Source organism: Malaclemys terrapin, chromosome 11 (genome assembly GCF_027887155.1).
Source record: "Malaclemys terrapin pileata isolate rMalTer1 chromosome 11, rMalTer1.hap1, whole genome shotgun sequence".
In the NCBI taxonomy this organism is placed as follows: Eukaryota; Metazoa; Chordata; order Testudines; family Emydidae; genus Malaclemys; species Malaclemys terrapin.
The window spans coordinates 41,164,485-41,303,767 of record NC_071515.1 but is presented as its reverse complement, the minus strand read 5'-3'; the positions used below and the strand labels follow the sequence as shown (position 1 = coordinate 41,303,767).

Below are 139,283 nucleotides of genomic sequence, written 5' to 3'. Positions count from 1 at the left end.
GGCTTGGGAAAATGATTAAGTCATGGTCCAGTGCTATATACACTGCAAAAGTTGGACCATGTGCTAGGCTGGAGGACCGCTAGGTTGTAACTGAGGGCCCTCCACCCCCAACACAGTAGTTTTTTAGTATAAAAGGGAGCCAAGATGTGCACATCAGATTGCCTATGAACAGGGAACAGAACCACCTCACAAACAAGTTCTTGGTTGTTCAGGAGATTCAGGCTTGTTCCTGATCTCAGATAGGCCCTGACCCTGCAAACACAAACACACACACACACGTCAACTCTCATGACTCCCTCACAATATTTGACATTGTTTCTTAAAGCCCCAGTTCTTGGAGGCAAGTGACTACCGGAGAATCTCAGTTTTTATTTTTGTAAAAGTACGTTTCTTGCCATAATGATTGCAGAGAAAAGTCTGAAAACATGACCTGAGAGAAGCTACAGGCTCAGAAACCACACAGCAAACAAAAAGAACCACACATTTTTTTTACTTCATAATTTTGTAGCCAGTCTCATGATTTTTGAAAGCCCATAGTTGATAATACTCCATTCTTAACTTTAACAGTAGAAGTATTTCCATTCATTCCCTACATTTCACTTCAATGGGATATAAGCCTGTGTAAATCCCCAAAGCTGTGAAGAGAACGAGAACTGTTCACTTTGTCAGTAAGCTCACGTTGATAATGTAAAATTAAGGGTTAATATTGCATAACAACAATAGCAGAATGTGCCATTTGCAGCCGTCAGATCTATGCCCCACCAATATTTCCTCCAGTGCCAACATTATACATGATAAGCAGAGTCCATGGATTCCATATGTTACTTTTTTCTCAGCTAATTTAATAACCATCTATCTATAAAAACCACATCAAGTTCCTGTTATTATTAAGAACATAGATGAGCCTGAACAGGAATCTTGATCCAAACACCCCTGGACTCTGAAATGGGTATTCAGGAATAAATATCTGAAGGTCAAACAATTAGGCCCTATCCAGAACCCCAATTCTGGATTCTGTCAAACACAGGGAGCTTTGAAATCTGGACCCAAACATAGATCAGATTTTTGCAATTAGGCCCTCTCAATATAATGGGATGAACCAGAATCCAAACGCCTCCAAAATTTGCAGAGGGGAGAACTGAAAACCAGACTCAATTTTAGCAGAATTGGCTCACCTCTAGTTTAGAATAAAAATCACCCTTATCCTGGCACTTGATTGACAGGTTATCCTTCCTTTTGGGAATACCTAGCACTTTCTTTCCACCTTCCCACCCACATTACTTTCTTATTTGTGTCAACCATACTGATCATCAGAGGAAACGGAACTGGCTGATTCTCCAGAATGACATCTAAATATTATGCTCAATATGTCAGACATTAAAGCAAACAGAGACACTAACATCCTAAAAACTTTTCCATGTGAAGAACTAAAGGCCAAAAATAAGACTAATGGAATGATGGGTTCAGATGAGCGTCACAGAGTTTAAGGCCAGAAGGGACCATTATATCTCGTTTGACATCCTGTATATCACAGGCAACCAACGCCCCCTAGGACCCACACACTAAACCCAACAACTGAAATTAGACCAAAGTATTACAGCGCACAGAAGACTAGACTATTGTGTGCCACTGGCAGAGAACAGGAGGGTCTGAGCTGCACTGACGCCCAAGAACCATGCAATGGCATGGAAATTATTAAGTGATGTACACCCAGATAATCCTGGCAAGTGACCTGCACCCATGCTGCAGAAGGCAGCAAAAACCACCCCAAAGTCACTGCCAATTTGACTGGAGGGAAAATTGCTTCCCAATCCCACATATGATAAATAAAGATAATGGATTTCAAGAATGCAGATTTTAGCAAACTCAGGGAGTTGGTAGATAGGATCTGATGGGAAGCAGGTCTAAAGGGAAAAACAGTTCAAGGGAGTTGGCATTTTTCCAAAGATACATTATTAAGGGCACAAGAGCAAACTATCCCACTCCATAGGAAAGATAGGAAGTATGCCAAGAGACCACCCTGGGAAAATCTTCAATGATCTGAAACTCAAAAAAGAGTCCTACAAAAAGTGGAAATTAGGTCAAATTATGAAGGATGAACATAAACAAATAACACAAGTATGTAGTGACAAAATTAGAAAGGCCAAGGCACAAAACGAGACTAAACTAGCTAGAGACATAAAGGGTAACAAAAAACATACTATAACTACATTAGAAGCAAGAGGAAGACCAAGGACAGTGTAGGCCCGTTACTCAATGAGGGAGGGAACAATAACAGAAGTGCTCAATTATTTTTTTGTTTTGGTTTTCATCAAAAAGTTCGTAGCGACTGGCCATTTAACACAGTGAATGTCAATGAAAATGAGGTAGGATCAGAAGCTAAAACAGGGAAAGAACAAGTTAAAAATTACTTAGATGAGTTAGATGTCTTCAAGCCACCAGGGCCTGATGAAATACATCCTAGAATACACAGGGAGCTGACTGAGGAGATATCTGAGCCATTAGCGATGATCTTCAAAAAGTTATGGAAGACGGGAGAGATTCCAGAGGCCTGGAAAAGGGCAAATATAATGCCCATCTATAAAAAGGAAAATAAGGACAACCTGGGAAATTACAGACCAGCCATCTTAGCTTCAGTACTGGGAAAGATAATGGAGCAAATAATTAAACAATCAATTTGAAACACCTAGACAATAATAAGGTAATAAGTAACAGTCAGCATGGATTTGTCAAAAACAAATCAAGCCAAACCAACCTAATAGCTTTCTTTGACAGGGTAACAGACCTTGTGGATGGGGGGAAGTGGTAGATGTGGCATATCTTGACTTTAGTAAGGCTTTTGATACTGTCTCACATGACAAACTAGGGAAATACAACCTAGATGGAGTTACTATAAGGTGGGTGCATAACTAATTGGAAAATCATTCCCAGAGAGTAGTTATCAGTGGTTCGCAGTCAAGCTGGAAGGGAATAACGAGTGGGGTCCCGCAGGAATCAGTTCTGGGTCCGGTTCTATTCAATATCTTAATCAATGATTTAGATAAAGGCATGAAGAGTACACTTATAAAGTTTGCAGACAACACCAAACTGGGAGGGGTAGCAAGTGCTTTGGAGAATAGGATTAAAATTCAAAATCATCTGGACAAACTGGAGAAATGGTCAGAAGTAAATAGGATGAAATTCAATAAGGACAAATGCAAAGTACTCCACTTAGGAAGGAACAATCAGTTGCACACATACAAAATGGGAAATGACTGCCTAAGAAGGAGAACTGCAGAAAAGGATTGGGGGGAGGAAGGGGAGATCATAGTGCATCACAAATTAAATATGAGTGAACAGTATATCACTGTTGCAAAAAAAGCAGACATAATACTTGGGATGTATTAGCAGGAATGTTGTAAGCAGGATATGAGAAGTAATTCTTCTGCTCTACTCTGTGCTGATTAGGCCTCAACTGGAGTATTGTGTCCAGTTCTGGGCTCCACATTTCAGGAAAGAAGTGGACAAATTGGAGAAACTCTAGAGAAGAGCAACAAAAATGATTAAAGGTCTAGAAAACATGACCTATGAGGGAAGATTGAAAAAATTGGGGCTGTTGTGTCTGGAGAAGAGGAGACATGATAACAGTTTTCAAGTACATAAAAGGTTGCCACAAGGAGGAGGGGAAAAAATGTTCTCCTTAACCTCCTAGGATAAGACAAGAAACAATGGGCTTAAATTACAGCAAGGGTGGTTTAGGTTGGACATTAGGAGAAACTTCCTGTCAGGGTGGTTAAGCACTAGAATAAATTGCCTAGGGAGGTTGTGGAATCTGCCTCATTGTCTGACCTGCTCTCAAAAAATCTCCAAACACCTGTCGGGGTGGTCTAGAAAATACTTAGTCCTTACCATGAGTGCAGGGGACTGTACTAGATGACCTCTCAAGGTCCCTTCCAGTTTCTATGATTATCAGTTAAGCATGTGACCAAGAACCAAAGTACATTTGCTAGATCTCACACAACATAACAGTACTGAGAGTCCAAAGTTGCAGCTCACCTATTTAAACAGCTCGTGCTATTTGGAAGGAAACAGAAACCAGAGAAAGTCTGACAGTAGAGAAAAAGAAAACGAATGTTTGCCTGCACATCTGAATCATCCAACACAGGCAGCTTCAACTAGGCATAATTAATCAATTGCACATACATTTATCAAATCAACTTTCCTTTTTATTCCCTTCCCTTTCACTATTTATGGTGACACTGTGATGAGCCATAGGAGAATGAAGCCAACAGTTATGTACCTCTTTTCTGCACTGTACTGAATTTGTCAACTTACATAGACTACTAGCTGCTATATCAGGGACGGACAAACTTTTTGGCCTGAGGGTCGCATCAGGTTTCATAAATTGTATGGAGGGCCGGTTAGGGGAGGGGGTTGTGGCCTGGCCCCCACCTCCTATCTGCCCCCCCGGAACCCCTGCCCCATTCACAGACCCCCCACTCCCTGTCCCCTGACCACCCCTGGACCCCCGCTGTCCCATCCAACCCCTCCTCTTATTCCTAATGGCGCCCCTGGGGACCCCTGTCCCATCCAACCACCCCTTCTCCCTGTCCCCTGACTGCTCCCGGAACCCCTGCCCCCATTCAACCCTCTGGTTCCCCCCCTGACAGCCCCATCCCCTATCCACATCCCTGCCCCCTGACCACCACCTCCAAACTCCCCTGCCCTCTATCCAACCCCCCCACTCCTTGCCCCCTTACCATGCTGCCTGGAGCACCAGTGGCTAGCAGCGCTGGAGCCAGGCCATGCCGCCGCCACTACGCAGCACAGAGCTCCGGGTCAAGCTGGGCTCTACAGCTGCGCTGCCCCAGGAGCTCACAGCCCCACCGCCCAGAGCATTGCGCCGGCGGCACAGTGAGCTGAGGCTGCGGGGAAGCGGGGACAGCAGTGGAGGGGCCAGGGGCTAGCTTCCCGGGCTAGGCAGGAGGGTGCCGCGGGCCAGATGTGGCCCACGGGCCGTAATTTGTACACCTCTGTGCTGTACAGACTACCTGTTGGAATATAGATGAGTTCACTTCCATTTTTTTAAATGGTGCTTTCCCCTCTACCTTGATTCAATAATGTTTGCTTAGGAATTATCCTATAGCATCAGGCCAATGGTATATCCTGGATCTGATGCTGGCCAATACCAGATACTTCAGAGAAAAGTGCAAGAAATCTTGTCCAGTATTAGAAAATGATGGAATAATCCTGATCATAGGAGAAGTTTCTTCCTAAACCCAAGAGTTAGTGATAGGTTTATGCGCTAAAGAATGAGGGTTTATGTTCCTAATTTTTTTAGCCTAAATAATGTAAATTCTCATTTTTCCATTCTCCATGTACCTGTAGTCTCTTCATTTTTTTAAATCCATCTAAGCTCCTAATCCCAATGATATCTTGTGACAGTGAGTTTCTCAGGTTAATTGTGTACTACTTAAAAAAAATTCCTTTTATTAGTTTAAGTTTGTTGCCTTTCAATTTGATTGAATAACCCCTTGTTCTTGTATTATATGAAAGGGTAACTAAAACCACCCAACCTACCTTCTCTGTACTAAGCACAACTTTATACACCCCTATTGTGTTCCTGCTTATTCATCTCCTTTCTAAATTAAAAAGTTCTAATCTTTTCACTCTGTCCTCATATAATGTCTTTTCATGCCTCTAATAACTTTCGCCATCTATTACTGCTATATCTTTTTTGAGATCGGGAGACCTGAACAGAACACAGTATTCCAAATGAGCCATACCCTGAATTTACATAATGGCATCACAATAGTTTCAGTACTATTTTTATCCCATTCTTTATACATCTTAACATTTTGTTTGCTTTTATAACTGCTAATACACACTGAGCAGTGGTTTTCATTGAGCCGTGCATAAAAATATCCAGGTCTTTTCCCTGTGTGGTTACAGTTAATTTAGAATGCATGAATAGCTCAGATTATTCTTTGCAATATTCATTACCTTATATTTGTCAACAGTGAATTTCATTTGCCCCTGGACTGCCCGTTTCACCTAGCTTTTATAGCTCTCTCTCAATCCCTCACAGACATCGCTAACCTACATAATTGTGGGAAATCTGCAAATTTTGCCACTTCACTGCTCCCCCCATCTTTTCAATGGCATTACATCAGGGATGTCTTTGGCCCACAGTGAGCTAAATGATGTGAAGGATACAAGGCTTTATTACATAGGCATTAGATTTAACACTCCTGAGGGATCTTGAGAAGTAAGGCCCTTTGGCTGTGTCTCTCATTAACAATGTTTCTGTTTGGGTTGGCTGTTGTTTTCTAAAAATAAAAATGTTGAAGATATGTTCCTGCCAGAGAGAACTGTGTTAGAATCCCACATAAGGCTCAAGGACTGTCCAGCTGTGATTTCTTTTGAAACAATTTTTTCAGTTTATATATATTCACTGAAGTTCTGTCGAACAGATGCACATGTAACTGAAGCCAGGACTGGGCGGAACTTCAAGGTGCTAATCTGGACATACAGCATTGATCTGAATGGAACACATGGAATAAATTTAGTTGTTCTACCTTAACTCAATAAACATAATCGGTGTGTACAGACTTCTGTTATATTTTGCATTAGTGTCACAGGAGGTTAGGATTTTAGCTTCTGCAACTTTACAGTTCTACTGGAAAAACATTTTTTCCCAAAGAAAAAAAATAAGCAGGTACATCATAAATCTTCCTGCAGTTTTAAGAACACATAATATGGCACATATAAACTAAAACAAATAAAATATTCCATATATTAAAATATGTTGTGATACATATGGACTAAAGGCAAGGCATGTAATATTTCACCATAGTCAAAAGATAGTAGTGCCCAAGGGGGAATATGCTTTGGAGGTGGGTGAAAATTTTTTATTAGTTTTAAATAGCTCTCTGCTTTAGTTAATATTAAAATTCATTCTCTTCCCCCTTCCCCATGTAAACACAAAAAAACCTATGTCAAAAAATTATTATGGTTGTAGAGTCAAGCACTCAAAAGTTAGGAAATGCTAGGATTAGGGTTGTCCATACAACCTTAATTTGGCTCCTTTGTGCATATGCATTATGGTACACTCTTAAATTACATGTTCATATACTACTTTTTCCACAGAACAGTTTTCACACACAGCAGGAAATGGTTTCCTCATGTTATTGGACTTCCTGTCACCTCAGTGGGCATGATGGGTTTTGTTTGCCCTCATGAGATGAGGTGGGCTTTGTTTTTATAAAAGAGAGACATGTTGCTGCTGTTCATTGGAACTGAAATTTTAGCTATATCTGTTAAGAAACAGGGCACTTAAGAATTAAAGTTAACTATTAGAAGGTGTTGGTTATTTTCTCTACCTTTACCTGCCTTTTGTACTAGTTTTCTTGGTAACTTTGATGGTGTTGGTCCTGTGTGATATTGAGTCTTTAGATCTTTTTTTTCCTCTTACCATGTGATGCATGTGGAAGCTGGGCAAAAAGTATATCCCACTGACAAAAACAAGTGAAAAACCAAAGCCCGATTCCAGCCTGTTTGTGAACACAACAAATTTGGTATTTTTACTACAATTTTTTTGCTATGGCAAAACTGCTTTATCTTCCAACAAAGCCCCTTATCTGTTCCCATTGGCAACTTTATGAGGCCAAGGACCAAAAACGAGCTGAAACACAAAGGCTTTTGGCTCTTAAAAAAGGAAATAGGCATGTACCTTATGAAAGAACGAGCTCAGATCTCAAGAGATCAATACTATTGTTCCAATTAACATCCCTTTTCTATAGTAGGGACATTCTGTACATTACACCCAAATTTTCCTTCTCCCTGTAAATTAATTATAAACCATTCTTAGGTTTGGTTGCACTTTCCCCTATAATTCTCTCCGTGATTTCTTTCTGCCTCCTGTTGCAACCACTACATTGGACCCCCTCCCCCACTTTGGCAATACTGGTGGCATCTGTTCTCCATACCAGCACTAGTGTATTTGCAAATACTTTGAGACTACATCCTTGATTACTACTTTAAAAAAGTTAAATTTCATAAACCAAACCACAGAGTGTTATACAGGTTAAAGAGTTTCCAGTTTGCATCTGGACAGAACATCTGCCTTCTTCCTTGGGCTGTCAAGCAATTAAAAAAAATAATCATGCGATTAAAAAGATTAATCGTGCCGCTAAACAATAAAATACCATTTATTTTAAATATTTTTGGATGTTTACTACATTTTCAAATATGTTAATTGCAATTACAACACAGAATAAAAAGTGTACAGTGCTCACTTTATATTTATTTTTGATTAAAAAAATTTGCACTGTAAAAAAAATTATTTTTCAATATTCATACATTTCAATTTTCAATATTTTTCATACAAGTACTATAGTGCAATCTCTTTATCATGAAAGTTGAACTTACAAATGTAGAATTAAGTACAAAAAAACCTGCATTCAGACATAAAACAATGTAAAACTTTAGAGCCTACAAGTCCACTCAGTCCTACTTCTTGGTCACCCAATCACTCAGACAAACAAAGTTGGTTACAATTTGCAGGAGATAATGCTGCCTGCTTCTTGTTTACGTCACCTGAAAGTGAGAACAGGTGTTCGCATGCACTGTTGTAGCTGGCATTGCAAGATATTTACGTGCCAGATGCGCTAAAGATTCTTATGTCCCTTCATGTTTCAACCACAATTCCAGAGGACATGCTTCCATGCTGATGATGGGTTCTGCTTGATAACGATCCAAAGCAGTGCGGACTGATGCGTTCATTTTAATCATCTGAGTCAGATGCCACCAACAGAAGGTTCATTTTCTTTTTTGGTGGTTTGGGTTCTGTAGTTTCCGCATCAGAGTGTTGCTCTTTTAAGAAGTCTGAAAGCATGCTCCACACCTTGTCCCTCTCAGATTTTGGATGGTACTTTAGATTCTTAAACCTTGGGTCAAGCGCTGTAGCTATTTTTAGAAATCTCACATCAGTACTTTCTTTGCGTTTTGTCAAATCTGCTGTGAAAGTGTTCTTAAAATGAACATGTGCTGGGTCATCATCCGAGACTGCTATAACATGACATATACGCAGAATGCGGCTAAAACAGAGCAGAAGACCTCCAATTCTCCCCCCAAGGAGTACAGTCACAAATTTAATTGACGCATTTTTTTTTTAAATGAGCATAGTCAGCATGGAAGCATCTCCTCTGGAATGGTGGCTGAAGCATGAAGGGAATGTTTAGCATATCTGGCATGTAAATACCTTGCAATGCTGGCTACAAAAGTGCCATGCAAATGCCTGTTCTCACTTTCAGGTGACATTGTAAATAAGAAGCAGGCAGCAGTATCTCCTGTCAATGTAAACAAACTTGTTTGTCTTAGAGATTGGCAGAATACGAAGTAGGACTGAGTGGACTTGTAGGCTCTAAAGTTTTACACAGTTTTGTTTTTGAGTTCAGTTAGGTAATAAAAAAAATCTGCATTTGTAAGTTACACTTTCATGATAAAGAGATTGCACTTCAGTACTTGTATGAGGTGAATTGAAAAATACTATTTCTTTTATCATTTTTACAGTGCAAGTATTTGTAATAAAAAATAATATAAAGTGAGCACTGTGCACTTTGTATTCTGTGTTGTAATTGAAATCAACATTGAAAATGTAGAAAAACATCCAAAAATATTTAATAAATTTCAATTGGTATTCTATTGTTATAAGTGCAATTAATCGCGATTAATTTTTTTTAGTTAACTGCAATTAATTGACAGCCATACTTCTTTCATTCCTCCCCTTATACATTTTTATAACATTTCAGACTGCTCTGATAATTTGTTTTTCCATTGGAGTAACCACAGTCCTATATTTATTAGCCTATCCTATGGCTTCTGAAACAGCCACCATTCAGCCCTCTAACTGCAATGCATGGAGCAGAAACAGCCAATAAATGAAGCCTGTATTGTTCCAAGCCTTAAGAGAATTCAACTGGTTAATCATGCCAAAAAGGAGTTTTTGTTTTATCTGGTGCCATATATTTGTTAAAACTAGAAACATATACACATACACACAGAGATCCTATATCCATTATCAGCATATTATTCTAAGTCAGAGTGAATGGGTTTTTGTTAGTATGAGCCTATGAAAAATCCATGTTACCCACATACAAACAAGACTAACATCTCCTGGAGTTTAACAATGATCACCACCACCATCACTTAGGAACTTCCACAACCGAAAATGCTTTTTGTTTCAGCCATGCATAGAACCAGCTATAGGTGCCGACTCCGTGGATGCTCCGGGGCTGGAGCACCCATGGGGAAAAATTAGTGGGTGTTCTACACCCACCAGCAGCCAAGCTCCCCTCACCCCCCACCCCACCTCCTCCTACTCCTCCTCCCCTGAGTGCGCCACGTCCCCGCTCCTCCACCTACCTCCCAGCACTTCCTGCCTGGCTGCCGCCAAACAACTGTTTGGCAGCGTTAGCACGCTCTGGGAGATGGGGAAGGAGCGGGAACGTGGCGTGCTCAGGGGAGGAGGCAGGGCTGGGGGTTTGGGGAAGGAGTTGGAATGGGGGCAGGGAAGGGGCGGGAAGAGGTGGGGCCTCATGGAAGGGGTTGAGGCAGGGCTGGGGTTGGGGGTGGTGCTGTCGAGCACTCACCTGAAAGAGGGGAAGTCAGCACCTATGGAACTAGCAACATAGTGTAGAAAGTTAATATAATATATTAGCAGATGTGTATTGATGTTTACTCTTTCCTAAACTATGCAGATTGTACAATAACCTAAAACCCGTAGCCAAATTTAGGGACTGGAGGAACATAGTGAAGCTTTAATCTCTGACTTGATTTATATGGCAGTTTAGTTACAGGCCTGAATTATGCCTTATATTAGATATCGCTGACTTGAAAGAAAAACAAATAGCTGCTTTACTTTAGAACATAACATCTGACATCAATGGGAGCTTTGAATATACAAGGTATGCAGGATCAGGACCTAACATGGGATCCCTTACTGCTTTTGATCTGTGAGGCTTATCTGATTTTCTTAAAAATAAGCTGGTCCTTAATACTGCCAAGAGTAATAAAGATTCTTACACTTCAAAACTTCACCTCTTCCGCCAAGCAGGTGAATAGTGATTTTGCCATTTTAGAAGACAATCATTTTTCTTAGTTTTGTAGTTAATATCTGATAGAAAAACTATGATGCTAAGACTGCACTATGCTTACCAGTCAGACAAAAATCAAAAGGGAGAAAGAAGAGACCTTGCGGACTCCACTGGCTGGATGGCATTCAAACTTGCACGTGTTCAAAACCCTTTAAAAATATCACTGATGTTTGCTTATTCATTCACCTGCTTCTTGCCCTCTGTCACTGAATGTTAAGTGACTAAGACTGGAAGGATTCATGTCTATTGCTTTAAATACTAGTTCAAGTGGTCGTATCTCATGGTCTGGCTTTGAAAAGCAACACCTGCCTCTCAGGGTGTTTTTTCTTTTTAAAACCACTTGAAATGTTTGTGTGCTCTGTGGATCTTATTTGCATCTGTCTACAGTGCAGATCATATTGCTTTGTGTCTGGATTCTAAGACATTGGGTGAGGACTCAAAAACCCATCTCTCTTCTGTGAATAATGATACAATATCCTGGATGTATCTATTATACTGACTTTAACTATTGTTTATATTACGCTATTGTGATAATACTTCACACAATGGGTTTCTCTATTTTGCATCCTTCAGCTGTTTCAGAGCTGTGTCTGATTCAGACCAGGAGAAATAAGCAATTTTGGCTGCAATATGCTCCCCTCCACCCACATAAATGGAGGACTGCTTGTTTCTGACATTCCTTTCTTGTGTGATTTTCAGGTCACCACCTAAGGAGCTTTAAATATATTATATACGTTACAGTTATTATTCTATCTTTCTGGGACTTATGATCCTGTTGATTATGACCTGCTGTTACCTTTAGGCTTTTTGGTGTTATTCTGTATTTTAAAAGCAATCAATAAAAAAAAGTTTAATATTTCTTGTTTTGAAACTAAACAAAATGTGTCATTAATACATCAAAGATATAATTTGTTGACTTATGAATAGCAGATATTTTGGAGTTGAATTAATATATTGGTAAGGATTACATTAGAGCTGGATACATCTGAAGACATATGGAAAAGACTTTTCTGCAATACAGTCTAGTAAACTGACATTACTTTAACAGGACGTGTGATGCAGAGTCAATCCATCTCTCGTTCAAGGATGTTAATGGAACACTCAGAAGGAGTCTGTTGTGTATTTGTCCTTACAAGACTGAACCCAAAATATCAGAGGGAGGCAAGCTGGAAAACCTCTGAAACTGGACTCATAGTGTTTTGTCACCATGAGAGTCCTGTTGGGTTTGAAAGATGAATGAATAAGGATTAGATACTAAATCACTGTTTATAGTTTAAATGTAGAGCACATGATCAGTCATCCTTTAAAGTGGAAAAATATTGTTTTAAAGTACGTTATCTAATAATCTTTAAAATTTAGATTTATAATAAAATTTTGTTTATTTCACTGTTAATCAGTCAACCAACAGGCACTTTCCTATGCTCTAAATGCCCTTGCAACAATTGAAAATTACATTAATTTTTTTTTAAAAAACAATAAATATCATATATTAATATAGTGGACTGCTCATCCCTCCACGCATAAGATCAATAAACTTGCCTGGCCAAAATAACATATTATACAGTTAGATGGATAATGCCAATATTACATTGTGTTGATTTGTTGCATTTTTTAACTAATTTGTCTTTTGCACGAGGTGTCCTGACCAGCTGTGGTCAGGAAAGATCTCAACACTTTTTGCAGCGGTAGGGATGTTAACCTTCCCTGTGTCCTGATTAAATTTCAACTGGGGGTAATTACATTCTGTCTCCTGAAGATCCCCATTGTAGTTCACAATAAAAGCGATATTCTTCACTTCTTGTCCTAAACAGTGGTGTAGCATATCTCTGCAATTACAGAGCTACCATATTTCACCCTACATGTGGCTAAGTCTCAAGGGTGGATAAATGATTTAGTGCCAAACATTGCAGGCATAGTGCACACAAAAGTCCCACTGACTTCCACAGGAGCTACATGTTTATCAGAAATACAGGATCAGGTCCATAAAATTCTTCTGTGTGAAATGTAGAAAACAAGGACTTACGTTTCTGTAATCTACCCCAGAGCCTAACAAGGGTCTAGAAATTTAACAAAAGTACATTTTAGATGAATGGGAAGGAAAATGGTTTGGACAATCTAGTAAGGTCTTTTTTATAGATTCATAGATTCTAGGACTGGAAGGGACCTCGAGAGGTCATCGAGTCCAGTCCCCTGCCCTCATGGGAGGACCAAATACTGTCTAGACCATCCCAGATAGACATTTATCTAACCTACTCTTAAATATCTCCAGAGATGGAAATTCCACAACCTCCCTAGGCAGTTTATTCCAGTGTTTAACAAGCGATTTAAAATGCTATTGGTCTAAAATGATCACGGTAGATAAAAAGTTATGAAGACTTCATTTTGGCACTGAGAAGAATGGAAGAGATTAAGATGCAATGGGTATTATTTCCTACCTTCTACCGTGCTATATGCTCTGAGAGGGAGGGGGAAGCTCAGACCTTTGCCACATATTTAAAATAACTTACCTGTACAGACTACATTAAAAGTGTAACAAAAATATTTTGTCAAATTAGGGACATTTCACATCTACCATAATGGAAGGAATCATAGAAATGTAGGGCTGGAAAGGACTTCAAGAGGCTCATGTAGTCCATCACCCTACACTGAGGCAGAATTAAGTATACCTAGACCATCCCTGGCAGACATGTGTCTAACCTGTTCTTAAAAGCTTCCAAGGACAGGGATTCCATAGCCCCCCTAAGTTGCCTGTTCCAGTGCTTAACTATCCTTATAGTTAGAAATGTTTTCCTACTATCTAACCTAAATCTCCCTTGCTGCAAACTAAACTAATTACTTCTTGTCCTACCTTTGGTGGACAAGGAGAATAATTGGTCACAATCCTCTTTATAACAGTCCTTTACACATTTGAAGACTGTTATCGTATCTCCCCCTTAGCCTTCTCTTCTCTAGACTAAATATGCAAATTCCTCAACCTTCCCTCATAAATTATGTTTTCAAAACCTCTTATTATGTTGTTCTCCTATGGAGTTTCTCCAATTTGTCCACATCTTTCTTAAAGTGTGGTCACAGTACTCCTAGTACCTTTTCTATAATTTTATCTTGCTTTATTTTTCAGCGTCCAGAAATCAGCTGTGCGCTACCAGCAAACTAGGTGGCTGTTGCTTGCATAAATAAATACAAATAAAAATACAATGGTTAGTTAGGCCAGACTCAAACAACAAAAGGAAAGAAAGCTAAAAGCTTGATGGGAAATGTGCATGTGTAATGCCCGTAATGTCTGGCCCGAAATACTTTATCCTCCACGGAGACTTAATCGCCCGTGGGGTGCAATGTGGTAGTTGTATAATATTTTGATACAAACACCACCACCCTTTCAAACAAAAGGTGCTTCTGGTAATACTTACTTCATCTTTTAATAAGGTTCTCTGTAAACCAATACTTCTGATTAAGGAGAGAGATGATATTTATCAGAATAAGTATGTCTGTGAACTGGTAAAATAAATTGATTTGGCGCTGATGGTCTAAATCTATCTAAAAAGATTCCAGGAATGTCATTCTGAAGCCTAAAATGGCTGCTGAGTACTGTGAAGCAATGGAGGCAGCTACAAGCTCTTTTTGGTCGGAATATCACCAGGTTGAATCATCACTGGGTTTTGTGGTCTGTTACCATCCAGTTTTTAAGAACACAGCTATTCTGACTTTACAAATTATACCTGCACAGCCATAGTAAGGCATGTGTCTATGCCATGCCAAGAGTCCTAAACCAGCATGATATCAGAGGTAATTCAGCCAGTCACCATTCTTACTCTACAGCTAATTTGCATGCAACAACTTAACTGGTTGTATGAGGGAGACCACACAGATGGTGGATTTCTTGGCCCAAATGCCACACCTGTGGGCCCAACTGTCACCTGCAAAAATCAACACAAATCTCCAGTACGCCTCCAACAAACACAAATCAACACAACCACTCACAACCAGCATACATAAGAATCCCAAACAGACACTGCCCTTCACTGAAGCATACACCTATGCACCACCTACATAAATTAACACAAATCTCCCAGCACAATGCTCAACACAAATCAAATCAACACACCCAGCATATACTCCAAATACACCTAGTCCTTCACTGTAGAACAACCCCTCCTCTTCTGCTACCCTTACAAATCAACACAACTCACCCAGCAAACACAACCCACACACATCACCACAGCCTTCCACACAACTACCCCATACATCACTCTCATGCCTCGAATGTCTATGGAGTTAGTGTGAAGAGATGGAAACCGCTACTGGCATGGTTGAAAGCCATTTTTGTTTAGCATATCACCAGGTTCAAACAGCACTGAGATTCGTGGTCTGTTACTGTCCAATTTTTAAGTTCTCTGTCATTTTCCACACAACTTTATGAATTACGCCTGCATGACAACATGGGCTTTCAGCTACTAGCCTAGAATATATTGCTGACATTAATTCTTCAATGTGTGCAGACTATTTAGATTAACCTGAGAATGCTCCCTGTTTATCATTGTATCATAAGCTAGATGAACCTGACAGATAATGTCCTTATAGAAAAATAACTCTGAGGCCAAAAGCCAAGGACTTTGTTAGCACAGGACAGTTATTATTGAGTTAACAGGACACTTGTCTATTTCTTAAGCATAAATCCCTATGCTCTGTCTACTGCCCTTGGAATCCCTGGATTTATCTCTGCAATGATCCTTTGTGGCCTGTCAGGGCACGACTCATACAGCCAGGGGTCTCTGCTGATAGGTTTGCTGTCTCTTGCAAGGTCCAATGTAGCAGTGCTTTAGCCCTCTATCCAAGTTACACTTCAATCCTACCCCTTCCAGGGTACCAAGGTTCATAAGAAATCAGAAAAAAAACTCCTCAAAACCATGGTATGATGAACCTGATGAACCTGCAGTGCTTGTCTTCAATAAGAATTTCAACCAGTCTTCCAGTGTCTGGTCATCCCTTCCGCCAGGAGGTGAGGTGAGGCAAGGTGACCTCAATCTCAGTTTCTGTCTGCAACCAGGCTTCTCTCACAGCAAGAGAAGCCGAGCTCTGATCGCCTTCCTGGTCAGCCTTGAATTGGGATAAGTTTCCTCCTTTTAACTCTCCTCCTCCAGGCCTGACATATCCTGCAGGTACAGCGGGGCAAGGCCAACTGGGTCCAAAGGCTCTCATTAGCCCTCTCCTTCCCAGTGTTAGGTGTTTCTGCCCATCACAGTCCCCAACAAACATGACTGCCTCAACTTCTGCCTCCTTCCCCTACCTCATCCCAGTCTTCTCAATAAACCTATATCCCCGACTGCTACTTAGCCATTGGGGAAGGCTTAGCTCCCTCATCTAATTAAATACAATCCTTTTTAGCTTCATTATACTGTATTTAACATTTCAGTTTAGGTGGGGTAACTACATAGGGAGGAGATAAGAAGTTGGAGTTGGCATGTTACCGGTAGTTGTGAGCACGTAGCTGGGGAGTGGAGTTCTGAGACACGCAGCCAACCAGAATGGAGGAACTGAATGATGAAAGATATTGAAGAATTTGGCTAATGTCCCTCAGAGGATGGACTGCCTACTGTTAGTAAGAAATAACAAGTCTTTATGCAAATCAGAAAGGAAAGAAGGAACAAACTCTGCCAGAGGAGCCCATCTTCAGATAGAGGAACAGAAGGCATATGCACAAAGACAGTTCCTCCAAGAGATGAGGATCCACTTGTGAAATTCAGAAAGACTGTGGTGTAGGACAGTGGCTCTCAACCAAGGGTACATGTACCCCTGAGAGTACACAGAGGTCTTCCAAGGGGTACATTAACTCATATAGATATTTGCCTAGTTTTACAACAAGCTACATAAAAGCACTAGTGAAGTCAGTACAAACTAAAATTTCATACACTGTCTTGTTTATACTGCTTTATATACTATACACTGACATGCAAGTACAATATATGTATTTCAATTGATTTATAATTATATGGTAAAAATGAGAAAGTAAACCATTTTTCAGTAATACTGTACTGTCACACTTTTGTATTTTTATGTCTGATTTTGTAAGCAGTTTTTAAGTGAGGTTAAATTTGGGGGTATGAAAGACAAATGAGACTCCTGAAAGGGGTACAGTGTTCTGGAAAGGTTGAGAGCCCCTGGTATAGGGGATTTCTCAACATATGTCTACATGGTAATAAAGCACTTGCGATTGGGCCAAGTCGGCTGAATCAAGCTCCTGGGGCTTGGGCAGCTGGACTATAAAATTGCAGTTTTTTTAGATGTTTGGGTTTGAACTTGGCTGGAGCCCAGGCTCTGGGACCATGTGAGGAGAGAGGGTAGGAGCAGCGATAACTATAATAATAATAATAATAACAACAACAACAATATATGGAGATATTCCTATCTCCTAGAACTGGAAGGGACCTTGAAAGGTCATCGAGTCCAGCCCCCTGCCTTCACTAGCAGGACCAAGTACTGATTTTTGCCCCAGATCCCTAAGTGGCCCCCTCAAGGATTGAATTCACAACCTTGGGTTTAGCAGGCCAATGCTCAAACTACTGAGCTATCCCTCCCCCTATGAGAGCTGGCATTCCTGTGCTCAAACCATCTAAGACAATTCCATTTCAGTCTAAAATTCTCTTCACAAATTATGAGAATTGCAGGAGCAAGTTGACTTGTTATATTTTAATATTATTGTTTGACTATTCAAACCAAATAATAAGAGGTCATTGAGATATGAATAGGTTAGTGCACAGCCATTTTATTATGTATACAAAGAGACAAAAGACATTTTTCCACATCACTTCTTAACAACAAAAAAGTACACTTTTTTAAGAAAATGCTTTCAGTTCAACATTTTTCCTGCCTTTTCAGCAGTTAACACCGGATCCACAGGAAATATATATGCACTCACTTGTTTTGGTCTCTGGGGAATCCTATATATTTTGCTATGAGGGTGCCTATTGGCGGCTATTCTGAGGTGGCTGAAATGGTTTTTGGAACTTGCCTTGTATCCAAACTCGCTGCATTTTCACTTTTTTCTTCCTGTTGACTTGTAATCGTCGATCAACTAGATTCTGCACTTCAACTAACCCAGCCAGGGTAAACATGTTGTGGACCTCATCTGTTCCCCAAATGAGAAGTAGAATTATTATAATTAAAAAAAATAAAAAACAGATACAGCCAGTTAAAGAATTTACCAATTTAACACATATACTGTAGTTCATCAGAGCTGGAATCAGCTCTGCTTTGTCAGCTGATAACCCAGAGCTAGAACAGTCCATGAGAAATCCTTCTGTAAAAAAGACAACCTTTGTGGCATCACTGAGTTATAATACAGTATAAAATCTCACACCTTGGGTCCAGAACATATTGCTCATAGTATATAACAACCTTTCTTCAGGGCTCTAAGTTGCCTTCCTCAAATCCAACGTAAATATACGACATTTTGATCATTCTGGATATGTCTACAGTGCAACAAAAAACTTGCAGCACCAAGTCTCAGAGCCTGGGTCAATTAACTAGGGCTTAGGGGCTTGGGAAGTGGGGCTAAAAATTGCACTGTAGACATTTGGGCTCAGGCTGGAGCACGAGCTCTGACAACCTCCTCAAGGGGAGCCCCACAGCCCGAGCTCCACAAGCCTGAGTCAGATGACGGGCCAGCCACAGCCATGCTGCAGGTCTTATTGCAGTGTAGACGTACCCCTTGATTTCCACAGTAAAGTATAAAACTACCTTTAACATCTTCTGTGGTGAGTCCCAACTGCTAATGCCAATATCATTCTCTATCACTGCACAACCTCAGCTAAGTGCGGACTTCTATTGATAAGCAGGTGCTACTAATCTGGCTGGGCACCCCTTTCAGTCACCCCCTGGACTGCTGGGTAGGGAATGTAAGCCTTTGTGTCCCTGATCTCAGAATGTTTTAAGCCCGTGGAGCCTGAATGGAGTCCAGCCACTGCCCCAAGACACACTCTCTGTCTGTGTCTACACCGCACACTCCTTTCATCATACATACCTGCATAGCCCCCCCCCAGCACAAGTAACAGCAGCAGCGTAGCCAGTGAGGCCCAGTATAGGCAAGCGGAGAAAAGACACTTCTGAAGGTGTGGATATGTATGCTTTCTACTCACCGAAGTCCTGCCTCTCCAGCTACACTGCCATTTTGAGCAATGTGATGTCCCACTGCTGGAGCCTTTCCACTCTGCAGGAAGAGACTCCACCAGCGGAGAAAGGCTCTGGCAGGGGAAGGAGGCAGGGGAAAAGCTCCACCAGCTCCCCGCTGCTGGAACCTTTGCCCTCTGCCAGAGTCTCTTCCATGAGGTGAGGAAAGGTTCTGGCAGGGGGGAGGCAGCAGGGAAAGGCTCCAGCAGCAAGGAAAGGCTTTGCCAGTTCCCCGCTGCTGGAGCCTTCCCCACAGTAGAGAAAGACTTCAGAAGGGAGGAAAAGCTCTGACAGAACCTTTTCTTAATGCCTCCCCCCTGCCAGAGCCTTTCCTTGCTGCAGTGAAGGGCTCCGACAGCAGGGAGTTTTCCTTGCTGCCTCCTCTCTGCCACAGCCTTTCATTGAGACTCGTAGCTACACACCGCAGCGTGGACGCAGCTTGCTTTTTGCTGAGGCAGGTTGCTACATGCCACAGCCAGTGGTGTGTAGTGTAGGTGAAGCCTCAGAGCACAGACCTGCTGCCTAGCACCCCATCCTGTGAACTACATCTTAAAGGTCTGAAGCTTCTGATTAAAGTTTAACTCCCTCAAGGGCATACAGCAGTTGTGAAGCAGTTAACACAAACACACACTTTGCACAAAGTCTAACACATTAATACTCTTTTATAGTTAATCACATAGGAAAAAAAAAGGGAGTACAGCACATACAAAACAAAGAACACCACACACCCTGCTGTAATTTCCTTCCCGCTACAGGGCATTCTTTGCACTGGGGAGTCGCTTTGGTTGTCCAGAGACCTTGGGGCCATCTGGGCTCAGATAAGTGGGCAGAGCTCCACTGCCCCCATGAGGCTGCTACATGATGGATGACTTTGCTCCCTCCTATTTAAATCCCCTCCCCCTCTTTTGTTCTATGCTTTATGTAACTTTTCACTGCTTCTACCTCCAAGGGGTGAAGCTAAAACTGGTTTTCTAAGGATGCAGCTGCTTTTTAGAATAGCCTCTGTAGTCAAAGTGCCATCATTAACATTAAATATTCCCCAGTGTTACTCTCACATGTGTACCTGCTACAGGACCTGTCAGCAATGGTGGATCCACATACATACAGGCACTCATGACCCAGCAGTTTTTAATAACACAACTTCACCATAGCAACCGGATTTCATAAGCTGTATAAATGGAGCCAGAATTTATCACAGTAGGCACTCCCCATTTTCTGCTAAGGATTAAGAGATCCTTTGGCATGTTAGGGTTCCCCCTACCCTACCCTTCCCCCCCCCCCCCCCGCCCCCATAGCTAATATCTTAATCCCTCCTACTCACTTCCCCAGTCTCATATTACACAGATGTCAGGCCAGACCTTTGGCTCCAGCTGTACTGCACACAGCGCAGGCCAGGGAGGTATAGGCAGCATAAAACTCCCCTTTGCGTTCCCCAAATCCTTGGCTGCTGGGTGTAGGGCCAGTCCTCCTGTGCCAGGTTTTGCTCGTTGCTAGCAGCCCTAAGAGGCCAACAGTCATTCACAGAGCCATGGGTGATTCTACTCAAGCCAGAGATACCTGCCAGAGACAGTCAGGATCTGCCAGAAGTAAAGCACCAGCACATGCTCTCTAGTCCATTATCTGGCCCAGCATATTTACTTCAAGTATAAATGATATTTCAAACATATCTTTCACAGTAGGAAGGATCTTTAAGAAAGCATTAGAGGTGAGGCTCTTCAGAGGTCTCAAAATGTAGTAAAATTCCAATAAAACTTGAATGTCCGCAGACCTGTGGGAGGGGGAAGAGCCACATACTGAGACTGCTCTATATATGGGTCATGGGAACACAATCAGCTCCTAAGAACCACCGTTTAGCTGCTTAATGGTATTTCTTTAAGAGATCTGATTTTAGATCTCATGCCCTTGTTAATCAGGAGCTAGCACCATGCAAGTCAGAGCTAAATCCTGTGTAAAATTGCAGATGCTATCAAAAGTAGGGTCGAAGGTTGTGACCCATAAACCCCTCAGTGCCAACTGGCAAGGGAGTTACAGGAATATCCTGATAATGGTATGTACATTCTGGTTCACCAAAGAATATCATGTGAGGTCTTAAATGAAAGCCAGGGTTACGCTAGTCATTAATATTGTTGTACAAGGTATGTACAAATACTATGTAAGGAGTTTTGTATCTATACTAAAAATATGTTCCTCAAGTCTGTATTAAGGCAGAGTTGACAAACAGGTTTCTGTCAGAGAAAGGATGTTTATTCACCTGTTTCTGTAGGTCGGTGTGCAAATTAAGCACTATAAGTTAACACAAAGGGAAGTCATTTACAAAGTCAGAGGGGAAATATGAAGTCAGCAGGAAGACATTGCACCTGAGAATAACCTACGGTGGGGATTGGCCAGACTCTGGAGGTAGAAGCATTGAACTTTAGGGAATATAAAATGAAAGCAAGGAAGACACCCTTTATCCTACACCTCGGAAGTCATCGAGCAGTGCTATTGCATTCATGAAAATGGATCACAACTAGGCTTGGCTGAAGCACTGCATAGGACATCTGGATGAGACAAACTTATTTAGATTGGAGATTAGCCTATAAAATTTAGTCTCTGTGGATTGTATTATGATTTTGTTTTATATAACCCATCTGTTTCCATTATACTTACTCACTACCTCTTAAATCTTGATTGCTGATAATAAACTTATTATTGTTTTCACTATAAATAAATCTCAGTGCTGTGGTGTTGTACAAGGAGATGATCCTGAGTTGAATCATTCACGCTGGTGTGCACACTGTTCCTTGGGGACAGCAGGCCTGGTGTTACTATGGGTGTTCAGTGGATAAGGGGTTGAACACTACAGGGGAATGCTTCAAAAGGGATCAAGGACTCGTGTGCACCTATGGTTAACCTGCAAGGCAAAGTCAGGGCTGGCAGAGCCCAGAGGAGATTGTTTGGGTGGTTAACAGACTGGAGGTGTCAGGGAACTGAGAGTTAAGCACAAGCAATTCTCCCTCTCACTGGAGGCAGGGAGGTAGCTAGGTGACTCATAGTCCTGGATACCCCAAGAATTATCATAAAGGTACCTAATTAGTTAAAACTGCTAATCTCCAGTAGGAAATTCCTCCCAGTATAGACCTACTTCTTGCTAAAATTGATCAACCCAGTCCTAGGAATTTAAAAAGAAGAAAATGGAAAAAATGGACTATACACTTTTTACTGGTCCCATAAAAACAACTGTGTGCTCCCTCTGCCAACTCTGTAGCTGTCATTCATTAATCTGATATAGCGACAGATATAAAGCAATGATGCTAGTGCAGAGGTAACTTATTTATAAAGGGTAAAGAGGCACTCAAACTACTGTTAAATTAAAATAGTTGAAGTATGATAACTTCAGCTTCAATGACAAGTTTCAGAGTAACAGCCGTGTTAGTCTGTATCCGCAAAAAGAAGAACAGGAGTACTTGTGGCACCTTAGAGACTAACAAATTTATTAGAGCATAAGCTTTCGTGGACTACAGCCCACGAAATCCGAAGAAGTGGGCTGTAGTCCACGAAAGCTTATGCTCTAATAAATTTGTTAGTCTCTAAGGTGCCACAAGTATTCCTGTTCTTCTTTTTTCAGCTTCAATGACACAGCTGAGGAAGGGAATCAAAGTCTGATGCTGGAAAAGAAAAGCTCTTCCACAAAAATTAGCTTCATGTTTTTGAAAAATGGAGAGTTAAAGGGGTATGAAAATTACTTGCATGACTTTTTAAGAGGCTTTGTACCCCATGTCATCTAAAGAGACACTCAGAACTTTTCTATAAAACGGAAATTTGTTTTACCTTCTGTAAAGAAATAAACTCTGGTACCGTCTCCTCGTACATAAAAATTCTCTGACAAGCAGCGGCCTAAAAGATAAAAATTGTGAATAGAATGACTGTGCTGTCCCTTTAAAAGATATGCAAAGTGAAAAATAAATACTAAACAAACAAATGTCTCTTAGGAAATACCTTTTTTAAAACGAAGCTGAGATGTATCGTATCTTCCGTAGTCTCGAAACAACAACATCCCTCCAGGTTTCAATAATTTGGCCAATCTACTTACAACTCCTTGCATCCTTAGAAAATAAAATGTGACACTGGTGTAACTCCAAACATTGTTTTTCTCTTGCCACTAGGTTCAACATGTTGTTTTTGAGGTCTCAGTGAGAAGGGACTGTCTTCAATCATGTAAAAATGCCAGACACGAACAAACAGCTTCAGTAGGAAGAACAATTTTTTTTGTTGTTGTTTTTTTTTTACCAAGATGCAAAGGCACAAAAATGCAAAAGGAACTTTTATTAAATAATATAAAAAGGGGGAGAAGAGGGAATGAGTCCTTTCCTCCTCTTTAGCAAAATATCAAGAATGGATTAAAGTAAGATTCTTGAGATCCAATCCCTCATGATCAAAGGAAGCCTGAACCTGCAGTGAGTTACAGGTAAAGCAGCAGGCGGTTGCGTGGCATACAGCTGAATGAACAGCCAGCTACCAAGGTAGGATGGGTTGGGCTACCTGTCAGGATAGGGTGGATCGGGCGGTCTCTTTTGGCAGGAAGATCAAAGACTGTGTAGCAGGAGGCAGACAAGAAGCTCTCTCTCTAATCCAGCTATCTTTCTAGGTATTTATACGATACACACAACAGCAGACTACGAGTGTCTATCCTAGGGAAATAAAAGGAAGAGTTTGAGATCTGTCGATGGAAGGGAATTTGGTAGGAGAAACTTGTCTGAAGATACTGGCAGGAAGCAGAGAGGGGAAAAGTCTAGCATCCTCTGAAGCCCTGAAATTTTGGTGGATCTGGGCCTTGTCTAGCATTAATCTACCCTTACCAAAGATCACTGAACCATTTGCATTTACTGTAGGAGTAAATGTTACGCTCATGAAAAGGCTCTTTGTTCTATCTCCCCTTTCTTTGGCCAGTTTACCTTGATTCCCGCTTGTTATCCTGTTAGTACCACTTTAAAAGACTCAGGCATGAGGCATCCTTGTGGCACCTTAGAGACTAACAAATTTATTTGGGCACAAGCTTTTGTGGGCTAAAACCCACTTCATCAGATGCATGGAGTGAAAGATACAGTAAGCATATTCTGCTTACTGTATCTTTCACTCCAAGTTTATGCCCAAATAGATTTGTTAGTCTCTAAGGTGCCACAAGGATGCCTCCATTTTTTCTTAGAAGGACTGTGTGTTCTGCAAGGCATGTGTAATCTGATAGGAGTTTAAAACTGAGCAAGCCTTAGATTAAAATGTAAAACACTCATCATTTAGGGCTCAATTGTGCCCTGGTCTTCCACAACTGCACTTCCAAGGGGTGTCTCTGAGGTACAATGCCTCCTGGGCTCCTCCCCCAGGTCACACACTGGCTCATGCTTAAGGCTAACCCTAGAAGCACAATCTAGCACAGAGAGCAGAAGCCCAGTCTTGCTCCTACTGATTTTGAAGGTGCAGGATCAGGCCTTAACTAAGCAGAAAAGGAGAATTATGAGCTAAGAAAAAACATTCAAAAAGGAAAACATGCACTTTTAAAGGAAATCCTGTGCTTAAATTCAGAAATAGAGGAAGACAAACATTTAAAGGGCCTCTGTTTCGTTCATACACAAAATTTGCACGTTTTTGCCCAAGCAAAAAAAGGGGCAGCTGCATGTACAAACAGCCATAAGAGTTCTCAGAGCAAATAGGTGGGCACAGAATTAGAAACTCCACACATGAAAACGTGTGTTCTGTGCACTCACATGGGGATATTGACAAATTCTACACGCACATGAAGTAGGAACCCTTTGAAAATTTGGCCCAGTATAAATACCACATGACATGGAGAAAGGTTAATGGCTTCCAAATTATCTTGTTTTTGAGAACAACATAATTTTAAAAGGGGTCTGCTAGCAGAAAAGAAGAGTGTTGCTTTATAAAGTAAAAGAACAGCAACTGTCAAAACGAGAACATAATAGCTAACAACAAAGGTGCTGAATGAGAATGTATACATCCCAGAAACTTACATTTCCCAGGCACCCAAGTGTTTTATTTAAGGCTCTGCATTATCATTCTCTTGGTTTTCCTTGTCATTTCTAACATTTCAAGCTATAAGACAATTGTTATAAAAATCAACAAGGATCTAGATTACAATTTTTTTATGCAACCACTTTATTTCTTGGGGATATTGTAATGAAGAAAGTATCTTTTAGTACTTAAACTTTTGGAGACTGGATTATACTGAATAGGAATCTACACACAAAAATCTGTATGCATATACACATATAAATGCCCATGTCAGCATTCATTTGGCTAATCTTGGTGGCGGGGGAGGGGAATTGTATTCTTAAGGGTCACTGGGAAAAACATTCTCAGAAATTTTGTCTGTGAGCATTTTATCATTTCTCCCATTGACAAAAGGTGTGATAAAAATATATTTTGCCTGGTATCCTCCCCACTGCATTGCTGCACTTACACAAATTTCAATCTACTGTCTGATTTGTGTTTGGAATCTGCACCCAGGCTTAGCAAAACGCTCTTCTGCACATGACTCATATGCTCATCTTTGCACAAACAGGAAGGAGAGATATGCTTTCTGGGAAAGATCGTCTTTCTGCAAAAGCTAATGATTAATAACTCAGCCATTCAGGCAAGAAAACAGTCCTCAAATGTAAAACTGACTCAGGTGAGTACTGTTCTAATGTTTGCTGAGCATGGATGGCCATATTTAATGCAGTTCTTAAAACAACACACTTACCATTACATGTGCAATATGCATTTTCTTTTGTACAATCTGGTTAAAGGAGCAGTTGAGTAGTAAGCGTGAATAATATATACCCTTTTGTATTTTTCCCCACGAGAAAGAATATTCTTTCAAAGTTTGTCAGTGTTAGCTGGTTCTTTAGATATTGAGAGTTGCTTCAGTAATAAAGCTAATAGCTCCCAACCCAATATAGTGCAAATTAGATTAATTTGCCTAATCCAAACAAGCCAGGTACTCTTAAGTGATCTTCTTCATAAGAGACCAATATGTATGCAGTTGTGTGCAACTAATGAATCGTAGTCTGGGTCTTTATCAACATGTTGTAAGTTGCTAAATCACGGATATTTGTTTTTGATCACCAAGAATAATTTCCCTCTGGGAGACTAGTAGCCTGTTTCTGAATTTGTAATTTTCTTGAAGCACTGTCACTTTTAATAGGTATATGTCTTGCAAGAAGAGGTTCATTTCATTTTGATGGTGACAGGAGACTCACTAATGAAGTAGTTTGACCAGCTTCTCTCTTAGATTCCGAAAAGGGGAAAGCGGCATTTAAAATGTCCTGCATTATACATAATGTAGCTTACTAAATAATAAATTCAAGATTCATCATCTCACTTTGATATTCTTGAAAACCACTAGTGATAAAAGAGCTTTAACACATTTGCTTTGCCCTTTAGTCTTCATTTACCTGTCAGGATGAATGGCAGAGAGCACAAAGACAAGGAGAATGACATCCTGGATCTCATCTGGAAAAGGGTAGGGTAAGGAATCATCACACACATCATGAACAAAGGCAGAACACCAGGCTGAATTGTAGGACAAGTGTGACTGTAATGATACAGATTAAGAGAAACAGAGAGAGAACAGTAGTAGTTAGTCAATTTACCATGACCCAAGAAACGTTTTTTCGATTATTCAGTTTTGTAAAACATTTCTCATAAAGCTGATTCTGTTCTGGGATCTTGCTCAGGGCGAGAGACAGGCTCACTGGCAGCATTCATTCCTCTCTCTGCAGAGAAGGACTTTGTTCTTTGGAGTATTAAAAACTCCAGTTCAAAGTTGTCAAAGCCATTGTGCTCCATTTCACAAGAATGGCCTCCTTGCAGCTTTCTGAATGACAGGCTCATGGGGTACACCACACTTTCTAAAGTGAACACTTGAAATACCTTTACTAGCTCCACGGCTCCCGACGCAAAATCACAGCAGTACAGAAAGGCTCCAGGGGTATTGCTATGAACACAAAACAAACATGAATTAAAGAACTGCTATTGTACTAAACACATGCAGCTCTTTGGGGTACTCCACAGGTTTGATCAAAATCCCTTTCACTGGTCTCAGCAACATGCTTTATATTGTCCAGCACTAAGCAAACAGGCCAGAGCTGTAGGAATATCTGCCAACAGTTCGTGGGGTGGGAATTGGGACGGGGGACACCAAGCTAGGAAGAAAGTAAGTGGAAAGCAAGAGAAGGAAGACACGACTGGATGGAGTCACAGAGAGCCATCAAATACTTGTGACGATGCCCAGGTGCTGCATTGCATCAATATGCAATAATGGGTCACAATTTCACTCTGCAATCATTTTGTGGGTTTCTGCAACTCCACTCAGAGATTTTCTGGCACTGGTCTATGCATGTAATTTAATTAGCAACATGAAAAATATTTATTTCAGCTTCAACGGAGGAAATTACTTAACAGTTATTAACTGTTCTGAAGACGTTTGGGTTCCCAGGTGTCATTTGTGCTGGCTGTGATCAGATTATGTGGTTTTGATTGTTTGCTTCCATTACCATGGGCCTATTTTCATCAAAATACATGTCGGTTTCCTGTAGTGCTAGCTTCCCTTCCCCTCACATTCACTGCAAAGCCAGTTGCAAATTTTCCTCACGTCAAAACATCAGACGTCAGAAACCCAGGGCAGGATTTTTTCAACTCTTCAACAATCAGTGTAAATGAGGGCGAGTGAAGCAGCAGTCCCACTAATTAAGGAACAGGATTAGCCCTCAGAAAAACCATCTCTCCTAAAGTGCTGGAGAGTTTGGAAAGGAAGTCTCATCAAAGAGAAAATGTGTCCCTTTGCCCAGCAGATTCTGCTGTATACCCAGCTCTAAGGGGGCTCAGCAGGAGAACCCTCTTGGACCAAGAGCAGCCGATCTTGATCTCACTACTGAGCAAAACCCTTATCAGCCCTATGAATACTTAAGAGATGTATTCAGGCAACTAGTGGAATTACAGGTCCCAGACTGGATGTGAGATCTTGTGGAACCTGGAACCCCTAGCATGACTGAGGGTAAGCAGCTGGGTTTTTGACTGACCTAGTCCTACTTATCCAATTGACCCACCAAGGCGTATAAACAGCTGTTCTCTTCTCACAAAGTGGGAAGTGAACTGCATGAAAAGCCTCTGTCAAACAACAGGGATAGTTCTGGTTTGGACAGTTATTTCACGGCCAGCATGTCTGGCCCCTAGGCTGAGGCGTGGCCAGGCAGCTCTGCGCGGTGTGCGCTACCCACACGCACCACCACCGCAGCTCCCATTGGCTGTGAACTGCGGCCAATGGGAGCTGAGGAGCCGGCACCGGGGGTAGGGGCAGTAAGCGGAGCTTCCCTGATCGCCCCTGCACCTACGGGACGGAGGGAAACGCCAGCCGCTTCCGGGAGCTGCACAGAGCTGGGGCAGGCAGGAAGTTGCCTTAGCCCCACTGCACCACCACCCGGACTTTTAACAACCTGGTCAGCGGTGCTGACTGGAGCCACCTGGGTCCCTTTTCGACCAGGCGTCCCGGTCAAAAACCAGATGCCTTGCAACTCTAAGCACTAACTGTGTCAAATACCATCCCTTTTTATTTTTAATTTTGGATCATTAAAAAAAATTTAAAAATATTCCACAGAAAAGGGAAGGTTTTCTTTCAAGCACAGTGTGAATCTACATTGTATTAAGATTACTATTCTTTTGTGCAAACAAAAGGCAATTTTACATTGCCAAATATAGTATGAATTGTACTTAGATACAAGATGTGCCTTCCAATAGATAAGAGATGTTTCCATCAATTCAAATATGAAATCAATGCATATTCTTAACTGCAATGTATTCTTAACTGCATTCAGACTTCAGTTACACCTCTGTGTTTTAAATGCTAAATATTATGTAGTTAACGCACCTATCAGGTCACATGCAGGATTTGCATACAAACTGAGATGACTGAGTAAAATACTGATTAATAGGAGGACTCTTAATTATAAGAAGTTTTGCAGTACAAATAATGCTTCCTGTATAATGCACACCAGTTTGAGTTTTTCCCCATATACGTACCTAATAATGTCTTTTCTCCCACACAGCACTACTTTCTGTTATTTTCATTGATAATGCGGGTTTCTCCTTTCACAATATAATCTGACGTTTAGGGGAGAAGGATTGTTTCAGGGTTAAGGCCTGTTAGTTTGGAGACTGGATTCTTTTGCTAACACTGCAACACACTTCCTGTGTGACTTTGGCACACCACTTTGGGTGTGTCTACATAGCAGCTGGGAAGGTGCTTCCCAGTGTGGGCGGGCAGACAGACACACACCAGCTCTGCTCGAGCCACAATCAGTGTGGTGACAGCTCAGGCTACCCTCGTATGTACCCAGGGGTCTGCCGGTTTGTATTCGCGCAGCTAGCCTGAGCCACTACCTGTGCCACAGTGGCCACACTGCTATTTTTACCATGCTATCTAGAGCAGAGCTAGTGTGTGTGTGTCTCCCTGGACTGGGAAGCATGCTCCCAGCTGCCCTGAATCTCTCTGTATCTGAATTCCCACATCTGTGAAATGGACACAATAGTGCTTATACCACAGGAATGCTGTGGCTAACAAACGTCTGTGAAGTGGACTGAAGTCACTACGAAAGTGCAAATTATTAGTATTGGGCTGCAGAATAACAATTAGTGTGTTGCACACAAGTTTCAGAGATAAGAGCAAATAGTCTGTCCCTTCCCCTGATATGTGGACATCGTTTCCAGTGAAAGCTAAGAACATGCAAGGAAAGGAGAACATTCTCTCACAACACTTCCTTCTAAAGACAAAAGCTATGTGGATGGGATGGGATGGAGGATTCAAGGGATTAAGTAATGCAACATGGAACTTTGGGTCTCTGTGTCAGTAAAACTTGAGCTGCTTTAATAGAGAATATGGACCAAATTCAGAAGTGACATAAGGGGCCAAAGATAGCACTCATAACCTCTTGCCAATGTGGTAATATACACCATCATTTCTGTCACCTCTGAATTTGGAACCAGAAGTTGATACTATCTGATGGCTGTTCAGTGACCTGTATGACAAGTATTGGTGGTCTCAGGCCGGTGCCACTGGACTGGTGTAAGCACCCAAACTACCACAAGCGACAGACACTTTTGTTAGCAGTTGGCATGAATGAGCCTGAAGACTGACCTACCGCCTCAACACCAGATGTTTTCCCTTCTAAATCAAAGCCGAATAACTGACTCAGCACGATGGGGAACAACTTGCATGGCTACTGCCACATTGTCCCTGTTCTGTGGGTAACTAGAAGACACTGGTATCTGGGACTGTCAATCCAGCATTTCTCACAGCATAAGACTAGCTTAAAAATTTTTTTTCATTCATGTTGGGCATGTATTTGGGGTGACTGACACTGCTTACCATATAACTTTCAAAATAGGAAAAGCACTGTTTCCAGCACCACAACCAACCTGGAATTAAAGCAGAAACAAAAATTTAACTAAACCATCAAATAAAGCCTGTATCTCAGGGTTTTAGTCCCAAATTAACTGAAACCATTACAATGGTTAAAGAAGCAAAAAAGGGGTAAATGGCTTTATTGCTCCTTACACCACAACTCTCAGAAGCACGGACTCTTCTGCTATCCTTATGGACCAGGATCAGGTCCTACACTCTCTCCCATGCCCAGAAAAGATTCTTCTCCCCAGGGGAAACTTCACAGAAAACTGTAGTTTTCTTGTACAATTTTGCTATTTTGTCTCACAGCATTGGTTTAGACAGAACAAAATATTTTAAACTGGGATTTTCAGATAGGCCTAAGGGAATTAGAAGTACAACTCCCAGTGACTTTCAATGGGAACTGGACATCTAATTTTCTTAGGTCCCTCTGAAAATTTCAGGCACAAGGCAAAAGTAGTGTTGTGAACTCTGAATAGTTGTTGCCTTGATAAATATTAAGCAACCATTATATTTGAAGCCATCATTTGGAGTTGTAAATTATGTGTTGAATGTCTGCAGTAAAATACCTCTAGTATTCTGTAGGTAGCACCACTGCCAGGGAAGGATTCCTGCTTCACAGGTTCTTGTTCACAGTTCTTAACATGTTTGTTGTCAGTAACAGGTCCTGCTTGGTTTTTGTTGTATGAGTGTCCTTCCACAGAAGTTAAGCCATCCACCAAATTGTTCTGGCAATAATCTTTGCCTTCTTCAAACATTCCAGGAAAGCCCACATTTGTGCAACTATTTGTAGCATTCAGTTTTACAGGATAAGAAGATTTTTCCTCTTTATTTATCTGATTTTTCCTTCCTTTTGGAAGAATTTCTGGAAACTCCAGAAACAGCCAATTACGATCCTTGAAAAAGTTATTCTTATGAGTGTTGTAAAATTCATTCCAGTATTTACTAGCTTCTCTTTCATATTTGTCTGGAATTAAAAAAAACAGGCACTTAATTGTCATCATAAAACAATATGACATTTAAAAATGAAACTAGATAATAGCAGAGATAAAGGTTAAGAAATTTGATGCTCTCCATATGGTGTTGTTTAAATCAAATATCAAGTCTTATGGCCCAGTCCTTTCACCTGTGTTCAAGAAAAATTACTACTGCATTTAAAAAGGATTTTACCTGCATAAAGACTATAAGAACAGGCTTTCTACATTTTTCATTCTGTTTTTGTTCAGTCATGCACAAGGAGAATGTCACCAAAATGCACAATAACCTGCTTACCTAAGTTTGATTTCATATAAACCAACTCTTAATACTTCCATTTTTATAAATAAGAGATATTTTTAATTTATATTAACTAACTCTATGGAAAGATTTATGAGCCTCTAGAAATGGGTTTGCAAAATCCATGTGTACAGCTATATTGCAGACAAAGTTATTACATGCAAAATTACCAAGCAAATATTAGAACATTAGGATAAAATATTAGTTAGGAGGCCAAAAATAAATATCCCTGGTGTAAGCTGATGCATCTGCACTAAATTTGGTCCCATGGCTCTAATATTGTCCCATCCAAAAATCCATAAGCAATATTATAAAAGAATCTAAATACCTATGGATGTGTAATACGCAAATTTGCAAACCTGCTTTCATCTACTGTAACAGCTCACGTACACCTATACACACATACAAACACATGCACCTGTACATTGTTCAGGAAATAATAAAGCTATAAGCCAAATTATAAAAGCAATGTATCATTTTAGTTAAGCTTTCTCTGCTCTTTCCCCTAAATTAAGAAACATGAAATTGAAATTAATACTCTATCATGACTTATGAATTTATATGAACAACTGCAAATGTTTTGCTAACCGCAGTTCTCTCTCCAAATATATGCTATTAGAAATCCACTCCTTCAGAGCCATATTCACTGATCGCTGTTATTGCATGTGGCCAATAGCAGCCCATACTCTTTTAACCATACTACTGATGTGCTATAGAAAACTATAACATGTGCAGGAGTAACAGGAATGCTTGTTTACTTTGCAAACCCTTTAAAGAGCTCTGCTAAAAACTGGCCCTTTGTGTTCATGAATTCTGATTTCTCAGTCAATTTGTTTAATATCTAGTACATGATTTAACAACTATTCCATACAATATATACATACAGGGCCACTAGTTCTATCTCACATTTCTGCTGTCATTTTCCTTTGTATCTTAAAACAAAATTGCCTACAATCACTCCAATTTTTCAAAGTTAAATAAAGCTGAGAACAGCCATTAGAGATGTTTGGATTAGGAGAGGTAGTGAGACGTGCCAATGGGGTGACAGAATACCGTGTAGTAGAGATCTGCTTAATTCTTTATTAAAGGACAAGACCCAGTCATGCTCAGTAATGGTGCAGAGTTGTTTTACACTGCAAGTACAAAGTTAACTGAGGTAATACATACTGGATTTCAAAAGACTATGTCGCACTTGTATAGATACTTGATGTTAAAAATGCAAAATCAAGCCTCCTTCTCAAAAGAGTCTTAAATTACTTTCATCTCTTTGTTAGATTCACAATTTTTCCTAAATGTCTGATCAAAACACAATTAAAAAACCTTGCATTTAACTTCCCTCTACGATTTCTAGATTTGATAGCTTGTTTAACACAGGAGCACAATGCTTAAAATTAAAGCCTTTAATATTCAGGTTCAGTAGTAACACTAGTTTGTTGGGCAGTCTTTTATTTTTATTTTTATTTTTAAAACATCCATCTTTCACTGCATTGTGTTATTGCTAATTAGTTTTCCTATCAATATGACAGAACCCATCATTATTAAATTAACTCATTTAACAATTTCTTTATAAACTGATCGGAAAAGCATGCATTACTCATCAAATTCAACCTACAATGCTCCTGCGCGACTGTCTCTCTTTGTGGTTCAGGTGCAGAGACAGGTAATGCAGTTTCCAATGTAATTGAATTATTAACTTTCCTTTCTTAATCTCTGAAAATTTCATAAGTAAGAAATGTCAGTCAGCCTAGCTCCTGGGTCATGGTTTTTATTTGCTTCTGTTTATTTTATTAAGCTGCCCAATTGTAGCACTTTCCAAAACCTGGGAAGGCACACAGAGCTTCTGAAACTAGGATCCTGCAGAAATTGGTTACTTTTTGCCTCATTTTTTAATGGACTCTTTTGTGCAGTTGCTCTGCCACAGCCCGTAGCCCTTCTTGAGAAGAAGCTGAACATGCTAATAAGCAAACCAAATGCTCCAAAGTGGTATAATTAGTCCATTCAGTTTTGCATTTCCTGGTTGTACTGAGGCTTGTCACAGCTATTTTATTTTAGTGATATTACAGTTGTGTGAAACTTTTTTTTTCTCCTTACTGCAGTGTCCAAGGCACCAAAAGACCTGCTCATTAGCTTCAGTCTAGTTCATTGTTAATATAAATAGGCCAAAATGTGATGCCACTTGCAGAACCAAGCTTGAGTTTTTGGAAAAATATTACTGGCAATGCTCGTCTAATTCAAGTTTTAAACAGAGCGACATTCATAGAAAATGTCCTTGGATTCTTACATTTCTTGGCAATAAACAAATGCATGCTCATTTTATTTCTAGCAAGTGCAAACTAAATTATAATTGACTTTAGATGATGAGTAAGAGTGTCACATCAACCACATGTGTACACAGTTAAGTTTTCAACCGGGGGCTCATTTTCAACAGTTTTCAATAAATAGATGAAAATATTAAATGTGAAGTTTAAAAGATAAACATTATCTTTGTGGATTTAGATAAAGAATGAGAGAATGTAAAAGAGCAGGATGACAGGAAGGCCCTAGAATAGAGACTTTTTCAGTCTGGTGTGCAGAGAATCACTCCCATTAACCATGACGGGAAAGCATGCCCTATTCTCAAGGTATTATGCGACAAAGAAATAAGTGTCAGAAAAAAAGCCTCAATCACAAGGTATTAAAAGCAATGAAGAGCACATTACAGAAGAATTATTCACGGGTAATTCAAACACACTCCAATATAATGACACAGTCTAGTTTGACAAAGGTCAAGACCTGCAACCCCCATTGTTACCTTAATGCACACAAAAATAACTGTTTTCAGAATATCCTTCTAATAATAGAAAGATTATTGGCCTCCAAGATTAATGCAGCGATAGATTTAATGCCCCAGTTCTGGGAATGTACAAAAAACAAACAGAACACACACAGGATTCTGGATTTCTTGTACATGGAGACCTCCCTCCAATTGCCCCAATCAACACTATCCATTTCACCAGGTACTGCAATAATCTATATTGCTGATTTTTTCATCCAAATATGCAGTGTAATCTGCCTTACTCTCCTCCTGCATGCCAATGGTTCAGAAACTCTGTGGTATGTGCATGTGTGTAGAGGAGTGCTAGTTTTCAATATGGGTAACAGGATCATTCGGGATATGAATTCAGTGAGATCCAACTGTGAGTAGAAATTCCACTATGATGATACAGTGTGTATGTATCACACTCTTTGCTTACTTCCTTAAGAAGGTATTCTACAGACAAGACAAAGTCCTGAACATTTTAATTCCTTTACTCCCCTAATTCACCATCCTTCTGAAAGAGGGAGTATATAGCCAGCCAAGGAAACCCCATAGCTCACAGGAGTCACCTTTGAATGATATGAGAAAACACCTTCTGCCCAGCACAATGAGCACAATGTCTCTAAAGCATTTCTAGTTCAAGCTGCCTACGGCATAAAGCTGGGACCAGAAATCCATCTCAGATCTCCTGAGAGACAGCACTATGCACATCCACTAGCCCAGTAAGCTGATCTGCAACCAAATTAAAAAGCAAATGTGAACATTTGACATGAGAACTTTAGATTTCATCACCCCCAATGATTGCAAATTCACTCCCTTTCCCTATGGTGACAGCATAAGCAACAATGGGGCTTTAATTTGAAGCATTGTAAAGGTCAGGATTCACATCTCTGGAAATCGCAATTTGCAGATTTCATCATATTAGGCTGAGACCTGTTGCCCTGGAGAAAGGGAAAATACTTTAAAAGGATAATTGAATAGCTAGGTAAAGGTGAATGCTTTTGGACAGGTTTGTCCTGGTTAATAAGACAAAGGTAAATGAGCAAAAAGTGGATTTAATCAAGGAAAAATATAAATAAAAAAAGAGCATTCTTGGAGCATTAGAACTTCTTAGGAATTATGGGTCCATTACCTTGATCTTCTGGTTGAACCCGCACAAGCGAGTTCTCTGTTGCTTTTTCTCTGGCCCTTTCTTCTTCCTCTTGTGACCACTGCATGTGGTCCCTGCAAAAAGACAGTTGCAGAACATGTTTTTAATATGATTTCTCCATAACCTTTTGGGGGGACTGCTCGCAAATTAACTACATTGTATGTTCCAGTGTCATATAAATACATTTTGGTGCAAGATAATTCTTTCAGCTGGTCCTGATGCAATCTGGAGCTCCTACAGTTCTTATGTTTAGTTCTTTTGCTTTGTTCTGAGTTCCAGCAGCCTCTGTGCTGACAGCTAATATAATGTCCTCTCCTAACTGTACACCCTACCAGCTGATTATTTGAATGACTCTGTGGCATGTTGTCTTTTTGTTGCTCTCTCTGTGAGACTTTCTGTAGCTATCCCTTTGCTCGATGATTTATTTTCACATTGGCAATGGTAGAAATTGTAGTGCTGCTTTCTTTATATTTTTGTAATTTAAAAAAAGGTTCTCTTGCTAGCTTGCATTTATCTATGTTGTCTTGTTCTTGTATAAAGTTGATTCATTATGTTGGAGCGACATATTGTATATTACATTCCAACAAAAACAATGTGTCACCTTAACTTTTCCTCCCTGAGTTTATAGTTATACAGTTTGGTATCCTGATGAGCTGAAGTATGTTATATTCATTGGGTTGGTGAAAGACGTTTGCAATTTCAGTGTATACTTATTGATTACAAAAACATAGATACAGCATCCAAAAGGATCCAAAATTAATAGCCAAGCACGAATAACCAGCCAGGAATAAAGATTCAGATCTCCTGGCCAATTAATAACTTGCAAATGTCAACCAGACTAGAGTTAATGAATACTGGAGCCAATGCCCTACCATCGCCCTATGTCTCCAAAACACACTTTGATTTTTTGCAATGCAAGCAAATTCCCAGGAATGATGCAGGTTCAAACCTGGGAGTTTGTAGGCGTTAAAAAAAATCTAAGCTTTTGTGTGTTATGGATAATGATGAATCACTAGTGTCATAAATCTCAACCAGAAGAATGATTAAACACAGACTTCCAACTAAAATGAGGCAAAATAATTAGCATTTTGTTTTCATCCCTGGGTTTAGCATGCACCTTGCAAGTTAATTCTGTTTATATGCATTTATTTCGCATGTCACGTTAGATGCATACTTGACTGAGTCTAGGGAGATCTATTAGCACAGATTCTGATCCAAAGAATCCACTTGTTACTAATGTTTATCATGTGGAGGACCAAAGATCATCTAGGCAGGAAACTAGTCGCTGCTGAGACAGGGAACACATTTCTATCCAGAAATTCTTACAGCCTATATGGAAGAAGGAAGAGCAATCAGTTTCTGAAAAAAGGCGAGCTATGCTGCAATACTTTGTGGATCCAGAACTCGTGGTGTAAAATGGTCCACCCTGATCATTTAACAGATTCATGTTATACCTTAAATGGAACAAAATAAGGACCTGACCCTGACAAGTGCTGGACTCTGGCAATTCCTATTCACTCTAATGTAGCTGTCAGATCAGGCCCTAAGGACCTGCTAAACTCCCATTTACTTCAGCATAAGCAGGATTGGGATCTAACTTGTTTACTTTAACTCCTTTCTAAGATTGTTTTCAAACTGTAAGCTTTTCGGGGGGAAAATCTTCATCTTCCTCTCTGTTTGGAAAGTACCTCATTTTGGGTACTGCCACAATATAAATAATCATCTCAAATACAGTAACTCTTCACTTAACGTAGTTATGTTCCTGAAAAATGCAACTTTATGCAAAACTATGTTAAGTGAATCCAATTTCCCCATAAGAATTAATGTAAATGGGGGAGGGGGGTTAGGTTCCATGGAAATTTTTTTCACCAGACAAAAGACATTATATACATATACAGTATAAGTTTTAAACAATTTTAAACAAACAGTTTAAATTGTACACAGCAATGAATGATTGTCCAGCTTGGTTGAGGTGGTGGAGTAAGAGGGTAGAATATTTCCCAGGGAATGCCTTGCTGCTAAATGATCAACTAGCACTCAGCTGAGCCCTCAAGGGTTAATACACTGTTGTTAATGTAGCCTCACACTCTACAAGGCAGCATGGACTGAGGCAGGAGGGAGGAAACAAAAACAAAGCTGCAAAAACTGAACATGATGATGAGCTCATGCTATCCAGCTGGAATGCACCACTTCCTCCTGACAGCACATGTACAGTTGCACAGGTGCTGACTTTCCAAAGTGCTGAGGAGTGCATGCATGAGTGAGAGAGAGAAACGTGCATTACCCCTTTAAGTACGCTGACTCCACGTATGTTGCCCTTTTAAGCAGATCAGCCAGTTCAGACAGGAAGCAACAGCTTCCAGCAAGCTCCCTCCGTTCTGTTCCTGAGCCCCCTTTGTGGAGAGGGAGTATGGAGCAGGGGGACATCCTGATATCAGCACTCCTCTCCCCCCATTTCCCAGCAAGCAAGAAACTCCAGGGAGCAGCTCCAAGGCAGAGGGCAGGTCAGGAGAAGCATAGCAGTGGTGGGAGGGCCACCTGAATTGCTGCTGGGCAGCTGCCAAGCCACATACCTTACAGGGAATTTAGGGGAGCTGATGGGGGGCAGGGGCTGCTGGCCCCCCCTGGTTCTAATCCCCACAAGGAGGGGCTGCTCTTCCAGAGAATCCTGCAAGCAGTGGACAAAGCAGGAAGCTGCCAATCAACGTTATAAGGGAGCATTGTGCAACTTTAAAGGAGCTTGTTCCCTAATAGATCAGCAACGTAACAATGAAACAACGTAACCAGGACAATGTTAAGTGAGGAGTTACTGTACACACTAGCAATAAAGGTTAATTTTATTTTAGCTTGCACATTAAACTTGAACAGGGCCAAGTTCTTCTGCTTTAAAATGCACTGGACACAATCTTTGAGCATATTACTAACCAGGCTACATTTATTTTCAAACAAGGCCAAGTATCATTCAAGACTCCCCCCAACTAAGTTATTCCAGAAATCAGCAGTTTTGGACATGTTTTTCACAATAGAAAAGAAAATTCTTACATTATGAAGAAGGGGACATGTGAGCTGAAATGAGGAGTGGGGGAAAGGAATATGTCAGGCCAATTCCTGAATGTGAAACGTAGAAACTAAAAAAAATATAAAAAGCCTTCTGACAGTTAAACAGCATGTTCACATGGGATATGGCAAACAGACACCGATGCAGGCAGCATTACATAGGGAGGTCTACACATAAAGATGATCAGAGGCTAAGATGTGGACAAGCCTGCTGTCATTAACAGTTATACATTTTTTTCTCTCTCTCAGCTGCATGCTTGCTTTAACAAATATTTGTCATGGGCAAAGCAAGGAAAATCCCACCCATGTCTGATTTTGCTGTGTTTCTCTTAAAGTCAATGATGTAATAGAGCACGTTCCACACCCACTTGCAAAATGTGATGTCCTCATGCCACAGTTTGGACACTGAGGTTAAGGACTGATGGTAGGTAAAGATATAGAGTGTGACCCTTACTCTATGGCATCAATGTGAACTATGGAGGACAGGAAAAGCAAATATCAGAACAATGGAATAGGTGACATCCTGGAACATCAGTACAGTTTTACTGTTCTGAGGTAATTCTCCCATGCTCTCATAAAGCCAGATATTTCCCATGCACTAAGGACTAAATTCTGCTCTCAGTGACATGGGTCTAACTTATAGTGACTGCAGCAGGAGTTATACATATGTAACTGAGAACAAAATTTGGTATTAAGTGTAAACAGAAACTTTGTCTTACAAGCAACAAATGATGTTTGCAGTCCCCTAATAAAATGGAAGACAAGAATCCCTCTGCTGACATTAACTGAAATCAGTGCTCAAACATGCACTGGCTGCTCAATTCCCAACCATACACTGGCATCTCGTTCTGTGTTTTGAGGTTTTTTTTTTTTTTTTTTTTAATAAATTTAATTCAGCCAGTTTGCCCAATCTGCTGTTCACAAAGTGCAGAGGAAGATAAGAGATGCACATGTGATATGTAATAACTAAAAAATCAAATCTGGAGTCTTGAAGAAACCCAGCCCGTCAGCCATGTGTAGCACAGAAGGGAAAGGAGACTCCAGAACTTTGGTGGCTCTTAAAAGACGAGAAAGTCTTGACAACCAGTCTTGTTCATTCTCTAATAGTTAACATAAGAAACAGCACTCCCTGCCTATCCCATGGGAAATCAGTTTACACAGGGATGTGCCTCATGCTATGCTAATGTGCTTTAGGTATCATGGTGGCCTGAAGTTTTCATTCTTAATTAATGACTTGCTGCTTTTGCTCCAATGATATTTTCATTAAGCTGAATGAAAGACTCTTGGCTTTTCCCTAAAAGTCTGTATAAGATGGGTGACATGTCTCACACACAGTAACAGGACTAGAGCTTGGATGCTTTAAAGGAGACTACTTGTCCTTTCATACAGGCCAACTAGAACTATGATAAAGCTTACATAAATACTTTAAACACTTCTTTCAATAGTGCTCTCTAAAGGGACCTTAAGAGCTCTCCATCTCAGCTCCATCAGGATAGTATTCACTTGAGTATGTCTGATGTAAGATCAGGCAATTCTATCTTCAGTTTATTACCCACTTTCCACTAACTTTCCTATTAACTGGGGGAAAAAACTGCCCCCACATCTCCACACATGAAAACCCAGCAGATTACTGGCCTGAACAGAGGTTATAAATGGAAGCAGACATTTTCTGCATTGTTTTGCATAATTAGTCACTTCTTTAAATGATGAAAGATCATGCAACAAGTATCTAGAGAAATATACCAATATATTGAAGGCAACACGAAAGGATACAGGACCACTTTAAGCAAAGCCCCACCTAAATATCTGCCAGCACTGCCAATAAATCCTACATGGGTTTAATTGGGAAATCAGGGTTACCTGTTAAATAATAGGACTACATAATTAATAGTACACCACCACCACATTAACCAGGAGAGAGAAAATTCTGCAAACCAGCACATTATTTAATGAGCTTCTTAGTATACATCTTAGAGGAAGAAGCTGCATAGCTCTCTTATGAATATGCATGTAACTAAAAATAAAGCGTGGACTGGCCCTTTTTGTGTTTAGCTCTCTTGGTCTTGCTTTAAAACATTCGCCCCCATCCACTCCAACAGTTATAGGCTTGAAAAATGCTCAAAACAGTAATATACAAAGAAAGGCCCAGTTTAAACCTTTCCCGCTACATTATATAATCATGATTGTGGTGATATTTCTATCCTGAGTTACAATAGTGTGACCCTGCTGTCTTTTATGTTGTTGACCTATTTTATCTGCTTTTTTATTTTCAAAATTCTACTAAAAGATGGTTTGAAAAGATTTTGATCATACCTACGTTGGACAAATAAAAGAGACTACTAAAAGATCCACTAACTTGCAAACCTTATTCAGGACCATGGGAATTATCATGGTGGATCAGACCTGAGGTCCATCTACACAGTATCCTGTTTGTGACAGTGACTGGTATCAGTTGATTCAGAGGAAGGTGTGAGAACCCTACAGTAGGTAGAGACCGGACAATCTGTCCCCACATTAGCTCTCATCCTGATCTCTAAGACAATGTCTACACAGTCCGTGGAAGCACGCCTCCAAGCCTGGGTTGACAGATTTGGCTAGTGAGGCTCATGCCAGCACTCTGAAAATAACTGAGTAGACAGCACTTCGAAGTTGCAGCTCGGGCTGGAGCTCAGGCTCTGAGGCTTAGGAAGGGGACTGGGCTTCAGACCGCCATCTCAAGCCCAAGCTGCAACTCCAAAGCATGTCTACACAGCTATTTTCAGAGTGCTAGTAGGGGCCCCGCTAACCCCAGTCTGTAGACCTGGGCTGGGAGGCTCACTTCTGAGGGATGTGTAGATCTACCCTAATACTTAAGAGACTGGTTTAAATTCTAAAGCATGAGGTGTAATACCCCTTCCATGTTCCCTGTCCAATCCTTTTTTGTTTCTTATTAAGGCTCAACAACTTCCTGACACACTGACTTCCAGTTTACTTACACATAGTTTTTCACACAATTTCCACCCTTTTTATTTCAATGAATGTCCCCATGTTCTTGTGTTATGAAATGGGGGAATAGAAGGTCCAGATCTCCCTTCTCTAGATCAATCATTATTTTCTATATTTTTATATCACCTCTTATTTATCTGTATCTTAAGGTAAACAACCCCAACCTCTTCAATCTCTCCTCATAGAGATAATTTGCATTAATTGACAGTGAATTTCATTGGCCAGTGTGTCGTCTATTCATCTAGCTTGTTTAGGGCTCTCTAAAGTTCCTCACAGTACTCTCTGGTCCTGACTACCTACATAACTTTGTGACAACTGCAAATGTTGCCACCTCATTTCTCACCCAATTTCCAGTTCATTAATACATAAATTAAATACGGAACCTAACATGGAACCTAGAGGCACCTCTCTGATAACCTTTTGCGATGATGAAAATTGCCATTTAACCTTACTCTTTGCTTTCTGTCACCAGGCCAGTTTTTGATCCATGACAATATCTCACCCCATGACTACTCTTTAGTAGCCTAATAGACACTGAGCACTTCAAAACTAACACCACCACATGAAGGTTAAATTATATCAAATTTCAAGTTTGCTTGTTCCTGGCCTCTATTCTATAGCTGTTATCCCTTTACACACACCAGCACCCATCCCAGAAAAAACAGTTACCTACCTTTCTGTAACTGTTATTCTTCAAGACGAGTTGCACATGTCCATTTCGTTGTAGGTGAGCGAGCACCTCATGCACAATTGTTGGAGAATTTTTTCCCTTATCACTACCCATCAGGGTGGTCCATGCACCCTCTGTCGCCACACACCGCTGAATGTTGATATAAGAGGGCAGAGACATTCCCAGGCCCCCTCAGTTCCTTTGTACTGGATAGACTCCGATAGCGAGGAGGGCGGGTGGGTCGTGGCACAGACACGTGCAACACATCTTCAAGAATAATCGTTACAGAAAAGTCGGTAACTGTTTTTTTCTTCTTTGAGTACTTGCACATGTCCATGCCACTGTAGGTGATTCACAAGCAGACAAATGTAGAGATGGCCTCCGAGTCTACCTGACCTGTGACTGTAAGACAAAACCCATCCAAAATTGGCATTGTCCCTGGAATGACAGGAAATGGCATAATACAAAACAAAGTGTGGACTGATGATCAAGTTGCCACTTCACAAATGTCTATGACAGGTACTTGTGCCAAGAAAGATGCAGATGTTGCCTGCACTCTAGCAGAATGTGTCAATACCCTAGCTGGTGGGGTCATATTAGCCAACTGGTAGCATAAATAAATGCACGAAGAGACCAAGGATGACATCTGCTGAGTAGACATTGGTCTGCCCTTAGCTCTGTCCACAACTGCAATGAACAACTGAGGATTAAAGGTCTTAGTATGCTCCAGATTGAAAGCTAGAGTCCTTCTCACATCCCGCGAATGCAGCCTCTCCGAATCTCTAGGAGCATGATGTTTTGGAAAGAAAGTCGGTAAATAGACTGCCTGGTTAACGTGACAATTAGAGATACCTAAGTGAGAAATTTTGGGTGAGGGAGAAGATAAATCTTATCCCTACGGAAAACTGTAAGGAGGGCCTGTTACTAAGGCTTTCAACTCTTTCACTTGTCTGGCCAAGATAATGGCCACTAGAAATGCTACCTTCTTAGACAGGTGCAGCAGAGAGCAGGCTGCAAAGGGTTCAATGGTTGGGCCCATCAATTTTGCTAGGACCAAGTTCAGATCCCAAGGAGGGATGGGATGTTGCATGTGTGGGTACAATCTAACCCAACGCTTTAGGAGTCTGTTGATGATGGTTTTGGAGAAAAGGGATCTACTATCCACCGAGACATGGAAGGCCAAAATAGCTCTATAAGACTGCATCTGGTAGGCTAATAGCCAAACTGTTTTAGATAAAGAATACAGTCCAGCATGAGGTTCAGGGGAGCCCACCCTTGCGATGTGGCTTTCTGATGGGACCAAAACACAGAAATGCTTCCACTTAGCCAGGTAAGTGCTCCGAGTTGAGGGATTTCTGCTATTCCAAAACACTTTCTGAATATCCTTTGAGCAGGATCTCTCAAATGGTGTTAACCATGAAGTATCCATGCTATCAGACGAAGGGACAGAAGCTGGGACAGAGAAGATGACTGTGGTCCTGGGAAATGATGTCTGGAGAGACAGCGGAGGCTCGATTGACCTGGCTAGTAGGGTTGAAAACCAGTGTTGATGAGACCATGCTAGTGCTATAAGGAAGAGACATGCATGATCTTATTTGACTTTGAATGAGAATCTGGGTAGCAAAGGAATTGGAGGGAAGGCATACAGGAAGGAATTCTTCCAGGATAGGAGAAAAGCATCTGTCAGTGAGCCTGGGCTGAGACTTCCCAGGGCACAAAGCTGATGGCATTTTCTGTTGGTTTTTGTTGCAAACAGGTCCACTTGGGGAGTTCCCCAGAACTGGATGGATTTGGCCATGTCTGGGCACAACAGCTAGTTGTGGTGGTTGGAAAAGGACTTGCCCAGATGATGCGTTAATGTGTTGTTTCCCTGAAAGATAAGCAGCTCTGAGATGAATTGAGTTGTTTATGCAAAAGTCCCAGAGGCAAATCATCTCTTGGCACAGTTGGGTTGATCGTGCCCCTCCCTGCCCATTTATGCAAAACACAGCTGCAGAGAGTTTTCTGTTAGAATTAATAAATTCTTCCCTACTACATGGGGGAGGAAGGCCAAGGAGGCTAGAGGGATTGCTCTTAACTCCCTGACATTTATGAGTCTTTAGAACGTAAGACAACCAGAGACCCCAGGTCTGCAGTGACTCCATATGAGCTCTCCAATGCAGGGATGATGCGTTTGTGACTAAAGTGAGGGTTGGTAGCGAGGGGAACAAAGGGGATGCGATGTTACACCCCATATTCTTCATAGAAATATGGTTATGATATGAATATGGCATTACTAAGATATACATGAGCCATCAAGCACAGACGCCACTCCATTTGAAAGATCTTGATGAGCTCTGCGGTCCTCTGGTGGTGGTGAATCACCTGCCAGCTCGATAGCCTCATCTGGTGATGAGGAAGAGGCTTTTAAGGAGGTGGTTGGTCTATGTCTTGCCTGAGTGATTTCTGGCTAGTCAGTACTGACCTCAGTGCCAGGAACTGGAGAATTTGGTGCCAATGCCTCCAGAATGCTCTTGAAAACAGTGAATGAGACGGTTGAGGGGAGGTCCTAGCCGGAGGGGGGACACCCCACGGTGTCCAAAATGGCGAGCAGTATGGGACCCATCCTTGTCCAGACCATTGTCCCTTAGAAGAAGGTCAGTTCTGAGGTTACTGCATGACCTATGGTCCCCACCCTTGACAGGATAGAGATAACCTCAGCTCTCAGTCCAAAATGTCTGACAATGGAGGGGAAGAACCAGCTGGGATGGGAGAGCGATAGCCTGATCCCAGGGATGGCATTACTAGGGATATCATCAGAAGCTTGCCTCTCAACTGCACTGGCTTTTGCAGAAGCTTGGGAGGTAACGGTACCGCAGGCTCTTGACGCAGTGAGGTAGGAGCTGCAGCATCAATACCAGCTATAAAACCTTCTTGAACTGAAGGTAATACAGGTACTGAGATGCTAAGCCGGTCCCTTGTGGCTGCGTATGCCTCTGGGGTGGCTCGGAGTGGCACTCCGCAAAGAACTCTGTAAGGAACTTTCCGGGTAAAGCCTTAATAGACCTGGTACACGTTTTGGAGGTGGCAATCTCCTGTTTCTAGGTGATGAGAGCTCCAAAGAGAGCTTCTTCCCTGAATGTTACGCAGAATCTCCGCCTTTCCTTGACTTCAGTACCCACACACTTGATCGAGGTACCAAACTTGAGGAAGGCCTAAGTCTTTTCTTTGGCATCAGCAAACGGGGCAGAGAAGCTATAGATATCTCCACTGGTGCGCTCCACACTGAAGCTGATGTACCTGGGCCGCTTTCCCCATGTGATGACACCGAAGGAGGGCAAAGCACTACCTCCGTAAGTAAGCACTCAAGCCTCGCCACTCTGTCTTTCTGTGAGCAGGACTTGAATCCTTTACAAATGTGACATTTGTAATTAATGTGGGATTCCCTCAAACATTTGAAGCAGGCCAGGGGAGGGTTGCTGACTGACATAGGCTTAGTGCAAGTCCAGCAGGACTTAAACCCCGGCGGGTGAGACATCGTTCCAATACTAATCCTACTAAAGATCCTGGTAACGCAAGACAAAAAGTGGTCAAAAAAGACCTAAAATGAAAACCTAGCACTAAAAACTAGCTACAGCTAACTACACCTCTACCTTGATACAACGCTGTCCTCGGGAGCCAAAAAAATCTTACTGCGTTATAGGTGAAACCGCGTTCTATTGAACTTGCTTTGATCCACCGTAGTGCGCAGCCCCACCCCCCTCCCCCCCGGAGCGCTGCTTTACCGTATTATATCCGAATTCGTGTTATATTGGGTCGCGTTACATCGGGGTAGAGGTGTAACTTCTACAACTACAACTAACAAAGGAGTGAGGGAAGCACTTGTAACAAGTCTGGAATCGCTCTGACAACCATCACAGGCAGTAAGAAGGAATGGGGCGAGGGAGGAGTCAGGGGCAGCTCTGCCCTCTTATACCAGCATGCAGTGGTGAGTGGCAATAGAGGGGTATTGCCGTGACTACCATGATGGGTACCTCTGACGGTACCAGTTGACAGTACCTCTCCGTCAACTGTGCACAAGGTATGCACACAACTCCTGGGGAATGGACATGTGCAACACAAGTCAAAGAAGTGTTATGAATCACTATCAAACATCAAGCTTGAAGAGGCAACTCACCACATGTTATGTTCAAAAACTTTAGTAGGATCAGTTAAAATCCGTGACCCAAGTGGAGCAATTGGTCGTCTGTTACTTTGGCACCTCTGCTGCATCTTGCTTTTCCTCAGATATGAAGCAGAAAGCCTTTTAATGACATTCATTTTGATCAGAGACCTGTAAAAACACAATCCATTGAAATTATAGCTTTGCTAGAACTTAATCATATATGTCACTTAGAAGAGACCTTGGTCAAGTAATCAAGTTGCAATATGGGCTTTACTGATGCAGGTTGTTTTTTAAAATCAATTAAAATGCTTTTTTTAAATGTTAACATCTTTCAAGAGTGCTGGAAACCCAAATAACCCAAAATATGCTACTGCTATATAGAAAGCAGAAAGTAAAACTTACCAATCTACTTTCAAAGTCCTATTAGGCAGTGACAAAAAGCCACACACACAATGGTGAATCAATGCATTGATGTGTTTTGCTTTTCCATTTGAAAAATGTTATTAGTAATCAAGGTAAAGAAATTATTTTTGGATTATTTTGTTTTTACCTTGACACTGTCCCTTTAAAAAAATAATCAAGAAGCGATCAGAGAGCAAACCATTTGTTCTAGTGGAAACATACTGGTATTCTGCTTGACATTTTTCACCCCACTCACTAGGTTACGGTCTTCAAAGGATTTCATTCTAAAGCTGTTACTGTGGTTTCACTCTTTAAAATAGAAAGTAAAAGATTCAGAAATGTATTATATACAGTATGCACATGACACCTTTCAAAAATTTCTACTGCGTATTGTAGTAATTTGTATTCAATGCCTCATCTGAAGTGAATGTTTTCAGATGTTAATTCTACATCCATGTGAATTATAAAGTGTTTGAGATTCTTCTATTAAACATGTAATTCTAACCTGGCACCTCTGTATATTTTACATTATAGTTACTCAAAAATGTTAACTCTGAATTTGTTCAAACAAGTCTAATGAGCAAAGATGAGAAGTATGCTGTAGTTAGTACCAGCATTCTATCTTGTTGTGGCTTCCCCCCTCCCCCCCATGTCCCAGTTGATGCAAGCTCTTTTTTTAGTAGAGGAGTAAAAATGAAATGCTCCTCCTCCTACTTTTACCCTGATGTGCCTTTGTTCTTTCCTCCTTCAAATGCTCTGCATATTGCAAAAAAAATGCTACTAAGTCATTATTTTTAGAGTGCTCTCTCTGCATAAAACATGCATATAAATCTAATGCATGTAGCATTGAGAACACAAAATGTAGTTACAAAGAAGCAAGCGCTATTTAAATGCAAACATTATTCTGCAAACTGGCTAAAAAATGAAGATTTTACCTTAAGGAAAAAAAAAACAGTAATGCACTATATGATTGACCACAAGTCTTGCATCGTGAACAAAAAAGATTCACTAGATGTATGATCTAAATCTTTGTAAAGGAATCAGTTAAATAACGTGAACAATTCCTCAATTAAGATGCACTTCTGAATGATTAATAATTTAGAAATGCTATTGTTTATTAATTTTACGCCTTTAAGAGAGAGAGAAGAAGATTAACATTTCCTTGTATTTGTCTGAAGGCTTAAAAACATATTTTTAGGTTTCCAATGTCAAATATAACAACAACTGGTACATTAGGGCTGCTGTACCTGCTATATAATAGCTTCTTTGCCAGTACACAGGTGCCCCCTTATTGCAACGTGTGATTTCGCACGGTGAAGATGTTGCACTTAATCATATAACAAAACTATTTTTTCAATCAAAACCATTTCTAATTTTGATCAATTCACTATGACTCTTGGCAACATATTTGGGTAACTAAAATGATAATTCCAATTTACAATAAAATCACCACAATAAAATCATTTAGGCTCTGATTCAGCAATGACTTTTGCATGCAAATTGTAATTAATATTCCCTTCATTGGGATTACTCATGCATAAAGTTAAGTATGTACATAAGTCTGCAGGATCAGGGCCTTAGCTAATTTATTTTATTTACAATAAAACAACAGATTCACATCCTATCAGCTAAAGCTACAGTACAGCTCTGCAACAGCATGCATATAGACTGCACACAAAAAGTTATTAGAAATGCTTCTGTACAGTTGCTAGGATTAAAAATTAACATACCCACTGCTCCATAATGTAGGATTTATATTACATGAAATTAATACTATTTTAAAAGATACAAAAAACAACAAATCAAATCTGTGATCTCAAATCATTAACAGATTATATAGATGCTTAGAGGCAAGTTATGTTATTACATTACATACTGTTTCAAAATCAGCTCTTCCTTCATTTACCTGCCAAGGCCTCAATTCATGCCCTGAATTTCCTTTGTTATAATTGATGTTCAACATAAAATAAAAATGATTCAGATGCTAGGCATAATTTTGGTTGGCTCTCTATCTCATTAAGAACATGAAAAGATGCACAGATGGGATACATAGACAGGTGGCTAAAATGATTTGTCATGAGTAACGGGTAACATTGGGATTTGTATGAGAATTTGACCTTTGTATGTAGCTGACTAATTGCTGAAACCTGCAATATTCAAAACATTGCAAGGATATAGGGGAAAGGCAAATGAAATATGGAAGCTGGAAGTGATAAGAATGCAGAGGAAAGCCCTGGAACCAGGCTTAGCACTGATGAGCTGACGGAACTACTGATCATGTGATTAATGGGCAGTGTGGCTACTAAGCATAAAATTTCAAAAAGCACCTAAATGATTTAGGAACCTAAATCCCATTTTCAAAAGTGCCTCATAGCTTAATTGCTTCTTTACCTGATTTTTTTAATGATCTATTGAAAGAGGTAACCACCTCTCTGCCAGAGATCTGCACACTGTGGAGTTTGAACGTGTTGGTTATTTGGTACAGAGCCATAGCCAGGAATAAGCAAAATGACTATACACTTGATTATTATAGCAATAATAATCTGGCCTCCATTTGAAAACCCCTCATCTTCCCAGAAATTACCACCCACGGGATTTACATAAAAAATTACCAACCACTGTAAGCAGAGCCATTTATCCAGCAACACTACTAGAGGAATAACACACTAGAAAAGGAGTGGAAGTTGTCCTTCCTGTGGAGTGATGTGTTTAAGCTTTTAGAGGTTAGTGGTGAGATGTTCTATTTCTAATTATCATCTCGACAACCACAAACTCTGCCTCTCTGCCTCAGCTGAGCTAATGGAGGAGACTCTTAAAAAGAAAAGAAAAAAAGCTACACTCAGTGCAGCTTTCTCACGGCGCACACACAGAGAAGCCGTTATGTGTAAACTGCCAGTTGGACTGGAAAGTATTATTTTTTAAAATTGAAGTTGGCATTTGAGCTTCCCAATAGTGGTCGCCACCCTGATGGAACTTGAGATTTGTAAAACAGACAGGATGGGGAAGAGAAGAGCTGATTCCATCCTGCTTTAAATAGCAGAGTCAAGTTTTCTTCTGACTGGAACAAGAGATCAACACCAGGACATACTGTAAACCACTAATCATGGAGGAATAAAGCCCAGAGAAGTATCAGATCTGAAACAGGGGTCAGATAAAAATCAAGTAAAGGATTCTTCTACCTGAAAATTTGTTTCCAATAAACTATGGCAAAAACAATTTGTTGTTTGGTAGCTCTCTGGACTACAAAGCTACTGATTCATTTTATCTGCAACCATTGGACTGCTGTTGTTGTCACAGTTATATTTATAAGGGGACTAATAGGGCTATATTTGTAAAAATTTGGGTTACTCTGTTTACCTTCTTAAGAAATAAGATATGCTGAAAAAGATGAACTTAGTTGTACAAACATTCACAACTCTCCTGTGAAACAGATACTGTACTACTGTATTTTATTACCAAAATGCTACTGAGGCTCAAAAGACCTTAGCTATGCAAAACATCTACAAAAGATAAGAGACACCAGCGGACATAAGGTGGAAGAATCAGTCCTGGAAAACAGAATGCTCTGAGTTGGCGGTGGACAAATTACCTAACATTTGAACACTAATGTTTCTACGGTCCAGACATAATCTGAGAATAGCCTAAACCAAACCAACAAAAATAGTCAAAATGGACTTTTAAAAACCAGTCAGTCTCCATAGCTCAAGCATTGCAACAAAAAGATATATTAATCTTGCCTTAAGCAGTGTGAGGAGACTGATATTACAGCCTCTCTGGATCTTCTTTGCCATAACAGGGACAACATGACAAAGTCATTAACCTCTTGTGAAAATAAAGCTGCAAAAGAATTCACAGAAATTGATGGGTTAGAAAGCTAGGAAACAGTGCAGAAAATTACATAAAGAAGCTGGAAAATAAAACAGATTATTTGGAAGGAAAGCAAGGGCTTTGCAGCTGGTGTATTAAAGTACAGGAATTTGGGAGAGAAAAATGGAAATGCTGGAATACCACACAAGAGGAAACAGATGAGTTCTGGGAATCCTTAAAGGTGAGAAGGGAGTAGAGTCAATGGGATTCAAGGGGAAAGTTATGTCACAAGTGTAAAATGAGGTAAAAGATCTGATACATATTAAGTGCTTTTAAAAAATTCCTCATCAGGCACCATTATTGTAGTACCGTCAGACAAACTGAAAAGGACAGACTTTAATTCTACTCTGTGATTCTATTCCGAAAAGTCACTCTAAATATGGCATTGTGGAGTTCAATATTCATTCTCTCTCAATGGTATGATGATGTGCTCAATTTGTAAGTAAAATGATATTTTTCTAGCTGGCAATCCTGCAAACAACCTGGAATCAGAGATTCAAATGTAGTATTTTCCTTCTCATGCACCATCACGGGCAGTGATGCAGGCCAGCTCAGGCCCACAGTGACTCCTGTGAAACCCCACTGCCTTTCAAGGGTTTGCACAGATTTAACTATGGGAAAACTTAGTCAACAATTCTCTTTTTATATAAGAAGGAATAGAATCCAAGTCTCTTTTTCAGCACTGCAGGGTCAATACAACTAATTGAAGTTATTTTTGCCACTAAGGTCAGCAGATATGACTCTGAATACACACAAGGAGTAGATCAGTTGAGTTTAAGGCACCATTTTTACAATCATCTTTCAGAGTAGAACTGGTCTTTAAAAGTAGCTAGGGAAAGAGGAAATGTTTTGTACAATGGGGAAGAGAGCTTATATTTTCCTGACCGTATCTCCCAAACCAAGCACTGTAGGAAGGAAATAAGTCATATAAAACAGCCTCTCTGGAAACACAGATTTGCTAAAGCCATCAGCTGAACTATAAGGAATACATTCTTTGGGGTAAAAATTCTGCAGCTACTGTCGGCTCCTGAAAAACCAAGACAACACCCAGCACACACTAATGTGGAAGGGGTGGTGAATTAAAAATGTTTAAGATTATGGAATAGCCATACTGAATTTGGAGGGTGGTGGTTTTTTTTTGTTTTTAATTTTATCCTATTTTGGCATTTTTGGAGATTTGTTCCTCAGTCACTGTTCTTCTCCCTCTAGAGATTCCTGTTAAAATTATTCTGCTAGATAACTCAAGTCTGTGATGAAGTGCAAAGCTATAGGTGAAAAACAGTAAGTTATCGATATTCCTTTGCTAAGAAATAATAGTCATACCTCCACCAAAAGGGAAATCTATTTTATTTAATAATGTATATGAATTGGAGTGTGAATGGTGTGTTGAATTTTTTTTTTTAAGGGAACTGCTCCAAATTATCCTTTGTAGCACTGAGGGAATCTACTGTGTTTGTTAATACAGTGGTTCTAAAAGCCAGTCCGCTGCTTTTTCAGAGAAAGCCCCTGGTGGGCCGGGCCTGTTTGTTTACCTGCTGCGTCCGCAGGTTCGGCCGATCACGGCTCCCACTGGCTGCAGTTTGCCACTCTAGGCCAATGGGGGCTGCGGGAAGCGGCATGGGCTGAGGGATGTGCTGGCCGCAGCTTCCCACCGCCCCTGTTGGCCTGGAGCAGCGAACCACAGCCAGTGGGAGCTACGATCGGCCGAACCTGCAGACGCAGCAGGTAAACAAACCGGCCCGGCCCGCTAGGGGCTCTTCCTGAACAAGGGGCGGACCGGCTTTGAGAACCACTGCGTTAACATGTTTTTATAAACATTACAGTTAAAAGAAAAATGTAAATGCAAGTAAAGTTGAGCTAATGCCAAATGCAAGAACAAAGAATGATTGACAGGTAAGGAAGTAGTAAGTACCTTAGACATAAAGATATCATTTATTTAGAGAATCTTTAATTAACTAATACAAATGCAGTGAGAGTGAAACAACTAAAAGAAGCAGTTTTGAAAATGAATTATGCAAGGGAAATTGCGGGATATGGTTGCCAACCAAAAGGAAGGACAGACCAGATAAAAGGCTTCTTGGACTCATTCCATCCAAAACAACTTGTGCCCCTATTTTATCTTTTTACTTGTAATTAGAGCTGGTCAGAAATTCTCCAATGGAACAGTATCCATTGAGAAATGCTGATTTGATTAAATCAAAATGTTTTTTAGGAATGTACTGATTTCCTTGAAAATTTTGTGGGAAATTATCAAAACATCTAGTTACAATAAGGTCAAAATGGTTAATTTTGATAAGGTTCAAACACTTTGTTGCAACTTTATTGTTTCAACTTTTACATTATATTTTGTTTATAATTATAAAGTCAAAACAATAAAATCAAAACAAAACATTCTTGACCATATCAAAATGAAATATCCTGGAATATTTTTTTTTACAAAAAGTTCAGAGATTTCAACTTTTCATTGAGCTTTGAGATGAAAAACCATATTTCAAAATTTCAGAATTTCTTGCAGGATGAAAATTCCATTCTTCACCAAGTTCTATATGTAATAGTTATTGTCTGTGTTAATCACACCAATTGAAGATTTTTACTCTTAATGTGCACTGAAAGGCACACACAGCAAAACTGGTGCCTGTAATTACTTCTGATGTAGAGATTTTAAATAATGGACATGAGGGAGATATTGGTGACCCTCAGTTCAGAGTTCTTTGTTACCAATGCTTGTTAATTTAAAGGGATAGGCTCACTTTTTTTTTTTTTTTTTTATTATTGTTTAGGTCCAGATCCCACGAAGACTTAATTCTACACACAAGTAGTCCCAGTAGTAAGTGTTTGCAGCATCTAGGATTTATACACAGATATGTACTGCCCTCCAAAAGGTTGAAAAGAACCCGTCCCACTTCTTTCCCTATTAGGGTATGCCTACACAGCATTTTGGAGCAAACCTCCCAGCCTGGGTAGAGAAACTCGGGCTAGTGGGGCTTGTATTAGTGCTCCATTTATGACTCTAAAAATAGCTGTAGAAACAAAGGTTTGCAGTGCCAACTGAAGCTAGAGCTGGGGCTCTGAAGCCTAGGAAATGGGGTGGGCTTCAGAGCCTGACCTCCAGCCTGAGCCACAACTTCAAAGTGCTGTCCATACAGCTATTTTTAGAGCACTAACACCAGCCCCACTACCCTGAGTCTGTCATCCTGGTCTGAGAGGCTTGCTCCAAAATGCTGTGTAGACGTAGTTTTTCCCTTTTACATGTGACAACTCACATCCCTTTTTGTTACTTATAAAGCTGAGTCTATCAAGTATCTGACTCACTGACTTCTTTGCCCCCATCAGCATGGAAAGAGAAAGCCATCAATGGACATCATAGCTCTGGGCACAGGGTTTGCTAAATAATTTGTGTATCCCCTGCTTGCTGGTGCTGCAACAGCAAAGCAAAGCAAAGTTCAGGTTATGCATGAACAGTGATCTTAAATCAGTGATAGATCTTGAGTAAATGAGTATTAAGAAATTAAATACTTCATCCAAGCTATAAAAATAGTAAAATCTAATGTGAGGACTTTTAAAGTGACAGAATCTGTTTAGAATATTTCTGTTTTGCAAATAAAGGTTTGAACTCTTCACAATGTTCATTTAAATTACTAGAAAGCCAAAAACTACACAGTCACAAAACTGGTCAATATGTTAAACTAGAATTATGCTAATTTTAACTAGTAGTCCAGCTCTTGACTTATAACTTAAATGCTCTTAGATGCTGATTTAACAAAATATGATTAAATCTCTGGATTAAATGTTTTAGATGTTTAAAAGTTACTTTGTTTTATAAAAAGACATTATGAAAGGAATAGTTTGTCTGGCAAAGGTTCTAAACATGCAGGTGTCCTAACTAAATGCACAGGCTAGGACACATTAGCTAACCCACAGAGGGAGAGGAAGAGAAACTGTACTTTTCTCTTACTGTTTTTAAAATATCGATTATTTTTTTCAAATTAACTAAAGCAGTCAAAATTTACATTTGTGGGCAAAACTACTTAAAAACATCCCTTTCACGTGACATATTCTCTTCAGCTATTTCTTTTAAATGTCCTTTATATTTATTATTATAGGACCACTTTATGTATTTATTTTGATTTGTTAAAAATGTCTATGCATGTTCTAAGCACCTATAGAAAGCTAAACAAGCATACAACTAAAAAAGATAAATAGCCTTAACACAAAATAAACTCTTGTACTATACCTAAAACTTTAACAAAGCTTAACGGATTAATTCATCACGACCATGAAAATCACAAATTACCTACAATTTATATTTAAAAACTCCACCGTTGGACACTACAAATTCATCCACCCACCTCTCCAAGAGAGCCCTGAGAGTCTACATGGGCTTTGTCCATGCATAGCATACCCTGAAGGCCAACAAAACCTAGTCCTGCCAGACCAGGAGTGAGTTCCAGAGCTGAGCACCACTCATGGAAAAAAACATCAGGAATCTCCCACCTTAGTTTGAGCAACTGCAACTATCACAGAGATCATGCATTTAGTTCTCTTCATTACAATGAGTAATTAAGTTTGAATTTTTCTAAATAGTCAGAATTTCATGGTTTAGGGATACTTCTCTTTTTATAGCACCAGCTAAGGACACTCAGGCTTAAAACTTATGACATCTAAAACTTAGGTCAACTTAGCTATGGCACTCAGGGGTGTGAAAAATTCATAGTTAAACCATCTTAATGCCCAGTGTAGACACTTGTAAGTTAATAGAAGATTTCTTATGTCAACCTAGCTACCACCTCTCAGAGGGGTGGATTAACTACAGCGATGGAAAAACCCCTTCCATTACTGTGGCAAGTGTCTACACCACAGATGCTATGGGGGCACACCTGCAGCGCGATAGCTATGCCATTGTAGTATCTGTAGACATAGCCTCAGTGTTATTAGCATTAGTCCCTCACTGGCAGGTGTGCACCTGAAACATACTTTCCTCTCACTAGCCTGCACAACATGAATAGTTTGACTCTCCCCTGTTTGGTGCAAGTACACTCTCTGCACTATCACTTGAGTTTCTTCATTCATTTATTCATTTGTTTGTTTGCAGCCATTGCTTGGCCTGAAGGTGACTGCTCCATAGACACGTGTGGCAGCAACTCCATCTTACCTTGGCCCTCAAAATATTTTTACATTTTTAAGATAATTTAATACTTGTTTAAAGTGCCAGTGTATTTGACATCCCTAAAGACAGAAGTCCACTATTTAGCCTCACAGACAGTGGTAGCACAAGCTTCCACATAAGCCCACCAGTGTGCCTTACTTCTGATCTACAGACCTCTTCAGGCAAGAGGATGATTACCATGGGTATTCAGAGCTCAACTTCTCTGCTGACAATTGCTATCAGTTGTGGAGGTGCGCTTGTGATATCTATCAAGAGATGCAAGAATAAGAAGTCCAACACGTTATAAGTCTCAGGGAACTACTACCGAGATGAAGTGCTTTACATTTCTAAGCCACTTATCCTGCAAACTTCCCGTATATCAGTAAGTATTTCTAGGATTGGGAACTGAGTCAATACAAATCCAGCCCAGTTCAACAGTGACCAGAATTCACCTGGTGATAGCTGTTCAATGGTACAAATACAATGAGTTTGTGAACTCCATTAGTTCCATATCCACGTGGACATATCAGACAAATCACCAACAAAACCAAGTCTCCTTGAAGATTCAAATTACCCTTCTATCCTTCTGTATTGGTTATACAAAAAATAATTCAGTCTCCATAGTTTTCCGTCCAGCAACTTTCACATCCCCAAATTTATATTTAAAAAACAAATGATCAATATCATCACTGGCATCTCACTAAAGAGCATGACTGCACAAAATAGCGAGTACAGTTTCAGTGAGTTGCACAGTATAATTGCTCTTCTAATATTGTTGAATATTATTGAAAAGTAACAGTGCAGAGCATAAATAGACTTTTCTTCTTTTCCCTTGCTCAGTTTAAAGGTATTTTATTTTCAATGAGGGAAATAAAAACAAAAAAATTGGAAAGAAATTCCCACTTAAATTAGCTTGTCTTTCCTAATCATAAATACATGCTATACATTTACTCCCCTTTTTTTTTTTAAATAAATGCATGATAAAATGCCTTTAGTTTTTTTTGTTTTTTGACAACATATGTGTACTAGTTATATTGCCTTTCGACGGATGTATGGAACCTCATTATAAGAAAGCAAAGAAATCATTATAATGAAATATTAAGGCCCTAATCTTGCAAAGATTTACCCATATGCTTAACTTTTGTGCACAGAAGTAATATCACTGATTTTACTGAGACTACTCTCCTATAAAGTTAAGCATGTGCATAAGTCTTTGCAGCATCAGGGACTTGTACTTAACTTATTCTTATTTACACCAGCACTGTAAATTTTCATGATCTTTATAAATTAAGGCATTTTGCTTGTGCTGACTGTGGTTGATTTACTGAAAAGTGCCAATAACATTTTAATTAAAAAAAAACATACCTTCAAACTGTTCTTCTAGTTTACAGAGAAAATCCTTTAAAATAATCGCAGGGCCTTTTTACTAATTTTCTCCCCGGGACTGCCTCTGTGTATAGCTAAAGGGACTGTTTAAGAAGTAAGAACAGTAGCACATTGCACAGGGTTCACAAGATCAGTTATTTCCCACTCAGGCGCCCCACAACCTTTCTACATAGCAACGTCTAGCCCCCAGGACTGGGTGTGACAACACCTTCCTATCTGGCAACACACTTAAGAGGACCTGCGGGAGCTCTGCTCAGCGCCCCAGCCCTGCTGCTGGGGTAATACTCTCCATGCAGCTGGAAACATGAATCCGGAAGGACAGCCAGGCGCCACACGCGGGAGGAGGCGCAGAGAGGGCAGGGCAATGGATTCGGGGAGTTGTAGTTTTGGCGCGTCATTGGGAAGCGTCTGAAAACTACCCTCCCCGGCGCCGAGCAGCGGCGGGAGGCGAGAGAAGGGAGAGCGGGGGCGGGGAGAGGCCTGGCCGGTGCTGCTGCGGCTCTTGTCAGCTGCTGCCAGGTGGTTTGCAGCACAGGCACGCTGGGGACTGACGGGGGCAGTAAGTAATGGCTGCTGGAAAGTGGTGTTCGTCTCCTCCCCCCGCCAATGGCTTGTGGTGCATTCCTCTCAGAGCCGAGCCCAGCCAGGCGCTGCTGTCAGCCCAGGGCACGGGCCTGCTGCAAACTGACCGCGAACAGATCCATACATATACATAGCAACGGCCCGGGTGAGCTGCCGCTGCCAACAGGGAGAGCACCGGCCTCTGGGTCGGGCCGCGGTGACACGGGCCCGCGCCTGGGGCCCGGGGAGGCGGCTGCTGGGCAGGCAGGGCAGGGGTCTCCTTGTCTGCATCCAGGCTGGAGTGTAGCGGGGGCTGTGCAGGCAGTTCTTTCCCGGCTTGTGTACCCTCTGCCCGCGAGGGCTCCGGGATTTGGGGGAGGGAGAAGGACGCATCAGCCAGGGGGCCCATAATACTTGTGGCATTGAAAGATGATCCGGCACATGCATTGTTGTCTCCTTGTAGCGAACAGCCCCGCGCTTGCTGCCTGAGTCAGGAATTAGAAGGAATTCGAGCTTTTCCCACGAAATAAACATGTCTCCAGATTCAGCCGCTTCCTCCTCCTCAGCCACGAGACTCTCCTCCGGTGCTTTTAAAATTCACAATGTCTGCCGCCTTCTAACCAGGAGATCTCACGGATTTTATACAAAAGATGCGGGTGTCGCCCACAGAAAAAACATGGGAATCCTAAGAAAGCTAGTATGTCAGGTAACAGCTTCTAACATTTTCCAGCAGTGACTCAATCCTTGTTTGGAACCTGATTTCTTCATTCCAGATGTTGTGAACTCCAGTCTAGTGCAGGAATTTGGGTAACCTCTGGACCAAACTCTGAACGGGAGAAGTTTGTGAGAGAGCAAACAGCGTGAGTTCTTGATTAAGGATGAGAGAGTTAGCAATACTATTAAATTTACCTCCGAAAAAAATCTGGAAAAGATGCAACATCTTTATCATTCAAACTTGAAGAATATCGTCTGGTGGGAAAAATGGCATTACCATTTGTAAATCAAACTTTTATTTTACATTATAACAGTGTTACTGTGTGACTCTTTTACTCAGATTTCTTAATCCCGGGGACTATTATTGTACACAATTATATAATACTTAATATTAAAATTATGCTAACAGTATAAGGGATATCATCAACTTTAAATTTGACCTCAAAACTCTAAGGGTTTGTCTACATGTGCAGTGGTGCAGGCTGCCCCACTATATACCCCTGGGGGAATTCTGTGCCAAATTTGTCAAAATAACACAATATATATTCACACCAGTTTCAATTATTTTGGTAATTATTTCAAAATACCTGTCAGCAAATATGTCTGTAACACTACAAACAAAAAATTCAGGATTTTTTTTTTTTTTTTTTGGACAAATAGATTCCTCACTGGGCGTATTAATACAGAATTTTGAGTAATTTATTTAAACTACAACACAGACCTATATTTCCTCCATCCCTCAGAAGCAGTGCAAAGGCTTGAGGTAGACAGGGGTAACGGAGGTGCTGAGGGAGAGGGAAGGCGCCTGGGAGAGAACCTGGAGGTTTGTTGGGTGTGAGTGGGAGAAGTATGGAACAGGGTTTTTTGTTAGGGAGTAAGGAAGCCTCCCCCATGCAGCCCCTGGCTGACCCCATGTGTCCCTGCAGCCCCTACCCCCTCATGTTGCCCTGCAGCCCCCTAGCCCCCATCCCTATGTGGCTCTGCAGCAGGGGTGCTGGAACATGGAGGGCCCTGCCCCCCACCCCCCACACACTCTTTTTACTAACCATAAGGGCAAGTGACTGGGAGGAGAGGAGCAAGCAGGTGGCAGGGTCTTGGGGGAAGAGACTGTGCGAGGGCAGGGTCTTGGGAAAAGGAGCAGCGTGAGGGTGGGGCTCAGGAAGAAAGGGCAGGGTGGGCTTGTGGGGGGCACGGTTTGGGTGCCTGCGCCGCCCCCCACTTTTAGGGTGCTTCTGCCGCTCTTGCCCTCCCATTCAGCCCCTGCTCAATGCTGTCACCCCATTAGCCTTCTGAACACCAGTCTGTGAACCCCCCCATATCCCATAACTCTTAACTGGGCTCTACTGGCAGAGCACGATGAGGAACGCAGCTAGCTGCTGGCAGTTCTGGCACACAGTGGCCCCTGGTGGGCAAAAGACAGAACTGCAGAGCCTCTGGCAGAATGTATTTCCTGCAGAGGGACATGAATTCTGCATGTGCGCAGCAGTGCAGAATTCCCCCAGGAGTAACTGTAGCACTTTAGTGAACACTCCACTACACCAATAGGAGAGCTTCTCCCGTCAGTATAGTTAATCCACCTCCACAAGAGACGATAGCTATGTCGGCGGGAGAAGCACTCCCATCAACTACACTAGCAGTTAGGTTGGCATAACTCAGGAATTTTTCATACCCCTGAATGAGTTATACCAGTATAAATTAGTAGTGTAGATCTGGCCTAAGTGCAACAGAATTGTTTCCACAATTAAAAAAAATCAATAGTTTTCTGTAAACAAATAAACATGCCTCTGAAGTGGAAACCAAACATTGTAGCACTGGGAAACTAAAATTGCAGCTGATTATAAACCAGAGTGAAACTGATTTAAATTTTGTTATTGGCCAAGCTGAGAGAAATGTAGAAATAGCACACATAGGGATAATTAAATTAGTATTTAAAAATTAGTTTAGTTTTATATTTAGTTTTAACAATCTAAGGTGTTAGGCCCCATTCATGCAACCAGATGTGTGACGCAGGATCCCTGCAGCCACATAGGGCCCCACTGAAATAATGGGGCTTTGTCTGGCTATAGCTCACCTACATGCATCTCATAAAGGATTGGGGCTTTAATTAATACAGATACAATTATTTACAACCCCATATCCTGATGTCATTAATGCACACGAGTAACTTTATGCATGTGAGTAGTTCAAGTGAACTCATTAACATCTTGCATTCTTTATGCAAGCGTGTAAACTCCCTTCCGTGCCTTCCTCCAAACACCAAGAGTAGGCTGGATCCCAAAACCCCATGAATTCAATGGGATTACTACCATATATATGGGTACTTGTGCATATTTGCAATATCAGAGCCTATCATTTTTAAGTTGAAAAGCTTGCATAAAAATTTTATTACCAAATTTATTTTTAACCTGTGTCAGTTAATGATAAACATTTATTTTACATGGTGCCCATGAATTGGTAAAGCTTCTCTTTTCATTTTTTTGTCCCTAGTTTTCTTATAAAGGCCCATTCATAAATTTTATTACATTTTCCTCCACCATGTACCCCACTCCAACTTTTCTAGACTTACTTTCCAAATACTTTTGAGTCAAAGCCCTGCTTACCTTATTTCAATGCCTACTGTATTCACAACTGGATGCATCCAGTCTACAATCATAGAAAGAAGGAAAGAAAAATTTTAAATGGCTAGATAACTCCAGGAGACTTATTTATTTATTTTAAAAGTCCTTTGTGTGTTCAACAGACTATGTTCAACTAACATAAGTTATTAAGCGGTAGGGGCAAGTGAAATATTTTCCAAAACCACAGCTTGTTATAAAAGCCTTCTTCTACCCATTGTCTATTTCAGGAAAGTACTAAATTCAAGAATGTTTGGACAACTCATTCCACATCTCCTATTGCTTATGAGCGTGGAAGAATTTATTTTGACAATTATCGGTGCTGTGTGAGCAGGTAATTATTTGATTGCTAAAAATTGCCATTATATTTCATTTTAATACTCAGGCTTTGATCTTAGAAACTCCCACGAGTTGTCCCACTGAGTTGAATGGGATTACTTGTATAAGCGCAGATACCCATATGCCTAATTGTTCGCAGGATTGGACCCTTATTTTATTATCTCTTAAGTGTTAGACAATAGCTGTATTGCATTGCTTTTGGCAAGGTAAGGCCTGATCCTGAGAGGTGCTGCTTATGTTCAACTATCACTGGATTTTAATGGGAGTTGAGGATGTTCAGCACTGCACAGAATTCAAATTAAACAGACTGAACACTAGTTTTATTTCTTGTAGTTGTCACTGGGCCTCAGTGGGTCACAGCTGAGGATGCCAAATTCAGGACAAACTGCTGGGAAATAGGGCAGTCTCACCCTAAATTGGTGGTTATTCGATCATTAGATTATACCAAGCCAGTAATAAAAGTAAACTTCTGTCTCGGCACATTGATTAACAAGAAGTCAAAGATGCAGTCTCTTTAGGCATTACAGCCCTTGTCTCACCACACAGACACTGGACTCTATGATGAGTGGTTACTAAAAAACAATTTAATCAAACATAGGGTTCTTTTACCCCCAAGAGATCAGGCACATAGGCAGATCAATGTATAACAGAGATCTTACCCAATAATCACGCTGATGCCAATCCTTTAGTAACTTGAAACTAAAAGTTTAATAATAAAAGAAAGAATAAGAGAGTTGTTAATGGTTAATAGATCAAATAATTGCAAAGTTCTTATATCAGGTTTGTAGCAATGATGTATTAAGCTGCTAGCTTGTAAAGTCTCTCAGGTGACTTCCAGAAGATTGGAATCCACAGTCCAGAGAATCAGGGCAAAAGAGAGGCATAGTGGAGATATTTCAGGGGTCTTTTATATTCTCTGCCATGGGCCTGGAAATTTACTGTCTCAAAACAAAGCTCACAGCCCAGATTGTGGAAAGTTACTGGCTCACAGTGGAGTTCAGGATCACGTAAGCATATCACAAGTCCTTACATGGCTTGATGATTCACAGGGGTAGCCATTGCCTATATTCTTGGTGAGGCATCCACAGGAAGAGCTATCTGGGCGGAATGGGTTTCTTCTATGACTCATTGTTAGAGTGAAGTGTCCTCAATGGGTCATCAACACATAGCTGATCTGGCTCTAATATAAATTCTATCCAGTCGGTGTTACCCAAGAATACCACACATGTTTAAGATTAGGGCTGTCAAGCAACTAAAAAAATGAATTGCGATTAATCACATGATTAATTATACTGTTAAACAATAATAGAATACTATTTAAATATTTTTGGATGTTTTCTACATTTTCAAATATATAGATTTCAACTACAACCCAGAATAGAAAGCGTACAGTGCTCACTTTATATTTATTTTTTATTACAAATATTTTCACTGTAAAAAACAAAAGAAATAGTATTTTCAATTCACCTAATGTAAGTACTGTAGTGCAATCTCTTTATCATGAAAGTTGAACTTACAAATGTTGAATTATGTACAAAAAATAACTGCATTCAAAAATAAAACTGTAAAACATTAGAGCCTACAAGTCCACTCAATCCTACTTCAGCCAATCACTCAGACAAACAAGTTTGGTTACATTTGCAGGAGATAATGCTGTCTGCTTCTTGTTTACAATGTCACCTGAAAGTGAGAACAGGCGTTCACATGACACTGTTGTAACCGGCGTCGCAAGATATTTACGCGCCAGATGCACTTTAACGGGAGTTGAAGATACTTCTTATCTTGCAGGATCAGGACCCTTTTTAGCATGTGATTTCCAGCACGTAAAATGCCTTGTGAATGATGTCATTTAATAAGTCCAAAAGAAGAAGACAGAACTAGAGACAGAGTTCATTTCAGGAAACGTGTTGCTAAATTCTTAAACCACACAAGAATCATCAGCTTCTGGCACCCATGCCATGAAAGGCACAACACTGATACAGTGGAAGAGATTCCTCCTGATGGTACTTAATCAGGCAAATTCTGCTGTCAGCTACACAGTGCAAGTCAATGAAGTTACTCTAGATTTACACAGGTGTAACTCAGAAGAATTTGGCACAATAACTTGTTGCAAAACGATAGTTCCCCCCACCTCAAGTTCTAATCTATATAGGTTTTTATATCACTCTCATGACTCTAGAATCTGAGCACCTTCTAGTAGTGCAATCAGCAACGTGAGTAACATCTGTCATTTGTGCTTCATTCTTTTTCTCCTCTTCTCCTCAGGGGGAGAATTGTGCATGCTGTGAAGTATTTTGTTTTGGTAGAGTTTTAATGTATGTGGATGGGTGGGTGTGGGTGTGCTGCTATGCTTTTGCATTAGAGAAAGCAAGGTGGAAGAAGTGTGTCATGCACTTGGAGCTGCAGGTGGTGAGGTTTTTGATGGTCTTCTGTTCCTGAGTTAATTTTAATATGTTCTGTTTAGTTCTTTTTTTAAGTATGTTACTAAAATAAGAACATTATTGGTACATCTCTTATCTAAAATGTTTACCTAGACAAAAAGTGATCTTTTTAATGGCATCTTACAGTAGGGGGTGGGTGTACCCAAATTCTGAAAGTAGCACAGAGAGAGAGGTACCAAAATAAGAATAGCCTAGCATGCTGGGAAGTTCAGAATGCTGACTGCATGAGGAGGAGGTAATGATTTATAATAGTGCATAAACTGACCTGTTGACAGAGGTAGTTTATAAAGTAGACTGATCGTTTATAATCTTTTTTCTCAGCATTGCACGAGAGCCAAGAATACTTTATCAACTGCCAGCATGTTCTAAATCAGAAAAAATAGAGGATGCATTATTATTGGAATGCCCGTTGGTAAGGTTATTTTTTACCGAAGGAATTTTGAAAACAAAATATAGCAACTGTTTTAGCTGTGGAAGAACAGTTCACTGATAATGTAGACAAAATTGAAACCAAACATTTCAAAAAATGGGGATGACGTTTATTGCAAATTATGGTCAGTTTCTGTCTTCAGATGGCTGCATATGGCTCCCATTGAAGTTGGAGGGAGTTTTGCTGTTACTTCGTGGAAGAAGCCAAGTATTCAGAGACCATATTATCAACCTGCTCTTCTCTTTCAGTTAACCTAAATAACTTCAAAGCAGTATACATTAATATATTATGTTCTTCTTTGCTTGGAGCAATTATTTAATGGGTCAGTTGCACTGTTTGTAACAACATTCTTGTTAACAACTATCACAGTGCTTGTCAGGAATGATGATCTTCACACAGTAGATAAGTGAGAATTCTTGCAATGAAATGGGCTTAGACACTAGAGAACACTCTCTCTCCTCTGAGTTAAGTAATCATCTTTGAAAAAATTCCATGAAAATACAGGGTTCATTTAAAGTTCTCAGAACCTGAGCTTCAGTCCAAGCCAAACATCTACACACTATTTTTAATGGCATAGCATGAGTCTGTAGACAGGGGCTCTGAGACTTGCTGCCATGGGTTTCTCCTTGCCATGTACACATATCCTTAATGACTACCACTGGTCATAACTCTACTGGCATTTTAACTCACTATTTTCATTTGTGCACAACTTTCTCTAAACTTCATTTTTTGACTGAAATTGTCATACTTTTTCTCAGACCAAAGGTGACTTTTAGGGAAAGACTGAGCGGTTTTCTCACATTAAGATTTATTTGCGTCTGGCTAACTCAAATAGGGGACCTCTAAAATATGACATTTTGCACATGGCAAATTCTACTGGGAAATAGTCTGGTAATTTTTGAGAAAAATTAGTAAATATTTTAAAATGTGCATTAATGAATGCAAACTACAACACTTTTATAGTTTTTTTAGTTATGTTACTGCCTATGGTACAATAATATTGTGCAACTTTATAGTGCCACATTTCTCCACTGTGCTGCTCCTAGATTTCTGCCTCCTGTAAGGAGCTGAGTATCTTTAACTCCCACAGGAGTTGAGGATAGTCAGCATCTTGCAGGATCATGCCCATACAGAGAAATGCAGTTTAAATCCCATGGAGTAATGCAGGAACAACTGGATGACTCCATAGTGTCAGAGAAAGTACTTTCTTTTCTCTTTCAATGCATAGTGCCACATTAATGTAGCGTTTAGGTTGCATATTTGAACACAAGTGTCATAAAAATGTGAAAGTTAAGGTTCCAGGAGTAATGTTTGTTTGTTTACTTAATTTAATTTGTGTAAATGTATTAAAAATGCCTGTTTTCAAGAATTAATGGCCTTATTTTCAAAGATGTTGTGCCAATATGGCTCCAACAGCAGCTCTTTACGCCCTGAAAATCTTAAAAGAATCGTACAAAAAATGGAAACATGGATGAATTGCTAAAGAGGAGAACAAAAGAATAGCACAAGCATGTAGGGACATAATCAGAAAAGGTCAGGCATAAAATGAGGCCTGGTCCACACTTAAAAATTAGATCCATCTAGCTACGTGGCTCAGGTCTGTGAAAAATTTTGAGCCCTGAGTACCACAGTTAGGTTGACCTAACCACCAGTGTTGACGCAGCAAGGTCAGCAGAAGAAATCTTCCGTCAGCCTAACCACTGCCTCTTGGTGAGGTGGATTAAATACATCAACAGAAAATCCCCTTGCGTCGATGTAGGAAGTGTTTATGCTACAGCGCACAGCTGCAGTGTGTAGCTGTGCTGCCTTAGTGGTTGTACTGTAGACATATCCTGAGTTACACCTAGCAAGGGATGTAAAAGGCAATAAAAAGAGGATCTATAAATACATCAGGAGAAAGAGAAAGACAATGGAAAGTATAGGTCCTCTACTTAGCGGAGAGGGAGAGCTAATAATGGACGACATCAAGAAGACTGATGTGTTTAATGACTATTTTGCTTCAGTTTTCACTAAACAGGTAAATTGTGATCAGATAAATAACAAAATTAATATTAACAAAGGGGAAGGAACACAAGCCAAAATAGGGAAAGAATAGTTTTAAAGAATATTTAGATAAGTTAGATGTCTTTAAATCAGCAGAGCCTGATGAAATTCACCGTAGGGTACTTAATGAACTAGTCGAAGCAATCTTGGAACCATTAGTAATTATCTTCGAGAACTCATGGAGGACGGATAAAGTCCCAGAGGACTGGAGAAGGGCAAATCAGTACCTATCTTTAAAATGGGGAACAAAGAGAACCCAGGGAATTTTAGATTAGTCAGCTCAACTTCAATACATGGAAAAATACTGGAGCAACTTACAAAACAATCGATTTGTAAGCAACAATTTATACATAAAAATCCAACTACTTAAAATAAAATTATTAAAATAGAATAGAAGCAAAATTCAAAGGAGGGGTACCAAAATAAGGAGGGAAGGAAGTGGGTAGAGAAGAGGAGGAGGTAAGGGGGGAGGCATTGAATAGGATCACTCATATACCTCAGAAAAGCATACCATATCACTGAGAATTTTTCTTGGGTATTTCTGTTACAGCATACAATGCTTTCCATGGTGGCCAAGCTTACAGAGTCCCTGCTCCAGTCTTCAGTTATTGGTCATTTTTTGGATTTCCATTTTTGTAGCACTAGTCTTTTAGTAATTATTAGTGCCCTGCTGAGCTAAAGGTTTTCAGATTTATTCAGCTTCCAGTTAACATCCATTAGGTTTAAGATTGCATGTTTAGTTTGTAACACAATTTTATTATGTTATATATGAGGATTCCCAGAATGTCTGTGTTAAGTTAGCACCTGCTGAATCATAGTGCCAATATTTGTTTCACTTAGCAGCACCTGTTTGAACAGTGCATCCTCCAGATGATTTTCTGATGGATTCATTTTAAATGGCGATCCAAGGAACAGTTTGGAGTACTGGCTAAAATTTGTTTCCATTGGCTGGCAGAGAGAAATTGGCCTAGTTTCTCCTTCTGTTTCTTTTTTAGGGAATCCATGTTTAATTCAAATTTGCTGGCCAAACGTGCATATAGTGTTGCTGTAGGTCTTGGCAATCTGGGTAATATTTGAGAAATGAATGCAGTTCAGGTGGGTCAGGGTAGCACAGGCATTGCGGCCCAACAGATGGGAGATGGCACGTTTAAGTTGGACATATTGCCACTCCTTCTTAGTCTGTAGATTGAACCTTTCTTTGAATATTATAAAAGGGAGGAAGGTATCATTTTCAATAAGTTGAATGATGGTCAGAATTCCTTTCCTAATTAAATCTGGCCAAATGATGGGGTTGTCTGCTATACAGAGTTTCAAGTTACCCCAGATAAAGAGTCCTTGGTATGTAGAAGAGGGTGATTTTTAAATTTAGTAGACATAGTATGCCAAGTATTTCTGTCTGCCATAATAACTGGTAGTTGTTCTTTAGCGAATCAGTAGTAATCCAAGTGCAGCGCATTGGAAAGGGGTAAAGGAGCAAACAATTCTGCTTCCAGCTGGAACCAATCTGAGTTTCTAAAGCACAAGGGAAGGAGCCACTGTGCTGGTGGCTAAGGATTATTGCTTGATGGTTGGGACATCTAAAACCTGTTTTGACAGGGAACTGTAATCTTTGGAAGGAGATTCTGGGTTTGTTACCAGCACCCTACAAAAGAGACCTAAACATGGTGTCAATTTTGGTAAAATAAAAAGGAGAAATATGGATAGGAAAAGAATTCAGAGTAAAAAGGATGCTCAGAATGGCATTCATTTTGATTGTTTATTTTTCCCCAAAGGGAGAGAGGTAGTGCCTGCCATCTATGTAAATAGTTTGCTAACTGCATGATTAATGGGGTGAGGGTAACCCCCCTTGACTGTGCTTTTAATTTCCTTAGGGAAGAGGATGCCAAAATATCTGAGATTTGTCTTTTGCCATCTAAATATCCCTAATACAGGTAAAGCCACTTCCATCTAAATCCAATGAGATCTTTATTGTTTCAAATTTATCCCAATGTATCTTGTAGCCAGAGAATTTACCAGTTATCTATAGTTGTAGAATATTTAGAATAGATTGATCTGGATTTTTAATAAGTAGGAGGATGTCATCTGCATATAGAAAAATTTGTCTCTTGAGTCTCTGATTTGTTGTTACCTGAGTCTCTGATTTGATCCGTTGAATATTTTGGTGTTCCCTAATTTGTATTGCAAGTGGTTCTAATGCTAGATTGAATAGGAAGGGGGAGAGAGGACATCCCGGTCTTGCTCCCTGAAACAGATCAAAGGGATGGGGAGATATTGTGCTGTTTGTTATATTCCAATCCCAATTCTCAGATCCTAACAGCTTTATCCATGAAATTAAGGATTTTCCCAAGCCAAATTTATCCAGGGTCACAAACAGATATTGCCAGTTCGCTCTGTCGAAGGCTTTCTCTGCATTGAGTGAAACAATTCCATGGGAATTTCTAGAGTGGGAACTATGCCTTTTTAAAATAAATTCCACCTGTTCGGAGTTAACCATTTCATTCATTACTTTTTCCAGTCTCTTAGCCAATATTTGTGAAAGTATTTTCACATCAGTATTGATTAATGAGATGGATCTATAGCTGTTACAGTTTTGCGCATCCTTACCTGGTTTAAATAATACAGTAATTAGGGCTCCTCTCATAGTAGGAGGTAGCATATACTTTTCTAAGATGCCTTAAAGAAAGGTAACAGTTTAGGGGCCAGAATGTCTTTGAAACTTTGATAGAATTCTATCGGTAGGCCATCGAGGGCAGGAGTCTTGGCCAGATTCATTTCCTCCATGGCCTTGATTAATTTCTCTAAATTGCAAGGGAAAGGCCAGCCCTGGTCTGCTGTTCTTATGAGATTGTGGGCAGTTAAGAGCTTTAATAAAATTATTTAGTTCTTCTGGGTGAGAATTTAATCTGTATGTGAGAATTTTCCCCAGTCTTACCCCTGACTCCCATTATGTCTTGTGTGAGTCTAAAAAGAGCAAATTGGGGGCTTGTGCTGAAATCGATCTATTTACTTCTTACCAAAGATTGATTAATTTTTAAAGATTTTCGTGGTAGGACTAGTTTGCACATTCTATGTCCATAGCTTTAAGTTGTTTGGTTAATTCTAGGACCTGAACCTGGCTAGCCCTCTTCCTACCTGCTGAATAGGAAATAATCCTGCCCCTAATAAAAGCTTTTAGTGTATCACATAGGGTGGATTGGGATCTCTCTAGTGGGTCATTTGTTTAGGGAAAAAACTGAATTTCTTCTGTGACATAGTTCTGAAAATGTTTATGTTTCACAAGAGCGGAGTTCAGTATCTATCTTTACAAGTCCAGTTTGTCTTGGGAGGCGTAGCATCCTGGTGCATGATAAGTGATCATAATAGACTTGATTTCATTATATGAGTCTTAGGCCTTGGCTACACTTACCAGCTAGTTCGACGGCTGGAAATCGAAGTTCTGGGTTCGACTTATCGCGTCTAGTCTGGACGCGATAAGTCGAACCCGGAAGTGCTTGCCGTCGACTGCGGTACTCCAGCTCGGCGAGAGGAGTACCGCGGAGTCGACGGGGGAGCCTGCCTGCCGCGTGTGGACCAAGGTAAGTTCGAACTAAGGTACTTCGACTTCAGCTACGTTATTCACGTAGCTGAAGTTGCGTACCTTAGTTCGAATTAGGGGGGGTAGTGTAGACCAAGCCTAACAGATTCATAGAAATCAGGAAGTAATCTATTTGTGAATATGTGGACTGCAAAGGGGGGAAAAAAGTAAAATCCTTCATCCAAGGGTTCCGTAACCGCCATACATCTTTTAACCCCAATTTTTCCTTATAATCTTTTATAATATTTCTAGTATGTGATTGTGTATGTTGGGGATGGCCTGATTTGTCTAAAAAAAGGGTCTAATACATCATTAAGATCTCCTGTGAGGATGATTGATTCTAATGGCATATTAATTAATTTTCGGGGGAAAGTGTTTTTAAAAAGTGGAGCATCTTTATTAAGAACATAAGAACATGAGAATGGCCATACTGGTTCAGACCAAAGGTCCATCTAGCCCAGTATCCTGTCTTCCAACAGTGGCCAATGCCAGGTACCTCAGGGGGAATGAACAGAACAGGTAATCATCAAGTGATCCAGCCCGTCGCCCATTCCCAGGTTCTGGCAAACAGAGGCTAGAGACACCATCCCTGCCCATCCTGACTAATAGCCATTGATGGACTATACTCCATGAATTGATCTAGTTCTTTTTTGAACCCTGTTATAGTTTATTGGGTCCACATACATCAATGGGTATATATAGAGTCAGAGGTCATAGCCTTCACCAACAACAATTACCTTCCTGATCTTCATTTACATCTAGAATTTGTAAAGTGAGTCTTTTATGAAACAATATTGCTACATAAAAAGAACAGGAGTACTTGTGTCACCTTAGAGACTAACAAATTTATTAGTCTCTAAGGTGCCACAAGTACTCCTGTTCTTTTTGCGGATACAGACTAACACGGCTGCTACTCTGAAACCTGAATATTGCTACATGTTTGGCTGCAGAGGAGAACATGTTAAGCACCCTTCCACCCATCCTAAATGTCTCTGCCTCCAAGTCATTTCGTGGGTTTCTTGTAGGAAGATATCTGCTTTTAGTGTTCTAAGATGAGTGACAACTTTTCTTTTTATAAGATGATTAGCCCCTCTGATGTTCCAGGAAACATAGTTTATAATATTAGCCATAAGGCGTGCTTAGGTCAAATATCTTTTTATCAGGTGGCTGAATAGTGTCATTGCTTGGGCTGCGTTTCTGGATTCCTCCTCACCGCCCTGGGGATATGAAGAGTGGCCTCATCACTCATTCCCCCACCACTCAAAACGCCGAACTGGGGCATAACTGGATTCCCTTTAATTTTATAAAGGAGAAATAGTCTCATATCAAGGGAGGGCGTGGTTTCTGCTCTATTCCCAACAACAAAAAAGGGTGAAGAAGGCTACTGTCTCAATTTAAGAACAAGTCTATAGTGGATATATAAGAAAAAGTTATACAAATTGTTTAAAAAACCTTATTCCAACCTAACCGGATCATTTGCAGATAAGGGTTCATTAGCAGAACAGTTTTGCCTAAACTTTTCCTCTGGAGCCTTGTCCACACTGGATTATAGTGTAAACTCCATAGTCACCCATGTAAATCAGCATAACATTTTTTTCAACTCTAACAAAAATAAAAACTAAAGAAAAAAACTGAACTAATATTACTGGGGAAAAAACAGACGACTACAACTACACTGCATACAACAGTGTCATAATAACATTCTCAGTAATTTGGTGAATCATAAAAAGCAATAATAATAATTATTCTTGGATAGGATTTTAGGAGATCAAATTTCTTTACAGTTGGGGAATTGAAACAGTTCATCATTCAACTGAAATCTTCATTACACTATTTAGATCTGATATCTCTTATAAGTGTACATTTAGGGCAAATGGATTGAATATTTCCAGATTTACTATAAACCCAAAATCTAGGAAATCAGATGGGGATGAAACAAAATTATCAAGGAAGGGGAAAGGGGAGGAAGATTTTAAAAATAAAAAAGGTGGGGAGGGGTTGGAAAAGATATCAGGAGCAAGAGTGCCTCAGACAGAAAACAAAACCATGCTTCTCTGTGGAAGCTTAACCGATCCACGGGTGTAAGGAGTGCACAGGTCCAGTTAAGCAATTTGGTTGGAGTGAGGGTCTTGAATGTGAATATGCTCCTGGTACACTGGATTAATGAGGGGCATGGAGTAGGGTGGATGCAAGCAAAGCAGGTGTGTCCATTTTGTAACACTCCAACCTGCTCACAGCAGCAGGTGGAGTACATAGTGGTTTCTTGAGTTTGGATGGAGGGTCAGAATTCAAATCAGAGATGAGATCCTTCTTCCCAGCCATTCACTTCCCAGCCAGCCCCCTCTGCTGATGAACCACAGAAGTTCAAAGAAATGAAAAGTAAGGGGACAAAATGGTGGACTTGTCCTTTACAATTGTTTTGTTAGACTGAGAACTAAATTCCACCACTGCAGTGACTGATCTGGTAAAGTTGTTTTAATGCATCCCATCTGTATCTTTTACAGGTTTTTTTTTTTTTTCTGTAGTGAGATCAGACTCCTTTCAACTTCTTCTGCTGTCATAAAACCATCTTGCCCTCCTTTTTAACTTTGAAAGTAGAAGGGAAGGAAATGAAGTAGTCCAAACCCAATCCTTTGGCTACAGATCTGTTAAATTTAGCTCTCTTCACCACATCCTTGGTGTAGTCATCAGCCTGTGTCCCTTCCACGTTAGATTTTTAAGTTCTTTTTTAAAAATGAATTCCTTAAAACTGTATTTTAAAAATCTTAGTCATGGCCTGGTGTTTTGTATCTGGAATGGATTTTTGCACAAATGAGCAATGGACTATCTCAATATTTAACTTTGATTGGCGGGGAGAGACAAAAAGAGCTGGCAACATGGTAAATAAAAATTCCACAAGCTTCCCTTTTTCCAACCCATCTTGGAGACCCACAATTCTCAGATATTTTTCTCCTTGATCTTCCCTCGAGATCATTAACCTTCTCCTGCAGTGTTTTAGTAGTCCTTTCCTGTTGCTCTGAGGTTATATTCATAGTACAGGTCTGTCGCATCTTACGCGCATTTAACATGCGCGATTTCAGCTTTACGCGGTCGGCAAAAACAAAACAAAGAAAGAGAAAAATAACAATTTTATTACTGTACTTGTAGTGCTGGCGATTCCGCCCGCCATTGAACTCAATGTAATTTTGACTATACGCGGTTTTCGCTTTACGCGCTGACTGCGGAACGTAACCCCAGCATAAGATGAGACAGACCTGTACTCACTGTGTCTTCTACTGAGGAGATTCTGTTTTCAGCTTTCTCTAGTGTTGATGCTGAGTCTTACAAATTGGCTTGACATGTACTAGTAATCGTTTTGATTTCAGTTATCTCTTCAGATATTTTTCTCAAGATAGATCACTTGAGATTTGTTTTAGCTAGTCCATAATTTCATATAGTCTCAGAGGAGCAGCCTCTCCCTCGTCGGCCATCTTGCTGCAAAAGGGCTGTCTGACACCGTCTGCTTTTTAGGATTTTGTAGAAAGTCTGGAGATGGAACAGCATCCGTAATAGTATTAAATTAAAATAAAAGAATTATAGAATATCTAATATTAGATGGGGCATGGGGTGGGAAAGTGAATCAGTTGCTGCTGGTTGTGGATTTTAGGAGGTGGCAAAAGGTAGTTATAAAACTATGCATCCAACATTCCCCTAGCGGCTCCCAGAAGTCCTACCACGTACTTTAAAACTGTTGCACTCTTGTGTCTGTATGTTTCATTTTTATTGCAGGACATTTTAATTGTATCTGTGTTTTAGTCTGGGTTTGTAAACGCCATCCATCACTAAGACAGTGATTTTGTGTTTGGTCTCTACTTACATCTATTTTGAACCTGCAGTTTTGTAAGCACAATTGGTATGACATCCAATTGCTTAATATCAAGCAGTTAGACTTCTAAGGCCTTGTCTGTGTGTGGGAAATTGACCAGCATAGCTGTCTGGAATAACAAGATATTCCTTTATAATTTATTTATTCTGTAATAATTCCTTGTGTGGATGCTCTATTCCAGAATAAAAGTGACTTTATCCTGGAATAATTACTCCACTCACAAAGTGAGTCCATATAGGAAGCTATTCTGGTATAGCTTATTCTGCAATAACTTTGCCTGTCAATTTCTCCATGTAGATTCAGCCTAAGCGATATCAATTTCACCTACAAACAATTGTGCCCACAGTTATTTGTACCTGCAAACTGTGAGTGTGAAAAGGGAGGATAGTGTTCAAAAATCTGGCCCCAATCTCCGTCTAGGCCAGATAGTTTGTTTTAAAAACTATAAAAAGTAGGCAATATGGCTTTCCTCATGTACACATTCAAACTTTTTACTGATAACTTCTTTTTATATAGGAGGAAACGCTTCCCAGTCCACCAGACTATAAATCTTCTCTTGCAGTTTTGACTGCTCATAACTGGCTTCTTCGTCTCTCTGCTAATACCGGAGAAATACTGGAAAAAATATACCTCCCACCCTACTGCAAATTCAGGTATTAATTATTGGCTGGGCTTTCTACAAGTAATGTTTTAATTAGTTATGATTATAGCAGTACTATAGGAGAAAATCACTTAATTTGTAATATATTAAAGCTATTTTGTTCCTATGCATTCACAAAGCTTTGTTTAACACTATTACTTTGGAAGGGCAGAATCTATATTGTTTAGAGAGAGGTCTGTAAAATACATTTTTCTGGATGAAATTTCTCTCAAATTCATGGCAGGAAAAGGATGAAGCCCAAATCTCATCAGCAAATAACACCGTTCTTTTCAGACTCTGTGGAGGTGCAAGTGGTTGAATAGCATGGAGGTGAACTATCCTCCAGATCAGAATGAAGGCATGTTGTTGGTGCAATGAATGGCAGCATGCCGTGCGGGTCCCGTGCTGTACCTACTCTATGGATGACTTCAAGGCTCTCAATCTGGCATCTTTCGTGAGCACAGTTACCACACAGAATTTTCTTTTAGAAAAGTTTTAAACTTCAGCACTGTAAATGTTCAGGACTTGAGTTTACACCTACATTTCCAATTAACTCATCTGGAAAAGAAAGAAAACCACAAAATCAGGCTATCACTGGCTTTTCTCTGCCAATTTTACAACTTTTAATATTGCAATAACAGCATACCAGAATGTACCTTTTAAGATGTGAAAAGCAAACTTCATAAAACAAGGAAAATATTATCAATTCAGAAATAGGCAATTTTAACTTATGAATGTTCTTTTGCACAAAGTATCCATTTTTCCATTTAAGAGGAGGGCAATTACTGCTACTAGAGAACTGCAAGCTTTTCTTTCAATTCCCAGAGGAAATGATCCTTTTTATGCTGCAGAATCAGAAAACTGGTTTATGAAGGGAAAGGGGAAAAGTGCATTAGCCAGTCTTAATATATTAAGAGCTTGCAATAGTGCTTGTCTCATTGTCCCAGATAAAGTGAGCCAGATCTTGGCCCGCAACTCCATCGCTGTTGTGCTACTCCAGGTGCCCAAACACTCTTTACCCCAGATGGTTTAACAAGCAGAGCTTGGCCAGATACTGGGATCTGCTCCGGCATCCACATGATCTGACTTGTGTTATAACCTTTGTTATAACAAAAAGCTTTTCGTGTGAAATGGTGCGTTTGCCTTAAGAAAGTCTAAAAAATATATATATTTAAAAATGCATTTTTATCACCAATAGGTATCTGAGCTGGGACACTCCTCAAGAGATTATGGTTGTCAAGTCAGCTCAGCATAAACTTCCAGCAGCAGCACAGCAGGTAGGTTTACTCAAGCATTCTGTGTGGTGAGGTATATATAGCCAAATGTTTACAGGATAGGTCCAGAGGTTCAGAGAGAATTCTTTGTGAGCTGACCCTGTGGCATTACCTAATGCAGGTATGTTAACACTCTCCTCTTTTATGTTACTAGAAGAGAAAACATGACTGACTTTGTGATTAGAGGACAGAACCGGGTCAAGAGACCCTCATATGGCTTTGGGTAGGACTACAAGTTCTCTGAGCCTCAGTCTCCCCTTGGGAAAAAAAGGTGATAATCCTCCCCTAACTCACAGGGTGTTGTAAGCTCTGAACAATATTTATCATGGTTTCATACTGTTAGCTTCATGTCGTAGCATATAATATTGCCTGAGATACAATAACTAAGTTCAGTGTTACTGTTCTTCTCCAGGCAGGCATCCAGCAATCTGTGCTATTCTTTCTTGCTGTATTCAGAGTTCTACCTCTGAAATTTATTGGAATGCTGGAGATAAACAAAAAAGTGAGTTACTTTCTATATTAACTATGCTTCAAGGTGTAGTAATTTAAAAAGCATTGTGTTGCCTCATTGCACGTCCCAATAATGCAGGACTAATTTGTATAATGCAGTGGCTCATTTCCCTAGTGAATGTAACAGTATCCCACTTTCCTTGGATAGAAACAACCACAGAGTGATTCTTCACACATGTGATCTGCAGGGAAAATACCAAGTACACCAGGTCTGTTCTGTAAGTGCTAGGAAAGGTTGTTTGAAACTAATTCCTTCTTAAAGGAAGAGGAGAGTTGGGAATTGGTGGGTGTTTGTGGGCAGTGGGGTTTTTAAGGAAGCTAACTGTTAGTATCAGAAACTGGTGAAGTGCTGATCCATTGGTGCAGATGAGTATCCTTTCTCCAGCTCAGCCATCTAGTTGGTGCTGAAGGGAGCTGAGACCTCTGAGGCAGAGGGCTTGGAATCAGAGCAAGCCCTCTTAAGCTCTGCAAAACATGACCTTTTTTCTGCTCTTCTGACTGCCGCTCTCCCAACAGGCCCTAGTGCCAATCTTCATGCCCCTTTTTTCTCCACTGGCAGACTGGCCAGTGTGGAGGACAGAGGTGGCCTTATTCCAACGTTTACTGTTGATGTACCTCCAAGCAGCAGGGATTGTCTTTTTTGTTACTTGTCTGCCTAAGCTTAGCACAGCAAGACCCCAATTCTTGACTGGAGTTCTTAGCCCCTACAGAAATAGAAAGAATTAGAGCTGGGCAGAGAAAAGTAATTCTGTTTTGTGGAGGATTTTGACATTTGGTTTTGTTCCAATTCAGATTGAAAAGCAAAAATGTTGAAATTCTCTGTGAAAGGGAATGGACCCTGGGTCTGCCTGGCAGGCTGCCCCGGAGCCACAGATCCTGGAAGCCCTGGGAATGTGGGCTGCCAAGGACTTGGAAGCTTGGGTTCCCCAGCATGCCCACAAGCAAGCTGGCAGGAAACCAGGCAGGGTTTCATCAGAATCCTGCCTAAGTTCTGTCAGAACTTCACAGAAATCAAGCTGTCTCCGCGGAACATTTTGATTTTGACAAATTGGCAAATTCCAATGAAAAAACATTTCATTAGAAATTTTCCAACCAGCTGTACAAATAGTGACTAGTTCTGTGGAGAGAGAATGTGGATTCAGAACTAATCCCCACTGATTTGGCCACCTCTGGCCTGTGAAGCAGGCAATACATGTATTTCTAAGACGGCCAGAATCTGACAGCATATATTTGGGATGTGGTTCCTGAGATGTGCTGTGGATCCAAATGGTTTGGGTTTTTTGTCCTACATATGGGCCAAAAAACATCTGATTTGATGCTTGTTTTTGGCTTTTCCTCTCCCCCATTTTAACCACATTTCCATAAAATATATCTGATTAGCAGAGTGAAAACTTTACTCTTCATAAATGCTTTATAAACGTAGGAAGAAATGCAGCTTGGAAGTGCATGTGTGGCCCATTAAATATTAGGAATAAAGTTCATCTGTTTACATCCAGCAAAAGTTTGTTTGGATTTTTGGTTGTTTTCCTTAGTGGAGATGCGTGAGGCACTCTGGACAAAATGAATATTGCAGTGTCATTAAGAGCTATAAGCACCTCTCCACTGACCTATCTAACTTGGGTTCAGGTTCAGAGCTTAAACATCCAATATTGTATCCTGACTGATGCATTAGCAACATAATTAACTTTTCAGCTATGTGCTGTCCTGGATCCCTGAGCAGAATGAACACTTGCCTCCAGTTATAGCAGCAAACCAGGATTAAAAGATTGTATTTCCAGCTCTGCTACTGACTTATCATGTACCCTTAACCAACTTCATCACTGTGTGAATTTGTAAAAACAGGGTAACAGGTTACCTGTTTTAGAGGCATGTTGAGAATGAATGTCGGTAAAGATTCTCTGACTTCAGATGGTACAGAAGTGCAAAGTCTTATTATTGAAGTACAAAAGAATAGCTGATTTGCAAAACCATCTAAAAGAAAACATCTGTCAGCAATTTTGGAGAAGAGTGTAGCAGGAAATGAGACTGTAAAACAAAGCGAGTCAATTTCTATGTCAAGCAGCCTTAGTGTTTTACATTTTCTTTTTAATGATCTCTTTCCTGATGGAATATTTTCTTTTCCCTGAGCCAGATATTTGGGAACAATGTAACAGATGTCGCTCTCTCTCATGGAATGCTGATTGTGATGTACAGCATGGGTCTGGTCAGGCTCTATAGCTTCCAGTCTCTCTCTGAGCAGGTAATGGAGCATGGAATTTGACACACAACCTACTATACTTTGAGGAAACTGATTATTATTAATTTAGCACTGTATATGAATATGACACTTTATTATAGGAGAAATGCACCAAACAAATCCATGCTCTAAGAAAATTACAGTCTAAGGTATTAATGGGCACAATACCTTACCAAACAATTCTAATAGCATTATTCTCAAATTGTAAAATGTACGTAGGGTGGGTACTGACATAATAGAGATCTTACTCAGAGACCACATAGAGACAGCTTACCAAAACAAGTATCTACAGACTGCTACATGTCATGTCTGTCGTAACAGGAAGAAGTATTGAGATTGGAAACCAATGGGCAAGGAAGACTCCTTGATATGAAATGGAATCAGAGAAAGTTTAGGAATAATATTCCCAGATTTAAAATTTTAAAAATCAGTTGTAAGTGAATTTAAATTCTTTCAGCCAAAAAAAAATCTACTAGTACTTAGAAAACAAGATTTTAGGTTTAAATGGACCATTTGAGTAGTGCAGTAAAACTGAACAGCAAATGTGTACATCAATAAAACCAATTTGTTTTGCATTATTTTAGTTCACAGAGCAGCAATTTGATTTGGGATGCAAATGCAACTGGAATGGTAAAGTTGGAATTGTAGGAAAGTATCCATTTGGACTTCCTTGTAACATTAAAATAACAGGTATTTTATCTTTGCATTATCGAGACTGATGGCTGTTATGTTTTATCTGTGGATCTTTCATTGCTATCAAGAACATTTAAAACTGCTGTGTCATGTTGTGTTGTAGTGTACTTCTAAGTTTAGTTGGGTATTCATGTTATAATTCAGAATGTTTTCTGTTTTACTTCCAAACCCAAGAATTTACTAAATAGGACTTCTACAGAAAGTTAGAACAGGAACAAAACGGCTTCAGAAACTAAAAACTGTGCATAAACAGGATTCCCTTCACCTATCACTGTAATACAGCCGCTTCTGGGGTGGAACGTGATAGCTGTTAAATCACACACAGAAAAGCTACACCATGGTTAGGGCCCTACCAAATTCATGGTCCATTTTGGTCAATTTCATGGTCATAGGATTTTTTTAAATAATAAATTTCATGATTTCAGCTATTTAAATTTGAAATTTCACGGTGTTGTAATTGTACGGGTCCTGACCCAAAAAGGAGTTGTTGGGGGAATTGCGGTACGGTTACCCTTACTTCTTCTCTGCTGGTGGGGGGCAGAACTGCCTTCAGAACTGGACAGATAAAGAGCGGTGGCTGCTGGCCGGGATCCCAGCTCTGAAGGCAGAGCCACCGCCAGCAGCAGCGCAGAAGTAAGGTTGGCATGGTACGATATTGCCACCCTTATTTCTGAACTGCTGCTGGCAGGGCGCTGCCTTCAGAGCTGGGCACCTGGCCAACAGCTGCCACCGTCCAGCTGCCCAGCTCTGAAGGCAACGTAGAAATAAGGGTGACAATACCGCAATCCCTCTAAAATAACCTCACTCCCCTACAACTTCCTTTTGGGTCAGGAACCCCAATTTGAGAAATGCTCGTCTCCCTCATGAAATCTGTGTAATATAGGGTAAAAGCACACAAAAGACCAGATTTCACGGTCCATGACATGTTTTTCATGGCGTGAATTTGGTAGGACCCTAACAGTGGTATAACATAGGAAGTGAGAAACAGATTACTGTATCTAATCTAAACCGCGGGGAGAACTCAAGGGGATAGAATGTAATTTATCCAATTGCAATTAGACCACTCTAGCTGTCCATACTGTGTCAGTCACATTGAGCTTAATTCTAAGTGAAAAACTAACCTATTTTAGAAAACAACTCTTATGTCCAGCTTACAAATATGGCATTCTGGACTATTACTTTTTGTGTGTAAAGTTCTCAGATACAAAAGGTATCTTTATACCAGTGCATCTGAGATCAAAATCTTAAGGTGGATCCCAAGCCCAGGACTTCCCCCTCTCAGCACATTAATTGTTTTTTCTCTAATTAAAAAAAATCTGGACTTTTCCCTCCCCGCCTGCAAAAGTAGGAGCCTCCTATATTAATATTTGGGCACAAAAGTGCTAAGCAGTTGCCAGCTCCCACTGCTGTCAAATATGCACTTAGAATACCAATTTTAGGCTCCCTTTAAAAAAAAAAAAATCGTGTGCCTTTTGTAGTCAATATTTTAATAAATGATTTTCCATATAAAAAGTGCATTTTATATTTACATTAATTTTTATTGAAGAATTTCACATAGTAATAGCAGACAAAACAAGCCAGATACTTCAGCCTAATACAAAGATATAATATAGAGCTAGATAATAATCAAACGCTTTAATTATGTAACATCTTATGAAAACAAGAAATGAGACCATATGATGATCCAAATTGGATCAAGTTCTGCAAAGGAGATGGAGTTTAGGAAATCTCTCTTCAGTTTCCTCTCTGATGTAGTACACCTCTACCCCGATATAACGCGACCCAATATAACACAAATTCGGATATAACACGGTAAAGCAGCGTTCCGGGGAGGGGGCGGGGCTGTGCACTCTGGTGGATCAAAGCAAGTTCGATATAACACAGTTTCACCTATAATGCGGAAAGACTTTTTGGCTCCCGAGGACAGCGTTATATCGAGGTAGAGGTGTATACTAAACCATGACCTAGTGTTGATGCCCTGGTGAGAATACGCCTGTGTGAGTTTTGAAAGGCAGTTTATATTAGATACATTTCCAAGGCTTGTGGATCGTTCGAGTTTTGGATCATGAGTTTTAAAGACAAAGTAAAAGAAAAAGAAACCTTTTTGATCTTGAACTTTATTCAAGAACAGTTTGTGGTTAGGACATTTTCAGCTTCTGATGAACATTGACTATAACTGCTGTTTGAAGATAGTTACATTCCTGTGGTTTTTGAGTTGTTTTCTTTTATGAGTGAGATGGCTGATTTAGCCTGTGCAGTGACATTTAGTGCTTCCATGAAGAAGCAGCTGATCTTTTTGAAGACTTCAGAGTCTAAACTTGTGCTTGTTGAAACTTAACTGTTTGGGAAGCTATGTGGAAGGCTTGAAAGCTATGGGGACTTGAAATCTTGTATTTTTCCACAGAAAAAACACATCCTGGGAAGAAGCAACACACGCTTCCCAGCATTGCTCTGCAAGGGTAACCCTGACCTGAAGAGACCACCTCTACAGATGACAGGGTAGAGTAGTCTCCATACGTATTCAGTTCTTGGCCTCTCTGCCAAGACTGACAACAACATAGGTGATGTGAACACCTATCCAAGAGGAACTGTACAGAGATCAATAAGTTAGTGCACATAGGTCACCAAACAGCTGTTGGCTGGTAATCATTTTCATGTACTACTGACTCTGGCCAAATTTGAAAGAGCCAAAAGGCGCCTTTAAACCATCATAAATCTACTATCTCCTGTTTAACCCCCCCAACATTTATTATGAGAGGATCTAGTAGTTTCATAAAAATAGAGAGGAAAATATCTCACTCATTATTTTTCCAAATTTAGAACAAATATACTAGTATCGCCAGGAGCAAATCAGGCTTTGCATTTAGATGATACTGGAGTATTTTGTGGAAATGAACTAAAGAGGCTCAAATAATAATTGAAAATTGACATTTCTAGAAGGATCTTTTAAGAACAATGACAGTATTCTAATAAACAGTGGACTGCTGGGTAATGGGAGAAAGCAACACATAAGAAAGAAAGGAGAGGTGGGAGACAGTGATAGCAGTTGCTGTGGTTTTGGGGTCTGATCTTTAAAATCCTTGGCAAAAGACAACATAAGTGTAAAAAGAGACTCGTGAAGTCTATACTTTGTAAGGCTGTTGTGGCATAAAATGGGCTCAGAGTTAGAAATTTAGTCCATTCCCCTGAATTTTTTCAGGATTCTTAGTAGTAAATGTTTTTATAAAGAAAATAATCAGCCTGTCAGGGAATGAGATTTCATGAGGTTTTCCTCTAATTTTTTAACCAATTCTATTTGCTATCAACCCTCTGCCAGTACTTCTAATCTACCACATATTGCACTTTTCCCCCCAGAGACATCATTTATTATTAATCCTACGTTATTTAGGGTTACCATATTTTGTGCCTCTAAATGGAGGACACCCCCAGGGACCCCGGCCCCGCCCCCAGCCCCGCCCACGCCCACGCCCCAACTCCGCCCCCTCCCAAAGTCTCCGCCCCCTCCCCTGCTTCCCGCGAACATTTGAGTCGCGGGAAGCCTGTAGCAGGTAAGGGGCGGTGTGGGGGGAGGAGGCGCGGCCCAGGCTGGCCCCCAGGCGGCTCCAGCCTGGGTCGGCTCGGGCCCTGGGGTGCCGGCCCCGGCCCACCACCCCTGGCCCGCCCAGCACTGCCGGCCCCCCGGCTCGCGGCCCCGCGGCCCCCCCGGCCCAGCGGACCCCGCGGCCCAGCGGACCCCCCAGCTCCTGGCCCAGCGGACCCCCCCGGCTCGCGGCCCAGCGGACCCGCCGGCCCAGCGGACCCCGTAGCCCAGCGGACCCCCCGGCTCCTGGCCCCACGGCCCAGCGGACCCCTCCGGCTCGCGGCCCCCCCGGCCCAGCGGACCCAGCGGACCCCCCGGCTCCTGGCCCCGCGGCCCAGCGGACCCCCCCGGCTCGCGGCCCAGCGGACCCGCCGGCCCAGCGGACCCCCCGGACCCCTCCGGCTCACGGCCCAGCGGACCCCCGCGGCCCAGCGGACCCCCCGGCTCCTGGCCCCGCGGCCCAGCGGACCCCCCGGCCCAGCGGCCCCCGCGGCCCCTCCGGCTCGCGGCCCCGCGGACCCCTCCGGCTCGCGGCCCCGCGGACCTCCCGGCCCAGCAGACCCCCTGGCCCCGCGGCCCAGCGGACCCCCCCGGCTCGCGGCCCAGCGGACCCGCCGGCCCAGCGGACCTCCCGGCCCAGCGGACCCCCCGGCTCCCGGCCCAGCGGACGCCCCGGCTCCCGGCCCAGCGGACGCCCCGGCTCGCAGCCCCGCGGACCCCCCGGCCCCCCCGGCTCGCGGCCCCGCGGACCCCCCGGACCCCCCGGCTCCCGGACCGGCCCCGCGCCCCCGGCTCCCCGCCTGGCCCCGCGCCCACCCCGGACCGGCACTGCGACCCCGGCCTGGCACCGCGCGCCCGGCCGGGCTCGGCACCATGCCCCCGGCCCCGCGGCCTCGGCCAAAGAGCCCTCCTGATTTTTCCGGACATGCCCGGCTTTTGGGGATTTCCCCCCGGACGGGGATTTGAGCCCCCAAAAGCCGGACATGTCCGGGAAAATCCGGACGTATGGTAACCCTACGTTATTAAATCTTGCTTAGAATCTCCCTTTTACTAAATGTTAGATCAGAGGCAGTCGTCTTCACTTCCTGTCCTAACCTACTGGCTGCAGCTAAATAGCTGCCACTTTCCACATCAGATGTGGCTTCATTTCCATGATAGATAAAGCGACTCCTCTCAGAATAGCTGGCTGAGGACTTTGGGATCTTGAGATGCGTGGGGTGGGGGAGGAGAGGAAGAACTAGCTAAATGTAAATTCAGGTCTTGGATGCAGTCAGACTACTTCAAGCTGTAATTTTGTATAGTCTCACAAGTTAAGCAGCATAAAACCAGGTCAGAATTTGGCTGAGACATCTAGGAAAAACTCAAGTTGCTGCAAGAAGTACTGTGGCTGATTCAGTTGGTGGCATTTTTTCCCTAAAGCAGCACATAACCAATGCCCCAGCACAGCACAAGAGGGCACTTTACTGCTGTAAATTCAGTCTTTCAAAGGAGGCATCAAACTGAAGTCATAATCAGTTCTTGTCATTAAAAGTACCATAGTATACTTTACCAAATCAGAGATGTGGGCCTTATTGCTCTGGCCAAAGTCCAGCTTGGGTAATTACATACCACCTATTTCAATTCCCCTTGTAATTTCCAATAGTCTTCACTTTCTGTCAGATTGTTTTGTAGTATTGCAATATTCTGTTTAACAGGGCTGTTTTTCAGCCCAAAAGTTGGGTCCATGTTAGTGGCTGTAGAAATTATTTGTAGGATACTAGATAGTAAAGGGTTGTAAAGTTTTCTGGTATCCATTTAGATTAAAGTTGCTATGTAAATACCTTCTCCCGTTGTTGCATGGAGGATTTATATGAGTAGCTTATTAATGCTGAATGTAACTTGCTCCACGTGAGCTGAAAGGAGAACTAGATTCCTTTTGCCATTTACTGCACTGAGTCCTAAAATTTTCTATTTGTATAATTTATAAACTCAGTTGCAGATTACATTGATTGTGATTCCCCCATTGTTTTCTTAAGAGAGATGAGTGGGGGAAATATTAAAGTTCAGACACTTTCTTGCATGTAATGCTAGGGTTACCATATTTAAAAATTAAAAAAAGAGGACACTCCACAGGGCCCTGGCCCTGCCCCAACTCCACCCCCTCCCCTGAGCGCCCGCATTCCCCCTCCTCCCTCCCAGCCACGTGAAACAGCTGCCCGAGCGCTACCGGCGTTTCGGGCAGACCCCAGACCTCCGGACCCTGCACCCCCGGCCAGGCACTTCCCCTCCCGGGCTCTGGCGGCGGCTGCAGCATGCTGCTTCCTGACTCCTCAGCTCTGTAAGAGCCGAGCTGCCCGAGTGCTACCAGCTTCGGGCAGCCCCCATGCCTCCAGACCCAGTAGCCGGTAGCGCTCGGGCAGCTCAGCTCTTAAACAAAGCCGAGGAGTCAGGGAGCACAGCAGCCGCCGGAGCCCACTCTAAGGTAAGCCAGGAATGCCGGAAGCTGGGAGTATTTTTCCCGGACATGTTCGGCTTTTTGGAAATTCCCCCCGGACGGGGGTTTGATTACCAAAAAGCCGGACATGTCCGGGAAAAACCTGACGTAAGGTAACCCTACGTAATGCCAGTTTGCTAGGTAGCAGTTAGTTGCCCATCTGTACTGTATTTTTATGTGCACAATGACATTAAACACTGTAATGAGTTTTTAGATGTTTTTAAGAATGAATAATTTAATTAGAATTCTACAGACGAATGGAATTATGAGGCTGTTAATAATGATCTTAACATTACACAACGTTTGCAGATACCCCACCTTTGCTATTTGAAGTGTCTTCCCTGGAGAACTCATTTCAAATTGGAGGATACCCTTGGCATTACATCATCACACCTAACAAGAAAAAGCATAAAGGAGTCTTCCATATTTGTGCTCTGAAAGACAATGCTTTGGTAATATATTCACATAGCAGCCTCACTCACCCTATCATCTGAGTAACACTTGGAGCAATAAATATTTTCCCATTCTCTCCTACAGTGCCCTCTCAATGTGCTGATTGCCCCCTTGGCCAGGGAGTGCCATACTTAATGGGCTGCAGCTATAGCCCAGCAATGCTGCTTCTGAAATTGTCAGAAGAATCAACACAAAGCAATGGAAATATTTTCTTCCCACCAGTGTTGCTTCTGGTGCTTCCTACCATCCCCTGCACCCATAGCATTACCTCCTCTGTGTTCCCAACTCAACAGTGATGGGTTGAGCTGAGTCTTGTACCTATACTCTGCATGGTGCCGTGTTGTTTCCCACTGTCTACAACCATTTTACAAATAAGCTGCTTTACTATTTGGCATCTGATCCTTCTACTCCTGGGTGAATTCTGCGCCCCTGTGCACGTAAAGAATTTATGTGCCACACAAAATGTTTTCCTCCCACAAAAAATACATTCTGTTGGAAAATTGCTGTAATTATGCCTTTCGCCCACCAAGGTCTGCTGTGGTGCCAGAACAGAGCAGCCGCTCCCAGGCCAGCCCTAGCTGCAGATAGGGAAGAGAAGAGGCTACCTTCCTCACAGTGCCCTGCCCCTGAGGCCAGGTCAGGAGGCTAGGGGATGGTCAGCATTGGGCATATGAGGCTGCTGGGGAGGGGGATCACAGACTGGGGTTCATAAGGGCTAATGGTGCAGAGACAGACTGGGGAAGGAGCTGAATGGGAGTGGGGGTGCAGGGACACATGGGGACAGGGTAGGGAGATGGCTGAATGGGAGTGCAGGGACACATGGGGACAGAGAGGGGGTGCAGGGCCACACAGAGATGAGGGTCAGGGAGCTGAGTGGGGGTGCAGGGCCAGATGGGAGAGGGGTGCAGGGCAACAAGTTCACAACCAGACTCCTTCCCAGCAATTACTTCCCTCTCCCTCAGCTCTTCTGTTAAACCTGGCTCTCCCAAACCGTTGCACTGCTTCTGAGGGGGGGTGAGAAATACAGTTCTATATTGTAGTTTAAATAAATTATTACTCGGCGTTCTGCATTAATATGCCTAGTAAGGAAGCTATTTGTCAAAAAACATTTTCTGAATCTTTTTTGTTATCTGTATTGTTACAGACATACTTGCTGACAAGTATTTTGAAATAAATTACCAAAATAATTGAAACTGGTCTGATTATATTGTATAATTTTGACAAATAAAATATACAGAATTTTGCAGAATTTTAAAATATTGTGCGCAGAATTCCCCCCAGGAGTATCCTCCTTTTGTGGTTTCTCTTTCAAAATGTTTTTGAACACTATGTTTATAATTGTGTCCTTTTTAAAAAAAGTTGTATTATCCACCATTTTGTCATTTGCATGAGCTCACTTTTTCAGACTTTATTTTGGCTTCCTTGTTCAGGCTAAAAACATGTCTATAATATTCGCCTGCCAGCTCAGGATTCTTCAACTGGGAAGTTTCTCGTCTATATGTGTCCCCATCTCTTAGTCTGTTGAGACCAACGTCCCTTCCTTCCTGTCTCTTTTAACATCAGAATATACAGGTCTTCAGTCTCATGGTGAAGTACAAGCTGTACAAAATATGGTGTTTTTGCTTCCCAGGTCTCAGGCAAACCTCTTGCCCCTGGCTTTATTTTGTGTGAGTTCACACCCACAAAAGTTTGTTACAAATTAACTCAAAACAAAACTCTGCCAAAATGCCTGAATTTGGCCTGGTTTGAGGCTGAACTCATAAACCGCCCCAAGTTCACAGACCTCAGCAAGCTTTTCCACGTATCCGCCCAGGTCTTGGATTTGTTTTAAAACTCAGTGCTAGTATAAAAGCTTTTCATAGGTCTCGTCCCAAGTCAAAGCTCACTTTGTTTTGAATTGCTGAAGTGTTTGCAGGCTAGGTTTTTAATTTTCAATGTGTAGTTTCAGGAGAAGTAGGAACAGGTCTAATCATGTTAAAGGCATTGTTCATTAGATACTAAACAATGTTACAACCCAGTGTGATGGAATTTCTTTAAGTCTTGGTGTTCCATAAGGGTTTGTTATTCCCCTTACTGATTTAGCTCCACTGCTGCTTCAACTTTTTGTAATGTCTATATGGTTCTACCTAGTACTGTAAACATAGATGGGTGGGAGCTGAGCTTTTCCAGTTTAATCAGATCTAAATATAATCATTCTAAGCCTTCTCTTCCACCTTCAGGCAAAAAATGGCATACAGGATATGAAGTGCTGTTCATTAGAACCCGACTGGATATATTTCCATCCAGATACTTCAGGCAGAATAATCCACGTGGGACCAAATTTGATAAAGTATGAGCAATAATTTTTTTTCAGAGCTTTCAGAGCAAAGAGGCTACTGGGTAACATCTAATTCACATCCTGATTTTAGGAGATGGCTAAGAGTTAGGATAATTATGGGGTTCCAGGAGTAATGCCATTGTTAATGTGTGTAGAGTCAGAAAAGTGCATCTGTAAAAATGACATCATGCAGGTTTTTTTTTACAAATTCTCTTTTTTTCTGACCTCCACATAAACTTGCACATTAAATAATTAACATTATATACAGTTACGGAAGGGCAAACTGGATCCTTCGTGATATATGAGGTAGGAAGAATCCAGTTTACTCTTCCATGAGAGAGTGCATGTATATATAACACAAAATTTATTACCTGTGCAAATTTATGGTAATGGACCATAGAATACCATTGGCTTGTTAAATAGGGATGAGAATTTCATAGCTCTTGCAGCCTTAGGGTGTTATGATCCCAATTGTAACTATAAAAATGACTCCATCTTAGATATGTTTGCTTGTTTTCTTAACATGTTTTTTGGTACTGTAAGCAATAGAGAGGCAGTGCAATTAGGAAAAATAAGCTGGATTATGTTCTGCCTTGTATATCCTCCAGAACGCGACATTCTTTTGGAAGACACTACTACTAGTGAGGATACAAGAAGCCAGAAAGACCAGAGTTTAATTTTCCGACACCAGGTTGAGTCTAGAGCACTATTAAAGGGCCATCTGCCAGAAAAGGAGCATGCTGGGAAAGGCTCCTATACAAAGAGTGAGCCCACAGTTATACTTAATAGTGCTCTTTAGAGAGAATAAGCTGTAATTCTTGTGTATGAAAATAGCTCTGAAAAAATAGTAAAAATAGCTGTGATTTTGCTTACATAGGAAAACTTTTCTTTAATTTGTATTTTGCTAATCTATGTAACAATCCAGATGCTTTTTAAGAATTCCAGCTTCCACTATCACAAGTTCATTCACATGCCTTAAGAATAAACCTTTGAGACCCAAACCCCTTTTTGGGTGTATAAGCTTTGATCAACTAATGCTGTGCATTTTCTATTTCCTACCAGCAGATTTAACCTGTTAAAACAAATGTGACTTTATCATTCAGACCATTGACCATTTTCTACTGTCCGGCAGTCTTTGCTTGCCATTGCTTCTCATTGATTTCCTCTCTGTACCTCACCCCAAAGTTCGTTTATGGGAATTTCATTCCAAAGTTTGCAAGTTTTTTGGCTTTGCACTGAAAGGGCACTTTAAGTGTAAGCAGAAATTAACTCCTGAGGGAGCCAAGTAAGGAATCAGGCCAGATTTGCTCTTCCAATGCCATCTGAAAAGAGTGGAACTGGGCCAAATTTTATCCCCTCCACTACTTTTAAGATGATGTACAAATGAGCCCAGCATATCTGCCAGTCATTTTACTTCCCCTTCCTGACCCATCAATTTTAAATTTTGTACACCCTGGGATGTCAACTCTAGAATATGCACAATTTGATTTGAATGTCTCATCTTCTGAGACTCCTATGGTGACAAGCCCATGATAACTTACTTCCTAGCCCAAATATTCCCACACTGTTCCCCCACCATGGTGAGCATGCAATTGCTTTCTGATACTCCTACTGACAGTCTGATACAAACCCTCATTCTGTTCAGCTAAAAGATCTGGGGCCCAAGTCCAGACTGCAAGAGAATGGATTTGGGATAGGATGGGCGGGAAAGAGGACGGAACAATGTCTTCTTTTAACAATGAAAATTGTGGTTATTAAACTGAACGAACTGTAAACAAGTGGCCTTCCTTGAGGCAGCCCTGCCAGTGATCCCTTGCCTCAGTTTCTCTCTTGGGTTCCCAGTAGGTCCACATGAGCTTTTTCCTCTAGTCCTCCTACAGTTTATTAGCCAAAACACAGTGCAAACATCCCAAACCAAATGTCCCACAGCATAGTCCACATCAACCCTGTGCAAGTAATCTTTGAGCCCTGGCTTCATTCTCACCATCCTGGTGTCTTTTACCAGATGTGGACTCTTGGAGTCCTCCTCTGACCCTCCACCCCAGCCCTTTCTTCTGGGGCTCAACCTACTCTTCCTAGGGGGAATTCTCACAGTCTCTCCACTGGGACCCAGCTCTCTGGCAAAGAGACATCAGCAGATAAGCCTCTCTGCTGCTCCCCTTCCGGTAGCCCTCTCTGGCTTAGAAGCAGCAGACACTTCCCTCTGCTGTTCCTCCTGTCTTCAGCTCTCTCTTGCCCAGCTCGGGGACATTGGCCAGCAAACCCCTCTTGCTGCCCTCTCACAGAAACCACCTTCTCTCTGGCAACTCTCATCTCCAAGTCTTCTCCCAACAACCCAACGTATCTCACCACGCCGCTTAGAGTTCCCCAAGTGCTGCCCCACCCTATTAATTAACCCAACTGGAGCACCTGGACTGGAACAGGAGAGCTGAGCCCTGTTTCACTTAAAGGGCCAGCTACTCTGTTACACACACCAATGACAATCATCTTACTGCATACCGTTTTTCCCCCCAAATAGAAAATATATTTTAAGGAGACTGCTTAAGTGCTGGTTCTGAAACTTTAGTTGATCATTTCTTTACTTTTTAGAGTTTAAAATCTCAGCTCTCTATAAAATGATGTATCAGAGCTTTCTCCCTCCCCCCAAAGGAATAATTTTTCAAACTTAACATTATTAATACAAGTATACTTATGGGGAGTTTAATTTCTGTTGCTTGAATGTATTTTAAAAGTTAAATACATGCATCGAAGCACAAAATGTTTTGGTCAACTCCCACAAATATACAGTAGTTCTTATTGCAGAAGACATCTTTATTTACATTGATCTACATTTTAATTTAAAAAATATTTTGAAAACAAGACGAGAACTAAATTTTGTCAGAGGGAAAATGTAGTCAAGGTTGTATTTTTGAAGCCTAGTTCGGGAAATATCTAAACAACAAAGGCAGATTTCACTCTATTATTTCCTGTAAGGGATAAAGACTAAATTCTACTTCAGTATTGTCCCCTTTTCCCTAAATGTTATGTTACTGTGGCTCATTTTATCAAATTTAAAAAAAAATCATTTTATGAATAAAATTGGGCATATTTCTGTAGAGAATTACTGTTCCCTAAAGGCTAGTATGGCTTATTTTCTATTACGGAGTGGCCACTATTTGTTTTGTGGTAGTGCCTAGAGGCCCTATTACAGGATCATTGTACTAGGCAATGAATACACACATATCCCACCCCCAAAGAACTACAGTCATAGTTATCTTATGTTGCTTCCATCAGTGAATCCTGAGCTGGTTCAACAGCTTTGTAAACATGTAGGAAGAAGTGTAAAACACTGATAACTAGCAATGGACCCAAGCTAAAAGCCCATATCCAAGCCCTCTTCTGAACTTTGGAAGAAGTCAGATCCAAATTTCAATTGTACAGCTCAATCTCGTAGCTATTCCTGAGGTTCTCTCAAAGGAAAACTTGCATATGGAGTGGTCTCAGTAGTATGCATTGTGGAATGTTAAAGTTTAGTGACATAATTCTGACCAGTCCTCCCCTACATGACTCCAACTTAGGCTGAGAAGTACTAGGCCAAAGAATTACCACCAACCTATAGCACCCGGAGAATTTATAAACCAACCAGCATCAGGAATTCTAGAAGAAACATCTGCAGACTTCCACATAGTGGATGTGAGCAACGGTAGAATTCAATAAGGAAACATACTGTATATTCTAGAACTGATGTGCTAATCAGATGTAATAAAATAGCACAGATAAATGTGTTACAGTAATAACATCTTTAAAATGTGGTATATATTTACCCTGTACAGTATTTGAAAGAAGTTATGACTGTAACTTATCTGTGCTATTTTAGTACATCTGATTTTAGAAATCACAGCATATTAGATTTTAACATGACTCATTTTATATCTTATTTTTTTTAAGGATATTGAAGCTGAAGGAAATTGAAAATAATAAATACCAACAAGAAATAGCAGAAGATTTTGTCATCGTGGCCAACAGGCAGAACAATGTGAGGTTATAGCAGGAAATTCTTAATACAAACAATACATTTTACTTTTGCATGATTATATAGTGTATGTAGGTGATTTATATGCATATGTATATCAGTGTATTGTGTGGGCCTGATCCAAAGCCTATTGAAAGACACTTTGACTTCAACAGTCTTTGCATCAGGCCTGTGTGAGAGGAATTTCAAAGACAATTACATTTTCAGGGTATCTCACTGAAACCTTCTATCACTTTTTAGGTTCTTGGTATCCATTGTGAACAATGCAAATAGTTGCCTGGGTAAACCTTAAGTAGCATACAAAGATGGATTTCTTTGGCAAGGAGGTGTCACTGACTTAAGTCATAATTATATGCAAATTTGATAGTAATCAAGTTCAAATGGCTGAAAAATGTCAAGCCTGGTGAAACAAACATTCGTGACAGCAAACCACAAAAACCAAATGGGAATGCTAAAAAGTCCAAACCCCTCTCTGGTGAATGTTAGTGAAAAACCTTTGATGACACTGCTGTAGCTTAGAATTGCAGTTTGCTTCAGCAGAGACTTGTAGGGTTTTTCATAGTTTATGAATGCTGAGACCCTTGCAGTCAGTGACACTGCTTTTGAAGTTCCCCCATAAATAAAAATGTGTGTATTTAAAATCTACATAATGTCAATAGTAAAACTCCCATCAAATCAGTAGGGGCAGGAGTAGTGCCAAGTGACACTCCTTTTCTTTTCTTTTCTTTTTCCTAGGATTTTGTTTAGGGAGGATGATCTTGGCTTGGGAATAGGAGTCAAGAGATGTGAGTTCTAATTCTGCCACAACCTTCTCTTGTGACCTTCCTTAGCTAAGACACGAAGGGCCCAATTCTGAGAGGTGCTGAGGATTCTCAAGTCCTATTGATGTCCAGTGGGAATTGAGGACACTCATCACATTCAGGATCAGGCTCTTAATGCTGCTATGCTCCCATTTTCTCAACTATGCAATGAGGATAATAGCACCCACCTCACAGGAGTGTTGCAAGGATATATTCATTAATGTTTGTAAATCACTTTGAGAAAGTAGAAATAATGTGGTGAAGATGGTGGTTTAATAAGAACACAAGAATGGCCATACTGGATCAGACCAATGGTCCATCTAGCCCAGTATCCTGTCTTCCGACAGCGGCCAGTGCCAGATGCTTCAGAGGGAATGAACAAAACAGGCAGTTATCAAGTGATCCATGTCATCTAGTCCCAGCTTCTGGCAATCAGGAGCTAAGGGATACCCAGAGCATGGTGTTGCATCCCTTGATTTTTTTATTGGCAGTCTTCTTTTACTCACCAGTGTACCTATTTGCTAAATGAAGCGTCTTCCATTTAAGAGATCCTTATGAGCTGGATTGCTGCCTGATTATTTGTACTGTAATTTCCTAAATATTAGATTATTGATGTAGGCCACATAGGCGCAACCCAATTGACTTCAAAGTGGTTGTGCACAGCCAGGTGCAGGATTGGGACCTAAATTGCTGGCTTGACTTCGATATTTCTAACTAACCTAATCTTTCTGTAGAAACTGTAATTACCTCAAGTCACTAAAAAATACTCCAATCAACAAAAATAATTGAATCAACAACATTACACAATCTACATGCTAGAATTTCTACAGTGAAATTAGGTTCACTGGCATATCAAGGGATAAAATAGAGGAAGAACAGGATAACGGGGGAAATCTTTAAAGATGTGAAAAATGTTCCTGTTTCCTCTGCAGGGAGTGGGGAACGAAATAGTTTTAAAGGAGGAAAGGCGGTTTAGTGCTGTCTTTTTTACCTTGTATTATATTATATCTTTATATAGTTTTAATTTCAAACAATCCTAAAATGCTTCACCAACCCCATGGGGCAGGGATCATCTTTTTGCATTTGTACAGCATAGAGCCATGACTAGGGCTCCGAGATGCTATAGTATTACAAATAATAATAATAACCACCTAGAGCATATTAAAGTCCAACCCTGGAATAGATGGTGGCAGCCAGCCTAGGCATAGCACAGTAGTGGAACAAGCCTTGGGGGAAGTTTGGCCAAAGGACACAAGGGCAAGGAGGACTCCTGCTCCGAAGGAGTCTTCAGTGTCCTCTCAGCTCAGACAGGAAATCAGATTTTTAGGAGGGCTGTAAAACGTCTCAGCTAAAACAATGAATGATGCTTAATAAACTGATTTATTTGCTCCTGTACAGACTGTCTGTACTTTCTGTGTACTAAAGATAGCGTTGTGTTTTAGTCTTTTTAAAAGCTTTACCAAATTTCAAATAAAATGAATATACTGCTAAGAAAAGTATACACATCCTATATTATTACCTGCCACGCAGACTTACACTCTCTCTCTTTTTCTTTTTTTTAATTCTGTGTCTAAGGCGAACTCCTCAGTAACTGTAACCGCTTCTGGTCGAGTAGTGAAAAAGCGTTTTAACCTGCTGGATGATGACCCAGAACAAGAGGTAATTGGGATACAGTGAGCTAAAAAGGACCAAAAGATTGGCAAGGAGTTGAGCCATCAAGGCTTATCTCTCGTTACAAGTGCAGTCGCTGGAACTTTTAGCTACATTAAGCTCTACATTCATTCTTTATCCCTCTCCTTCTGCTGCCTTCATTCCCCTCCCTTTGCTTTCTTCTCCCATCTTTATCTCTTTCTTCTTTTTTGTTGCTATTGGTGCCTGAAAGAGTCTTCCTCATTTAAGGACTGATCCTACTCCCATTGAAGTCAATGGCAAAACACTCAGTGACTTAAGTGGTATGAGACCAAACCCTTAATGTGAGAAACTACGACCATTCTCTCCTTTCAGATCTCTTCTTAAAACATTTCTACTGACAAACTTTTAAGCAGTAAATACAAAGAAACAAAATTTTAAATTATATTTTTGCTTTGAGACTGGATTGTCCGATTTCCAGACTCTGGTGTGTGGTGTCTGAACTACATTGTCTCTTCACTCTGCTGTAGTATGTAAACTCAAGCCAGGGACCATCTCTTCCTTTGCTTTGAACAGGACTGAACACACACTGATACATTATTGACTGTGAACAAAAATACTCTGTCACTAGTCACTCATGAAATTTTTCTTTGTTTTCAATTAAATCGAACAATTTAAAGAAAGTGGGTGGTGGTGGGAACCCCTGTGACATCACAATTCAGGTTTAAGCTACAATGTGGCTATATAAAATCATAGGACTGGAAGGGACCTCAAGAGGTCATCCAGTCCCCTGCACTCATGACAGAACTAAGTATGTTCTAGACCATCCCTGACTGGTGTTTGTCTAACCTGCTCTTATAAATCTCCAATGATGGAGATTCCACAACCTCCCTAGGCAATTTATTCAAGTGCTTAACTGGAATATGATAAATATGCGAGAACACTACAGAGCAGGTCTGATCCAGATCCTCAGATTAACTATGATGTATCCTTCCTGCTTGCTGATCTCTTCCCAGTTTTATTTCTTCTTTATTTCATTCATTCATTCAATCTTTGCATTTTGTTTCAACTTGGACAAGAAACAAGTATGGGAATTTCTAGTTCATGAGGCTGGAGCTTGCCCCTGCTGATAGTCTTGAAGTAGTCTTCTTTTTCATTTTGTTAGTTTATATTCATTTTATTTTACCCTGGATATAAATACATTATAGTCTTGAAGACTATGAAGAATGTGTCAAGCCTGCTGTGACTTTGCCACTCCTAAGTAATGCAGACATTGAAAACAGGATGGGGAGCAGAGGGGGCCATCAGAGAGAGAGAAACTGGTGGTTGAATCCCCCAAGATTCAATGTAAGACTTTTTGCTAGATCATTCTAGCTAAAGTGCTTCAGCTAAACCTCCCTTCCCCCTAGTCTTCTCTTCCCAACCCCACAAAGGTAACTAAGGAATGAGCCAGAAGATTTTCTCCAGTTATCTGAACAGCACTTTTCTGAAATAGGCCTGTTATATCCGCACTTAAAGACAGGACCCTGATATGACCTTAGTTAGATAACATGGGTTGTCAGATAAATAACGTTTGGATAGTTTAGGCTACACTGTTATGAAAAGAGGTCTGAAGCATCTAATTGGCCAGTGAAAGTTCTGAGGGTTTGGGTACCCATGTAACTGCATAGTTCACCACTCTTTGGTCAGGTTAGCCTACCTCAAATTTTGATGCCAATGGATCCTAACTAGAGGAGTTAGTCAGCCATCTTGGTAAATTGCAGGGAAATTATTTAAGGTTTGGTTTTTTTAATTGAATATTTTCAAATTAAAAACACTACATTGCCAAGGTCTTCACATAGTGTTTGAAAAACATTTTTTAGCTCTCAGCTAGGACTCAGCTGAAATTCATACGGAAATGAGAATTCTAATTCCTCAGCTTCTGGCAACCATTTCCACTCTTGTTTCCATGGGAATGGATACCAGCTCAGTGAAAACAGGATACGTTTTTACATAGCCCTTAAAACTTGGAGTTAATTTATATTCATTTATAATCAACAGAATAAAAATTCCACAAAGACACTTAAGTAGTCAGAACTCCACAGATTTTGTTCCTGCTATTGAGCTTTATGCTCTGAACTATGTAGGAAATACATTTCCTTAGATTTAGACAGGAGAAGAGCAAAGAAGTCATTTAGGGTATGTCTCCCCTGCATCAGGGTGTGAGCCTCCCAGCCTGGTCCACAGACTTGTGCTAGCGCTCTAAAAAATAGCGGTGTAGACAGTGCTTACTTACATGTGTTGATAATAGCTATTCTAAAACAGTCTTTCCCCCCATCATCAACTGGAGCTGCTGACTGTACGTGTAGAGGTATGTAACTTTAAAGAGAGGCTGCAGGAGTTTGTGACTTACATTACCCTAGTAATTTTCTCAAATCTCACCGTCTAGATGTTGACAACAGGTTTAAGTCATATTGCTGCTAATGTGTATAAGCAAATGGCACTGAAGTGATGCCTTTCTTCCTCTATCTTACATTTCCTACATGGTGTGTGTAAAGCCCTTATACTCACACACTGAGACAGTACAGGACCCTGTTTTCTCTTCTTCCTCTTATATGGGGGCTCTGCTGAAATGCACTGAATAGTCTGTGGTTGGAAAGATGCCTATAGCTTACTATCTGGATGGCAAAGATTTTCCTGATGAATGATGGCAGATCTGTGAACTAGAACGCCTTCCATTTCTTTCCTTTCCCCTTCCCAAAAAACATATGTAAAGTTCTTTTAAAAATAACTGTAAGAGTCTATTTATTAACTGGTCAACTTGAGATTTTGTTTTTTCATAAGACTTTCAAAATTGTGGACTATGAAGATGAGCTGGATTTGTTATCCGTTGTGGCAGTTACTCAGATAGGAGCTGATGGGAAAGCTCACCTTGACTTTCACTGTAATGAACATGGGATTCTACTTAAGAGTATTCCATTAGTGGAATCTTGGGATGTGGTGAGTATAATCCACTGAATTCATCTTACAGTAACATTCCTCTGTATCCCCTTAACACACCGCTTTGCTTCCAAGTAACTGTTTTGTTCAAATTTTTGAGTCAGATGTACAATACAGATCCTACTGGCAATTCCCATGTATAGTATCTGTGGCAAAAATTACTCAGTTGAACTTCCAAGTATTCTGTGATACAGTAGTTCATTTATCTGAAAATCTCCATAATCTTAAATCAGGATTTATCAACTGCATTGAAAAATGTATCTTTTGACAGTTATAAAATGCTTATCAACCTAAGCCTTGATCCCACAAACACTTGTGTGTGTGCACTTAACTTTACAACCTTTGAACAGTCCAACTGATGGCAGTGGAACTTCTCATGTGCACAAAATTAAGTATGGACCTAACTCTATGGGAATTTAGGTATTTAGACACCGAACACCCATTGATTTTAATGGGAATTAGGTTACTTAATACTTTTGAAATTCTGAACCATGGTTTCTAAACACTGAACTTGCTTTATCTGAAAGACCAATTATCCATATATGCTTTTTGTCATGTGTACTAGGAAAATGAACAGTGTTCTGCTGTAATTTTTTAATCAGTTCTAGGGAAGTCGTATTTACATGGTACTTACACCAGCCTCTGGGAAATGAAGCTGTCATTCAAAATTATTTTCTCATTGCAGACTTACAATCACGAAGTTTACTTTGACAGAGACATTGTGTTACATATAGAACAAAAGCCTAACAGGATCTTCATCTGTTATCTTTACCAAATGGTCTGTGATAGTGCAGAGGAAGATGAACATTCAAGCCTTGAAAAAGTGGAGAGAGTTTTTTGTAAAAAAGGGGGGAGAATTTTTGAACGTTTTTAAGAGAGAAAGACTTCTGCATAGACTTCACTCTACACAATATCCACGGACTTTGTCTCTTTGGACTAGTCAAATATTATGTTTTAACCACTGTGTGTTAAAATGTATATTTTGAGCTTAAGTATTTGTATTACTGTCAGGGTTTTTTAATTTCTCTTTTGCATATAAAGATAGTTGTATGTATTTCCATAGACCACAATTTAACTTCATTTATTTACCTTTTACTTTTGCTACTGATTATGATATTGTAACACAAATAATGATCAGATTTATTGTTCTTGTCCACTAACCAGTCTGATTGAAATACTGGGTATCAGGCACAAGGACTTGAACTTACTGACATCCATACTGTTCTGTATTCTCTTTTACTTATGCTTGGATCTTATATTGCAACTTTCTTTTAATTAGTCTATATTAAAGTAAAGTTTTCTGGGCTAAAATTATATGGCTAATGAAGTCAATCTGTAATGTGGTTGACAGCTCCAGGGCCTCCGCTATCACTGGCAAAATATACTTGTATTGATACTATCTAATATTGGAATCCATATGTCACCTTTTTAATTCAATTTTAAAGAGTAATTTCTTAGGAATATTAATGGTATATATTAAAATAGAAAATTTAAACAATATGAATCTGAACCCAACAAATATTTAAACATTCAAAATACAACTGCACCCTGCAGTACCTAGGCTGTGTTGGTGGATATTTTGTAATTTATTATCCAGTATAAAACAAGTCCAGAAAAACAGTGCTTATGTTACATGTAGAAATAGTTCAGGGTCTTTTGAATATGAAAGTAGTTGAGACCGCCTACAGATCCAGGATGAGGGCCGTGGTTGACAAATCCACTACTCAGGCACAGTGGAGCAGCCAAACACAAGGACAAGCTCCTCTGCAGGAGACAGGTCTTTCCTCAGGATCTGGTCCCATGCTGTGGAACGAATTCCCACAGGAAGGAAGGACCACCATAAACCTCACCACCTTTCACTCCATGTGCAAGGCATGCTTCAACTTGTCTTCTCTAATATAAACACACAGCATCTTGTAGATATTTTAAACAAAATCTACCAAACAAAAACACTACAGCGCACACACAATTGTTTCCTGAGGAGAGAATAATAGGATGAACCGCATGTGACAGATTTGTTACATCATTTAATGCACTGCTTGAAGGTGCTCAGATACTACAGTGATGAATGCAGTATAAGAACCTATATAGATTAGAATTTTAATCAATAATAACTGGGCTCTATTCTGAAATAGTAGCGGTATCAATATAGACAGCAATTCTGCAAGATGCTAAATTATCTCAGTGGAAGCCAATAGGAAGTAATAAGTAAGAATCATTAGTGAGACCTGGAAAAATGTCACATGGACTGAAGGAAAGAAAAACTAAAAAGATAGGTTGTAGGCAGTAGACCAATCTCCAAGTACCCAAAAAACTTACATCTCTGCCCCGGGCAGTTAAGAGTTACACAAAGAGGATTTAAAAAACCCAAAATGTAAGTCTCTTCCCCCTTATTGGTTTTAGAGTTGATTAGCAATAGACTATTTGATCATCAAAAGGGCACACTACATATTGCATTACTCTTCTTGTGACACGGAGGCCCCATGTAACCCTGAACAACTAGATTTGGCAGGAAGCAATAAAGGCAGAGATGCACAGGAACTTCCTCAGAGTGCCAATTGGGCAGAGCTGGTATTGAGTCTGTCTCCCTGGCAAACTTATGGCAGATCTGCAGAGTTGCTATTGTTATCTAAAAAAAAACCCATTCAACCTTTTCTTGACACTTTTTTTCACTTCTTGTTTTCCAAATTGCTGTTTTGTGATCATTACATGTGTGGTCAAAACATTTCATCTCTGAATGGGAAATTTCTATTTCCAGTTGTAACGTCTTCATTGGCCTATTATACATTGTACAATGGAGTTAGCTGTTGATCTGAAAATCTGTTTATGTTTACATGGGTTTGTGACACTTTCCAAAGACTGTGTTTACAGGGACAGGAATTATTGTCCATTAACAATAAGTAAGCAGAACATTTGCACTTCTGTTTATCAATTTGGATCAATTTATAATTCCAAAAATGTTCTTGTGATCTAACAGCATCCGAATGCCAAAGGGCAAAAGACTCACTGGTATCTGGTAGTGAGTTTCAGCTGCCCGGATCAGTTGAATGTACCCCAGTTCACAGATATGATAACCTGTATGTAAAAGGTGGCATGTAAGATATCATTAGAGCGCTAATAACATACTGATCATTAATATAATTGTGTGGTGTACGGAGGACAAATTCAAAATTTCAAACATGTTGAAAGTTATGTTATTAAAGTCTCTGACAGACAAAGGAAGGTGGTTTTGCCACCTTGAAGATATTTCCAAGGTACATTAAGAGAAAATGGGCCTGCAGTTTACATAGAAGATAAAACAGGACCATCAAGACAGCAGGGGAGGAGGCTGCAGGAAACATCAATTTGCAGTTTAGCAAACACCAGTGGGTGGGTAAGAAGCCAGCAAGGAACTTTCACCGGCAGATTCTCTGTCGCCTTCCTGACACCTTGAATTAACTTTACGTTAGGGGGGTAATCTTCAGGAGAATCTATTTCTAAGGTTCACTGGACTGTAAAGGAAAGGAACAAAGAACCCCAAGTTTTATTTCGTTTAAGAAGACAAAGGAACTGAGCACTTAGGACTTTGTAGGAGATACTGACCAGAGGGGTTAGTCAGACATCTTGCTGGAAGGTAGTAAGATGAGAATCTTCCATTGAACCAAGACTGTTGTTAAGTCAGTCTCTAAAAAGTGTTTTTCACTTTTATTTGCTTGTATCCATTTCCAACTCTATCCTTTATACTTGAACTCACATAAATCTCTCTTTTTGTTAATAAACTTGTTTTACTTTTAATAAACCAACCCAGTGCTGTGTATGATTTAAAGTGAATGTTTACTCCAGTTAATGTGGCAGCTGCTGGGTGTTGTATCTTTAAAGGAACAAACAAATATTAATATCACTGTGAATGGTCCAAGAGAGGGCTGGACATTGCACAGCAGATGGTTCTGGAAAATTCTGGGACTGAAGGCTGTTGGGGTCATCTCACCTGGTGTAACCAGAGTTAGTGTATGTCAGAGTGTGACTGGGGTGGAACAAGCAGGCTGCTGGAATCAGAGTTGCTGAGTGAGAGCTACATAACACACAGACACTCACTGCATGCTTATACGCTGGTTGGGAGCATCCAAACGAAGGAACAACAACAGCAAAGCATTTTAAGGCACTCAAGGTTACAGGGCAAGTAGTGACAACCCCCCACTGGTATGGATTGCACCCCAGAATATCATATTCATCCAGTACTGTTTTATTAAAACATGTTCTGCCATAAAATTTGCTTTCATATAACTTCACGTTAGTACATACAATGGTAGAATATCAAATCAGACTAAAACAAGGCAGACTCGTTCAGAGTATATGATAGAAGCACAGAGACATGGAGAGTACTCTTCTCTTCCTCTCCCCCTCCCTCAGTGTTCACCTGAGCAAAAGACTGGCACAGAGCAGCCCTTATGCTCACCTGCACTACATACCAGCAGTAGTAGTCATGCAGCTCCCAGTTCACATGTGGCCTGGGAAAATGGGCAATGTCAGGCCACAGCACCCCTGTGTGTTCATGTAAAGTTCTGCCTTCTATTCACACGTTAGGGAATAGACACAGAAAGTAGAAATGGTTGCAGTGATGTACTTTGGGTCTTTGTCATTTTGCTTCAATAGGCATTTCTACTGCCCCTTTAGTATCCCAAAAGCACACTGGACCACCAGTTTGACATGACAGAGGCAGTCGTCAAATTACCAGTTGTTAATATCCTCATAATTTTCCTCAGAGTAACAAAGGGAGTGCAAGGTCCTTGTTAATCACAGCTGACACAGCAGCAGCACTAATATCTCTGGTGTGTAATGAAAAGGTATTCTTGCATATTCCTTCCTGTACAAGCTTGAATGATTCAATATAATATTCTAGCATCATGAACCTTGCCAAGCCATCCAGAGTTTGCATCCATGAAGTACCCTCTGTAGTCCACCACAGCCTGCCTGATCAATGAGAAGACAGACTCAGTTCATAGAATCATAGAATATCAGAGTTGGAAAGGACCTCAAGAGGTCATCTAGTCCAACCCCCTGCTCAAAGCAGGACCAATTCCCAGCTAAATCATCCCAGCCAGGGCTTTGTCAAGCCGGGCCTTAAAAACCTCCAAGGAAGGAGACTCCACTACCTCCCTACGTAACGCATTCCAGTGTTTCACCACCCTCCTAGTGAAATAGTTTTTCCTGATATCCAACCTGGACCTCCCCCACTGTAACTTGAGACCATTGCTCCTTGTTCTGTCATCTGCCACCACTGAGAACAGCCGAGCTCCATCCTCTTTGGAACCCCACTTCAGGTAGTTGAAGGCTGCTATCAAATCCCCCCTCATTCTTTTCTTCTGGAGACTAAACAATCCCAGTTCCCCCAGCCTCTCCTCATAAGTCATGTGCTCCAGACCCCTAATCATTTTTGTTGCCCTCCGCTGGACTCTTTCCAATTTTTCCACATCCTTCTTGTAGAGTGGGGCCCAAAACTGGACACAGTATTCCAGACGAGGCCTCACCAATGTCGAATAAAGGGGAACGATCACGTTCCTCGATCTGCTGGCAGTGCCCCTACTTATACAGCCCAAAATGCCGTTAGCCTTCTTGGCAACAAGAGCACACTGTTGACTCATATCCAGCTTCTCGTCCACTGTGACCCCTAGGTCCTTTTCTGCAGAACTGCTACCTAGCCATTCGGTCCCTAGTCTGTAGCAGTGCATGGGATTCTTCCGTCCTAAGTGCAGGACTCTGCACTTGTCCTTGTTGAACCTCATCCGTTTTTTTTCGGCCCAATCCTCTAATTTGTCTAGGTCCCTCTGTATCCGATCCCTACCCTCTAGTGTATCTACCATGCCTCCTAGTTTAGTGTCATCTGCAAACTTGCTGAGAGTGCAGTCCACACCATCCTCCAGATGATTAATAAAGATATTAAACAAAACCGGCCCCAGGACCGACCCTTGGGGCACTCCGCTTGAAACCGGCTGCCAGTTGTAGAATTCTAAATCTGATTAGGGTAACAAAGAATTGGAAAATGAGTTCCGTGAATGATTCCAGTACAGTTTGGGAAGCTTCAGCATTGTTCAAAGCCATCCATTATTTCAGGATCACTTGTAACCTTGATCACACAAGTCTACAGCATTTACTTCATTGCACTCCACTCCTCCATTCCAATGTGATCTTCTACATGCCAAGGAGCATTAGTATGTGTTGGGGGCTAGTTCCCAGATGCCTATGACACCTCTCTTGTCACCAGGGATAACAGTTGTCCAATGCATTGTTTTATGGTGTAAGCTAAGCCTTTGTAAGGGATGTCAACCACAGCTGTCTCAGCTAGTCACTGTCAGTCCAGGAGTCATAACGTCCCACCAGTGGATAGAGCCTGATCTGGTTCAGAGTCTGCACTCCTCACAATTCAGTTCAGCATGTAGATCAGAAGTGGTGTGCCAAGTCTTCATTTATTCACTTTAATTTAAGGTTTTGTGTGCCAGTAATACGTTTTAACGTTTTTAAACGGTCTCTTTCTCTAAGTCTATAATGTATAACTAACTATTGTTGTATGTAAAGTAAATATTTTTAAAATGTTTTAGAAGCTTCATTTAAAATTAAATTAAAATGCAGAGCCCCCCAGACTGGTGCCCAGGACCTGAGCAGTGTGAGTGCCACTGAAAATCAGCTCGCGTGCCGCCTTCGGCACACGTGCCATAGGTTGCCTACCCCTGATGTAGATGAACCCAAATCTATACATATCCACTTGTCTTCTTTTCAGGTACCACCTCAGAATGCTCTGGATATTGTTACTATTGCTACACTGCTCTTCCTCCAGTATGTCATGCATCAAAATTCAGAAGTTGGAGGATGCAACTGTCAGCAGTGACAAAAAGGTCTCTGATACCAAGTGGCCACTGTGAGTCCCTTGGAAGAAGATTATGGGCTTTATGTAAGAAATTGTATAATCCTAGGTAGAAAGAAGGAGTGTTGCTGAATTACACATAGGCCATGGTACTGACAGCAGCTGATAGGGCATTATGAGAGAGATGCCCAGAAAGTCCTAGCATGAACTGCTAAAAAGAGGCGGGTGTGGACATAAAAATACAGTTGTGATAGAAGAAAACATTCTATTTTCACAGACCAACTGTGTAACTTACAACACAACTGGTTAAGGTGATCAATCCCATAACTGTTAACATACTCACAATCCTAGCTGTAGGTCTGGGTGAGATCCACTGGAGGATTAGAGCGTATAAATATTTATAATCCCCAATCCACCAATGAAATCTGATTGCATGGGCTTCCGCACCTGTGCAGAATCCCAGTTAAATCCAATAACAAACTTTAATTTTTAAGAAAAAAAAATAGCCTTTATGATTGCAAAAATAACCTTATATGTGAACCAAATGTAAACAGGTAAAGTCCTGTGTATGGACAGCCCGAATTCATTTCAGGTTAGATTCTGAAACACAATATACAGCCACCAGAGAAAGGTGACATGTATTGAGCCACTGTCATTGAGTCCAGTTTTGGCCTGCATTCCGTCCTGGTCTATTTTAATTTCCAGCAGACTCAATATAAAAAGCACTAAAGCACTTCTTTGGTTGCTGCTGTTGGTGAGGCCAAATTGCTGTGCAATCTCAAACTAAAGTGAAGTCTGAATAGATATATGAATCTGGCCTGTGGGCCAGGAGTTTGATATCCATATACCAGTATGTGTCTGTGGAGCAGTTACCTTTCTCTCGGTTATAACCAGTGTAAAACAGATACTTGGAAATCACTTATATTAACTGAATTATTCAATATGCTAAACAGTAAGAAATATGAGTAAAGTGGAAAAATTCCGAGGATTTCCATATGGTTCCTATTGCAAGAAAAAAAACACATTTGATATCCACATGCTCAGCATAATTGTCTCTTTCAACATCAAAGCGTGGCACTGGCACAAGGAAGAAGGAAGGAAATACCTTTCAAAATTGTGCGTAGCTTTCCAATGCATTTTAAATAAAAGGGAATATTTTATTATTTTTATAGTGTTGCTCATTTGAAACTAAAATCTGCATTTTCTTTCCAGGCAGCAGTTCAATGGTTTAAGATCAGGAAAGCTGCGGTTTTAGCCCAACAACAAGAATTGCCTCGATTTACAAAGAGTGAAATGCTAAATATCCTTAATTCCTACTGATTTCAGTGAGAGCTGTGGGTGTTCAGCATCTCACAGGGCCAGGCCTTATTTCTATCATTCTATGAGATTTTCAAATAAAATTCAGACCTTCAAGAATTAGAACAAGGATTGATGTGCAGCCGCATTGACAGAGAAGTCTGCACTGCCACTCTTTGTGCTATATGGATAAATATGTGACTTTCACAAACTCTGCATTTAATTACATTTGTTTTTAAAGTCAACTTTAATATAATACTCGAGATCATTAAAACATCACAAGAATAAAACTCACAACGTATTACTCACTCACTACTATGCCTCTCAATCTTGCAGTGCATCCCTCTTCCTGTTCATAAGTAAAATGTTGCTTATGTGACTTTAATTTATCTGTAATACGCTCCCATTACAAACAAAATAATGCCATATTCATTACTGCAATATCTTCAGTTATCTTTCCTGCATGTGCTAAATCCTTTTTTCCTATATCCATTAGCTTAAGAGGCCCTGAGAAATTACATTTTTGATTCAATATATTAACTATCTTATTATCAAATCTATGTGCTTGTTTTCCTTTTGAGAAAATCTCCATAGATCATCCTAAATTCCATGGACCTCTTTTTCCACCAAACTGTGTCACTGTCTTTGGTACAACTAGCCATATCCTTTTTTCTCTACAGTCTGCATGTTGCTATTATCTGCAGTGGTTGAAGAAAGTATGCCAAAATAGACTGGGGGAACAATTTTCAAAAGCATCTAAGTGACAATCTAAATCTAGCGCAAGAAAGTCAACACTGAGGCTTTGAAATTATGTCTCTTATACACATTAATTTGGATTCCAAATACTTTTAAAAGATAGTTTTATAAAGAATTATACCCTAATATTTACTTATGCATACTGAAAAGGCTAAACAGCAGTAAAACAGAATGTGCAGATATTTAAAAAGGGAAACTTTTTTGTAATTATATTTCACCTTCAAATTCATCCAGACATGGCCACTTGAAGCTCCCCAGTTCCTGGTTTTAGCATATACCCAATCATGATTTTATCAAATATTTCTATTTTATTTAAGTCACAAAGTAATGTCCCATGTAGCCATCAGGAGGGCCCAACAGAATCTGGCTACCAACCTTTTGATACACGTTATTTAAAGAGAAGCAATCTTTTGGAACAGTAAAATTTCTTGCTGTGCACAATAAGGAAACAAGCACTTGGTTGCAACCCCTCCCCCCAAAACCCTCACAACTGTTATACATTCTTCCAGCACAACAAATGGGGGTAGTGAAGCAGTCAAAAGAACTGAGCTTCTTGATACAGCTTTTGCATAGACATCATAGTTACCAACATATGAAAATGTTTGTCAGCAACAACTCACCTCATAAGCTTAGGGTACCAAATCAACTGGGGATCCTGTGCATACTCTGGTGAATTTTAGGCCATTTTCCTGTAGTAGTGAGAGATGAAAAAAGCAACTGGTAGGAGGACCCTAAAATTCACCAGAATTATCCTTCTACCAGTCCCAGGCCCCTGGCTTACTTGTGGAGTTTTCTCTTGAGAAAAATATTGCTCATCATCTACCCCCCAACTTACCTTTTCTCTTCATCTGTCTGATTGCAGGCTCACCAGGCAGTCCTCAGTGTGGGCTGCCTCTCATCCTCATCAGGAACAGGATGGAGGGGACAGATGGGAAGTGGCTAAAACCAGAGGCAGTCAGTAGAGGTAACAGAACTCCAGCTACTGGCCTGTCTATCTACTTCCACTGTGTGTTCACGTCCACATATATACATACCCTAATCCCTACTCACAAACACATAGTTGCCAAGTTTTGGGCAGCTCCACGTGTGAAATATATGCAATTTTTTTGTCTAAATTGCATGTCTGCAAATAAACTTCAGCTTACAGTCAACAAACCTTGCTCCAGGCAATGGGGGGGTCAGGCAAGGAGTTGCACTAAACTCATCCGCTATGGTTGGAATAGGTGGGGCTGGAAAGTGTCTGAAGTGTTAGGGTACCTGAGATGGGTGATGGAGGGTGCCTAGGGGGTAGTTAGCTGCTGAGTGGAGTGGGAGACTTGGGTGGGGAAGAACTGCATAGCTGCCAACTTTTGTGCAGGATAAATGTATCTAGGACCATAAACTTCAGCTGAATATCAATATGCCCTGCCCCAGGCAGTGGAAGGGGTCAGACATGGAGCTGCACACACCTTGGCATGAGTGGCTGGCAGGTGGATGGATGCTGAGGTGTGTGCGCGGAGCAGGCGGATGCTGCGTGAGAGCTGTCGAGGAGCTAGGGCTGCAGGAAAGCTGGGTGGGCAGTGGCTAAAGGCAGCTGGGGTTGTGGAGGTGTCTGGGTGGAGGAGGGGGTGACTGGGGAGGAGCTACAGGGAAAGATAGGGAGATGGTGAGTGGCAGGGGGCTGGGCACAGCTGGGGGAGTCCTTGGGAAAACTGGGTGATAGCCGGTGTTATGCGGGTAGTGGGATTACTGGAGGAGAGGCTGGACTTCTGACACCTGCGGGGAACACAGGCCCAGTACTGGCTCCCCGCCTCCCCTCACTTCCCCTACTGCCTCCACAACAGCTGCAGCTGGTGCCACTTGCCTGCTCCTCCCGCTTGTTGCCTCGCTCAGATCCAGCAGGGGGAGCAGCGAGACAGACGCCGCTTGGCAGCCTAACTCAGCAGGTACCACGGCGCCCTCTGGTGGGCGTGACCTGAAATCGCAGGGGATTCCTGCAGCTCAGCTGTGCGGGACATACAGTACTGCGTGGCCCGCGGGAATGCGCCTGTCTGTGAATAGCCGCTAGATGAGAGCCATTTGGCAGACCTGAAGTTGAATGTGAAGGGGACAAGAAGGTGAATGCTTCGTGGGGGCAAGATGTCAATTCTCGCTTAAATCAAAGCGAATTGAGGGCATTCAGCACTTTGCAGGATTGGACTCATTGAGCAGAATCTGGCGCAGAATAATTGTATGTTATTATTTGCTGCCTATTTAATCATGTTTTATTTAATCAGGTTCATTTGCGTTTCACTATTTGAAACTAACAAGCACTGTGAGCTATGTAACATTTTTACAACGATTTATAATTTCATCAGACATCCGAAAATGTCAGAAATAAATATACTGTAAAAACAATACTTTGGGAAAATAACTCTATACCAGAGATCCCCCCCAAAATACTAATTACAGATAGGTTGCACAAAGAGCTTGAAAATGTGACTCATTATTTGTTTTCAAGACCCCAACATTAATTATTTTTTTTAAAAATCTCATGATTTTAAGCCACTCATGATTTTTGAGGGAGGTCTGACTTATTATGGATTGGGGTTTGCAATACAAAATATTACTGTATTATAATTATTTGTGTTGCCATAGCACCTAAGAGCTCTCCCCATAGGCCCACTGTGCTAGGAACTTATGCGAATTAATTTCCTTTTGTGTGTGTCTCTGATTATACAGTAGAGAATATACACTGTGTAAAAAAATTTATAGGCATAAATTTGGGATGACCTGCATCTCCAATGAGCAAGAGTTTGTGATGATGTGCCATTCCTGCAAGTTTATTCATGAGTAAATTCATCCCAAACATATGCCAATAAAAGCCTTATGCCACACTAAACCTTACCACAGCATTACTCACTTTGTTTACAACTGTTCCTCGAACTTTTGAAAGTTTAGTGCTCCTTCAGAAAAATAAAATTGCATCCTCCTTCAACCCTGCCATATATTGTCAAAGGCCTACCCATATTTTAGAATTTCAATAAAATTAAACTGTAATTTAAAATATGTTCTTAAATGTTTATTCCAGGAATGATGTATATTTAATATTGGATGGTAAGAAATATTTGAATAGATGTTATTTCATTATTTATAACTGAAACAAAATATTATTTCTCAACTTTATAATAGTATTATTTAAGTGGCATATAGTTGCTATTGCTAAGTGGCAACTTTAATTTCCTCTAAGAAAATATCTCACATCCATAAGCTCCACTGGGGCCTTCAGGTTTGGCCTCCCTTTAGCAGGGCTCAGATATCCCACTGGACTTTTGGGCCTGTCTCTTTCTCAACTGGGGAAAAAAAGTAAGTGGACATATCTCCCAAGTGCACCCACTGGTGGCACAAAAATGAGCACAGGTTGTGTAGATCTTCATCCTTTCCTATATGCTTTAAGCAGTGAAATAATTAACACTGGCATTTAAAGTATCATTGTCATCTGAGTTAGCATCCACTGAAATGATGGGGCAATTCATACCTCAGAACTATTGTTTCAGGCCCCCTCTGACATCTGGAAGGAAGAAAGAACATTGTGTCCCATCCAAGGGTTTCCTTGCCGCTTCTCTGGTGCTCCACCCCTCCCCTCATTTCTGAATCCTCCTCTGTAATGAAAAGCTCTAGTGCATACCACTGCTGTTGCTCAGAGCTTTCCCAAGCAGCAGCAATAGAGTGAAAATGATTTAATTCTTGTCACACTTACTGTTCCCATAGTATACCCAATAAAAACTGGAAAGGCACTGGTGAGTTTTTGTTTGGGGCAGCTTGGGAAAGCAACGAGGAGACGCAGAAACACAGAAGAAGACTGCAGAATTAGGATGATAATTTTGTACAGATTTACATTCTGTTCATGTTTGGAAGGGTATTTTCACAGCCACAGAAGCTAGAAGCTTAATTTTTTTTTAATTAAAGCTTAGATTTTTTCAGAAATTAATGGCACTTACACAGGAGAACTGCCTGCTCACTGCCAGTGAATGAGTAAGTGGAGTTTTCAAGTCCTGCTCAGAGTAGCTAAAGAAAGCCATCTTGGACCTGGAGCTGGAGATACTGGAGCAGGCTAAGAGATCACACGCTGCTACTGAGATGTTGGAGCAGAAGGAGCACATGGTGGCCAACTACATTGCACACAGCCTGGCCATGCATGAGTATGCCGTGCATGGCAGCATGAGGAGAACCAGCAGCAGGTGACCATGTTCAAGCGGTTGCTGGCCATTATGGCTAACAGGACCCAGAGCAACATAGGCCGGCATCTGCCCTGGAAGAGATGCATCCTCATCCTTCAGCCACTCCTCCTATATACCATGATCTGCAGCCCATGACCTCAGGGTGGGGTTTCAGCCAGAGTATGGAAGGAAGTACATCCTTTGTATCCACTGTTAGACTGTAAAACGTTAAAAGCATCAGCACAAATGTAAAATAAATTATTGATTTGTTCAAGCTCTTGTTTTGTCTGATCTGTTAAAGAGGGGTACTTATCCTACATAGTTTTATGCAGGTATCACCAGAACACCAATTACTCAGTGACATAAGTGTCTCCTATTTTGGAAAGCAGTAAAGACTCACCCCCTGCCAGTCTCTAGGGGCACTTCTGGCAGGGCTAAGTGGAGAAGAAAGGATCAGGGCCAAGGAAGTGGACTCTCCTTTACAATACAGTAACAGTAATGTTCATTGGACAGGCGAGGTCATTAACAACACCCTAACTGAAAATTCAGCAGATAGTCCCTATCAAGCTTCAATTACACAGTGGTAGTAATCTGGTCAGACTGTATCATTTCGCCTTTCCTCCATGTGTCCTTCCAAGCCCAGGATGCCTGAACACAAGGCATCCCTTATTTCCTTAGCTCTCCTGCACCCACCCCTAGTTGGCACATATTCTGGCTGCTTTAATCTAGCTAGCTCAGATATTGATAGCAATGAAACTGCAGCAGCTTCAGCGGTGACTGCACAACCCTGCCTGGAATGCTCAGTAATTATTTGGGGAGCTAGGCCACACTGAAACCTGTGCTACCACAGCTTAATTGATACCAGTACCCAAACTAGACAGATTAAAGCTAGCTTGGGTATGTCTACACAAGCAGCAATCACACCCTGTGATTGCAGTGTTGTAGGCATATCCTTAAGTATGTCTATACTGCACACTAAGCCTGGCCTCTGATTCAGGTTTGAGCCCAAGCCCCCCCTTCCATCCACACACAAATCAGTCTGACTCAGATCAGCAGGCACTGAGGACCCAGGTCCTAGGACCCTGCTAGGACAGTGGGTCAGAGACCCAGTCATTTTGCAGTGTGGAGGCAGATCAAGCCACAGACCCAATTCAGAAGGTCTGCATAGTGCAGTAATGACACATTAACACAGCTGTGAGACCCGGGTCCAGCAACTGGGCTTGGAAACATCAAGTACACAAGCAAGGGTCCCACAGACCCTGGCTTAGAGTGCAGTGTAGACATACTCTAAGTCTCTGTCTCCAAGTATATTTCTGAACTGCGTCTTTGTATATGTCTGTCCATTTTTCTCTGTAGTGTTCTGAGTCTATTTTGTGATTTTGGTTGCCTACGTTTGTCTTTGTAGTCTGTCTCTGAATCCTTGTAGTCTGCCTCAGTATATGCATCTGCCACTCCAGCAGACTACCTCACTACAGCGAAACGTATAAAACTAAGGCTGATTGTTACCAAATATAAAATCAGTGGCTATGAATCAGAAGTGGAAACAGGGAGTGAGAAAACACCAAAATCCAGAGGAGGACAGTGCAATCTATCTGAAAGAGGAGCGACTGAGACAGAAAAACACTTTGTTCGCCACTGTTCAAAATGTGAGGGATTGAGAGAAAAATGTTTCCTCAAAATCTTAAACATGATGAGACTTTTCATCAAAAAGGAAGGCAGAAAAGCTGGGGGAAGGAGAGAGCCAGTGATGGCAACCTACCAGCCCAGACACGGACCCAAATGAAAGAGGGATAATAACCCATTCCCCTAGGTGGGGCAAACGGTAACTAACTCTGTCAGTCACCAGAGGAGCACATCTTGGACAAGACGTGTTTGCCTTGCCACGCTAGTGACTTGCTGAACTGCTGAGAGCCACACATCCAGTCGGGGAGGGAAGGGGTGTGTGCCTCTCTCAGGGAGGGGATGCGTGGGTGCCTCCCTCGGCACTGGCAGCGACTCTGCCCCCTTCCCACTTCCTCTCCCCCTGGCGCTCCGGCCCGGCTGCGCGGCCCGACGGGGGATTAGCTGCGCCGCGGAGTGCGTGCGGGGCTCGGAACATGGAGGGCTACTGGCTCTTTCTCGTGCTGCTGGTCTCGGCGCTGCTGCTCGGCTTCCTCGCCGTGCTCTTCGCCCTCGTCTGGGTCTTTCATTACCGGGAGGGGCTCAGCTGGGACGGGGGCTCGGCGGAGTTCAACTGGCACCCGGTCCTCATCATCACCGGCTTCATCTTCATCCAGGGGATTGGTGCGTGAGGGGCGCCTGCACAACAGGACGCGGGGAGCGCCAGGAGGGCTCGGGGGGATCCGGGAGAGGAAGCGTAAGGGGCTGGGAGCAGGAGGGACAGGGAGTGCCTGGGGCTGTGGGGAGAGGAGGGGAGCCTGGGGCTGGTGGGACTGTGCGGACCGGCTGGGACAGGCCAGCGAATAGACTCGTGTTGACATTGTTATTGTTGACAAATAGAGTCAAGTAGAGAGTCGCGTTCTCTCTAGTGAGCGCCCAGCCCCTCCAGAGAGGGGACAACGGGTCTTTCGTAATTCGCTCGAGTTGCTGGGTGTGTTTTGCTCTGGGGCCACTTATCTACCCTGGCCTGGCATTTCTTTGCGCTGTGAGTAACGCTGCGTTTGCAGCAAGCAGCAGGCAGGCATTGTGCAGCATTTATGCAAGTTGTGGAATTAAATGTCAGGGCTGACGCGTTACTCTGCTCCTCTTCCTCATGCTGTGTTTGGGTCTCTGAAGCCCCGTGAACAAGCAAATCAGAAAAGAGAAGGGAGGTTCTGCACCACTGAAACCATGCCCAGGGAGGTGCTGCCTTAGCCAGAGCAAACTGCAGTATCATAAATGCCATTTAGAAAGCAATCAGTAAGCCTGGCTTTAGTGTAAATCGCCCCATCAGGCTTCCACTTCTTGTTTTATTTAATTTTAACGCGGCACCCTAACTATTGTGAAATGGCCAGGACGGAGAGGGAGCTGTTTTCAATAACTCTATTTTTGGTTGCGTAGTCTTCAAACTTTCAAGCGCTTCCTGTTAAACATCTGTACCGAAATTAGTCCCTGGCATCTTTGTTCTAAATGCAAAGGTTGTTCAGAATAGGCTAATAGTTACTTTCCATTTTGGACTGTGACTTAAATTTTATTACTTCGAATGTTTGCTAGCTCCCCAGAAACAACGAATGAAGACATAATATGGTGCACAATTGTATCTTTATGGAATATGGGGGAGAAGAGGAAAACTTTCAATTCTCTTATTAGGCTTTAAACAATAGAGAAAATAGTAGGAAAGCTCTGGATGAGTGGAATAACAGTGACATTATTCTATTATGTCTATGATTTGGTCCAAATTAAGAATAAAAAGTGCAAAAATAAAGGTATTAGACTGCATCAGAAAATGTTAAGTGTTGGGTAGAAATGAAAGGGATAGAATGATAGAGGAAATGGACATAGAAGAATAATAGACGAGGTTCCAAGAATCTGCTCCCACTGCAATCTGGCAAAATTCTTGTTGGCTTCAATAGGAGCAGAATCAAGTCCTACATTAACAATGTCCAGGTGCAGTGCAGGGGAGATAAAAGTAAAATACCAGATTATTTTATCACTTTTTTTTTTTTGTTCAGCATTTAAACTTTTTTGGGGGCGGGCAGGGAATCATTTCTAGTCCTTTTGTTTGCAAAAAACTTCAGTATAAATGTAAATCGGGGTCTTCCCCCCCACACTTTTTGCAGTAGTGGTTAATTTAGAAGGTTAGTTTTGACTACTTTAAATACCGAAGTTTTTGTTTGGTTCACTACTGAATGATGTTCCAGATTCATCCAGTAAGCTCACTAGTCCAGAACATCTCGATATTTCATAGGAAATGGCTGCAAGCACATTCCTGCAGCAGTAAAGTCAGGCTGCATCTACACTAGGGGGCTATCTATGTCAGCTATGCCCCCTAGTGTAGATACAACCTACACAGATGGAAGAAGTTTTTCTTTCAGAGTGGCAACACCACCTACCCAAACCACTTTATCTACATTGATGGAAGCACTCTACAGTGGGGGTTGTTAGCCCTGACCAACACAGCTAGGCTGATGTAACTTTTCAATCTAGACAAAGCCTCAGATTTAAAATCAAAACATAAGGGTGTGGGTGGCCTTTTAGTTTTGGTTGGGACAGAGAGTTGTGGTTTTAAAAATAAAATCTGAAACTCATTCCTTCAGTAGGGAAGTAGTCCCAGTTTGGTAGCTTAAAGTACAAATATTTCTTTTTTGTCCATTTCTAATAGGTTCAGTAGATCACATGAAGTGCAGTTTTAGGATCTGATTACACTTCTAATGGTAAAACTCCTATTGAATTCAGTAGGAGATGGATCAGACCTATGACAGGGTGAATAGACCATCACGGGTGAGGAAGAGGCCAGAGAGGCCCTTGTGGTAGAACTAGTCCCACCCTTCTGGCCCTGTCAATCATACACATTATGGAGGAAGGCCAAAAGGGAGGAAACTGCAGTCAGCACGGGGGAAAGAGCAGGATTTCCCTAGGCCAGTGGCTCTCAACTTTTCCAGACTACTGCACCCCTTTCAGGAGTCTGATTTGTCTGGGTACCCCCAGGTTTCACCTCACTTAAAAACTATTTGCTTACAAAATCAGACATAAAAATACAGAAGTGTCACAGCACACTATTGCCGAAAAATTGCTCTCTCATTTTACCATATAATTATAAAATAAGTCAATTGTAATATAAATATTGTACTTACATTTCAGTGTATAGTACTTAGAGCAGTATAAACAAGTCACTGCATGAAATTTTAGTTTGTACTGACTTCGCTAGTGCTTTTTCTGTAGCCTGTTGTAAAACTAGGCAAATAACTAGATGAGTTGATGTATCCTCTGGAAGACCTCTGGGTACCCCTGAGAGTACGTGTACCCATGGTTGAGAATCACTGCCCTAGGCACCAGGCTGCAGGAGTGACTCCTGATACTGCAGAGTGAACTCCTAGGTAGGAGACCTCAACCACTGAAGAGCATACAGCAGACTCCAAGGGCAAGACAAACAGGTCGAGTCTGCCATGGATACCTAGCTAGAGCTATTTCTCCAAACCCATTACCTTGGGACTGGATTGTTGACAGCACTGTAGATTCACTAGCACCCCCCTCCCCCCAATCTCTTTTTCTGGGACCTCACGGGGAAAGTATCCCTGAAGGCATGGGGATTTGTGACTTCCATTTTGATCTCCCAACCAGAGAGACTTAAAGAGGCCCACAAAGGGCAGACCACCACCTGCAAATAGTATGGAAGTGGGTCTGGTGTTGTGACCACCCGGTGTAGATAACTGGGCTTGGTCAGGTTCCCCCACCCCCTAAGGGAGGAACCACCAAGGACTCTGTTACAAGGCCCTTAATCAGTCTGCATCAAACTAACAACTTTTATTTACAAGCAGGGGAATTTATTTTTGCAGAAAGTAGACAAGTCTCTCTCTACAGACCTTTCCCCCACCACCCTGAGATTTGGTATGCCCTTCTGCTGTGACCAAAGGTTTTATTTAAAGAAATATTTGCACAGGGGATTTTTTAAAAAGTAAATAAAAGGTCATCACAGCTCAAAAGAAATAAGTGTAAAAAGAAGTCATTGGTAAAAGAATTATGTGTAATATTAAACTCTGAGTACAGTTATATTGTCAAATAACAGGAAAAGCAAATGTGGAGAATGAAAAGAAGATTGTGCAAGAAGTTGGGATTAATACAAGATTAAGAACATAAACAACAAGATTATGGACCTGATCTAAAATTCACTGAAGTCAATTGAAAGACTGTCATTGACTTCAAAGGGATTTGGAATTGGATCAGGTCTTAAAATAGGGCACCCTTTTGTTCACATACTGTGAAAAGAAGTAAAATTTCAAAGTAATTAATATTGTATTAGAATGGAATCTCAAATTAAATGTAACTGTGGGATATGAATGGGTAACCAGATCATCACAAGCTGAGAATAGAATGAGCACATGCGGTTATTTAAGGGTGAGAAGGAAACAGAGGGGATGGAAAGTTATGGAAAAGCAGAGGTGTGAGGTATGAAAAAGAAGCATGGACAGTGGTTGAGAAGTAGACTTGTAAAATGACTGAGAAAATCTAAATTCAGTGCAGGAAAAAGGGAGAAAGCTGGTTGTTTTGCTGTTTTTGTAAGTGACGCAAGACTAAGCATAACTGGAGAACAGACATAGTAAATGAGCTGTGAAAGAAAAAGGTGCATGGGCCCCTACACAGAGGTAAAAAATCTTTATTGCACGGCACCAGCTCTACCACCAAGATGAGTTTTGACACTACAACGTATACGGGATGAGCAGTTTCAGAAATTAGCACACATATTTAATGTAGCTAAATTAAATATTAATGAAATTATTAATTTTCTTAATGAATAAAATAAGTTAATAGCAGTTTTTAGAAATACTTGTCACTGTTTCAGTATCTTTTTGATGGAGGATTGTGCAGGATTGGAGAATGCCTCAAAGCGGTATCCCCTCGCTTTTTTATGTCCACCTTGAACTGCCCCCTAGTTACTACAGTGATGGGCATGGTGCCAGTATATGATTATTTTTATAATAATTTAGGTTCCTCCACTTCATGGGAGTGGAAGGGATGGTGAGCCCTTAATCATCTGAGTTTTAAGGGCAACATTTTCACTGGAATTCTTCAGTTTCACAAAACTTTGAATACATCTGTGTTGCACCTGCAAAATTCCCATTTGTCACTGTAAAATGGAAGCAAATAATTACCCATTCAAGTGCAGTTATGGAGGCCATAACAACTGGGCCTCAAACATAGTCTAGCAACTCCTATGGCACTCCCACGAAGAGACACAAATAAGCAACTATAGTGGAACCCAAACTTTTTCTCGAAGTTGCCTTTACAAGAAGAAATACTACAGTAAATTAGGATCGTGCCAAAATGGGTGACCAAGGAACCTTAGCATGTCTGAATAGTTGCTAAACTCTGGGACACATAAATATCCATTCCCACAATTTATCCAAAACCCAGTGGAATTTTTGCCCTTATAATTCAATTCTGAAAGTTTAATAAAAAGATGATAGAAAATGCATTACATCTTTCACAATCTATTTGTGCTAACCAAGTTTCTAACTTTCTTATTTATGAAGGAATCTCAGGAAGATCTAGAAAGGTATGCAAGCCAGTGTTCATCAATGGGGACGATGGAATAAATCTTCCCAGTTTATTTAGTGTGTCAGCTCTGTGAAGTATTATAAGTCCTATTTTAAGTTGGGCCTCTATAAACTTTAAGAGTTTAATGGTAAATGAAATTATTTTTATTAATTGAAAAAGCATCTTATGCTTAGGTTAGCATTTAGTAGGAAAGTTATGAACTATTTTACCACCAGAGAATTGAGGAACTGAAGTGCATTCCAAAATATTTTAAGAAGGGCTGAAAATGAGGGGATGTGATGGATGTGGGATTGTTGATAAAGCTATTAGTTATTTTTATCAAGAGATAATTCTTGCTGAGTGTGTACCTCATGCTGGAACTCAAAGCAGAGGTTGCACCAGTCTGATCTTGTACAACCAGGGACATTCAGATAGGATTTTCCATATGATGAAAATGGCTTAAAAAATGCCCACTAGAATTACAGTTACTTTATCCAGAATACCTGGATATACTTAATTGGCCCTGAAGCAACAAAGGTGGTCTTTGATACAGAAAAAAGGGAAACCTACCCTATAAAATTTAAGATTATGTGGAAAGAAAGTGCTGTTTCTTGAGGCCAGAGCAACACCTGATGCCACACGCTCCTTGCTTCCCTTGAAATACCTGGGTCATCAATGATGCCAACCTTGACCCACTGTTGCTGCCAGAGAGAAGCTGCACGCTTTAAGTTACAAGCTATGATCACCTAGTTCCAGTCAACATGAGTAGAGCTGGGCAAAATTCTTTTGGTGAATAGAAAATATGACCCCAAAATGCATTTTTCAGGGCACCAAAACTATTTGTGAATTCAGGTAAAATTTGGTGACTAGTTTCAGCCAATATAAAATGGATTTTTTTTTCTGAAAAAGTCAAACAGTTGGCTTTGATCATTTTGAAATAAAACGTTTGGACTTTAAATTTCAAAATGTAATTATAGTTATTGGGGTTGAAAAGTGAAAAACATCAGGAACCAAACAATAAAAACATTGTGAATCGAAAAACACCCCAAAAACTAAATGAAGTCTCCCCTCCGCCAACAAGTTGTTTTGTTTTGATTTTTTTCATTGTTTTGGGTGTTTTTTATCTGAAACAATTATTTTTTTTTTGTTTTGGTTTGGTTTTTCATTTTGTCAAGAAACCGAAAAAATCCATTTTGGTTTGAAACTAACCAATTTTTTTCTGGTTTGGCCCCCAAACCAAAAAATCAATTATTCCCTCAGCTCTACATGTGAATTAAAGATCATAAGAAATGTAAACTCTTTCAGCTGTTTATCATTTAGTTCATGGGGATACCTCAAAGCTCCTGTCCTCTGAATGTGTGAATAAATATTGTGTTTATAGGTAACAACAACTTTAATAGTCTCCTATCCTAAATAAAATCCAACTATCCTTAAATTAGCCAATAACTCTCCAGAGTTAAGGAGTAATATTCTGGAACTGGCTTAAAACTTTGTAACTCTTAGTCATTTTTAATTTGAAATAAAATTTTTTTAAATGTAATGGGAAATGTATATTTCTCAACTTTTTAAATATTATTTATTAGTTTGTAAAATATAAAGTTCCAAATTCTGCCCTCAGATACTCATTAATAATAGAAATTCCATTTGTGTATCAGAGGGCAAAATTATGCCCACATTATTTTCAGACAACTTTGGGAATAATTACATGAAAATCTTCAAGAAGTTGTTTATGATTATGCTACTTAGCTTCAGGGCCACCGGGGGGGGGGGGGGGGGCAAGTGGGGCAATTTGCCCCAGGCCCCGGGCCCCGTAAGGGCCCCCACGAGAATATAGTATTCTATAATATTGCAACTTTTTTTATGGAAGGGGCCCCCAAAATTGCTTTGCCCCAGGCCCCCTGAATCCTCTGGATGGCCCTGCTTAGCTTCATTCATAGTAGGACATGGCAAAGCATTTTCCTTCTTGTTAGACAGTAATCATGAGACTGACATGCTGAACTGTAGCAATCTTTGCTATGTCATGTGGTTTGACTCCTGCCAAGCTATCTTGAAAATGAGGCTGCCATCTTTTTTGAGTTTGAATATTGCATGCTTTTACTTGTATCCCATTCTTGAACAAAATCCCATAAAATATCTAAATGCTGTATGCACAGTTATATTAACAGGATTTTTTCATTCCTGTTATGTTTCCCATAGGATGTAGAAATTTACATTGATCTAAGACCTGCTCATATTCAAGGACATTCCATTTGTGAACAGAGTTCTCTTTGTGAATTGTGTAGTGAAATTCTGTAATTTCTGGCATGCACTGTACCCAAATAAAAATCCAAATGCATAAATAGGGCCTTAAAAGCAATTTGCCATTCATTATTATTCATCCAAACAAACACAATATATATTTCCTTTCAGGATTCCTATCACATATAATTTAACTAATAATGCTAAGATTATAGCGCAGTAGTGAACCGAAAGCATGAGTGTCGTTTCTTTTGCTAAGTAGTGATTTTATCCTTATATTACTGGGGAAAAGTAAAGAAATACACTCCCCCCCCCCATGGTGTACATAATAATGCATTCATGCTTCCTCAGAGTGGGAACATTTCATATAGCTAGGAATACTCTCATTCTTTTGTTTTCAGCATAGTTAACTTATATTCTCAGCTTGATCCTAACACATCTGAATGCCAGTCTGCAGCCAGAAAAATTAAATGAGGATTTTATCAATTAGCTCATTGTTAAGAAACCGTTGCTTTGTTTATTGTGAAGGGACTGTCCCCTCCAACCATTAAATGATTTTTGGATTTTTTTACATTAAAGTGATAAATTTCTCCCTCTCTTCATTCAATTGCTTTTCTTCCCTTCATTGATATTTTCTTGGAAGGGAGGGACCCGTGTTTATAATCTGACTTTTTTCTTATTGGTGAGCAGTTAAGATAATGCTATTTCATCTGCAATCCAGAGTCAGATGCAGCCTCTCCTTTCTGTAAATAATATAGTTTAAGGGTCGACAGCTGTGTAAAAGGGGTCAGTGTCAAAAAAGACATGACTTGTGTACATATAGTGGATTCTGAATTAGTAATAAATGCACAGCGATTCATTCCACAAATTTTCTCAGGAAGGGGCATGTGGTAACTAAAAATCAGTAACTGATAGGACAGCAATACTTTCAGACTTAGACAAAATGTACAATTTGCTAGCATTCTTTTGCAATATGCATATACTAAAAACTATATTGATACAAGATTAAGTTTTGCTGAACCCCTTAGGTTTTAAGGGCCAGATTTTGATTCCGTCACTCTCACTGAGTAGCATCTTACTCCATACATAGTCTCATTGGGGCAACGGAGCCACTTGTGGAGTAAGGCCCTATTTAAAGTGAGTAAAAGCATCTGAATAAATTTTTCCAGTATATGATCCCATGAATAAATGAATTAGGCCCCAATCCTGCAATTTTATCAGTAAAAGTGGACCCATGTGCCCCATAGGATCCCACACAGATCAGGCTTCAGGAGTGGGGCCTAACATTTGTTTGCTGTTAGTTTTTAACCTGCTTAGTCAAAACTTCTACGAAAAAGTTAGAAGAAAGTTTCTCCCTAGAGGTTATACTGTGGCCTGAATTGCGTGTTGGGAACTAATGAGATTACATTTAACACTGTGAAGTGGGAGGAAAAAAATCTGACTCCTCTAAAGTTTTTCCTGTTCTGTAGTTTACATTGGAATGATTTGAATTATGCATGATTATCAAAATCCTTATAGAAAAGAGATTTACTATTAAATCTTGCTTTTATTCCCTCCTCAGCCATTATTGTGTACAGATTGCCCTGGACCTGGAAATGCAGCAAACTCCTGATTAAATTCATCCATGCTGGGTTAAATACCATAGCAATGATTCTTGCAATTGTTTCTCTGGTAGCTGTTTTTGATTTCCACAATGCCAAGAACATTCCCAACATGTACAGTCTGCACAGCTGGATTGGACTGACTGCTGTTATATTTTATACTCTGCAGGTCAGAATTGAACTACAGTATTTATAAATAAGATATAAAACTGAAGAATGTGTTCTATAATTAATTAAAGTACAGTAGAACCTCACTAATTTACATTAACTACTGGGAGACCTATTTTGATTTACTGAATTTTGCAAATGTGCAAATAAACACACAAACAATTAAAAAATGTCAAGGATACTGTATCACAAAATGTAATTTGTTCATTTTACTTTGATGTACAAATAGTAGTATCACCACGATAGCATGGGCAACGGCGGAAGTGGCGAGGGCTAGTCGTCCTAAGTATGTACTCAAGGGGTTCAAGTGGGTTTGTACTCAGGGAAGCTAGCCTGCGCTATCATGGCTGCACTACTATTTGTAGTGTATTAGCTCAGATTAGAGCTAGCACGAGTATGCGTACACGACCTGGGAATCACATCCCTTGCTTGTTGTGTAGACGTACCCTACAAGTTTAATATGAGTCATTTTCTCTACCTTCAGTTTAGTGATTCTGCATTTTGAGCTGAAGCCCGTACAATAAAAAGAGGCCTTGGTTACCTAGTGGTCAAGAGGAAACACAGAAAATGGCCACTCCTGAGCTTTGTCCCTCACTCCCCAGGCTGGCAAGAGCAGGGAATCCCGTGGAGTCAGTGTGTTGATACTGCAAAGGGGGAGCATTTTGCATCGCTGTTCAGCATACTGTCTATTGCTGACTAAAGGAGCAACAATTACTGGCTTATGAGGGGCCTATTGAAATATAAAAAGTATTACTCTCATTAATGGACATTCTACCATTGCCCACCGTTCGACATTTCTGTAGCGAAGCAGTAGTGCCTAAAGAAAAAAGTTTTAATGTGATAAAATACATTTTTACAAATTAATAGTCTGAATAATTATATTTCAGTAGAATTCCTGAGACTATGCTCATATACAGTACTGTAGCTAGAAGATACTCAGTTCCTATGGATATGGTACTGTAACTTGCCTTATCTGGACAAAATGTATTTGAATACAGTGAAGTGAAAGGTAATCTATCTAGGAATAGCAAAGAATGCAGGCCATCCCTAGAGAATGGGGGATCTATCCTGGAAAACAGGGACTCTGAAAAGGACTTAGGGGTTTTAATGGGTAAGTAACTCAACATGACCTCCCACTGCTGGCGCAAAAAAGGCTAATGCGATCCTTATATATAGAAACAGGGGAATAGTGAGTAGGGAGGTGATTTTACCTTTGTATACACTGTTGGTGAGACTGATACTGGAATACTGCATCCAATTCTGGTGACTGCATTTTAAAAAAGATGTTGAAAAACTGGAGAAGGTGCAGAGAAAAGCCATAAAAAATATTTGAGGGCTAGAAAAAATGCATTAAAATGAGAGATTAAAGAGCTCAACGTATTTAGTTTATCAGAAAGAAAACTGAGAGGTGACTTCTTCACAGGGAGAAAATAAGAGGACTCTTTAATCTAGGGCAGTGGTTCCCCAACTTGTTCCGCCGCTTGTGCAGGGAAAGCCCCTGGCGGGCTGGGCCGGTTTGTTTACCTGCCGCGTCCGCAGGTTCGGCTGATCGCGGCTCCCAGTGGCCGCAATTCGCTGCTCCAGGCCAATGGGAGCTGCTGGAAGCGGCGAGGGCCGAGAGACGTACTGGCTGCCGCTTCCCGCAGCTCCCATTGGCCTGGAGCAGCGAACCGCGGCCACTGGGAGCCGCGATCGGCCGAACCTGCGGACGCGGCAGGTAAACAAACCGGCCCGGCCCACCAGGGGCTTTCCCTGCACAAGCGGTGGAACAAGTTGGGGAACCACTGATCTAGGGGTATGTCTATACTACCTGCCGGATCGGCGGGCAGCGATCGATCCAGCAGGGGTTGATTTATCGCATCTAGTCTAGATGCGATAAATCAACTCCAGAGCGCTCTCCCGTCGACTCCTGTACTCCACCGCTGTGAGAGGCGCAGGCTGAGTCAACGGGGGAGCAGCAGCAGTCAACTCACCGCAGTGAGTAGATCTAAGCACGTCGACTTCAGCTACGTTATTCACGTAGCTGAAGTTGCGTAACTTAAATCGATTCCTTCCCCTCCCCCCCAGTGTAGACCAGGGCTAGCAGAGAAAGGCATAACAAGAGCCGATGGCTGGAAGATAAAGCAGGACAAATTTAAATTAGAAATAAGATGCACATTTTTAACAGTGAGTGGGATTAACCACTGAACAAACTACAGAGCGAAATGGTGGATTTGCCATCTCTTGATGTCTTCAAATCAAGACTTGATGCCTTTCTGGAAGATATGCTTTAGTCAAACTTAAGTTACTTGGCTCAATACAGGGGCATCCAGGTGAAATTCTATGGCCTGTCTTATACAGATCAGACTAGTTGATTAAGTGGTCACTTCTGGCCTTAACTGATGAATGAATCTGTGAAGTTGTGGGAGGGGGGAGAAAGCAAAATTAAAGAGGATACTGTTAAAATCAAAATAATTTTCACTCCATACAGTATTATTGCCATAGTTTATTGAAAATGAAAGCTTTACTGTCGGAAGAGAGGATACTGGGCTAGATGGATCTTTGGTCTGACCCAGTATGACCATTCTTATGTAATTTAAAATGGTGTGTTTCACTATGCAGTTTGGTTACTTTTTACCATTTCCACTTAGTTTGGACAGTGGTAAAAGACTGGTTTATTTATAATCCATTTCATGGACTGTTTCTTAGGTATAGCACAATATTGTCTTTGGATTTAATACTATAGGGCAACATACTTAAAAATATATTCCTAGTCCAATTAGGTTCAGACCTTAGCCACTTTAAAAATTAACCTTTTATTGTGGTTTCAATTTTCATTTAAAAGTGCAGATTTCTTTCACAGTTTTAATGCTGAATCTGTATTCTGTGTTTAGCTTGTCTTAGGTTTTGCTGTCTTTCTGCTGCCCTTTGCTCCAGTTTCTCTTCGAGCATCTCTCATGCCAATACATATTTATTCTGGCCTCCTCATCTTTGCAACAGTGATTGCAACAGCTCTCATGGGATTCACAGAGAAACTTATTTTTGCTCTGTAAGTACTATATTTCATAATTTTACTCTTCCACTTGTTTGCTCATTAAATTCAACCACTGAAAACTATCATCAAGTTTGTATACAACAATGTATTCTAGTATTGATCCATTGTTTATTTTTAATAACATGAATAGTCGTCTTTTTTTTAGGCAACTTTAAGATGATTGTCCTTAAACCAGTTCTTTTTATTTATTTTTTCCCTCAAAGGAAAACTCCTGCATATAGCACATCTCCGCCAGAGGCGATTTTTGTCAACACTCTCGGTCTTTTGATTGTAACCTTTGGTGCTCTTATTTTGTGGATGGCAACAAGACCCCACTGGAAGCGCCCACCAGAACAGAATTCTAAAATTCAGCAACCAAATGGAGGGACACCTGAAGGTACAGAAGAGGAATCCACTATGACAGACTGCAGCAATACAGATAAATCTGATGTGGAGTTCAATAGTGAAGCAGCAGCCAGAAAACGAAACCTCAAACTTGATGAGGTAGGCCAACGGTCTACCATGTAAAGGGAGTACACAAAATTGTTGTAGTCTTACATTATAAAAAAAGCTATTCCTATCCAGCTATTGATTACATTTGGCATTTAAACAGGGAATTTCTATCAGGCTTGCTTAATGCAGTTCAATTTTTCTGCACAACTAGTATGAGCTGAAAAGGTCTCTAAAATTCAACAAGACCCACATTTGTCATGACATTCCTTATTGTGCCTCTGTTTAAAAGAACTGAGGACTGGAATGAAAAAACATGTTGAGATTTGTGCCTTTTAAAAAAAAATGTATGTTTGGAATAAGGACGGAGTTTAAAAAAGCATCTAATGGGAAAATAATTTCTACATCACATCTTAATGTATCGGTTGTTTCTATGCAGTTTACTAGTTTCTTTAGCCAGTTATTTTGACTGGGATGAAATGCTGCCCTGAGTTATGCTGTGAATGGGCACGAATGAGAGTTGTATATGCACAGCAGAGTGCAGAATTTATCCATTAGCACATGCCTATGCTGTTTTATAATATTGTTCCACTTTCTTAGGGGCCTGATTCTCAAGCTTATGAGCATTCTCAATTCCCACTGAAGTCCATGAGAATTGAGGTCACTCAGAATTTTCAGAATCAGACTATAAACATTTTTGGCCAAAAATTTTGAAATTAGGAAAGAAATTAAACAGAATTTTTGTTGAAATTTTCACTAAAATGTCATGGTGTTTTTGACCAGCTTTTTCCATTTTTTTTTAAATGAGAGTTCATCCACATTTTGAATTGGTTTTAAACCAGCTCTAGTACATGTATAGATTTATAGCCAGCATTCACCCATGGATACACGTGATTGCTACTGAAATCCATGGGAGCTACAAGTAAACATCTAAGGGCAGCATTTGACCTGTCTTGAAATGTATGCAGTTTTTGCATTCACATCATTAATAGAATTACAAAAACTATGTATTGGGTCATAGAATCCTTTCCCTTGGCCTCTGGAACCAGTACAGTATTGTCCTTTATGTTTGTATCTTATAAGCTAATATTTTGAAGTCCTTTTTTTTCCCTGTTTTAATCTGGAAGAGTAAGCTGAGGAAAGCAGTGTCTAATGGTTTAAGCACGAGTAGAAATCAGGACATATGGTCTATGTCTACACTTCAGTTAGAAACCAGTGGTTAGTCTGTGCCAGCTGATTTGGGATTATGGGGCTTGGGGTAAGGGGCTGTTTAATTGCGGTGTAGACAGCTGGCATGGGCTAGCGGCAGGTTTTTAATTAGTGTAGACATACACATGGATTCTGTTCCCATCTCTGCCACTGGCTCACTCCAATCTTATAACCTCTGTCTTACTTTCTTCATTTGTAAATTGAAGATTTATGTAATGCTTAACTTAGGCAATTAATTTAACATTTGTAAAAGTGCTTTGCACTTCTATAGCTCCTTTTGACAATCAGTATTAATGCATTACTTTTATCTAAAATCTCTCTCAGATATAATAAATAGACATTGCTTTTATTACTTACATAATTCTAGAAGAATGGAAAACTACTCTAATAGAAAAATAATGATAGTGGATGGCTTTATGTGATTTCAAGTGTCCAAAGTGATTAGCCTTTCTCTTGCAATCTGCTTGTATGGGTTGCCAAATTTACTTTTGTAATACTAGTGTCTAGACCTAAAATCATTTTGACAAGTGGCATAACTACTTCATGTTTACCACTATTCATGTTGCAAAGAGCTCTGGACTAGAGCTTTGGGCACTACACCACTTTCTATTTCTTCTGAAGACTATTTTCATTTTGATTTATTTATCAGCTTCTCACATATATTTAAACACATTAGGACCCCACCAATATTTTAATCTTTCTAGCTCAAAGTGATGCATTGACATACATAGTTTTGATTACTTATTGTTATTTTAGGTCTCCTTTGAGATAATAAAGTACCTTGGGTCACGAGCTTGGGTTTGTAATAACATTGAATCAGTTGAGTACAATACAAGAAAAGCTAGTATATTAATTCTTAGGAAAATTTCTCTACAGTTCTGTTTTGGTAAAAAAAAAAAAAAAGGTTATATCCTAGGTTTCTGTATCACTTACATATATGTCTGACAGAGCTGTGTGCTTGATCTTAATATAATTGCTTAGAAAAAGATTTCTACACACATTGTTTAAAAAAACATATTATTGACCTTTGCCTTTAGGAAATCAAAAACTTCTACACATTTTAATGTAGAATTCAGGTATGAGAATGGAAAATACTTTCTTCCCATTGCCTGATCAGACCTCCAGTCCCACTCTTTGTAAAAGAGAGGACTGCTGCTTCCGCTTTTTAAAGCGTACACTAGGTGTGTCTATATTTCCCAAGACAATCTGGATTCACTAAGAATCCCTCTGTAGTCTGAGTCTAAAATCAAGAAGGCACTCTGCATTTATGGTAATGTTTGTTAAGATGAGAGGAAAAGTGAGGAAAATTAGAGCACTTGTCAAAGTTCACTGTGACCAATTTATATGTCCTTGAAGTTACTGCATCTTAGTATGGCTGTTCAAGTTACACATTAGAAAGGAAGGGTCACCGTAATTTATACAATGTGATAAATTGCACCGTGTTTTTTCCTGTGATTTTTTCATAATCTGATCAATCTACAGTGTTTTTTGAAAGATTCACTCAGTGAGCACCTGATACCTGAATAAGGCCCTTAACAAAACAAAACAAAACAAAAAACAACAAAGATGCTTTAGTGCTTATAAAAGGTGCCATCTTAACAACTCTGGAAACTGGATTTCTCTGTTTATCTATAGAACAGGTACAGCACAGGAAACAGTAGTTTAAATGTCTACAAACTTGCCAACTATTGTGTCTCAACCACCTGTGGAGATATGAAATAAATTTTTAATATCCATTTAATCCTTCATGCACTGCTGAGACTGCTAATAAATGTGGGTGTTTTGTGTGCAATATGGACACCTGTCCAGGAATTGGCCTGGGATAAATTAATTTCACATGGGACATAGTACAGTAACTATTTAATCACTTAACTTGGGCTATGGTGGAACCAGAAACTTATAGGTGAAAAGTTCTGCATTCTGCTAACAGTATAACTTGAGTTATTCTAGTCACTATGCCTTTTATTTTCTATTTGCTACCTATACTAAGATCAACTTGAAATTAGTTGTAATGATACTGTTTAAAAGGGCAGTATCACTTTTTTCCCTTCCTATGAAATACATTATACAATCTTTCATTCTAAACTGATAATAAAATAACGTTTCTATCCCAATTCAAAAATGCTTCTTTTAATTCCTTCCTGGAAAAATATCTTTAAAATAAAGCTGCTTTAAGGACTGAAGAAAAAATGTTCACCTTTTAAATTAATTAATTCCTAAAAGGCAATGGAAATTCACATCCTAATTTAAATTATTACACTGTATGTGGAGCAGGTTACTTACCTTTCATCATAGGGTATAATAGGGTATTTCTCAGAGCAATTTGTCAAGACATATGCATCACAGATGTTAAATCTTACATCAGATAAATAAACTGCGCATATTCTTGCTCTGTTTGAAATGTTGTAAATATGTAACTTGTATTACCTCTACTAAAATGTGATGTGCAAAAACAAGTTCAAGTCTTGTAGCAATCTGAGGGTCATTTTCAAAGGCACAAATGGGAGTTAGGACCACAGCTCCCACTAACTTTCAACTGGATGCCTAACTGTGGGTTTGAAAATGTCCCTCTAAACTATTAGGCTTTTAAAGGGAGACTGTCACAGAGCTTAGACACCAACTTTGGATTTGTGTAAAAATATATATAAATAGGGAGTGGGGAAGGCTACAAAACCTAAAATAAACAAGTAAAAATTGAATGAAAACAGAATAACTTTTAATGTATTTAAATGCTTTCCTACAGTACTGGGCATTGAGACATGACAGCATTTTGTTCCTCATGAATGCAACCGAACAAAAGGAAACTGAGAACTAAATTCACTCTCCTGAGTGAATGCCAGCAATAGACAGCATAAATTATTGAAAATTAGATTTAAAAATAATTTCTATTTTGAATATTTAAAGTGGTGGTAATGATTTTTAAGCTAAAATGGAATTGAATAAAACAAAATAGCTGAATGTACAATAATTACATGTACATTTCTCTGCCACAGGTAATGAAGACGATTGCATATGATATGTAAATAAGGATTAACAATGTACATGAAAATTATAACCTGGGATTTTAGTGAGATGGTAAAAGAATATTACCAAAATATTTTCTATTTCATAAGATTTCTTTACTCTATTTCAGCCTATTTATAAGGAAATGAAGCAACTGAATGTTTTATCATTTGCAGTGCTTATTTGTAGAGGAAAAGAAAAATGTTTTATTACAATGTATATTTCCTTACTCTTTTTTGTATGTCAATAAAAAGTATTTTTGAAGCTTGCAATACTACTTAGTGTAGAGGTGTATTCTGATACTAAATCTCAAGCATTTGAATTTGGTACAAATTCAAATTTGGGTTTTAATTACAGTGTATAAAATATATTGTTATATTGAAGAGTGTGAAGAAAATTCAGTAACTGAAGATGTAAATATTCTCTGTAAGTTTCATGCTAATATTATGCATGGTACAACATTAAAAGATTTGATTATAATCACGGTAAAATAAGGGAGAAATTTTGCATATTCACCACCTAATGATTTCAGTGGAAGTTGTACAGACATACTGAAGAAAAGAATATGGCCATAAAGCTGTTATATTCTATAAGACTATTACCCCCCCCCCCCCCCCCGAATAGTGATCTTTGCCAGCTGTTCTGTAGCACTGCCACCTTCTAACCTGGCATTTAGGCAAAGTTACCTTGCCCCCGAAATAATGGCCACCAGATATCCTGTTCAGTTTGGCCTAAACTAAAGAAGTCTTTATTTGCAGTTTTACTGAGAGATTTTAAGACAAATGACTATGGGTAATCTTTTACAAACTGCCTAAATCCCATTTTTCAAAGTCGCGTAAATACTTAGGAGCCTTAATCTCACCGAAAGTCTTTGGGAATTAGGCTCATAAGTCATGTAAGGGATTTAAAAAAAATTTTATCCCATAATCACATGTAGATGAATAATAGGAAACTACTGTCAGACAAACTTATAAAGTATAACAAAATTATCCTGTAGATTGGTGTGAAAAAATATCTTTTGGTATCTTCCTGCTTGGGAGAGGCATAGCAGAAAAGAGTTTCCTCTGCAGAAATTCCTCCAGACAGAATTACGAGCTTTTATTTAGCACTTCCATGCACCCTGCTCACCTGTCTCAATATCGATTTTCCCACACCCTGGCAGGGAGCCAGTTTTCCCTGTAGCCTGCTAAACTGTCTTGACATGGACGTCACTCACATGCTCAACTGCTTCAGAGTGGACCTTGTCCATGTGCCAGTGAGAATAATGGAAACGGGGAAGGTTTCCCCCCCCCACACCAAAGATACCCTCCCTCTCATATAGGCATGGGACCCTTATTCCCACAGTTTGCAGAGCAAGCAGGAAAACTTCAAACATGGTAATTCTGTGAACTAATCAGGCCTCCATCCCCAAAGTCTCCATGATCTTCCTCCTATGGTAGCAGTGGTATTGTTGCTCTAGTGACTAAATCCAAACATCCTAAGGTTGTGGAAATGTGTAAGTTAGATGTGAATAGAGCCTACAGGTGAATATAGCAGAGGGAGTCAAAGCCTCAGGTACAAATCCTCTCATTACTCTGTATCAGTGAAAAGAGCAGCAATTTTGTGGGTGGCATGATCTCTCACCTTCTGAGGTGGTCTGCACAGCTCCTATAGTCAGGGCTGCGTCTAGGAGTGGGCCAGCAGAGGGATTGCTTGGCTACTCATGGGGTGTGGGCACTGAAAACATTTTCTGTCCTGGCCAGCAAAATGGCTAGGGACATTTCTGCCTACAATATATTCCATACACCAGGGGTTCTCAAACTGGGGGTCAGGACCCCTCAGGGGGTCACGAGGTTATTAGATGGGGGGTCATGAACTGTCAGCCTCCCCCCCCACCCCACTTCACCTCCAGCATTTATAATGGTATTAAATATATTAAAATGTGTTTTTAATTTATAAGGGGGGGTCGCACTCAGAGGCTTGCTATGTGAAAAGGGTCACCAATACAAAAGTTTGAGAACCACTGCCATACATTCTTTCTCAAATACTTTAGCGTGGACATCCTCACTCCTGCTGATACAGCATTTGGATGAAGGGTGGTACAGAACAAGGGGCCCCAGTAATCCACAAGTTCCTTTTCCATTCTTCTCTCGCCCTAGGGATAACGTACTGTTTTCTACGTTCTATCATGAAGATTGTCTGACATGGAGGGAACTGAGAATGAAAATTCACAAGACAGAATTTTTCCTTTCTCAGACCCTTCATGTCCGACAGTATGACCCTCCCTCAGAAGACTGCATTATATCCAGAGTTTTATCTGACTATTGTTCACTTGTTAAGTAGTTTGAAAAGGGAAGAGAGTGTTCCTACAGGAAATCCCAGCTCTGCTGCAAATGGTTTGAGCTGAATAGCACTTTTATAAAGGCAATATTTTTTAGCTTCTGGAGAGTTCTTTCTGAATGGTAGCCCTAAAGGCAGTGTGAGAGCACAGATTTGGTCTGTCTTCCGTTGCCATGAAGACTGGGAATGTTGCACTATGAAGCTGTTTGACATGGAGAACCCTAGATGAAAATTCACAGGTAAGTCAGGATTTTCCCTTTTTGTAATATTCAATGGCTACAGATGTAATATACTGAAATTTTGAGGCAGTACAAATTATACTGGAGAGGATCTTTTAAGACCAAAATATTTTTGTTCACTGCTTCCAACAACAAATCACAAAAAAAAAAAAAAAACACACCACTAGCTAGTCTGGGAGTATCTATGATATATTTCACCCTTATCTAAGAACCTCCTTGCTTTTATGGTTTACTGTTATTTTAAAGTACAATATTAAGCCATGATACTGCAACGACTTACACAGAGGCTTAGCTTAATGAAAATGAGTAGTACTATTGAAGTCAATAATAGTAAGATCTGGCTTCAGTGATTGTTTTACAGTTATTATACTTTTGTGAGTAGTTCCACAGTTGATGAAACTACTCACGTGTGTAAATGTAAACACATGCACAAGTTTTTGCAGGTTCATTGCCTTGTTTGGTGCTTAATATTCTGAAACTTCAAATGTTAGGGACCTTTTATTGACACAATATTGACACAAATAAATTGGATGATATCCACTAACTTGATGCAGCACATTTACAAAACAAGTAAAATTGCACAAATGATTCCTGCTTTTATAACACCGCGTGTGTCTCTCTTCACAGATAATATAAAAAGACAATGACTCTGTGCCAAAAAGTTTATACAATGTAAGGACTAGGACCTGCGACCCTTACCTACAGTGGTACTCACATGGTCAGCAATTAGAGGTGAGCCTCAAGGGACATATCTAGCTCTCAATGAATTCAAAGGCAGTTTTGTCCTTGACCTCTATGGGAGTTGAAGAAAACCATAAGTTATATTAAATAACAACCAAAATGAAGTGACATTATTGTTAAGGCTGCTAAATGCAATTTAGAAGATAAATACCATTAAGCATATCTGCAAAAAGTCCACAAACACCAAAGAGCATGGAAATCACTAGCGAAGTTTACCTAAGCAATTTTGAAACCAATTTTAACACTCAGTTCACACAGACCATTAACACACACTCTCTTATGTAGGGTTTATCTTTGATTCAGCCCTTTCTTTAGTTCCTCACATCCAGACCATGTCTAAATCTCACTGCTTCTTCCTGCATAATATCTCTCATGCTTGACTGTCAGGATTGGCTGACTACAGTGGAGTCAAACATGTCTTGGCTCACTGCAGAGCTGGATCCCCTGGTCACCTGTGCCTCATACTCCTCCCTCTCTTCCTCATCCACCTCCTCCTCCTTGCTGTTCATAGCAGGGGCCTGTGACTCAGGCTCCTCAGAAGTATCAACGGTAGGGTGACCAGCAACTGTGAAAAAACTTTAATCTAATTCTGGTTGTTAGCTTGTGATATACAGGAAGTCATAGTAGATGATTCGTTTAAGACTCTTCTGGTCTTAAACTCTGAGTCTAAACTGGGTAATGCCCACCCTGGTCAGTATGCAATAGGTGTTCTATCACCTTAGTTAGACTAGGTTTAAACTCTGAGTATAGTTAGAGTAAAGTTTTTATGTGCTCTATTCAGGGCCGACTCTAACTTTTTTGCCGCCCCAGGCAAAAAAAAAAAAGAGCGCCGCCCCGCCGTAACACCCCCCCGCCAGCGCCGCGCTGGACCAGGCCCCCGAACCTCCCCCACCCAGAGCGCCGCGCCGCCGAAACCCCCGCCCCCCAAGCGCCACGCCGGGCCAGCCCGGGCCACCGAAACCCCCAAGCGCCGCACCCGCACCGGGCCAGCCCAGGCCACCGAAACCCCCAAGCGCCACGCCTGCACCGGGCCAGGCCAGGCTGCCGAAACCCCCACCCCCCCCCGGGCTGCCCAAATGCCCGAGCGCTGTGCCAACCCCCGCTCCCCCAGCGCCGCACTGCCAAAGCCCCCGCCACCCCCGTGCCGCCCTGCTGAAATAAAAACAAAAAAACCAAAAAACCCCGAGCGCCCCCCCGCCACCACAAGATTGGCCACCCCTTCCAAGGTGCCGCCCCAAGCATGTGCTTGGTCGGCTGGTGCCTGGAGCCAGCCCTGCCTCTATTTAATCACTTAGAGAAAAACCTCTAATTATTTACTTTAATCATCTATTTACATTTAGAAGTCTACTCCCCCCCTCAATGCTAATCTAACACATAGTTCAAACTCCCCCGGGCTCACTCCATCTGTTTTCCTCAGTGTGTAGCCTCTCCTCACCCAAGAAGATCCTCTCACTGAGGAACACTGCACTGTAAATATATTTCTGCATCTCAATATTCTTTATATTTTCCATAGGTACTGTAAGGTAAGCCACAAACAATAGCCTGAAGGCTAACTGTACATGATTAAACATCACACAGAGCATGTAATCCAAAATCTAAAAACACAAAAAAGACCGTATGCACAACAACAAATTGCTAAAATGACTGTAATGATGCACAGTTCTACAGTGACTCTTTTCTCTTCGATGAAGAACCCTGCATGCAAGCCAAAGCTCCATCTGGCAAATTCTAATGGCAGGCTCTCTTATTTATACATACATTACACAATGCAACATGGTTGGCTTTAAATAAAAACACTATGTCACTTCCATTATGGACTGGCAACTGGTACAAATGGAGTTATGCTAAAATACACAGTTTCTTTGCTAATCTCAGACCTTGGCTCCAGGCCAACAGCTGTCCTGACTTTTTATTGGTTGCAGCAGAATCCAAAATAGAGGCTGAATAAAATAATTGAACAGAAATATAGCTCCAGATAATATTGCCTATGTGCCTCACTCTCTCATTTCCTTTTTGTCTCTCCCTAGGGGGAAAGCAGTTATTCTTCCTCATGCTAAACCCAGTTGCTCCCCATAGCAATCATGTAAATCTTGGCAGGAATCTTTCACATGAAAGCATCAGGCAGCCATTGGGGGGAGCAGGGGGACACACCCCAAAAATATCCTCTCAAACTGTTCCACTTTTCTCCTAAGATTTCTAGTCACTAAAAACTTTCAAATATTCTAGTGATTTAAAAAAAACCAAGGTAACGTGCATTCAAAGGGTAACAAGAAAACATTCTACAAATACATTAGAAGCAAGAGGAAGACAAAGGACAGGGTAGGCCTGTTACTCAATAAGAGGGAGGGGAGGAAATAACAGAAAATGTGGAAATGGCAGAGGTGATTAATGATTTCTTTGTTTCGGTTTTCACCAAGAAGGTTGGTGATGATTGGACATAGTGAATGCCAGTGAAAATGAAGTAGGATCAGAAGAGGCTAAAATAGGGAAAGAACAAGTTAAAAATTACTTGGACAAATTAGATGTCTTCAAGTCACCAGGGCCTGATGAAATGCATCCTAAAATACTCCAGGAGCTGACTGAGGAGATATCTGAGCCATTAGCAATTATCTTTGAGAAGTCACGGAAGACAGGAGAGATTCTAGAAGACTGGAAAAGGGCAAATACAGTGCCCATCTATAAAAAGGGAAATAAGGACAACCCAGGGAATTACAGACCAGTCAGCTTAAATTCTATACCCGGAAAGATAATGGAGCAAATAATTAAGCAATCAGTTTGCAAACATCTAGAAGATAATAAGGTGATAAGTAACAGTCAGCATAGATTTGTCAAAAACAAATTGTGTCAAACCAACCTGATAGCTTTCTTTGACAGGGTAACAAGCGTGGTATATCTTGATTTTAGTAAAGCTTTTGATACTGTCCCACATGACCTTCTCATAAATAAACTAGGGAAATGCAACCTACATGGAGCTACTATACGGCCGGTGCAAAACAGTTGGAAAACCATTCCCAGAGAGTAGTTATCAGTGGTTCACAGTCATGCTGGAAGGGCATAATGAGTGGGGTCCCACAGGGATCAGGTCTGGGTCTGGTTCTGTTCAATATCTTCATCAATGATTTAGATAATGGCATACAGAATACACATAAACTTTGCGGACGATACCAAACTGGGAGGGGTTGCAAGTGTTCTGGAGGATAGGATTAAAATTCAAAATGATCTGGACAAACTGGAGAAATGGTCTGAAGTAAATAGGATGAAATTCAATAAGGACAAATGCAAAATACTCCACTTGGGAAGGAACAATCAGTTGCACACATACAAAATGGGAACTAACTGCATAGGAAGGAGTACTGCGGAAAGGGATCTGGGGGTCATAGTGGACCACAAACTAAATATGAGTCAACAGTATAATGCTGTTGCAAAAAAAAAAGCGAACATCATTCTGGGATGTATTAGCAGGAGTGTTGTAAGCAAGACACGTGAAGTAATTCTTCTGCTCTACTTTGCTCAGTTAGGCCTCAACTGGAGTATTGTGTCCAGTTCTGGGCGTCACATTTCAGGAAGGATGTGGACAAATTGGAGAGAGTCCAGAGAAGAGCAGCAACAAAAATGATGAAAGGTCTAGAAAACATGACCTATGAGGGAAGATTGAAAAAATTGGGCTTGTTTAGTTTGGAAAAGAGAAGATTGGACATGATAACAGTTTTCAAGTATGTAAAAGGTTGTTACAAGGAGGAGGAAGAAAAATTGTTTTTCTTAACCTCTGAGCATAAGACAAGAAGCAATGGGGTTAAATTGCAGCAAGGGAGGTTTAGGTTGGACATTAAAAAAAAATTTCCTGTCAGAGTGGTTAAACACTGGAATAAATTGCCTAGAGAGGCTGTAGAATCTCCATCATTGGAGATTTTTAAGAGTAGTTTAGACAAACACCTGTCAGGAATGGTCTAGATAATTAGTTCTACCACGAGTGCAGGTGACTGGACTAGATGACCTCACGAGCTCCCTTCCAGTTCTATGATTCTATGAAAGAATAACAGTGGATGGTTCAGAAAACTTGCCATCCTTCTATTTCAAAGCAACAAATCTGTAAAGGGAACAAATTGAAGTCTCTGTCTTTCACTGTATTTTGCATATAGGCTACACAATCTATCTTTATCAAAATGGGTTCGACCTCAAATTATTGATGTAAATGAGTAAAAATTGTTAGCATGAGGTTTGAGGGACATATTCTATATCTTTTACACCAAGATGAACTCTATAGCCAGAAAAATATTTTGAATCCAAAATTCAATAGATTAGACTAGATAATCAAAAGCCCTGTTCTTTAAGACAGTATTATATATTCAAACAATTTTTCTAGTAATACAGTTTTAGGTAGTTTTCTAACATTCTGAAGTATGGAAAGAGAGAATACGATACAAGTACAAGTGAGCTATTTATATACATGTATCAACAACATTATGGTAAATCTACAAGAGCCGCAGTGGTTTGTGGTGTCATCTAAATTCTTACATATTGTACTGTTTTATTCCTTGTTCTTCTGTGATTTATTTTCCATATCCGATGGATTGCACATGATATCTTTAATAAGAAACACATTTTTAAAATTAAAATCATATACAAAATGTCCCTCTGTCCTGCTGTATGTTTATTTTTTGTAATATGCTGTTAGGATCTCTCACAGGGTGAGCTACCCTTTAAGGGGGTTGGAACTCAACGTTTTCTGTGACAGGTTTAGTCCATCTCCCCAGGTTGTAGGCAATGAGTACAAGGTCACATGGCAGGAGAATATGTGACTAAGAACCAGGCCTGCTAGTAGTGATAAGGCTAGCCTGCATTGAGTCAGAAGAGAGACTTTATTTAGGGAGAGCAGACCTGGAAATAAGTGGTTATTAGAGTAGGAGAACAGCCAGGAAAAGCTAGTGGGGAGCTTTAGGCTGGTATTTGTATGCTTATCTGATCACATGGAGGCCCTTTCTCACAAGACTTGATGATCCTCCCTCCCCTAACAGACTCCCTTATGCCTGTGGTTTTCTATCTAGGGGAAGCCTAATGACATCTACCAGCTTGTTTAGACACATGGGGCAGGCTTGTTCCCTACAGTAGTATCTTTAGGAGATATCTCTTGTTTTCTCAGAGTGGGAGTTTCGGAATTCTCCCTTTTGGAACTGGGAAGACTTGGGGCTTCTCCCCTCTCTCTCAAACTCTCCTTTATTTCTCACTTTCCCTTTGTCCTGTCTCCCCTCTTCCCTCCATGACATCATGAGATGGGGGATCAGAGCCTGGGGAAAAATGGGCAATTCTCACATCTCTCGCCTCCTCCTCCTCCCCTGCAGAGTGCTCAGATTTTCAAAGTGGAAAAACCAGGACACCTGTTTTAGGAGGAGATGTTCATAGACTCCAAGGCTGGAAAGGACCATTATGATCACTAGTCTGATCCTGCATAGCACAGACCATAGAATTTCACCTAGTAATTCCTGCATCAAGCTCATAACTTCTGTTTGAGCTACAGTGTATATTTTATTAAGAAATCAGTCTTGATTTTAAAACTCGAAGTATAATATTCCTATCTACATTATTACTATGGTCAAGTACCCTTACTGTCAAATTTTACTTTATTTCTATTCTGAATTTGTCTAGCTTCAGCTTTCAGCCACTGGATCTTATACTTTTGTCTGCTAACTTAAAGAACCCTCTTCTATCAGTTCTTCTCCCCATGTAGGTACTTACAGGCCATGATTAAGTTCCCTTTTAATCATCTCTGTAATGTAAATAGATTACATAGGGCTGAGGGGCCTCAAAAAGGTGTGCCTGGAAGGGTGAGGAAGAAAAAAGGTGCTCACTTCTCCCTCCTGCACTACAGAACTCACCTGATACCACATACATCTGACTCTGTCCAAAGGGGGAATGATTTGTTTAAAGGGCTTGGCTAGAGGGTGTTGCTCAGAACACCTGGCAGGGGATCAACATGTAGCAGGCCTAGTCATGGAGGATCAATTGACTCAGCTAGTGTCAATAATTTCTCTGTCTCATCTGACCAATGGCTCCTTCTTGTAGCCGTTACACATTTACAAAAACTATCACAAAACTGATTTTTGTAATAGGGACAGTGCTGATTTTCAGGGGTAGATGGGCACTCTATTGCCTCCATTTCCTCCTTGTGGTCACTTTCATATATACACATGACTGCATCACCAGGACACCTGCAGAGAGGCAGGAGGCCAGTTGCTGACAGTTCTTCCCTTCTCTATCTCAGTCAGTTTTTAGAT

At 40.7% G+C, this 139,283-nt stretch overlaps 3 protein-coding genes across 3 annotated transcripts; 2 read left to right on the top strand and 1 right to left on the bottom strand.

Annotated features, from left to right (window-relative positions):
- Window positions 1-17,875: 17,875 nt before the first annotated feature.
- On the bottom strand, window positions 17,876-57,894 carry METTL8 (methyltransferase 8, methylcytidine). The gene is made up of 10 exons (XM_054043648.1): window positions 57,591-57,894; window positions 46,823-46,978; window positions 35,937-36,028; window positions 31,302-31,699; window positions 30,697-30,746; window positions 27,207-27,270; window positions 26,729-26,868; window positions 23,277-23,383; window positions 23,109-23,174; window positions 17,876-18,258 (listed from the first exon to the last, which is right to left on the bottom strand). The coding sequence occupies exons 2-10, from the start codon at window positions 46,963-46,965 to the stop codon at window positions 18,095-18,097; spliced, it is 1,224 nt and encodes a 407-aa protein (XP_053899623.1). The 5' UTR covers window positions 46,966-46,978; window positions 57,591-57,894; the 3' UTR covers window positions 17,876-18,094.
- A 126-nt stretch (window positions 57,895-58,020) lies between these two features.
- Window positions 58,021-101,588, top strand: DCAF17 (DDB1 and CUL4 associated factor 17). Its single transcript, XM_054043650.1, has 15 exons — window positions 58,021-58,170; window positions 58,636-58,878; window positions 61,732-61,835; window positions 64,603-64,693; window positions 74,710-74,846; window positions 76,032-76,110; window positions 76,520-76,609; window positions 78,749-78,856; window positions 79,438-79,543; window positions 85,909-86,051; window positions 88,272-88,381; window positions 92,297-92,384; window positions 94,757-94,840; window positions 97,634-97,789; window positions 98,475-101,588. The coding sequence occupies exons 2-15, from the start codon at window positions 58,705-58,707 to the stop codon at window positions 98,661-98,663; spliced, it is 1,659 nt and encodes a 552-aa protein (XP_053899625.1). The 5' UTR covers window positions 58,021-58,170; window positions 58,636-58,704; the 3' UTR covers window positions 98,664-101,588.
- Window positions 101,589-112,700: 11,112 nt separating this feature from the next.
- Window positions 112,701-129,986, top strand: LOC128845249 (plasma membrane ascorbate-dependent reductase CYBRD1). The gene is made up of 4 exons (XM_054043649.1): window positions 112,701-113,140; window positions 121,830-122,038; window positions 124,911-125,065; window positions 125,275-129,986. The coding sequence occupies exons 1-4, from the start codon at window positions 112,954-112,956 to the stop codon at window positions 125,576-125,578; spliced, it is 855 nt and encodes a 284-aa protein (XP_053899624.1). The 5' UTR covers window positions 112,701-112,953; the 3' UTR covers window positions 125,579-129,986.
- The last annotated feature ends 9,297 nt before the right edge of the window (window positions 129,987-139,283 follow it).

Coding starts and splice junctions, on each gene's coding strand:
- METTL8 (XM_054043648.1), bottom strand. CDS start 46,965: ATGAATGTCATTAAAAGGCTTTCTGCTTCATATCTGAGGAAAAGCAAG. Junction 31,700..35,936: donor GGTTCAACCAGAAGATCAAG/GTAATGGACCCA, acceptor TTTTAATTCCAG/ACAAATATGAAAGAGAAGCT. Junction 23,175..23,276: donor TCAGCTTCGTTTTAAAAAAG/GTATTTCCTAAG, acceptor TTTATCTTTTAG/GCCGCTGCTTGTCAGAGAAT.
- DCAF17 (XM_054043650.1), top strand. CDS start 58,705: ATGTCTCCAGATTCAGCCGCTTCCTCCTCCTCAGCCACGAGACTCTCC. Junction 74,847..76,031: donor CCACCCTACTGCAAATTCAG/GTATTAATTATT, acceptor TATCACCAATAG/GTATCTGAGCTGGGACACTC. Junction 76,111..76,519: donor TTCCAGCAGCAGCACAGCAG/GTAGGTTTACTC, acceptor GTTCTTCTCCAG/GCAGGCATCCAGCAATCTGT.
- LOC128845249 (XM_054043649.1), top strand. CDS start 112,954: ATGGAGGGCTACTGGCTCTTTCTCGTGCTGCTGGTCTCGGCGCTGCTG. Junction 113,141..121,829: donor CATCTTCATCCAGGGGATTG/GTGCGTGAGGGG, acceptor TTCCCTCCTCAG/CCATTATTGTGTACAGATTG. Junction 125,066..125,274: donor GAGAAACTTATTTTTGCTCT/GTAAGTACTATA, acceptor TTTCCCTCAAAG/GAAAACTCCTGCATATAGCA.